Below are 144179 nucleotides of genomic sequence, written 5' to 3'. Positions count from 1 at the left end.
ACTAAAATTCAGAGAAAAGGAAAGCAGTACTAAATTATAAGCACCTATTTCAGAATGTAGCTTGATAGAAAAGCCCACATAAATCCATAAAATAATTAATAGAAACTCAATTGTTAAGTGGAGCCAAAAAAGATGAATCAAATAATTAAATGCCATCATTTTAGCCATTTTATACTATTCTTAAAAATTTAAATTAAGTCAACCAAATAGTAAATACAATTTTTTGAATTATAATGACAACGTTTTGCAATGGTGAGATGAATGATCTCATACATTACTAGTGGTAGTAACGTATAAATTTGGCAAAATAATTTGATATAAAAATATTTTGTTCTTTCACTTACTGAATTCATTTCTAAAGCTCTTTTAAAGAGATAACTTGCATGCTGTAAAATACGCAAAATATCTGTAATGCATTACTGTATTTGTACATTTATACTATATTATGTTATTCACTACAAAAGTACTATTGCTTTGAATTATTTTATCCATAGATTTTTAAATCTATACTATCTTATTTATTTTGTTTTCTAAGAAAATAAATCCAAGCAGTAAAATTGCAATGTGTATGAAAATATATATTGCTTATGTGTATACCCCATATACATATAAAATATATAAGCATGTATTTAAATATATGAATGCTGTATATGTACAGTCATGACATGCTACCAATTCTTCATTCAATGATGGACCACATGGATGACCATGGTCTCATAAGATTATAATACTGTATTTTTGTATGTACCTTTTCTATGTTTAGATACATTAAGATGCACAAATACTTAACATCCAGTTACAATTGCCTACAATATTTGGAACAGTAGCATGTTGTACAGGTTTGTAGCCTGGGAGCAATAGTCTATACCAGATAGCCAAAGTGTGAACTAGGTTTGTGTAAATACACTCTATGATATTTGCACAAGGACAAAATTGCCTGACAACACATTTCTCAGAATGTGTATCTGTCGTTAAGTGACACATAACTATTTAGTGAACATAAACATTATATATAGTGTGTGCATGTGTGTGTGTGTATGTGTACCCGTGTATTTATACCGTTCTGTGGGTATACGTATGTACATTTAATCAATTCCTTCTCATTTAACTTTGCTTCTGATTTTTATACCACTTTAGTTGTACAAATCACATATGTAATTTTAAGCAAATGTAAAGTATAACATTCATATTACATTTTAGTGTATTATGGTTTTATATTTTTTATACCACCCCATTTATCTTCTTCACTACTCCCATTACACACCCATGGGATATGACAATGAAGCATGCATTCTTTCATATTTTTCTCAGTACTCTCATAGTTTGGTAAACATACATATACATATATGCAATTTTTAAATAATTTATATTGAAAACATGAAATGATATTACAATGTTTGTATCTTGTTTTCTTACATAACCGTTTTTTGGAAATCTGCCTATTACAACTGGTTCAGTTGCTTTAACTATTTGCTTTAAGATTAAATATTATTTTTTAATATGAATATATTATAATTATTCAACATTCTCTGATTTTTCAATTCTGCGAGCATTTCTTTAATACTCATTCTTTAAATATATCCTTACTGTGTTTTACTTCAATAGGATATATTCTCAAATGTCTGATGACTTGGTATAAAATATAGATATTTTTAAAATATGGGCCGGGCGCAGTGGCTCACGCCTGTAATCCTGAGGTGGGTGGATCACCTGAGGTTAGGAGTTCGAAACCACCCTAGCCAACAGGGCGAAACCCTGTCTCTACTAAAAATACAAAAAAAAAAAAAAAAAAAAAATTAGCTGGGCATGGTGGTAGGCGCCTGTAATCCCAGCTACTTGGGAGACTGAGGCAGGAGAATTGCTTGAACCCGTGAGGCAGAGGTTGCAGTGAGCCAAGATTGCACCACTGCACTCCAGCCTAGGCGATGGTGAGACTGTCTCAAAATAAAAGAATTGCTTCACATTGTTTTTCTCTTTCTCTTTCATTTTAGTATTCCACCCCATGTATTTTGTTCCAATTGATATTGTCTCTGATATTAATATCGAGGCCATTAATGTTTTGTTTTTTCCATTAATATTTTGTTTTTTGCATTTATTTATATTTATTTTATACATTAATTTTTGTTGCCATGTTTTCAGTTTCACTGACTTTCTATTTCAGGGTCTAATCTACCAATCAGAATAATTTTAATTTTTGGTATCATAATTTTATCTTTAGAATTTCCCTTTGGTTCTTTTTTTATATCCCTATGACTCTCCTCATTATGTTCATTTTTAAAAATATTTGCGCATGCTGGGCATGATAATTATACCTATTTTAAAAAATGTTTTCTACTTATCTCATCATCTATGTTATTTCTTGATTTGTTTTACCTGGGTATAGAGGTATTTTATCCTCTTTCTTTGTATGTATGGTAATTCCAAATTGGATGACAGACATTGAAAATGTTAAATATTTGATTACTGAATTTTGTTGTCAGGGTTTTGTCAGTGTTGAATTTTGTTCTGATAGGCTGTTGAGTTGCATGAAAGTCCTTTGATTAGGGTAAGTCTAGAGGAGGAATCAGCAAGGGATTTTTTTTCTGTCAAGAGCCACACAGTATTTATCTGAAGCTTTGCAGACCATTTTATTTCTATCACTCTACTGTTGTAACACTGAAGTCTCTATAGATAATATGTAAATAAGTAAAAAGCCATTTTGCAATAAAATTTTAGTTACTAGAAGGTAGTGGTTCAGATTGGTCCTTAATTTGCTGATCCCTGGTCCAGAATAATCTATTTTATGGGACTAGCTTAGCCCAATTACTAGAGCATGGGCCTGTCTTGCATCTCTACTACTGCCCATGTAGTCAATGATGTTACTTCACTTTGTTTGCTAGCACTTGGAAGGAGTCATGACACTGTTTGTCATATGGAAATTATTTTGACTTATATGTACCTGGAAATTATTCTTTCCTCAGAAGTTTTCTTTGCCTATCCTCAGGGAGTTTCACCTTAACATGCAGATTGGTATTCAACTAAAGACTTCGTTGATTCGTTATGTAGATTTCTGGAGCTGTTTCTCTGAGTAACTCTTTCTTCTTTGGTGATCTGTCCCAAAATATTCTAGCAATCTCAGATTTATACTACAAACACCATCTCCTCACATCAAAAATAAATAAATAAAATGTTAGCTACAGCTCTTGGGAGCTAGGGGGTTGGCTCTCGCTGCCCCAAGATTTATAAATATCCTGTAGGCAGAAAGTCAGAATGATTGTAGGCAGTTACCTATCTTATTTCTTTAGTTCACAGTATTTACTATTGCCTAGTATCTAAAAACATGTTTTATCTAAGTTTTTAATTATTTATGGAGAGAAGTAAGACCTTACCTGAAAGTAGAAGTCATCTATGCAGTTTTTAAAGAGAAACGTTTTATCAAGAAACTTATTACCTATATTTTTTTTCCCTGAGGAAAAAATTTGGATATTTCTGAAAATAAATACAGAATAGATAGATTACTGTTTTCCACATAATCTACAAGAGGTCAGAGGCCTGTAGAAGTTTTCTAGTGTTTTAGGACGGCCGAACACTACTTTTGAAGTATATGTTGGGAACCACTGCTGTAGTTAAAAATGTCCTTACATATAAATTTTGTGTTTTACCTGTCAGATAATTAAAACTGCAATTATATTTTTAAAAGTTTAGAATTTTATTTAATTTTCTCACTCTTTTACTCATCTAGAAAGGTGTTCAGCAGAAGAATTTTAGAAGAAAATTCAAGTTTTAACAGTGACTTTAAAAATTTTTCCTTATCTAGCCGTTCTTTATCTACTTATTGTTACTTTTTCCTAAAACAAGTAATGTTAGTATTTTTACTCATTTTTAATTCCCTCTTCTTCATTTTCCATTTGCTATTGTTGTACTCTAGGATTTCAAATATGAAAAAAATTGCTTTTATTATCACTTTCTTGAGAAAGATAGCTGATATGTAGTCAAAAACCTGTCCTGGCAATACAGTTAGAGATATAATCTCTCCACTAAGCAAACCCTGCTATCTTAGCAGAGAATACTTAAGGACTTAGGATAAAGCCATAGAGAGAAGCTAACAATGTGATCCTGGTACATTTCTGAAATATACTTTTATCTAATTTGAATATCCAAGTTTTTGATGATAGCTGTATTAGGTTCTCCAGAGTAAAAGAACCAATAGGTTGTCTTGTTTAATATCTCGAAAGAGATTCTTATCTCTTAAGGAATTGGCTCACATGATTACAAAGGCTAGTGAGTTCGACTCTTGGAGTACAGGCCAGGAGGTTTGAGGCATAGGAGAGCCAATGGCATTGTTCCAGTCCAAATGCTGACAGGATAGAGACTCTGGAAAGCTGGTGGTGCAGATGAAGTTGAAAGGCAGTCTGCTAGAAAATTTCTTCATGCTCACAGAGGCTGGAAATTTTGTTCCATTCGGGTATTCAACAATTCAGATGAGGCTCACCAACATTGTGGATAATAATCTGCTTTACCTAAAATTAACCAATTCAAACAATCTCGTCCAAAAATACCCTACAGGTTGACACTTAAAATTAACCATCACAATGGCATTTATGCCCTTTCCTTAGGTCTTATTAAAATGCCAACAAGAAGAGAGACAATTTGCAATTGATATAACCAATAAACTAACAAATGCCAATTTTATAGAACATAATGTAGAGGTAGTATCATGAGGAGGGGAAAGAGGAGATTAAAGAAAATTCATTAGAATGGGGAACACTCAGGAAATTGAGATAATGGCAAACGGTAGTATATTTTTTGTAATCTATTATTAAATCTCTAGAGTGTCTACTGTTATCCCAAAGGCCTTACATAAAGAGAGCTGTTAAGACTCATGAGCACTAATGACTTCAGATACTTTGAAGAATAATACGTGAAAGCCATACAATTAATGTGATAATTAGCCGTTTTAGTAACACGAGAAATAAATTTTTTTCAACCATACCCTTTGGTGTGAATATTCTCAAAGAGAAATAAATATTATACACAGCAATAATTAAATAATTAAGCTTTATTAAAGGGAGTTCTTGTTTTACCTACCAACATACAGAAATCTGATTTATTTATGTATTTATATATGTATTTTTTTATTTATGGCTTTTTTCTGCAGCTCTTTTATCAGTTTTAAAGTAAGAGTCAAAAAATGAGAGTGTTCCTTTTCTTAACTGGGTTCCTTTTTTTCTTGCTTATTTGCTATTGAATTGTATAAATTTCTTACATATTTTGCATACTAACCTCTTATCAGATATATAGTTCACAAATATTTCTTCTCATTCTGTGGATTCTCTTTTCACACCGTTGATTATTTGCTGTGCAGAAGCTTTGCAGTTTAATGAAGTTCTACTATTTTTTCTAAATTTGTCTATTTTTGCTTTTGTTGTTTGTGTGTTTAGTATCACATCCAAAAAAACTTATTGCCCAGACCAATATCAAGGAGCTTTCTCCTGTAGTTTCTTCAAGTAGTTTTATGGTTTCAGGCCTTATGTCTAAGACTGGAATAGATTTTCAGTTGATTTTTGTATATGGTGCAAGGGTTCAAAATCATTCTTCTATGTGTAGATAACTAGTTTTCCCAGTACAATTAATTGAAGAGATCATCCTTTCTCCATGATATGTTCTTGGCACCTTGTCAAAGATCAGTTGACCATACATGCATAAATTTCCGGGCCCTCTATTTTGTTCCTTTGGCTTATATATCTGTTTTTATGCCAGTACCATGCTGTTTTGGCTACTATAGTTTTGTAATATGTTTTGAAGTCAGGAAAGGACAAAGAACCTGAATAGACATTTTTCAAAAGAAGTCATACAAATAACCCAAAGCTGTAGGAAAAGGTGTTCAATATCACTAATGATTGGAAAAATCCAAGTAAAAATCACAATTAGATATCACCTCACCTCAGTTAAAATGGCCATTATCAAAAAGACAAAAGGCAACACATACTGACAAGAATCCGGTGGAAATGTAACACTTGAACCCTGCTGGTGGGAATGTAAATTGATACACTTATTATAGAAAACAGTCTAGAAATTCATCAAAAAGTTCAAGATAAAGCTATCATATATGATCCAGCAATCCCCTTTCTGGTGTATATCTAAAGATAATGATATAACTATGTCAAGGAAATATTTGCACTCTCATGTTTATATTGCAGCATTATTCACCATTGCCATAATATAGAAACAATCTAAATGTCCACCAATAGATGAATGGACAAAGAACACCCAAGATATATAGATAGGTAGATAGGTTGGTAGGTAGGTAAACACAATGGAATATTATTCAGCTTTAAAAAATAAGTTAGTCCTGATATTTATGACAAGATGATTGAACTGGAGGACACTACACTAAGTAAAGTAAGCCAGACACAAAAGGACAAATACTGTGTGATCTGACTTATATGTGGAATCTAAAATAGTCAAACTCAGAGGCAGAGAGTTAGAATGGTGGTTGTCAGAACTGAGCAAGAAAACAAATGGAGAGATGTTAAGGGTTACAAAGTTTTAGTTATGCAAAATAATATATTCTGAAGATCTCCTGTACATCCATTAATAATAATGACTTATTTTTTTTTATTATTATTATACTTTAGGTTTTAGGGTACATGTGCACAATGTGCAGGTTTGTTACATATGTATCCATGTGCCATGTTGTTCTGCTGCACCCATTAACTCGTCATTTAGCATTAGGTATATCTCCTAATGCTGTCCCTCCCCTCTCCCCCAACCCCACAACAGGCCCCGGAGTGTGATGTTCCCCTTCCTGTGTCCACGAGTTCTCATTGTTCAATTCCCTTCTATGAGTGAGAACATGCGGTGTTTGGTGTTTTGTCCTTGCGATAGTTTACTGAGAATGTTTTCCAGTTTCATCGATGTCCCTACAAAGGACATGAACTCATCATTTTTTATGGCTGCATAGTATTCCATGGTGTATATGTGCCACATTTTCTTAATCCAGTCTATCGTTGTTGGACATGTGGGTTGGTTCCAAGTCTTTGCTATTGTGAATAGTGCCACAATAAACTTACGTGTTCATGTGTCTTTATAGCAGTATGATTTATAGTCCTTTGGGTATATACCCAGTAATGGGGATGGCTGGGTCAAATGGTATTTCTAGTTCTAGATCCCTGAGGAATCGCCACACTGACTTCCACAATGGTTGAACTAGTTTACAGTCCCACCAACAGTGTAAAAGTGTTCCTATTTCTCCACATCCTCTCTAGCACCTGTTGTTTCCTGACTTTTTAATGATGGCCATTCTAACTGGTGTGAGATGGTATCTCACTGTAGTTTTGATTTGCATTTCTCTGATGGGCAGTGATGATGAGCATTTTTTCATGTGTGTGTTGGCTGCATAAATGTCTTCTTTTGAGAAGTGTCTGTTCATGTCCTTCGCCCACTTTTTGATGGGGTTGTTTGTTTTTTCCTTGTAAATTTGTTTGAGTTCATTGTAGATTCTGGATATTAGCCCTTTGTCAGATGAGTAGGTTGCAAAAATTTTCTCCCATTGTGTAGGTTGCCTGTTCACTCTGATGGTAGTTTCTTTTACTGTGCAGAAGCTCTTTAGCTTAATTAGATCCCATTTGTCAATTTTGGCTTTTGTTGCCATTGCTTTTGGTGTTTTAGACATGAAGTCCTTGCCCACGCCTATGTCCTGAATGGTATTGCCTAGGTTTTCTTGTAGGATTTGAATGGTTTTAGGTCTAACATGTAAGTCTTTAATCCATCTTGAATTAATTTTTATATAAGGTGTAACGAAGGGATCCAGTTTCAGCTTTCTACATATGGCTAGCCAGTTTTCCCAGCACCATTTATTATATAGGGAATCCTTTCCCCATTTCTTGTTTTTGTCAGGTTTGTCAAAGATCAGATAGTTGTAGATATGCGGCATTATTTCTGAGGGCTCTGTTCTGTTCCATTGATCTATGTCTCTGTTGTGGTACCAGTACCATGCTGTTTTGGTTACTGTAGCCTTGTAGTATAGTTTGAAGTCAGGTAGCGTGATGCCTCCAGCTTTGTTCTTTTGGCTTAGGATTGACTTGGCGATGCGGGCTCTTTTTTGGTTCCATATGAACTTTAAAGTAGTTCTTTCCAATTCTGTGAAGAAAGTCATTGGTAGCTTGATGGGGATGGCATTGAATCTATAAATTACCTTGGTCAGTATGGCCATTTTCACAATATTGGTTCTTGCAACCCATGAGCATGGATTGTTCTTCCATTGGTTTGTATCCTCTTTTATTTCATTGAGCAGTAGACCTCCTTGAAGAGGTCCTTCACATCCCTTGTAAGTTGGATTCCTAGGTATTTTGTTCTCTTTGAAGCAATTGTGACTGGGAGTTCACTCATGATTTGGCTGTCTGTTTGTCTGTGATTGGTGTACAAGAATGCTTGTGATTTTTGTACATTGATTTTGTATCCTGAGACTTTGCTGAAGTTGCTAATCAGCTTAAGGAGATTTTGGTCTGAGACGATGGGGTTTTCTAGATATACAATCATGTCATCTGCAAACAGGGACAATTTGACTTCCTCTTTTCAGAGAACAAAACAAAAACCACATGATTATCTCAATAGATGCAGAAAAGGCCTTTGACAAAATTCAACAACCCTTCATGCTAAAAACTCTCAATGAATTAGGTATTGATGGGACGTATCTCAAAATAATAAGAGCTATCTATGACAAACCCACAGCCAATGTCATACTGAATGGGCAAAAACTGGAAGCATTCCCTTTGAAAACTGGCACAAGACAGGGATGCCCTCTCTTACCACTCCTATTCAACATAGTGCTGGAAGTTCTTGCCAGGGCAATCAGGCAGGAGAAGGAAATAAAGGGTATTCAATAATGACTTATATACTTAAAGTTTGCTAAGATGATAGGTCTTAAGTGTTTTCATCAAAAATAAAAATAAATTTAAATGTGTGAGGTGATGCATATGTTAATTAGCTTGATCGTGGTGATTATTTTATAATATAACACATGTATCAAAACATCAGGTTATACTCCTTAAATACATACAACTTCGACTTGTCAGTTGTACCTGAATAAAGCTGAAAGAAATGAATTAGCATGTTCTTGAGTGATTTGTAAGGAATTCTTCCCAGCCCCCTTGTTTTATTTCTATCTCTTCTCTCAGGATACTTAGAACGTGTGAAATTCCTATGCTCCCTTGATTCTAACCCACCACCCCCAAAGCTAAATGCTTTATTCACTGATTATGAATATTGTGGTTCAGCTATGCAACCACACTGTGTAAAACTATGGGGACAAAGAAGTAGAATCCTGCTCTTTTGTGTCAAACATGGCACATAACCAGCACAGTCCAGGTACTGAAAGGTATTTAAGCCACATCCATTTTCACAAGCTTCTAAAACACCACTTTGGAAAATGTCTCTCGTTATATTTCTTTAAACTATGAAAAATACTAAAATGACTTCTAATTCATTTGTATTATTTCTTAATTCTTTTGGAATAACTAGTAAAATATTTTTAAAGCTCTCATATTGCATTTTATTATTTTATTTGAAAACAATACAAAGAACTATATAAACATTAGACAGAGTAGATGAGGCTAGAACAGTATCAAGTAGATCTATTTTCATCAATCATACATTCAAATGTGTACTTTCAGGCTCTGTATATGAATGTATCTCAGCAATATGAAAACATACAGTTAACTGTTGCTGAACATTAAGTGCAACCATGTGATTATTCATGAACAGTTACATAAATTTTTCATTGCCCATCCAAATACATGCCATATTGAGTATTCAATGTGTTTGAATGTGAAATCTCTCACAAAAATACTCTTTCTTCAAACCATAATGTTATACATTAACTTACTACAGGGCTTTTAAATATTATGTTAGAGTATAATTCTCTGCGTATTGTATTTGGGATTCTCTGCTGTGAGCCATGTGATGCTCTTACACAGTGGTTCCTGGATCAATGGACCAAAGCTGTATTATCCCACTGCAAAGAGATAGTAGAGCAGTGGTGTTTGCCACTTACATGATTGTTTCTTATTTTGATTGTTTCATTTAGATAGTAAATCTCAGTGGCAATAAAAGCGATCCAAAAGTAAATATTGTAAAAGATTTCCAAAATTAACAATGGCTGCTTCAAACAGCAAGATGAACAAAATTTACTTAAAACTGTAGGTAGCATTTATTGTTTTCTTTACTTCTTTTTATTATCCTTTAGTCCTCCTAGAATTTCTTAAACAGCTCTATTTTACTAGTCTACAGAGATATTGGGGACATTCTCACCTTTATTAGGAAGGAATGGGCATCTTCCTTTTGCTGAAGTTAGCTTTTGGAAAATGTGTCAGAAATGAGCTGTCTTTTTGCTATGAAATCCTGGGTTTCATGAAAAAAGTATTCTAATTCCCATATACATGTTAAGTAGCAAAACTCTAACATGCTTCACTTAAAATAGCCATCATGGTCAACATTAACAGTAGAAAATAAACATAAGGAGGGGAAGTTCCAAGATGGCCAAATAGGAACAGCCCCAGTTTACAGCCCCCAGCATGAGTGAGGCAGAAGACTGGTGATTTCTGCATTTCCAACTGAGGTACCAGGTTCATCTCACTGGGGCTTGTCGGAGAGTGGGTGCAGGACAGTGGGTGCAGCCCACAGACCATGAGCTAAAGCAGGGCGAGGCATCACCTCACCCAGGAAGCGCAAAGGGTCAGGGAATTCCCTTTCCTAGCCAAGGGAAGCCATGACACACGGCACCTGGAAAATCGGGTCACTCCCACCCTAATACTGCGCTTTTCCAACAGTCTTATATCCTGCGCCTGGCTGGGAGGTTCCCACACCCACGGAGCCTTGTTCACTGCTAGCACAGCAGTCTGAGATCGAGCTGCAAGGCTGCAGCGAGGCTGGGGAAGGGGTGCCCGCCATTGCTGAAGTTGAGTAGGTAACAAAGCTGCCTGGAAGCTCCAACTGGGTGGATCCCACCACAGCTCAAGGAGGCCTGCCTGCCTCTGTAGACTCCACCTCTGGGGGCAGGGCATAGCTGAACAAAAGGCAGCAGAAACTTCTGCAGACTTAAACGTCCCTGTCTGACAGCTTTGAAGAGAGTAGTGGTTCTCCCAGCGTGGAGTTTGAGATCTGAGAATGGACAGACCGCCTCCTCAAGTGGGTCCCTGACCCCCAAGTAGCCTAACTGGGAGGCATCTCCCAGTAGGGGCTGACTGACACTTGATACAGCCAGGTGCTCCTCTGAGACTAAGCTTCCAGAGGAACGATCAGGCAGCAACATTTGCCGTTCTGCAATATTTGCGGTTCTACAGCCTCCGCTGGGGATACCGAGGCAAACAGGGTCTGGAGTGGACCTCCAGCAAACTCCAACAGACCTACAGCTGAGAGACCTGACATTTAGAAGGAAAACTAACAAACAGAAAGGACATCCACACCAAAACCCCATCTGTATGTCGCTATCATCAAAGACCAAAGGTAGATAAAACCACAAAGATGGGGAGAAACCAGAGGAGAAAAGCTGAAGATTCTAAAAATCAGAGCACCTCTTCTCCTCAAGAGGAACACAGCTCCTCACCAGCAATGGAACAAAGCTGGACAGAGAATGACTTTGACGAGTTGAGAGAAGAAGTCTTCAGGAGATCGGTAATAACAAATTTCTCTGAGATAAAGGAGGATGTTCGAACCCATCGCAAAGAAGCTAAAAACCTTGAAAAAAGATTGGACGAATGGCTAACCAGAATAAACAGCATAGGGAAGACCTTAAATGACCTGATGGAGCTGAAAACTGTGGCATGAGAACTACGTGACGCATGCACAAGCTTTGGTAGCCGATTCAATCAACTGGAAGAAAGGATATCAGTGATTGAAGATCAAATCAATGAAATGAAGGGAGAAGAGAAGTTCAGAGAAAAAAGGGTAAAAAGAAATGAACAAAACCTCCAAGAAATATGGGACTATGGGAAAAGACCAAATCTACATCTGATTGGTGTACCTGAAAGTTACGGGGAGAATGGAACCAAGTTGGAAAACACTCTTCAGGATATTATCGAGGAGAACTTCCCCAACCTAGCAAGGCAGGCCAACATTCAAATTCAGGAAATACAAAGAACACCACAAAGATACTCCTCGAGAAGAGCAACTCCAAGACACATAATTGTCAGATTCACCAAAGTTGAAATGAAAGAAAAAATGTTAAGGGCACTCAGAGAGAAAGGTCAGGTTACCTACAAAGGGAAACCCATCAGACTAACAGCTGATCTCTGAGCAGAAACTCTACAAGACAGAAGAGATTGGGGGCCAATATTCAACATTCTTAAAGAAAAGAATTTTCAACCCAGAATGTCATATCCAGCCGAACTAAACTTCATAAGTGAAGGAGAAATAAAATTTTTTACAGACAAACAAATGCTGAGAGATTTTCTCACCACCAGGCCTGCCTTAGAAGAGCTCCTGAAGGAAGCACTAAACATGGAAAGGAACAACTGGTACCAGCCACTACAAAAACATGCCAAATTGTAAAGACCATCAAGGCTAGGAAGAAACTGCATCAACTAACGAGCAAAATAACCAGCTAACATCATAATGACAGGATCAAATTCACACATAATATTAACCTTAAATGCAAATGGGCTAAATGCTCCAATTAAAAAACAGACTGGCAAATTGGATAGAGTCAAGACCCATCAGTGTGCTGTATTCAGGAGACCCATCTCATGTGCAGAGACACACAGAGGCTCAAAATAAAGGGATGGAGGAAGATATACCAAGAAAATGGAAAACACAAAAAAGCAGGTGTTGCAATCCTAGTCTCTGATAAAACAGACTTTAAACCAACAAAGATCAAAAGAGACAAAGAAGGCCATTACATAATGGTAAAGGGATCAATTCAACAAGAAGAGCTAAGTATCCTAAATATATATGCACCCAATACAGGAGCATCCAGATGCATAAAGCAAGTCCTTAGAGACCTACAAAGAGACTTAGACTCCCACACAATAATAATGGGAGACTTTAACACCCAACTGTCAACATTAGACAGATCCACGAGACAGAAAGTTAACAAGAATATCCAGGAATTGAACTCATCTCTGCAACCAGCAGACCTAATAGACATCTATAGAACTCTCCACCCCAAATCAACAGACTATACATTCTTCTCAGCACCACATTGCTCTTATTCCAAAATTAACCACATAGTTGGAAGTAAAGCTCTCCTCAGCAAATGTAAAAGAACACAAATTATAAGAAACTCTCTGTCAGACCACAGTGCAATCAAACTAGAACTCAGGATTAAGAAACTCACTGAAAACCGCTCAACTACATGGAAACTGAACAACCTGCTCCTGAATGACTACTGGATACGTAACGAAATGAAGTCAGAAATACAGATGTTCTTTAAAACAAATGAAAACACACAAAGACACAACATACCACTATCTCTGGGACACATTTAAAGCAGTGTGTAGAGGGAAATTTATAGCACTAAATGCCCACAAGAGAAAGCAGGAAAAATCTAAAATTGACACCCTAACATCACAATTAAAAGAACTAAAGAAGCAAGAGCAAACACATTCAAAAGCTAGCAGAAGGCAAGAAATAACTAAGATCAGAGCAGTACTGAAGGAGATAGATACTCAAAAAACCCTTCAAGAAATCAATGAATCCAGGAGCAGGTTTTTTAAAAAGATCAACAAAATTGATAGACCGCTAGAAAAATTGATAGAAAAGACAGAGGAATCAAATAGACACAATAAAAAATGATAAAGGGATATCACCACGGTTCCCACAGATATACAAACTACCATCAGAGAATACTACAAAGGCATCTATGCAAATAAACTAGAAAATCTAGAAGAAATGAATAAATTCCTGGACAGATACACCCTCCCAAGACTAAGCCAGGAAGAAGTTGAATCCCTGAATAGACCAATAACAGGCTGTGAAATTGAGGCAATAATTAATAGCCTACCAACCAAAAAAAGTCCAGGACCAGGTGGATTCACAGCCAAATTCTACCAGAGGTACAAAGAGGAGCTGGTACCATTCCTTCTGTAACTATTCCAATCAATAGAAAAAGACAGAATCCTCTCTAACTCATTTTATGAGGCCAGCATCATCCTGTTACCAAAGCCTGGCAGAGACACAACAAAAAAAGAGAATTTTAGACCAATATCCCTAATGAATATTGATGCAAATACACTCAATAAAATACTGGCAAACCAAATCCAGCAGCACATCAAAAAGCTAATCCAACACGATGAAGTGGGCTTCATCCCTGGGATGCAAGGCTGGTTCAACATATGCAAATCAATAAACGTAATCCAGCATATAAACAGAACCAAAGACAAAAACCATGTGATTATCTCAATAGATTCAGAAAAGGCCTTCGACAAAATTCAACAGCCCTTCGTGCTAAAAACTCTCAATAAATTAGGTCTTGATGGGACGTATCTCAAAATAATAAGAGCTATTTATGACAAACTCACAGCCAATATCATACTGAATGGGCAAAAACTGGAAGCATTCCCTTCAAAAACTGGCACAAGACAGAGATGCCCTCTCTAACCACTCTTATTGAACATAGTGTTGGAAGTTCTGGCCAAGGCAGTCAGGCAGGAGAAAGAAATAAAGGGTATTCAATTAGGAAAAGAGGAAGTCAAACTGTCCCTGTTTGCAGATGACATGATTGTATATTTAGAAAACCCCATCATCTCAGCCCAAAATCTCCTTAAGCTGATTAGCAACTTCAGCAAAGTCTCAGGATACAAAATCAATGTGCAAAAATCACAAGCATTCCTATACACCAATGACAGACACACACAGAGCCAAATCATGAGTGAACTCCCATTCACAATTGCTTCAAAGGGAATAAAATACCTAGGAATCCAACTTGAAAGGGATGTGGAGGACCTCTTCAAGGAGAATTACAAACCACTGCTCAACGAAATAAAAGAGGATACAAACAAATGGAAGAACATTCCATGCTCATGGATAGGAAGAATCAATATCATGAAAATGGCCACACTGCCCAAGGTAATTTATACATATACTGCCATCCCCATCAAGCTACCAGTGACTTTCTCCACAGAATTGGAAAAAACTACTTTAAAGTTCATATGGAACCAAAAAAGAGCCCACATTGCCAAGGCAATCCTAAGCCAAAAGAACAAAGCTGGAGGCATCACACTACCTGACTTCAAATGATACTACAAGGGTACAGTAACCAAAACAGCATGGTACTGGTAACAACACAGAGATACAGACCAATGGAACAGAACAGAGCCCTTAGAAATAATACCACACATCTACAACCATATGATCTTTGACAAACTTGACAAAAACAAGAAATGGGGAAAGGATTCCCTATTTAATAAATGATGCTGGGAAAACTGGCTAGCCATACGTAGAAAGCTGAAACTGGATCCCTTCCTTACACCTTATACAAAAATTAATTCAAGGTGGATTAAAGACTTAAATGTTAGACCTAAAACCATAAAAACCCTAGAAGAAAACCTAGGCAATACTATTTAGGACATAGGCATGTGCAAGGACTTCATGTCTAAAACACCAAAAGCAATGGCAACAAAAGCCAAAATTGACAAATGGGATCTAATTAAACTAAAGAGCTTCTGCACAGCAAAAGAAACTACCATCAGAGTGAACAGGCAAGCTACAGAATGGGAGAAAATTTTTGCAATCTACCCATCTAACAAAGGGCTAATATCCAGAATCTACAATGAACTCAAACAAATTTACAAGAAAAAATCAAACAACCCCATCAAAATGGGTGAAGGATATGAACAGACACGTCTCAAAAGAAGATATTTATGCAGCCAACTGACACATGAAAAAGTGCTCATCATCACTGGCCATCAGAGAAATGCAAATCAAAACCATAATGAGATACCATCTCACACCAGTTAGAATGGTGATCATTAAAAAGTCAGGAAACAACAGGTGCTGGAGAGGATGTGGAGAAACAGGAACACTTTTACACTGTTGGTGGGACTGTAAACTAGTTCAGCCATTGTGGAAGACACTGTTGTGATTCCTCAAGGATCTAGAACTAGAAATACCATTTGACCCAGCCATCCCATTACTGAGTATATACCCAAAGGATTATAAATCATGCTGCTATAAAGACACATGCACACGTATGTTTACTGCAGTACTTTTCACAATAGCAAAGACTTGGAACCATCCCACATATCCATCAACAACAGACTGGATTAAGAAAATCTGGCACATATACACCGTGGAATACTATGCAACCATAAAAAGGATGAGTTCATGTCCTTTGCAGGGACATGGATGAAGCTGGAAACTATCATTCTCAGCAAACTATCACAAGGACGGAAAACCAAACACCACATGTTCTCACTCATAGGTGGGCATTGAACAATGAGAACTCATGGACACAGGGTGAGGAACAGCACACACCGGGGCCTGTCGTGGAGTGGGGGTAGGAGGGAGGGATCGCATTAGGAGATATACCTAATGTAAATGATGAGTTAATGGGTGCAGCACACCAACATGGCACATGTGTACCTATGTAACAAACCTACCTGTTGTGCACATGTACCCTAGAACTCAAAGTATATTAAAAGAAAAAAAGAAAATAAGCATAAGGAAACCTGAATCAAGATCCTTACTACTCCCAGAAGTTATAGTAGAAACGGAGGGAAAAAGCGCCTAAAGTACTTATGAACGTGAAATCAAGAAGAAGTGAGTAACACAATGTAATTTGCAATCACTTTCTGTAATGGATAATATGACGTGCCACCCAGACTCCTTCTGCAGGACTGAGAAACTCATTCCACCACCTTCTGAAAATGTGAGCAGCTAAGTCTCTCTTTAGAACTTTCCTTTAGCTGGAAACGTATGTCCTCATGTCAGGACCCCTCCCAACATTTAAACCTATTCATTGTCAGTATAAAAGTGTAAAGTCGTGGCTCCTTTGTCTCAAGGCAAGATGACTCCGAAGGGTCTTTTCGGCTCAAGCGCTTCTCCTGAAACTGTTTGAGGCCATCCTTGTAACTGCATTGAAGCTTAACTTCTTCCTCTGCCCAATTCTAGCGACTTTACATGTTTGAGGGTGCTGCCCAACACAGTCCCCACATGCAAAATCCGTCTTCATTTCTTTTCAGGGAATCCTGACTTAAGACAATTGGCATCATCAAGTCTAAGTAAACATATTTTAATATGAGATATTGAAGCCTGTTCCTCTGTCAGCCAGCTGGTAAGGGCGACATCATTATTGGGAGGAGATGGAGTACTGCAGTTATAGCAGTGCAATTGTTAAAACTCTCACCTTTGATAAATTGGGATGGTATACTGGTATAAGTTAATGCACTCAAAATTTCAGTATCTCAGCTTTTGAGTGGCTAAGGGAAGTGTTAGTTAGAAGGAAACTGAATTAGATGTTTTAGCTGAGTGATACTGATGCATCAGAGAGACCAATAAAGTGTTGTGGGTGATTAATCACCAATGAAAGTCAACTGTAAAATTCAGAGGGCCTCCTTGGCAGGTTAAAAAGAGACTCTTATTTCCTAAAGATAGAGGGCAGGGAAAAACCTGAGAATCAGGTCCAAGAATCAATTATAGTATTATAATTATAACAGCAGCAGAGAGCTTTCCAGAAGAAGTCGAATTCAAAGCCAACAAAGGCTATGTTAAGGCCAATGACAGATTCCTGGTTGGAAAAGATTGGGACCTTGAGCCTTGAGTTGGAAATATTTTTGTTGATGGATTAAAAATCATTAAACCCAAATCCCCTGAATACTCTGGGCTTGAAGAAGAGGCGCATTCCTTCCTAATAAAGACTAGAGTGCCCCCATTGTCTGAAAATGATGCAGTAATTTCCACCTCACCGGGTGTCTTGAACACTCCTCAGCATCTAAACTCAACTCCTTTTTTAGCTTACAGGCTGGGAAAATGCTAGGCATGTTAAGAAAGATAAGCGACTACATCCCAAAAAGACCTGAGGACATCTCCCAACAAACTTCTAATGGGTTCAGCAGGACCTAGTCAATAAGTCAATATACAATTAGTCCTTTATATTCACAAGTTCCCCACCCACAGATTCAACTAACTGCAGATTGAAAATATGACAAAAATACAATAAAAATAATACTGTACAAATTTTTTTAAAAAGTATGACAACTATTTACACAGTGTTTACATTGTGTTAGGTATTGTAAGTAATCTAGAAATGATATAAAGTATACAGGATTATGTCCATAGATTATATGCCAATGCTATGCCATTTTACATAAGCGACTTGAGCATCTACAGATGCTCAGGATACCAGGGATTACTGTATACTGGAAGGAGTTAGGAGAGTGTGATTTAGTCTGTATCCAGAAGCTCTTGTATCAAAGAAGGTAGAACATGAGAATGGAAAATGGCTGGCCAGTTTATTGGTAAAGGAAAACTATCCCAAAAAGATTTGACACTTTGATGAAAACCTCAGAAAACAGTGTTAACATATTGATTGAGTTCTTAGAAGTTTTGAGAAAGTGATAGTTTATAGTAGGTAAAGTACAAATGCCAAAACTGCCAGACATGGCAAAAAAGAGTTTAAAATTTTACAAAAGTGGCCAAGCTACTGAATATACTATGTAAGGCCAGAAAATTCACCATTTAACCATATTCTGAAGAAGAGCCACATTCGCCAAAGTAATATGTGATGTACTAGTGAGAGAAGTATCTTCCTGGAGAAACTCAATATCACCTGCCCTCTACTGGGAGGACTTATGAGTAATAAATACTGTTACAGAACTTGGTTCCCCGATGACACAAAGGATAATAGAATCTTGAAAATGTGGAGGCCAAAAGGCAGTATTTAATCATCAGTAACAGGATGGAACCAGTTGCCGTAACTAGTGGCAAAATCAGAATAGCCACCTATAGGCCGTGACTCTCAGAGAGTTATGGAGGTGGTTAATAGATAGCAACATCCTCAGGTGGGAAGCTGATAAAAGTTTCTCCATATGCACAATCAAAAGCAATTAAGCATAGATGGTCAGTAGACTGAGGGCAGCATCTCTAATAAAATTCCATAGTTCTTGACACAGTTTCTGAACTTGAGCCAGTTTTCATATACGGAGCCTATTGAGATAGGGAAAGAAAGAGGAGGGGGTGGTGGAAAAGAAAAAAGAGAAGTAGCATCTCCCACACTTAAGAATATTGCCATAAGCTGTTAACAAAGTGACATGCATACCTGCCATCTTTGAGTAGGTCCAGACCAGGAAAGTGTTCTGCAGTAGAGAAAAGCTAGAAAAAGTAAAAGCTGTACCAATTTGGCATATTCTCCTACAGAGGTTTGGGTAATGGGTAATGATTCTTTGTTATTTATGGCATAGTGGAGAATTATGCAACGTTAAAAAAAAAAACCTGTTATTTGGCCCTGGTATAGAAGAAATACTTAACCCTTATGATCTCCCAAAGGCCCCACTTCCTAATATCATCATATTGGGGAATTAGGATTTTAGCATATGAGTTTGGGGGATGCACATGTTCAATTCATAACACCAGCTCAAAGAACTTGCCACTCTAGAATTCGGGATGCTTTTTTGTTTTGTATAAAGTACATTATTCATGGTGCCTATAACTTTTATACTGTTGTATTGGACTTATCTTGGTACTATTTTTGCATTATTTCATGTTGTCTAAAAGAAAGACATTAAGATTGGACACTACTACAGCTGATGCTCTCTTGAAAGCCCACCTCCTGGCAAGAGGCCAACTAGCACAAAAAATAGTGCACTAAACAACCAAAACTAAAGACCTTCACAGAGTCCATTTCACCTCCCTGTTACTTCCACCAGAGCAAATGCTGATATTCATGGCTGAGATACCTGCAGATCATTCACATCACAAGACACTGTGCATATATCCCCCAGGACCAGCCTGGAACCAGGTAGACCGGCTGGGTGGCTAGATCCAGAAGAGAGATAACAATCACTACAGCTTGGCTCTCTGGAAGCCACATCGCTAGGAAGGGGGGAGGGTACTACATTAAGGGAACAGCTTGTGGGACAAAAGAAACTGAACAGTAGCCTTGAGCCCTAGACCTTCCTTCTGAAATAGCTACCCAAATGAGAAGGAAACAGAAACACAATTCTGGTAATATGACAAAATAGGGTTATTTAACACCCCCAAAAAATCACACTGGCTCACCAGCAATGGATCCAAACCAAGAAGAAATCCCTGATTTACCTGAAAAAGAATTCAGGTCAGTTATTAAACTAATCAAGGAGGTACCAGAGAAAGATGAAGTTCAATTTAAGGAAATTGAAAAAAAATGATAGAAGAAATGAGGGGAGAAATCTTCAGTGAAATAGATAGCATAAATAGAAAACAATCACAACTTCAGGAAATAAAGGACACACTTAGAGAAATGCAAAATGTTCTGGAAAGTCTTAGCATTAGAATTGAACAAGCAGGAGAAAGAACTTCAGAGCTTGAAGACAAGATTTTTGAATTAACCCAATCCAAAGACAAAGAAGAAAGAATAAGAAAAAAATGAACAAAGCCTCCAAGAAGTTTGGGATTATGTTAAGTGACCAAACAAGAATAACTGGCGTCGCTGAGGAAGAAGAGAAATCCAAATGTTTGGAAAACGTATTTGGGGGAACAGCCGAGGAAAGCTTCCCCAGCCTTTCAAGAGACCTAAACATCCCAAAACAAGAAGCTCAAAGAACACCTGGGAAATTTATCACAAAAAGATCATCAGCTAGGAACGTTGTCATCAGGTTATCTAAAGTCAAGATGAAGGAAAGAATCTTAAGAGATGTGAGGCAAAAGCACCAGGTAACCTATAAAGGAAAACATATTAGATTAACAGTAGATTCAGCAGCAGAAACCCTATGACCTAAAAGGGATTGGAGCTCCATCTTCAGTCTCCTTAAACAAAACAATTATCAGCCAAGAATTCTGTATCCAGCAAAACTAATCTTTATAAATGAAGGAAAGATACAGTCTCTTTTAGACAAACAAATGCTGTGAGAATATGCCACTACCAAGCCAGCATTATAAGAACTGCTAAAAGCAGCTCTAAATCTTGAAACAAATCCTGAAAACATATCAAAACAGAACCTCTTTAAAGCCATAAATCTCACAGGACTTATAAAATAAAAATACAAAAAAAAAACACAAGGTATACAGGCAATAAATAGCATAATGAATGGAATAGTACCTCACATCTTAATAATAATGTTGAATGTAAATGGCCTATGATCTGCTTAAAAAATACAGAATTGCAGAATGAAAATAATTCATAAATCAACTATCTGCTTCCTTCAAGAGACTCACCTAACACATAAGAACTCACATAAACTTAAAGTGGTGGAAAAAGATATTCCATGCAAATGGACACCAAAAGCAAGCAGGACTACCTAGTCTTATATCAGACAAAACAAACTTTAAAACAACAGCAGTTAAAAAAGACAGAGAGTTGTTATATAATGATAAAAGGTCTTGTACAAAAGGAAGACTTCACAATCCTAAATATACATGCACCTAACACTGGAGCTCTCAAATTCATAAAACACTTACTACTAGACCTAAGAAATGAGATAGAGAGCAACACAGTAATAGTAGGGGGGACTTCAATACCCTACCTACAGCACTAGACATGTCATCAAGACAGAAAGTCAACAAAGAAACAATGAACTTAAACTATACTCTGGAACAAATAGACTTAACAGATATTTATAGAACATTCTACCTAACAACCACAGAAAATAGATTCTTTTCATCAGTGCATGAAATTTTCTCCAAGATAGACCATATGATAAGCCACAAAACAAGTCTGAATAAGTCAAGAAAATTGAAGTTATATCAAGTACTCTCTCAGACCACAGTGAAATAAAACCGGAAATCAACTCCAAAAGAAACCTTCAAAACCATGCAAATACATGGACATTAAATAACCTGCTCCTGAATGATCATTGAGTCAAGAATAAAATCAAGATGAAAATAAAAAAATTCTTCAAACTGAATGATAATAGTGACACAACCTATCAAAAACTCTGGGATACGTCAAAAGCAGTGCTAAGAGAAAAGTTATAGTCCTAAATGCCTATATCAAAAAGTCTGAAAGAGCACAGACAATCTAAGGTCACGCCCCAAGGAAATGGAGAAATAGGAACAAACCAAACCCAAACCCAGCAGAAGAAAGGAAAAAACAAACATCAGAGCAGAACTAAATGAAATTGAAACAAAAAAATACAAAAGATAAATGAAACAAAAAGCTGGTTCTTTGAAAAGATAAATAAAAGTGATGGACCATTAGCAAGATTAACCAAGAAACAAAGAGAGAAAATCCAAATAAGATCAATTAGAAATGAAACAGGAGATATTGAAACTAACACCATAGAAATACAAAAGATAATTCAAAGCTACTGTGAACACATTTGCACACATAAACTAGAAAACCTACAAGAGATGAATAAATTCCTGGAAAGATACAACCCTCCTAACTTATATCAGGAAGAATTAGATACCCTGAACATGCCAATAACAAGCAGTGAATTGAAAAGGTAATAAAAAAATTACCAACAAAAAAAAGTTTGGGACCAGACGGATTCACAGCTGAATTCTACTGGGCATTCAAAGATGAATTGGTACCAATCCTATTGATACTATTCCACAAGATAGAGAAAGAGAGAATCCTCCCTAAATCATTCTATGAAGCTAGCATCACCCTAAGACCAAAACCAAGAAATGACGTAACCAAAAAAACAAAACAAAACAAAAAAAACTACAGACCAGTATCCCTGATGAATATAGATGCAAAAGTTCTTAACAAAATACTAGCTAACCAACTCCAAAAACGTATCAAAAAGATAATCCACTGAGATCAAGTGGGTTTCATACCAGGGATGGTTTAACATACGGAAGTCAATAAATGTGATACACCACATATACAGAATTAAAAATCACCTGATCATCTCAATAGATGCAGAAAAGCATTTGAAAAAATCGAGCATCCCTTTATGATTAAAATCCTCAGCAAAATTGCCATAGAAGGGACATACCTCAATCTAATAAAAGCCATCTATGACAAACCCACAGCCAACACAATGCTGAATGGGAAAAATGTGAAAGCATTCCCTCTGAGAACTGGAATAAGACAGGGATACCCACTCTCACTACTTCTTTTCAGCATAGTACTAGAAATCCCAGCCAGAGCAATCAGACAAGAGAAAGAAATAAAGAGCATCCAAATAGGTAAAGAGGAAATCAAATTCTCACTATTGGCTAATGATATGATTTTATACCTAGAAAATCCTAAAGACTCATCCAAAAAGCTCCTAGAACTCATAAATGAATTCAGCAAAGTTTCTGGATACAAAATTAGTGTACACAAATTTGTAGCTCTTCTGTACACTGACAACGACCAAGCAGATAATCAAATCAAAAATTCAACCCTTTTTACAATAGCTGCAAAAAAAAAAAAAAAACAACTTAGGAATATACTTATCCAGGAAGGTGAAAGACCCCTACAAGGAAAACTACAAAACACTGCTGAAAGAAATCATAGACAACACAAACATAGAAACACATCCTATGCTCCTGGACAGGTAGAAACCCTATTGTGCAAATGACCATACTGCCAAAAGCAATCTACAAATTTAATGCAATTCCCATCAAAATACCACCATCATTCTTCATAGAAATAGAAAGAAAAATCCTAAAATTCATATGAAACCAAAAAAGAGCCTGCATAGCCAAAGTAAGACTTTAAGCAAAAAGAATAAATCTGAAGGCATCACATTACCTGATTTCAAGCTATACCATAAGGCCATAGTCACCAAAACAGCATGATACTGGTATAAAAATAGGCATAAACAAAGAGAACAGAATAGAGAACCCAGAAATAAACCCAAATACTTACAGCCAGTTGATCTTTGACAAAGCAAACCAAAACATAAAATGGGAAAAGAACACCCTATTCAACAAATGGTGCTGGGATCATTGGCGAGCAACGTGTAGGAGAGTGAAACTGGATCCTCGTCTTTCACCTTATACAAAAATCAACTCAAGTTGGATCAAACACTTAAATCTAAGACCTGGAACTGTAAAAATTCTAGAAGATAACATCAGAAAAACCCTTCTAGACATTGGCTTAGGCAAGGGATTCATGACCAAGCACCCAAAAGCAAATGCAATAAAAACAAAGATAAGTAGCTAGGACTTTTAAGCAGAAGAGCTGTTGCATGGCAAAAGGAATAGTCAGCAGAGTAAATGGACAACCCCCAGAGTGGGAAAAAATCTTCACAATCTATCCATCTGACCTGGGAATTAAGCAAAAGAATTTTGCATGGCAAAAGGAACAGTTAGCTGAGTACATAGACAACCTCAGAGTGGGAGAAAATCTTCACAATATATCCATCTGACAAAAGACTAATATTCAGAATCTACAATGAACTCAAACAAATTAGCAAGAAGGAAAAAAAAAACAAACAATCCCATCAAAACATGGGCTACGGACATGCATAGACAATTCTCAAAAGAAGATATACAAATGGCCAAAAAACATGAAAAAATGCTCAATATCACTAATGATTAGGGAAATGCAAATCAAAACCACAATGCTATACCACCTTACTCCTGTAAGAATGGCCATAATCAAAAAAATCAAAAAATAATAGATGTTGGCATAGATGCAGTGAACAGGGAACACTTCTACACTGCTAGTGGGAATGTAAACTAATAAAACCACTGTGGAAAACAGTGTGGAGATTCCTTAAAGAACTAAAAGTAGAACTTCCATTTGATCCAGCAGTCCCACTACTGGGTATCTATCCAGAGGAAAAGAAATGATTATATAAAAGAGATACTTGCACACAGATGTTTATAGCAACACAATTCACAGTTGTAAAAATGTGAAACCAACCCAAATGCCCATCAATCAATGAGTGGATAAAGAAACTGTGGACAAAGAAACTAATAATTTAGATTTATTATTGAATGCAAGGTTAATGCCTTTTGAAAAGTTATATTTCTATTTAATAGCAAGAAAATTGAAAAACAACAGCTTAAAATTACCATTCAAAGTAGTATTTAAAAAATGTTTAGAAATAAATGGAACATAAAATGTGGAAGACATCTGCATTAAAAAGTTTAAAACATAGTTGAGATAAATTAAAACTTAAATAAATGGAAAAATACGCCATGTTTATGGATTAGAAAACTTGATGTTGTCAAGATGTCTTTTCTCCACAAATGGATTTATATATTCATTGTAATCCCAATCAAAATAATAACAAGCTTTTTGTTTGTTTTTTTAAGAAATTGACAAACTGATTCTGAAATGTGTATGGAAATGCAAAGAACCTAGGAAAACAAACTTTTTGGAGAATAAAATAAATGGAGGATATATTCTACTGACTTTAAGACTTACTATTAAGCTACATTAATCAAAATAGTGTTATGCTTGTATAACAATTAACAGATATATCAATAAAATAAAATATAAATTCTGGAAATAGTTTTACTCATGGCCAACTGGATTTTAATGAAAATGTCAAAACAATTGAAGGAGAACAGAATGTATTTTGCATAAATAGTGCTAAAATAACTCAATGTTTATATGGACAAAATATATCTTAACCAATAATATATAACATACAAACATTAATTTGAAAAGGATAACAGACCTTGATATTGAACCTAAAATTCTGAAGTAGAATATGTGTGTGTATATATATATATATATTTATACACACACACACAACTCTGTGGAGAGCAAGGGGATTTTTAGACAGGACACAAAAAACACAAACCATAGAAGAAAAGCTGATAAATTGTGCTTTACCAAATTTAAAACATCTGCTCATTCTTATGCCACTCTAAGGACATGAAAAGGGAAGCTTTAGATTAGGGAAAAATACTTAGAATAGGTATATGTGATGAAATATTAAATTGGTGCAAGTTACTGCACCAATTTTTGCCATTAGAAGTAATGTCATTAAAGTCACATTGCTTTTACAACCTTATATTTTGTACAGATTGTATAAAGAGCTCGTATAACTCAATAATAAAAAGAAAACAGACACCATAAAAATAGGTACATTTCTTTACAGAAATTTCAAAGATGAATATACACAAATGGCCAAGAACATAATCAGATAATATTTCACATTCAATAGAAGGTACAAAATTGGGAAAAGGACTGAAAATATCAAATGTTGGTGATAATGTGGAATAGCTAGAACTTTCATACAATGATGGGGGAGTGAAACACACACACACACACACACACACACACGTATTAAATGACCAAACATTATCACCGCTGGAAAATAAAAATATTTTCCAAGAGAAATGATTCTCTTTTTTCCATAGAAGACTTGCAAAGAAAAGTTCTAAGTTTATCTATAAACGCCTCAAACTGAAAATAACCCCACCTATCCATCAACAAGAAAATAAATGATCAAGCTGATGTATATTTATTCAACAGAATACCAAACAATATTTTTTTTAGCAAATGAACTACTAACAAACACAACATTGAGAACTCTCAAAACATAGGTGTGAAACAACAGATACTGCATACATCAATTTTTATGGAGCTCAAGAACAGGTAAACATTTATGGTGAGATAAATAATAGAGAATGATTGTTTATGATAGATGGGGTTTACTAGGGAGAGGGAAAAAGGGATATTCTGGGATGATGAAAATAGTCTATGCTTTGATCAAAGTGTTAGTTATTGCTTACAGATTTTACCAAAATTATTACATTGAACACTTAAGAACGGTACATTTCACTGATTGCAAATTATTACCCAAAAGTAAAAATGATTCTGGCAATGGCAGAGACACAACAAAAAAAGATAATTTTAGACCAACATCCCTGATGATGTATCTCAAAATAATAAGAGCTATTTATGACAAACCCACAGCCAATATCATACTGAATGGGTAAAAACTGGAAGCATTCCCTTTGAAAACTGGCACAAGACAGGGATGCCGTCTCTCACCACTCCTATTCAACATAATATTGGAAGTTCTGGCCAGGGCAATCAGGCAGGAGAAAGAAATAAAGGGTATTCAATTAGGAAAAGAGGAAGCCAAATTGTCCCTGTTTGCAGATGACAGGATTGTATATTTAGAAAACCCCATCGTCTCAGCCCAAAATCTCCGTAAGCTGATAAGCAACTTCAGCAAAGTCTCAGGATATAAAATCACTGTGCAAAAATCACAAGCATTGCTATACATCAATAACAGACAAACAGACAGCCAAATCATGAGTGAACTCCCATTCACAATTGCTTCAAAGAGAATAAAATACCTAGGAATCCAACTTACAAGGGATGTGAAGGACCTCTTCAAGGAGAACTACAAACCACTGCTCAATAAAATAAAAGAGGATAGAAGCAAATGGAAGAACATCCCATGCTCATGGATAGGAAGAATCAATATTGTGAAAATGGCCATACTGCCCGAGATAATTTATAGATTCAATGCCATCCCTATCAAGCTGCCAATGACTTTCTCCACAGAATTGGAAAAAATTACTTTAAAGTTCATATGGAACCAAAAAGATCCTGCATTGCCAAGACAATCCTAAGCCAAAAGAACAAAGCTGGAGGCATCACGCTACCTGACTTCAAACTATACTACAAGGCTACAGTAACCAAAACAGTAAGGTACTGGTACCAACACAGAGATATAGACCAATGGAACAGAACAGAGGCCTCAGAAATAATGCCATACATTTACAACCATGTGATCTTTGACAAACCTGACAAAAACAAGAAATGGGGAAAGGATTCCCTACTTAATAAATGGTTCTGGGAAAAAAATGGCTAGCCATATGTAGAAAGCTGAAACTGGATCCCTTCCTAATACCTTATACAAAAATTAATTCAAGGTGGATTAAAGTCTTAAATGTCAGACCTAAAACCGTAAAAACCCTACAAGAAAACATAGGCAATACCATTCAGGACATAGGCATGGGCAAGGACTTCATGTCTAAAACACCAAAAGCCATGGCAACAAAAGCCAAAATAGACAAATGGAATCTAATTAAACTAAAGAGCTTCTGTGCAGCAAAAGACCCTACCATCAGAGTGAACAGTCAACCTACAGAATGGGAGAAAATTTTTGCAATCTACTCATCTGACAAAGGGCTAATATCCAGAATTGACAAAGAACTTAAACAAATTTACAAGAAAAAATCAAACAACCCCATCAAAAAGTGGGCAAAGGATATGAACAGATGGTTTTCAAAAGAAGATATTTATGCAGCCAACAGACACATGAAAAAATGCTCATCATCACTGGCCATCAGAGAAATGCCAATCAAAACCATAATGAGATACCATCTCACACCAGTTAGAATGGTGATCATTAAAAAGTCAGGAAACAACAGGTGCTGGAGAGGATGTGGAGAAACAGGAACACTTTTACACTGTTGGTGGGAGTGTAAACTAGTTCAACCATTGTGGAAGACAGTGTTGTGATTCCTCAAGGATCTAGAACTAGAAATACCATTTGACCCAGCCATCCCATTACTGGGTATATACCCAAAGGATTATAAACCATGCTACTGTAAAGACACATGCACACGTATGTTTACTGCAGCACTATTCACAATAGCAAAGACTTGGAACCAACCCAAATGTCCATCAGTGATAGACTGGATTAAGAAAATGTGGCACATGGCACACCATGGAATACATTGCAACCATAAAAAAGATGAGTTCATGTCCTTTGCAGGGACGTGGATGAAGCTGGAAACCATCATTCTTAGCAAACTATCACAAGGACAGAAAACCAAACACCACATGTTCTCACTCATAAGTGAGAGTTGAACACTGAGAACACTTGGACACAGGTTGGGGAACGTCACACACCAGGGCCTGTTGTGGGGTGTGGGGAGGGGGGAGGGATAGCATTAGGAGATATACCTAATGCTAAATGACGAGTTAATGGGTGCAGCACACCAACATGGCACATGTATACCTATGTAACAAACCTGCACATTGTGCACATGTACCCTAGAACTTAAATTATAATTAAAAAAAAATGATTTTAGCTAAAGTCTAGAGGGGACAATGAGAAAGGATAACCAAACTCATTACCATACCTTTGTGAACACCCTTATGCTCATAGCTCATTGCTTTCTAAGTCTTTCTGCCTTGATCATTGAGACATTTTGGATTATTAATGTGATATCCAAGATTTCTTGAAGTCTGTCTCTCAAATATAAACATTATTAATTAATTGAGGTGATATAACTAAGGGGAAGTTTTCTCCAAATATAGCATTTGGGAATATGTAAATAAGATGTTAGTTCTCTGGAAGGTGAACCCTCTAAATTTTAGGAAAGGAGTGGGAATATTGGTTGCTTTTTTTCTTTCTTTTTTTTTTTTTTTTTTTTTTTTGATACGGAGTCTCACTCTGTCACCAGGCTGGCGTGCAGTGGCGCATCTCAGCTCACTGCAGCCTCTGCCTCCCAGAGGTTCAAGTGATTCCCCTGCCTCAGCCTCCCAAGTAGCTGGGAGTACAGGCATGTTCCACCATGCCTAGCTAATTCTTGTTTTGTTTTGTTTTTGGTGTTTTTGTATTTTAGTACAGACGGGGTTTTACCGTATTGGCCAGGATGGCCTCGATCTTCTGACCTGGTGATCTGCCTGCCTCGGCCTCCCAAAGTGCTGGGATTACAGGCTTGGGATTACAGGCGTGAGCTACTGCGCCAGGCGATATTGGTTGCTTTTTGAGGGAGAAATTTTAAAATTAAAGATCAGAGATACAATGTTGTATGAGACAGGATAGCTTCATGCTGTGAATACATAAATGTAACCTGATTATATGGATTAAGAAAGCTAAACAATAAATGAGTCAATCAGAAAGTATTAAGATTAAACCAGTAACCCTATAGAAAAGAAACTTGAAGATACAAGTTTTGGCAGCTGCTAGTTCACCACTTTTTTGTGGAAAGAGAGCTTTGGCCATCAGCCTTCAAATACACTTAGACATCTGGCAGAACTATCTCCATCCTGAGATGAATAAAACATGCTCTTTGCTTCATGGGTTTAACAATACCTGTCTGCCCTTTGATATATGGAACATGTGTGGAGTGATGATAGAATCATGTACCTTAGTCAGTAAATTTGGTGGCCAGACATCAGATCATGAAAATTTTACCATGAAAGAATTGTCACTTATGAGAATTTTAGAGATATTAATTAACTACTTTCTTTTTACAACAGTATTATTCTCATTGTTTCATTTTTTATTTTCTAGACTTTTTCAGGAAAAAAGTATTCCTGACATTTATTCTTTTCTTAAATCCCCTATCTTGTTGGACCCTGAAGACATTGTCAGCATTTGGATTTTATTCATGACAGATACATGTCTCTTTAACAAGTGTGGATTTATCTCCTGAATATTAGTCTCTCAATGATTTATCCACCACATTTTCGTAACTTGTGTGAGGGATCAGTACCACCTTCCAGTGGTAGATCTTATTTTTGCCGCTCAATTTTTGCTCTGTTCTCTTTCTAGTAAGGGCTTTATCCTGAATCATTTATTGTCATGCGGCATATAGAGCCCTCCTTAAAGCGGTACTACATTATTGTCCCATTGATTCAGGGCCTGGCCACATTTCAAGCTTTAGCCAATGGAATGTGAGGGAATATAACATATAGAAACATATGAGAAGAAAAAGAAAAACTTCAGAAGGCATCAAGTGTTTCTGACAGGTCTCTCTTGCTAGATGTCCCAAATAAGGACCACTTCTTGAAGAGGCTGGAATCTGGTGTGAGAAGACAAGGGAAACAGAGCCACAGAAGTTGATCCACAGCCATGGATATCTGTCTGGAACAATAAATCAATGTCAGTTGTAGCCGCTGTCATTTGGGTGATTGTTATTAATAAAGCCAACTAATAAAATTCATAACTAGATTAGAAAACAAGATGAAACATTTTAACAAAAAATTTGAATTGCAAATTTGAATGCATCTTAAACGATGTTGAGTAAAAAAGTTTGCTGCTTGAACAAAAATAAAAATTTTAAATTTATTAAAATTCACATTAATAAGAATACTCTGCAATCTCGAGTTACTAAAAAGTATGATTTCTTTGCCTTTTAGTTTTAATAATATATGATTAAATGAACTAGTAGTCTCATCACTTAATATCACTCCTAAGCATTTGAGGAGACATCTCTCCTACTTCAGCATGACCTTACAAAGTGAAGGCTGCTTTTTTTGACATGTCATCTAAGTCATGGCCAGGAATAGGAAAGGTATCTTTTTTGGTTCTCCATTACATGCACAAAACATCTCTTCATGTCCTTTGGAGATTATATCACCGGTTGTATTTTTCTCTACTACTCCTCATGCTGTCATCTACAGATCACCTGTTCTTCCCCAGAAATTAAAGTCATGCACAGCTCATGTAATCTGTACTTATTATCATTCTTAGTGAGTTAAATAATTGTATTGATGAGCTCTTCAAAACCTTAGTCTCTCTCTGTCTTTTACTCCCTCCTATCTAGCAAAATCTGGTTTCACCTTGATTTAGTCTTCTGTTCCCATGGAAAGACTCTTGTACATCAGTGACTTATTTTCCCCCAGAAATCTAAGTTGTAACCATCTCACTTTCTCAGTATTACTAAATATCTCTCATCTTTTCAGCTCAACTTCTCTGGTAGTACCTCAAAATTGAGATTTCATCCCAAGGAGCTTTAGATTTTATCTTTATGCATTATTCCCTTTCTGTTTTCACTCTCCTTGTTACCCTCTTATATTTGGTGGTTCATATTTATTATCATGAGTTTTTAAGGACTTACAACTCTTGTTTTCTCTTCACTGCTTGAACTCAAGTACATATATTTTCTGTGTCTAAACTCCGTACAACTGAACTCAACTGAAAATAGTCATATAACCGTATTGACAGGACTCTCTTTAAATTCATCACTGCCTAAAAATAATATTACATGACCTAAATCGGTTTGCTTTTTTAGAATTTGGTATAGTTATTTCAGAAACTTGCTTTCAATAAATCCATCCCTATATACTATTCTATCTTTCTTAATTTATTGTGCTCAGTATAATGGCTTCCATTGTATTCTTTATTTCCTGACATTCTGCCTAGACAATTTCCACTTCCTGATCTTTGCACTTTCTATTCTTTCAGACTATAAGGCTCTTTCCCCATTCTGTTCTTATTCTGCAGGTTTCAATTCAAATGTCACCTCCTCAGAAAGCCCTTGGATGGAAATCCTATTCAAAGAAAAGCTCCTTTATTACTCTCAGTTACATTGCCTGTTGGTTCCCTCATAGCACTAATCACAATAATTACCTCCATTTTTTTCCTTTTATTATACCTTTCTACATCTAAAAATGATAGCCCTCAAGAGGAGGATGTTTTTCTATTTTGTATTCTGCTATATCCTTAGTGTGTAGTTTAATGCCTGGCAAAGAGCATGTGCACAGGAAATATTTTTTGATTAATGAATGAATGAATATCACATGCAAATCACTTGCTAACACTAATTCAGTTTTTTATATATAAAGAGAGCAGGTAAACATACATGATTTCCAAAGTCTTCTTTGGGGTTTTAGTCTCATCTTTAACCCCTTGACTACAGATTGTGAATAACTATGCCACCTGATTGGGTGGGTAGTTGAATGAACTGTTAGTTTGAAGTGTCTATTTGGGTTGATGCTACCATTTGTCATAGAGATTTCCTGATATGAGGCTACTTTTGATGCTTCCGATAGGTGACTACATCTTCAAAGAGACCTCAGCATCCATAAACAAGAATCATCGGCCAGGCACGGTGGCTCAAGCCTGTAATCTCAGCACTTTGGGAGGCTGAGGTGGGCAGATCACGAGGTCAGGAGATAGAGACCATCCTAGCTCATATGGCAAAAGCCCATCTCTACTAAAAATACAAAAAATTACCCGGGCATGGTGGCGGGTGCCTGTAGTTCTAGCTACTCGGGAGGCTGAGGCAGGAGAATGGCGTGAACCTGGGAGGTGGAGCTTGCAGTGAGCCAAGATCGCGCCACTGCACTCCAGCCTGGGTGACAGAGCAAGACTCCATCTCAAAAAAAAAAAAAAAAAAAAAAAAAAACAAACAAAAAAACAAGAATCATCAATTGTCCAAACCTCTCTGCTCACCTTAGTAGAGATACAGTAGCTGTCTGTAATATTAGCTACACACTTTCAAAATCTCTGTAGGTTCTAGGTTAATGTTCACAAGAATTTTACACTTTAAAAAAAGTTACAATAATCAATTCATTCCTGAGAACTCACTTTAAATTTATTCATCTGCCAAAAACATAAGTGGAAAAACCCACTCTGCTACCTTCTTCATGTTCCTATGTAAGACATGTAGTCACAAAGCAAATAGCTTTACATGTAGGTCATACAAAAGTTATTAAAAATCCTGATAGTTTGGATCTTTTGGTAGAGTTTAATATGTATTTCTTTGTTTTTTTCTGTTGATGGGATTACAATCAGACAGCAACTAACATAAGCTGTCACAATTTGCATAAACTTTGATATTTGTAAGCATCATGTGCTTAACCACAATATCTATGCTATCCATAGGTATTGACATAAAGTTTTCTGGTGAAATGTAGGCAATTATAATTGTGGAAATACAGAGGAGAGATCAATTATTTATATTACGTTGGGTAGGCACAGGTCAGATGTGAATAAGACTCATTATTTTTCTTGTATTCCCACAGGCTTCCTCCAATAAGTATCTATTGATTCATTCTCCCAGAGCAACTTTCTCCTGCTGACTGATTAGGCATCTCTAGAGTTGGCATCAAACTTTAGTTCATATGAGTTTTATTTGGTTATTTCCTCAACTATTCCCTTTACAAATGCTAAGATTATTGAAATTTTAATCTATTAAGTAGGTCAGTTATGAAATTTGTATGTTGTAATAGAATTATTCACTTTAAGGATTGCAAACTCAAATTCATGCAGGGTCCAAGTAAATTAAATCACTGAATAAAATGTTTGGAATAAACAAACATTTAAGATAAAGTAAGATGACACAACTGTTACTCAACTTCATCTAATTGTTACTCTTAGAGTAGGTAAGTCTGGCATTAACAAATCGCATGGTATTTCTGAAAAGCAATTTGAAGTACTGGCACTGTGTGTGTGTGTGTGTGTGTGTGTTATTTCAGCCCAATTTACAAAGAAACAAAAGTCTTCTGCAGGCTATATCCATCACTTAGTCTGTCATTAATGATTTCAGTGTGATTATTTTTATAACATTCAAACAATAAATATTAGAAGAATATTTAAAATGTCATTTCCTTTACAAAATTCAATGTACATAGAACTGCTCCATGTAATAATATGTACTTTGATGCAATATTTTTCCATGATACTCACTGTTTTTATTAGAACTATAAAAGCAGTTATGTAGATGTGTAGATCTCAAAAGACATAGACTTAAACAAATAAATTTTTAGCCTTGCATAATATGTACCATTATTTCTCCTTTTGCTTTTGATATGAAGGGTTAAAAATAGAATAAAAGGAAGATGAGTTACTCAAATGAAGAAATTAAGTGGGTGATTGGATTGGACAATATGAGAGACAAAAGATCCTATGACAGGTGAACCAGATACAAGTGAGAATGTTTAAAAAGCCCACAGATGTGAAGAAATTACAACTCCAAACAATAAACTTCCTAGAGATAGTGACATAGAAAATTGCCTAGTAAATGATGAATTTTCAATAGGAGAGCAGGTTGGAGGGATATTTCGTTTACTGATTACTCTGTTCCTACTAGACAGTTCCTCTTATCACATTTGATCAGAAAAACACAGCAAAAAGAAAACAAAGAAAAGGAAATATATTGCTAGGTATTAAAACAGGACATCTGTGATTTCCCAAAACGTGTGCGATAGTCTATTTGTTTGTTTACAACATTTTAGGGGTCTATAGAGTAGAAAATAAAACAATACTAACCTGGACTATATAACTAAAGGAGATAAATGTAGATAAACAATTAAAATGTGGACTGTGAGCAATTGAAGCCCTTATTACAAATTGGATCTATTTGACCAAAAGTAGTTAAAAGATGTCTTCCAAAGGACATTCCAAATGGATATTACAAATTGAAGACTATTTGACTAATGTTACCAAAGAATTGCCTCTTGCAAGGACATTCATGTTTAAAGAGAGATCAGAGTACTAAATGCAAAGGATAATGCTATAAGTTACATGGGTCAAACAATGAGGAGGAATTGATAAGGACAATGATGGATTTTTTCTGTTCTTTCAGAAATTATACTAGATTCATGATTGTGTCTTTTACCTGATGTCAACGTCATCTTTCTATCGTAAGCTTATTATATCTGGTTATTATGGATGAAAAAATGTAACAGAAGAAGAAGGTATGTGAATACACATACAGAGAAATATTAATATTTCATAGGAATTCATGTGGGTAAAAATTATTTTAGAAAAAAATACTTAAACTAGATGTCTTGTCCAGAAAGAAATGAAAGAGAAATAATTGCCCAGTGGTTAACAGCAGTTTTCTCATTTATATGCTTTTCCTCATTCATAGGTAAAAAGCTAAGCATGAATAATCCTCACTATATCATATAACCACAAAAAAAATTTCAACTTTTTAATTTTCTGTGTCAACTTAGCTAGGCCGTGGTACTCAGATATGTGGTCAAACACCAGTCCAGATGTTGCTGTGAAAGTATTTTTTAAATAAAATTAACTTTTAAATCAGTTAAAACTATCAGTAGATTTACCACCATAATGTGGGTGGGCCTAAATCAATCAGTTGATGGTCTTAGTTAAAAACAGATGGATGTCCCCTAAGTAAGAGGGAATTCTGCCTCTAAGACTGTCTTCAGACATGGAAGATAGCTCTTCCCTAGGTATCCGGCCTGTCAGCCTACTCTGCAGGTTTTGGAATTGCCAGCCCACACATCATGAGGTCTGTTCCTTAAAATAAATCTCATTTTCACTATCCATACAAATGTTATTGGTTCTTTTTCTCTGAAAAAGGAAACTCTGAAGTATACACTATTTAACATTTCCGTTATTTAAAAAAAAAAATGTCATGAGTTCCTGCAAAGGGCAATTGGAATTTGAAATGAAACACAGCGTCAGTTACATTAACTCCCCAAACAATAAAATATTCAGGTATAAAACTAATTAAATATGTATAAGATCCACGTGAGAAAAGGTAAAAAAAAAAAAAAAAAAACTAATGAAATAAATTAAAGAACAGCTAAGTAAATGGAGAGATAGTCCATATTCATGGCTAGAAATATTCAAACTGTCAAGATGTCGTTCCTTCCCAACGTGATACGTAGATTCAGTGCAAGCTCAATCAAAATCCCAATAAGATTTTTTTGGATATCAAGAAACTCATTCCAAGCCATAAAAAATGATGAGTTCATGTCCTTTGTAGGGACATGGATGAAGCTGGAAACCATCATTCTCAGCAAACTATCGCAAGGACAAAAAACCAAACACTGCATGTTCTCACTCATAGGTGGGAATTGAACAATGAGAACACATGGACACAGGAAGGGGAACATCACTCACCGGGGCCTGTTGTGGGGTGGGGGGAGGGAGGAGGGATAGCATTAGGAGATATACCTAATGTTAAATGATGAGTTAATGGGTGCAGCACACCAACATGGCACATGTATACATATGTAAGAAACCTGCACATTGTGCACATGTACCCTAAAACTTAAAGTATAATAAAGAAAGGAAGAAAAGAAAGAAAAAAAAAGAAACTCATTCCAAAGATTATACAGAGAGGCAAAAGACCCAGAATAGCTAACACAATATTAAAGGAAAAGAATAAAGTTGGAAGACTGATGTTACCCTATTTCAAGACTTACTATAAAGCTTCAGCAGTCAAGAGAGTGTGGTATTGGTGAAAGAACAGACAAATAGATCAGTGGAAGAGAATGGAAAGCACGGGATAGACCCACCCAAATATACTTAACCTTTGTTTCTTTGACAAAGAAGCAAAGTCAATACAATGGAGAGAAGACAGCTTTTTCAACAAATGGTGCTGAAACAATTAGACGTCGACATGATAAAAAATAATAATCTAGACACAAACTTTGCATGATTCACAAAACTTAAAATAGATTATAGACCTAAACAGAAAATGGTAAAATGCCTAAAAGATAACATATCTTAAAAATCTAGTTTATCTTAGGTTTAGATTTTAAATACAACATCAAAGGAATCATCAATTAAATAATTAATATGTTGGACTTCATTAAAATTAAAACCCTCTGCTCTGTGAAAGAAACTGTCAAGAGAATGAAAAGACAAGCCACGAACTGAGAGAAATATTTTCAAAAAAGAGATGTGATAAAGAACTGCTATCCACAATATAGAAAGAACTCTTAAAACTCAAGAGTAAGAAAATGAACAACCTGATTAAAAACCTGAGCAAAAGTTCTGAACAGACACCTTACCATAGAAGATAAACATGTGTAAATTGCTCAACATCATATAATATCAGGAAATTGCAAATTAAAACAACAGTAAGATACAACTACTACACGTCTAATATAATGGTCAAAATCTAAACCAATACAACAGCAAATGTTGGCAAGGATATGAAACAAGGACTCTCATTCATTGCTGATGGGAATGCAAAATGGTACAGCTGCCTTGGAAGACACTTCGGCTGTGTCTTTCAAAACTAGACATATTCTTACCATATAATCCAACAATCTTATTTCTTTCTATTTACCCAACTGGGTTGAAAGCTTTACATCTACACAGAAAACTGTACACAGATGTTTACAGTAGCCTTATTCATAATTGCCCAAACTTGAAAGCAATAAAGATGTCCTTCAGTAAGTGAATGGATAAACTTTGGTATATCCATATAATGAATTTTATTTAGTGCTAAAATAAAATGAACTTTCAAGCCATGGGAAAAAAATTGTTTTTCAAGCCATGAAAAAAATGGAGCATATTACTAAGTCAAAGAATCCAGTCAGAAAAAGCTACATACTGTATGATTCCAACTATATGACACTTGAAAAGGCAAAACTGTGGAGACAGTAAAAATATTAGGGAAGTCAGAGCCTGGGGTGAGCGGGAGTGAGAAAGAAGCATGAATAATCAGATCACAGACGATTTTTAGGGCAGTGACACTAATTTGTATTATACTATAATGGTGAATATATGTTCAGTATATATTTGGCAAAACTTATAAAATGTGCAACACCAAGAATGAATCCTAATATGACCTATGTACTGTAGGTGATAATGATATGTACATGTAGGTTCATTGAATGTAAAAAAAAATGTACTGCTCTGATGAGGAATGTTGATAGGGAGACTGAGTATGGGGAGAAGGTAGAGTTATATGGGAACTCTCTATTTTCTGTTCAATTTTGCTATAAACCTAAAATGTTTTCTAAAATAAAAAAATAGTCTATTAAAAATGTCATGGGTCATTAAAAACTCCACCATGAGACTGCAAGTATCTATTCGTTTCTTGCCAGCTAGATTTGAGAGTACAGCCAGCAATGAAAACATGAATTTACATTAAGTCAAAGGATAAGGTATCATTTTAAAACCAGCTGCCATTACATTATTTATTTATAGGCTATTGTATAATTGCAGAATTGTGCTGAATAAAGACAAATATATTCTCTTTATTGAAGAACTTACAATCCAAAGATCAAATGAAAATTTAGAAACAACCTTATTTGCTCAGGAACATCAAACTAAGCATTCTAATAGAAGTTAATTCCAAAAGACTTTTTATCCAATATTTATATTTCTTGCACCTATTTACATATTGAGAAAAAAACCATACTGTCCTCACTTTGGTCTAAGTATTGGCCTGTATGGCTTCTTTTTAATTGGCAAATTATAATGGCTATATATTTAACGAATCTAACGGTATTAAACAAATGGCATTCAATTACACTCCAAACACTAAATTGCTTTAATTTGGGAAGAAGAATTCCTGGAGTCTCGCTGAACAGTTATCAGTCATTCAGAATTGCTCACCTTAATATAAAAAGTTCTGTACTTAAAAAATTCAGAAACAGCAACATTATACAATTGCAGAGTTCACTTATATTTCTTCTGGACACTTAAATTTGTCTTATGTGTTCCTATAACTAGTTCTTGGTTGCTTTCGTTTCGCTCTTGGTTTTTGTTGTTGTTGTTGTTGTTTTTCCTGTTTGGGCTATGTAAGTAGTTTCCCCTAATGTAATTTAAAGATTAATACATAAATTAAACTCACTTTCCTCTTGAAGATTTTCTTGTGGCTTTCTCATTACAGAAGACAGTTCCACACTCTGGAGCCATAGAATATTGTGAGTACACCGAAACTTTTGGACCAGCACTCTCCCTTACCACTTTCCCTTCTAACAGTACTGAGCCACTTCGCAGTTGCCCCAAAGCACCAGCGTTTTATTCCTCTCTGGAGTTGCACATACTCCTTTTTCCACTTGCAATGTTCTATCCTCCCTCTGCTTGGCTTACTCCCTTGTCGGCTTTGAAAACAGGAGTCTGTGTGTCCCCTTCACTGGGAAACTCATCTTCTGGGCTTCAAAAGGCTTAAACACTCCATCTGCTTCAACCCAGGATCTTACTCAGATACCATATATATTTCAAATGATGTTTCTGATTGATGTTGCCATACTGTAAATTATTATTTTTAAAAGATGTCCCCCTTTGAGTGAGTAGGATTTGTGTCTGACTAGATGCTACGTTTTTTTCATCTTTGTGTTCCCGTCCCCTCACACATTGCCTGCCCCATAACAATTGCTTAAGAAATGAGTTTAATGAAATGATGCATATTACTCTATCCCTGACAGAGAGTGATGTTTTACCTATAATCTAAAATATACTTGTCTACTGTTTAAAAATCATTGTTTATCCTTGAGAACGTAGCATCCTAACCATTCATCCCTATCCTACCTGACCCCTGCCCTCAGCCCCCGATCCCTTTTAACTTAAATAAGAAGCTGTTTTATTCTGGCAGTTTTTGCCAGAAGAAAAGTGAGTCTAACAGAAGTCAATCTAACAGAAATGAATTAATGCAGGCTGGATTTGCCTAGACATCAATAAACTCGAAAGGCTCCCTGTGGGCCACTTGTAGTGTCAATAAAGGTTCGTAATTACTTGCTCCTTGGAGCATTTTTATACCTGACCCCGTTCGCTGTGCTGCAAAGAGGAAACTCAAGATCTCAGAAGTTCTTAACTTCCTAAACTCTAGAGGAAGTATGGTAAACACTGGCGGGAACCTTGGGTTTTTAAGCAAAGATGCTGGCTGTTTTCGTTGCTATTTTAAGCTATCAGGCGACAAGCAACTCAGAATTCCCCTTCTTGCTTACGGCGGGTGGGAAGATTGGAATTGGACCTCATCATTTCTGAGCATGAAAAACCGCTGAAGCTACTGTTCAACCTGAAGAAACAAGGAATTCAACTGGAGAGAAACTGGCGACCCGAGAGCTGGGGACGGGCGCATATAGATGAGGGAAATCCTGTCTCCCAGACACTGTCTCATGCTAGAGGTGCCTCCCGACCTACCAGCCCACAGTAAAGACCGGAACCAAGGCGTAGTACTAGCAGAGTAGCAAGCATCTCTCCCAATGAAGGCAAGGACCGGAGGATGGTGGAGAGGTACTCAGAGTGAACAATCGAACACAGAACTCTTGAACAGTGTCCCTGCCACCCAATACAAGTACGAAAAACGGTGGGACGGAGGAGAGGTGACAATCAGAGGCTATATATATAATTGAGACTTTTGGAGACGACTTTGCTCTTCCTTCCTCCCCTCTCTTTTCTTTCCTTTCTTTCCTTCCTTCCTTCCTTGGTATCCAACTGTGTGTGGGTGTACTTGCGTTTAAAATGTCCATGGTACTTGCGTTTAAGAGGTCCATGGTAGCTGCTTTTTTTCAGAACCCTGTTTCTCCGCAATGAAGTTTAAGTGGGATTGGAGTTTCCTTGACTTCTGTGTGAGGAGTTTCCAAATGGCAATGAAAGGGAGGCGCATAAATATCCATAAAGTTCCTAATGACACCTCTATCATCACTTGTTTCCTGCAGAATCCTGAGCCAGGGTCGTCCACCACCCATGCAGAGTGGGCCGATCGGCTAACAGGTTCATGTGTGTATTTGTACTTTCCAGATTGAGTAATAAAAGTCTTCTTCCTTCCGCCGCCGTCCCCACCCCCGCACCCCGTTTCACTCCACCTTGGAGGGCGTGTTTTTGCGTGTGAGGGTGTGTGTTTAGCAAAAGCGATTGAAAGAAGGTACTCCTCTTGCAATCCACCCCTAGCTCTACCTGAAGCATTCCTCGGGCGGGACGCTTTTGTAATCTGTCCCCAGGCGAGGTGCTCTCTCACCTAGATGCGGATAGACTATCTTGGAGCTCCCAGGTCCAGAGAGCTGATGCTTTGATGTCCCAAGAGAGTGTGTGTGATTCTGCGTGTACGTGTGTGTGCATATATATGCATGCGTGTATGTATGTATATGTGTATGTGCGCGAGCTCGCAGGCGCGTAGCACTGTGAGCTTCCTCTCCCGGCACAGAGCAGGCAGAGCGGGGACGTTACTCTCCAGGCAGCCTCCGCCCCCTCAGCCCGGTGATTGGCTTTCCGCAGCGTTTATCTCCTAGCAAGAGGGAAGGGCCAGTGACGCCCCCGAACCCAGCTGCAGAAGCTGCCGCCACCTCCAATGCACAAGGTGTCTCATCTGAAAAGAAACCTGAGCCCCAGGGAGGCGGCGCGGAGCGACCCTGGCAGAGCTGGCGCGAACGGGGCGAGAGGTCGCTGGGCAGCGCTCGAGGACCAGAGGGAGCTCGGCCACAGAAGACCCCAGCGATCTGATCCTGGGATCCCGGCTCCAAGCTCTCCTCGCATTTTACAGATTTCACCCCCGCGACTATCTCCCCAAAACGGAACCTTTATATCAAGAGAAGGTGCGGGAGCTGGGCCAACCAGGACTTTCCCGGGCACCCAAGATGCGCTCCATTAGGAAGAGGTGGACGATCTGCACAATAAGTCTGCTCCTGATCTTTTATAAGACAAAAGAAATAGCAAGAACTGAGGAGCACCAGGAGACGCAACTCATCGGGTAAATGCAAAGCTTCATTTCAGGATATAACAAAAGTCAAGCCATAAATGAAATGTGAATATAGAGGGTAGAGTGATGGTTAGGATAGCGTGTGTGTTTGTTTGAGCTTGCGCGTGGTTAGTGTCATGAATTAAATAACAAAGGCTGTTGTTGAGATGTGCGTGCTTCTCTAAGCTGTTCCCAGTATGAGTTCAACTTGCTCTGTGTGGTTGTGGTGACAGTTGTGTTGGCCCTGGGTGCTCTCTCGCCAAAGGAGAAGTCACTGCAGAAGTGTCAACAAAGAACGTGTGCCCTTGTCCTTTTAATCCGTGGGCAGAACTCAAGAGAAATGTCTTTATTCACCAAACGGTTGCCTGTTTTCAATGTCCTATCACCTAAGGAGTTACTGGAGATAGATGGTTTCTCGAAGGGCTGAAGTTAAAGCTTAGAAAGCAGGAAATAGGTATACTCTGTTTCTCTACTTTTTTTCTCTATTTGACGTTGGATAGATTAATGTATTGTAATTTGAATTAGAAACTCCAGTACCACTAAGGATACTTCCTTATTTGTTCTTCTACGGGTAAAACGCATGGGCGTCATGGTTACAGTTTTAGAAAGAAACTGGGTACTGTAGCTTCACACAGACTATATTTCTGCTATTTTTTTTTAGTTTGTCTAGATGAGTTCAGACTCTCCCCCGCCCCACTAAGTTCTCTAAATATCACACTTCCTTCCAGCCGCTGGCCTCTGTGTCTTTGAAGTTTACCCAGGAGGTGGTGCAACTTTGTGTTGCTGACATAGCTTGGAAGCCTTTTTCTGAGGATGTGAACCTGATTGTCAACTCTATTCAAAGTCCTGTTTCGGAAATCCTCCCTGTTCCGGTTTGGAGGCGTCCTCTATCAGAAACTACACATCAGCAGAGATGCCTGCCCAGTTTATATTTTTCTCTGACATTGATTAAAACAAAGAAAACAGCCCTTGTGTGTGTGTGTGAGAGAGAGAGAGAGAGATGGGACTGCTAACACACACACATGCTCTTAAATAAACTTCCTGCACTCCATTTCTTAATATTCGTGCTCCCTAGGCAATAAGTATTTATTTAAGTGAGCAAGATGCAGGTTAATCCTTACAGAAGGACTTGCTATTCTGTAGAAAACCAGGATAACAGTACCACAGTCAAAGGGGACTGGAAGAGAATGAAAAAGCTAGCAAGGAATGGGCTGGAATGGTCGTTATGCATCAACAAATCTATACATGGTCTATTCTGAGGGGGTAAAAAAGACCGGTATGAGGTCGTTTACACAAGACTGGGTGGCTTGAAAATCCAATCTAGCTCGATTGTTAGAAAAGCAGGACTGTGGGCAGGGGCGTGGGCATCCCTTGCAGACCTGTGCTTGCCAGGCAGACAAAGGGGTCTTTAGAAAGGTGATGAATGGGCGCGTGGGGCTCCGATGAGAGGCAGAGGCTAGAGCTTGAGGGTCGAGGCTCTTTGTTCCCTCCAGGGCCGTGGGCTAGGAGGATAAGCCTGATTCCAGACAAAGCGGCCAAGGCTCACTAGGACTCTGAGGGTTCGGGCCCTTGGCTCGGAACCTGGAGAACAGGAGAGGGCGGAGCGAGTGAGGAGAGGGTCGCCAGATACTGCCAAGGTGTCCATCTCCGAGCCCCCCTAAACCGTGGCCAGGAAAAGGAGCGCGCCTCGAGTCCCTGCGGGGGAAGTGGAGCCGGGACACTCCACATTGCACGGGTGTCATTTCTCCTGTGGCCCTTTCCTGGACGTCGCCGGCTGGTGGGCGCAGCCCTAGGCGTTAAGGAAGAGGAGGCGGGCACGGGCGCGGCGATTAAGCTAGCCGGGCTGGGCTTTTGCCCGCATCCTTTTCAAGCTGAGGCAGTTTCCTCCCAGCTTGGCTGAGAAGGCATTGGGGCAGGCGCTTGAGTAAACCAAACAGGAAGAGAGGCGCGCACCGGGGCTATCCCCTGCTCCCAGGGCGCCGGCGGCGAGGGTGAAAGAATGAGTGAGAAGATAGGGGTAAGCCTTTATTGTAGGACTCAGGCTCCTTTCGTCCCTCCCCTCCTTCCCCCCACCCACCCAAAGTCACTTTCAAAGCTCAGTCGCACATGTACCCTAAAACCTAAAGTATAAAAAAAAAACAAAAAAGCTCAGTCGGCAACTGGCTCCTCCTTCTTAATTAAAACCCGCAATTACAGTGGGGCAAGGCAGAGGGCTGGCCGCGAACATCGCGCTTACACCCGTGCCCTGTAGCGTCCTGACTGCCTTGGCTCTTCCTGAGAGACCAAGACTGTGGATAGAGTTGGAGCTGCCAGGAACAATGCCAGGGCAGCTAGGCTCCCTGAGCACTTTCCTTTTTCTCCAGGATGAAAGGTTCAGTGGAAAAGCTTGTGACCCGAGCTCGTTATTTCGTTTCAACTCCCAAATAGCGCTTCTGGTGGAGGAGTTGACTCATAAAACCATCTGATCATCTCATTGACTCTCTTTCTACCCAAGCCTCGTGGAGAGGCCAGTTTTGAGTTTTGAGTAAACTAGAATGGAGGTTCGGCTCCAGATCCCGGTCCAGTATTCAAGTGAGGTAACCAAAGCAGTCTCTGGCCTTTGGGGGGCACTGCGAGCCTTGTGGCTTGGTAGCAGTTTCAAAGAAGGGCCTTCATAGTCCTTGAATCTTGCATCACCACCCCAGTTTCATATTTAGCTTTTCTGCTACCAATTTTGCAATACAAGGCAGTTCCTTTATCCCTTCGACCCTTCCCCCTACAACTGGAGGTCCCATCTATAGTTACTCTATTAGTATGCCACCATATTGAGCAGTCATACCACGCAGATGGAAAAATAGAGAACCAGCACAACGTTCTCACCAACCATCCATATTCTCATATCTCCAAAGGAATACCTGCGACATGTTTTTCTTTAAATATATAAGGAATTGTTCCAGCATAGGTCAAGTAATGATTATTGAATATCTAAAATTCATATTTCCTTCCATGAAAGCCTATTAGTTAATAAAGTTTAAGTCAAAGAGCAGTGAAGGCATTAAGTGGTGTGTTCTTGACTAACTTTACTTTCTTAGTAGACCTCACAGTTGGCTTATGACTTAACTAGCTCTTTGTGCACTTTTGGGTATAATTGGAAATGTGTTAATGTAAGGCTCCCACAGGTAAAATCTGTAAGCATCCTCATTGAATGAGATAATATATTTGAAAGTGTAACATAAACTTTAATGTTACATAAATATTTGTTTTGTTAGTCCTTAAATCTTGCTACACACTATTTTTCTGGTTGACTACAAATGAGACTAACTTACTTTTCTTATTATCCAAAGATCTCTTTTATAATTTGAGTATGTACTTTAGGTTGTATTACTAAATAATCAGCAATATTAGTTCTAAAACCTATGATAAAATTGAAAGTGGAAATAAATATTTTTACTTAGAGTATTACCATTGACAGCAAAGTTAGTCCCAGTTTGTTCTAGGATGAAACACAACCTCGTGAGTGCAGAAATCTAGAATTTGCACTTTACTTTACATTTCACATTTCACAATTCTACTAAAACTCATAAGCAATAAATTAAGGTAGAACCTATCATCTTTATTTTTAGTTGTTTGACACTTAGGTAATGAAAATACAAAATGGCCTGCTGTGTGTGTTCAGGCTTAGTTTCATGCAAGTTCTTTATTTAAATTTTTATATTAAAGAGGAAGTTTAACCTAGTTAAAAGGGAACAAATACATTCAAAAGCCAAGTCATGAAGAGCTTCAGTAGGGTGGAATACGGGGCTTTTGAGACCTAATGCCATGAAGTGAAATTAATCATATGTCTTACGTACTGCAAAACTAATAGAGTAAATTGTGGTGAAGCCTGGAAATATTTGTAGACACTAAGTTACCTAAAAAATGATTAATTCCTGACACTGGTATCACATAGATGACCATCTTAGTGAATTTTTCTTTGCTCCATATAAGCAGGGATCCTTTGTATTATATTGTTTTTTGTGGAGTGATTTCGTTGATGTGTTTTGCTATTTTCCTTTTAAAAGTACATATTGAATCTTCTTATAGATGATCCTATGCAATAAATGTTTTCAGTGCAGCTGTTCAAAAGTCATGTCTGATCTGGAACGAGAGATAAGTAGGGGGGTGGCAACATCCTTCAGGCTTCGCATTCATGAGAAGGAAGAGCCTTTTCTGAGACAGAATGCTACCAAGGTCATGAGTGAAACATCCCATGGGACCCATTTAACTTTATACAGAGAAATTTACTCTAGAGCTTCAGATTGTACTAAGTTTGACCTTCTCCCCACACTGACTATAAAAAGTGTGACTAGTTGTAGATATTTTCATTCAAAATTCTTTCCAGTGATAAAAGTCTGAAATTTGGCTTATCACCAGCTCAATGAAAGCAATTCAAACAGCAGAGTAAAATGTCAGCATTTTATTCATAGAACACTGATTTAAACTTTTTAAATCTTGGATATTCTGAAAAGGCTTGGAACAACTGAAAACATCATATCAAACATTCTGCCATGTAAAAATATATCTGTATTTCCATGTCAATGAAGCAATCATCTATAGATTATTTAATTAATTATTTAGTTTTTAGAGACAGGGACTTGTGATGTTACCCAGGCTGGTCTCTAACTCCTAGGATCAAGTAATCCCCCCACCTCAGCCTCCTGAGTAGACACTGCCAACCATACCCAGCTCTTCCACACATTTTAAAGAGTGCAAGCCCATGCATATTTTTATTTCTCCTATGAAAGTTTATTGGTGGTGAAAATAATTATTATAATGATATCAATCTGTGGTTAGAAAAAGATGACACTGATACATCAATTAATAAGGTGATGATTAGAAATATCCCTTATCCCCAGAAATAGTGATAGTTTGCACCTGAAACCATGTAGTCATATCTCCCAAAGTGTGAACATTAGCTTCTGTATATAGCCACATTTTTATTCATAAGTAGTTATTATCATTAGAAATATAATATAAAAATTGACTCTTGGGCCGGTGGTCAGTAAACACCCCGTGTTTTCTGGCATCCTAAATTCTCCCTGTAAAGCAATCATTATTTGCCATGCATAGGCATGCAAATGTATCATTTTCATCAGTCGGATAGTTTAAGATATTAATTTTTGTAGAATTCTGAATTTCACAGGGAGTAGCAGCCTATGATGCTTTGAGCTGCTTCAAATTTAAACTAACATGTTTAAAAAAGAATGCAAGCCAAAATACCAAACTATAAGGCTTCAATTACAGAATTCATCCAGTAGCTGTTACACAGGCAATGTTTCCATTGATACTAGGAGAGGATTGCCTGCATAAAAAAAACACAGATTTAGACTTTGTTATGGAGCAAATAGTCATGTTATTTTTTAACTATATTTTTGACATTCTAAGAAGTAAAAGGTGATGTAAAGAAATAAATACAAATATTCAGAGGGCTATGGTTACTATTGGTATACCATAAGAAGTAGCTTTTTGATTTTCTGAGTCTATGTTTACATTTATAAAGTACAAGAAAATGGTCTATTGAATAATGAATTTATTCAGCTATAAATGTTCTAATGGCATGCATGCTATTATAGGTATCTGCCGGCATCATCACTCCCACCAGCACCTCAGCTAGTACCATGCCACATGATATGCTAGCTTGACGCTATTGGTTGCAGGGAGGTAGTTTTTTTAATGTAAGAGAAAATACTAGTAATAATGACTACTTAATGAGTTTTCTCTCTACTATAATCTCTGTCTCTCCACCAACTGTCAGGGAAGTGACTCATTGTTGAGATGTTTTGAAATCAATGCAATTTTTGAAAAATTACTTTTACATGCAGAGCCTTACTTGATCCTCACAAAGCCATTGTATATTACATAAAGTTACTGTAATTTTCAAAGTAAGGTAAGACCACTGTGGCTTAGAAAGAGAATAGAGTCTAGGAACTCAAGCAAGTCATAGAATCACAAACATACCCAGATCACCTGATATTCCAAGTTATTCTTGCTTCAAAACAGAAGCCCCTTCTATTATGCATATATGCCTTCTGTAAAAATCAAATTACAATCTTAGGAATCACAATTATACAGATGGAGGAGCACTGACAAAACATTCTGTCTCTGTTGTCTAAACAGAGCTAGTGAGTGACTAGTAGGAAACAGAGCTTATTTGTTTTATCTTATTTTAGTTGCCAAACAATAATTGTATATATTTACGGGATACAATGTGAAGTTTCTACACAAGTATACACTTTGTAATGATAAGATCAGGCTAATTAGCATATCCATCACCTCAAAAACGTCATTTCTTTGTAGTGTGAACACTTAAAATCTCTTGGAGCTACTTAAAAATATACAATACAATATTATTAACTATAGTCACTGTGTTGTGCAACAGAACTTACTCCTCCCGTCTAAATGTGAAATTTTGTACCTATTGACCAATTTCTCCCCATTCCCTATTCACTCCTTCTTCCCAATATTCTGTTCTCTACTTCTATGATTTCCACTGTTTTAGAATCAATATATAAGTGAGATTATAAGGTATTTGTCTCTGTGTTTTAGACTTACTCACTTACCTTAAGGTCCTCTAGGTTCATTCATGTGAGCACAAATGGCAGGATTTTGTTCTTTTTAAGGGCTGAATAGAACTCCATTGGTATATATACCACATTTTCTTTATCTATTCTTCTGTTAATGGACAGTTATATTATTTCTATATCTTGGCTATTGTGAATAATGGTGCAATGAACTTGGGACTGTAAGCATCTCTTTGATACACTGATTTTAATTCCTTTGGGTATATGCCCAGAGGAGAGATTGCTGAATTATGTAATTCTGTCTTTATATTTGGTGATTTTTCTCTTTAAGTATCATAGAGATCTTTTTTTTTCAGAAATTGTTTAATTTCAAAAATATTACATGTAGATTCTTGTCCTGATAGTCATATTCACTTAATCCTCATAATACCTTTCATCATGCTTGCATATTTCCTTCTAACTTGTAGGTGAAAAAGTATCTAGGCCGGGCGCGGTGGCTCACGCTTGTAATCCCAGCACTTTGGGAGGCCGAGGCGGGCGGATCACGAGGTCAGGAGATCGAGACCACGGTGAAACCCCGTCTCTACTAAAAAATACAAAAAATTAGCCGGGCGCGGTGGCGGGCGCCTGTAGTCCCAGCTACTCGGAGGCTGAGGCAGGAGAATGGCGTGAACCCGGGAGGCGGAGCTTGCAGTGAGCCGAGATTGCGCCACTGCACTCCAGCCCGGGCGACAGAGCGAGACTCTGTCTCAAAAAAAAAAAAGTATCTAAAATTCATCACCAGTAATTAATTCAAATTATGTACTGCGCTGTATACACAAAATGTTTCTTACTTTCACAAAGCTGACAATTTTGTTTTGTTTCAGAGATGGTGAATTGTCTTTGAGTCGGTCACTTGTCAATAGCTCTGATAAAATCATTCGAAAGGCTGGCTCTTCAATCTTCCAGCACAATGTAGAAGGTTGGAAAATCAATTCCTCTTTGGTCCTAGAGATAAGGTGAGTGTCTTTACTAAGGCGTAATAAATTTCACATCATGTTCTCAAATACGTTGGGCTTGGCAAACTTATATTCAACACTTGATTTATGGTTTAAGTATGAATACTTAAATAAAAGAATGAGCCAGTTCTACTTAATGTTGCTCACTGAAGAATATGAAACCATAAAACTGAAATCATTATATAGTCAGAGATTTAAGGATGAATAAGTGAGTTTTGAATATAGTGTCTTTATACTAATGGAATAAAATATTCAGCAGAGTACTAATATTTAACATACTTCACTCAATTACTCAGGATGGACATATATTTTAAGAATTATCTTTAACTTCCCTATTGAGTCTTCATTCTGCTTTTGGGTTTTCTCAACTAGCTGAAAATTAGAGCCTATTACACTCCTATTGTGCTGATGATTATAAATAAATTAGTCTTACCCTGTGAATGAGTATTTCTGTGTGGGCTCATGTTTTAAAAATTGGATAAAAATCAGAAAATAAGCTTTCTAGATTACTGACTTCTTTGTAAGACTAGTCATTTTAGCTGAAACCCACTCTTGAAATCATACTCCATGCCTACGTTTATCCAGTATGTAATTTTCTTCTGATATAAACCTGTTACTAATAAGAAAGGTAGGGTCATACCTTCTTAATTATGGAGGAAACAGGAAGATTGTTTTTTCTTTATAGTTACATTGCATTACTGTATTGGTTGGTACATTTGAATTAGAGCATTTCAGTAAACGAGAACTCACTAAAAGTGTGAAAGAATACATTCATTATATAATAAAATAATCCAAAAGTCAATGAATAGTTAACATTAACACACAGATTTTATAGGTTTAGCTTAGTGACTAAGATATAAGAGGCTGATCAATTTTCTTGAGTTTCTACCTACTCACTTCTTGGATTATACCTACCTTTAATGTAGATTATAAGCAATTTGGAGGAAGAGTCTATTACAGTCATCTTTAGAGCATGCATAGAAATTTCACACAATGTTTTGGAGAAAAGATAATTACAGCATGTTGAAATTTACTGGAAAGAATGTCTGGAAATTTTAAAAATATGGGCATCAGGGCGATGTAAGAATAGTATTACTACTTTGGTTTAAAGGTTTGAAATTGACCGGAAAGGGAAACAGGAATCAAATCATGGCAATGTCAAGTGGTGTATGTTTGTTTGCTTTTAGTTTGGTGGGAGCTTTCTATATTCATGTGCCTCCTACAAGAATGAATAGATGAGTAGAGTCTGATGACAGAGCTCATAAATCAATGACTTCTGGGTGGAATATGGCCAGCAAGCAAAATTTATTTCAACTGGATAAAGAAAAAAGAAACCTTAAAGCCAATATTAAAAACCAGGAGGTTTTTAAATAAAAGTACAAATTTCCATGAACTCTTGAGAAATTGAAAGAGTTGACAACTCTGAATCTGTACTTTTCCTAAAATTTTGCTGGTTAAAGCTGACCTTAGTCATGGTCTCTCAAGTTTGACATATTCATACCTGGAGCTCACATCTTTCATGATACCTGTCAAGTGCATTCTTCTCTGTCTCATATCCCCATCCTTATATTTGAATTTAGAAATCCTGTGAGAGATGAGATAATTATGAGGAAAAAGTAACAAGATGTGAGATGATGTGGGGTTATAAACACAGATATACTTTGGTTTAGAATGGAGTGAAGATTCATATTTCTTGAAGGTATATTGGAAAGAGAGAGAGATAGGTGATTAAATAGCAAAAATCTGATCTGTAAGCAGAAAAATAACTTTCAAATTGGATGGCTTAGCAAGAAAGGAGCCAATTAAGGCTGTAGAGATCTGGTAAAGAAACCTGACGGAAGAAAGTAAAATAAAATATTGTAATAGTTTAACTAGTATATCTAGCCATGCTAAATAATGTATCAGATAGCAAAAAATCTAATAAGTAAATTAAATAAGCAATTGATGCTAGTTCAAGTATTATATCTGCTCATGCCTTTCCTAATAGCTATATAAAAATCAAATACTATAAATATGCATGAGGCTATATACATTTTGCTATTAATAACATATTCAGGTGAAGGGTAGTAAACCTAAGTTGACCCAAAAGATTTATATTACAATTTTACAAATCAATGAGCATTGCATTCATGTATTTGAGGGTGATCTATTTTCAATTATAATAGCTGATAGTATGAATGAAATGTTAGTACTATTTTTGTATGGTTCTCCTTAACAGATTAAAGAAATAAACAATAAAACAATGAACAAATGTTGAATAATACATACAAAGTTGTCACTTCCTTGAAAGGAAAGGATAATTTGTAAAACCATTATTGTACAATGTGCAAAGAGTTCATAAAAATTAGAATTGGCTATAGCAGAAATGACTAGTGAGTATTAATCAGTTTGATACCTGTAATAAAAAATTTAGAATATGAAAATATCTGACTGTTGGCTTAGCTTTTGCAAATATTTTTAAAAGACATATTGGAAACTATGGATCATTTATTATTGTTATTGTTTTCTTTCTTCCTCACTTTTCTGGCATTTAAGAATTTTCATATCACTTTGGGTCAATGATTGGGTGCGGGTAAATTTTTTAAGTGTTTTCAAAATTCTACTTTTATATTTTTGTTTATTTTTATTTTTATTTATTTTGTATTTTACTTTAAGTTCCAGGATGTGTGCAGAGCACGCAGGTTTGTTACACAGGTACATATGTGCCATGGTGGTTTGCTGCACCTATCAACCCATCATCTAGGTTTTAAGCCCTGCATGCATAAAGTATTTGTCCTAATGCTCTCCCTCCCCTTGTCCATCACCTCCCAACAGGCCCAGGTGTGTGATGGTCCCCTCCCTGTGTCCATGTGTTCTCATTGTTCAACTCTCACTTATGAGTGAGAACATTAAGACATTATTTCCAACCTTTTTTTATCTTACTGATTCAACTATGACTATAAATCTTTCAATTTAAAAATCTTATTAAACTTATCATGTTCTTATTATATTCCTAATAATTGTCCACATAATAAAATGTGAAAACAGTTCCTGAGATAATTTTTTTTTACATTTGTGGATATGATTTTCAACCCTATTACTAATACCTTTGTTCCCATATGCCTTATATTATTTTCATAAGCACACCAAGAATCGGTTCATATGTATTCATCAAACATCTGTACTTCTATGCAGTTGTCTATGAGAGATGGTTCCATGTGTTACTTCATTGTACTTTGAGGATTCAAAATATATGGAGTTCATGCATTCTACAGCTAACTTTGCACTCAAAATAATTATCTTGGTTTTAAGCCTTGATGTTGATAAAAGTTTGTTCTTTATTATTATAAGCTAAGAAATAACACATTTAAGATGCATTAGATGTTGTGAATAAATCTGTGAACATTGTACTGAGAGATTATGTAGTTATGTCCAATACTTGCAACTTGACTTTTTTTCCATATTTGGATTATTTATTTTCTTTTGTTCTTGTTGTTTTTTATATGTTGACTAGAAATCCCGAAAAGTGCAAACATCAATTATAGAGGTATAGAAATGTACAAATGTACACATCAGGATAGCTTTATCACATCATAATTAGAAAAAATATTTCAGCTCTTAATGTCATGATATATCAATAATCTCAAACGCATAAAACCTGAAGGTTAACTAAACATAATTGCAAATTTATATATGCTTAACTGACAAGAAAAATTTCCTATTGCATACATAGATTTACTTTACAAAAACTTCTACATGCAATGTTTATACTATCTTCCACTTGTTTTGATCAATAAGTAACCGGTAGAGCTAATCTTGGGTCACAAAGCTTATTAGTGGTGGTGTCAAGATTCAAACCAGACCTCCTGACTGAGGAACCAGGACCTTATAATTTTTTTGTTAAGAATATATTTTAGTACCCAAATGTATATTATTAAAATTTATCATTATGGAATAAATGATTCTCTTTGCTCTAAAATAACAAAAGACATTTTTCATTCAACATTACCAAATTATGGACCAAATATCAAATGGCACTCTAGGGTGTAAATTAAACTAAGAATGCTCTTCATCAAGTATTGTGGGACAATTTTGCGTTTTCATTTGTTGTGTTTAAGATTTTTTTTTTGATACTAAGATGTCTTTCCCATAACTACTAGGACTTAGAAATCCTGAACAAGGTACAGTTAAAAGTTTTATTCTTTCAGAGCTTTAAGGCAAGTTGCCTTGCAAAAATAATCTTTTGAAACAAACAAATAAAAAAAAATGTGTGTTCTCTGTTTTTTTGTAGGCATAATGAAACACTTGGCATTTTTTAGTTTTACTTTTTATTTTCTTTTAGTGAACTGTGTCAGTACTAACTTAATTTACAGTGATTTTTTTTTTGTAGTCAGTGTCTAAAGTTTGCAAAAACTGATTCCTGACATATGTTATCATAGCCTAATTTGCTTCTCAACTTGTGATACATTCCACCTATAAGATTCGTCACACAGTATTTTCTGATGGAGTTAACAATGTCATTTAAATTTTAGTTGCAACTGTGTGCTTATTATTGCCAAGAAACCTACAGAGAAGAGTGGCACTTGGTGATAGCTTAGCTATATTTAACATTTCACAAGTGAAAACTTGTTACTAAACAATGTTTAGTAAATTAATTTTCTGGCATTCTGCAGTTGCCATTTCGAGTGATAGGTGACGTTGAAAGGGAAGTTCTAGTTGAAAATTCAGTTAAAAGTTTCTGTGTAGAACTCTACTTGTTGTCAGTTCAACAGTCCAAACTAAACCTTTCAGCTTAAGGCTGATATTGCCTAACAAAAAATAGTTTTTATGACTAAGATATTTAGTTTCACTGAAAATGAAACAGACTTTCAGATTCCTTCAGTTATCTTTAAGTTAAAATAGTTGCTCAATGTGTTTGCTTATCTAATGAGGTTTCAAAAGTTGAATTATGATCACAAAATGACAGTTAAAGACCTGTGAAGGGTCTTTTTTTGTTTGTTTGTTCTTTTGAGTCATGCACATAAAACACAACCCCTTGCTTTGAATATCGGGTAGTAACTTGACCACGTACTAGGAAAACTTGTACTGGTAAAGCATGCATATTAAGCATTAGCTTTTGTTGATTTATGTTTCTCTAGATAGAGCGCAGATATTAAAGCCAATTTTCTTTCTACCTCTCTCGTTTCTGAAATAATTTTGTTTGACCTGCTGTTAAACAAAAATTTCTATCAATTGTCTTCTTAGCAAAAGCATGTATGTTCTCCTTGGTGACATGGTGTTGTTTCAGTTCATTGTAAGTACAGGAGTTTTCTATGCTTCCAGTGACATTTAGCTAATTATATTTGAATTTTTTTCATATTTATAGTCTGAACAACAACCAGACTTAGCAAATTCACAAAGCTTTTGATTTGCCATTACATCTACAATCTAAAAACTGTTTGCACTAGGAGATAAAAAATTAACGCTTTCTTACTGTTTCCAAAAATTATTAAGCACTTAGGTCATAATATTATTCACTCATAGTAATTACTTTCAGTCTTTCTTGGATCCTATAAAAGGAATCTTAACTCAGATAATTTTCCATACGTAGAAGACCTAAAACAGAAACTAAAAGTTTGGTTCAGGAATAAGAAAAAACAAACAAACAAACCCAGAGTCACTCAAGTTTACCTCTTTTTCTTTTTACTTTGTAAAATAGCGAATTCTGAGTTTTGCCTAAGCTTTTTGTGTTTTTATATTTTGATTAATCTGTATGAGTTGGTAGTCTTTTCTGTTTTGAAATCACTTTTACTATTTTTACTGCTTCAGTTGAAAAAAATACTGCTGAGCCTGTAACAACATTGGAAAAACACGTAATTACAATCTGCATTTAGTAATTATTTATCTTATTAAGCCTTAGTTTCTCCTAAGAGTTAGACAATATGATGTCTTTTAAAACTGTACTTAACTCTTATAGTTCCCTTTTTAAATCATTTTCCTTAACAGTAAATAAAATAAAGAGGTTTAATTATAATCAGGAACTTAAAAGACATGTTTTACATTATTTTTGCAACTAACTGTCTATAACACAGCAAAGGTGCTGTTATTGGAAAGTCCCTTTTGACGTTAGTTGACTAGCGTGTAAGTGTTAACTTTTTTGACCAAATAAAATAGATTTTCCCTTTTGGATTTCCATTACAGAGTCTTTTTTCAAATCAGGACCACTAATCTACTCACTGCAAGCTTGTAAACATGCCACTTCTTGGGAGTGTACATCTTCAAATAGATCTACAGCAACCCATTTAAATTATATTCAAAGAAAAACGATAACACCATCTAGCTTGATGATTTAACCACATCCGTCTAGTCTCTATTTTAGAGCCAGCCTTGTCGTTGTCACAGGAAATGAGAAATTTCTGTTGAAGTAGAGGTGTCAGATATTAATTATTCACCAGACAAATAGGTGGTACTCAATATATACAAAAATTTCTGTATATTGACACTTTTGGTGCTAGTTGTTAACTTTTGTGAAAAATCATTAAGTGCTTGACATAAACACTTTTCCAGTTTCTATAATGCATAGGCCCTCGGGTTGCTTATTTAAAATATAATTGTCTTCTTATATAACCTGGACTTTGTTAAGATAAACTGTTATGGTGTGTCAGTGGTATTTCTATCAATTTTTGTGATTTCATTTGTAGAGTATATAGGCTTTCCTGTACAAATTCTACTGTTTTTCAACCTGATATTCAGAATATTTGGGGAAAAAGATCATGACATTATTTTTTCAACTAGCTGGTGGACATATTTCTTGTTTATAAAATCAGAGCAGAGTTTTTCAATCACTTGGTTTTCTAATTAGAACAAATATTAAACTGGAAAATATTTAGAGCAAATCAAAGTAAAGACAACAAAAGAAAAGATATGAGTTACTTTCCTCCCTTCTTTGCTAATCATGCTTATGCCTTCTGAGTTAGAGAATTACTCTTTTGATGGAGTCAAGGGATAAGGTTATATTCTGCTCTCAGTAATAAAATGTATCAATTGTGATGAACTTAAAAAATAAAAGCACTAGAGGAAAAATGTTTCCATCATATCTTAAATGTTATAATAATGACATTGTTTTTATTACTTGGAAAATACAAGCTTGCACTAAGAGCACTTTAGTAAATAATATCCAATTTCCAAACTAGGTGTAGCGTTTTCTCAAATTGCTTTTTGCTGGTATTATGTTGTATATCCCCTATTATGTTGGATACCCCTAGAATCAAACAATTCCAGACTTTTGTAGGCCAGGTTCATAGTTTGAGTCAAACACAACCCCCTCCTTTGAATATCAGGTAATAACTTGACCACATACTAGGAAAACTTGTACTGGTATGGCATGCATATTAAGCATTAGATTTTGTTGATTCATATTTCTCTAGAGCTCATATATTAAAGCCATATATATACATATGTATTTTTTTTTTCCTTAAAACCTACTAGGGTCCTGGACTCTTCCCTTCTTGTTAGTTCCAGTTGTAAATAACCTTATCCAGTGATTTCTTCTGCTCACTGTTCTTAAGCCTTCGAACTCTCCTCTAATTACTCTGACCTATCCTTTCCTCCTCTCAATTTAATGGCAGCTACCCTTAAGTCATTTTAATCTATGGATTTATATGGGAAGGCAATATCCCTGCCGAGATGGCTCCAATTTATAGTGGTATCTCTTGCTGATTGGGGTTCCCGGAAGATTTAAAAGGTCCCAATCAATAGACTCTCACACAGTTTAGATTACAGGCACTGCTAGATATGTATTCCCTTTCATCTCAGCATGCAAGTTAGTTGGCTATTTTGTGCCTGACTTCACCTCTTCTAGTGCCTTGCTAAAAGGAGAAACTAACATAAACCAACATACAGACACATTTTAAACAATTATTCAAGAACAACATATTTATTAGATGTATGGCACAACTTCCAAATTATTGAAGACAGCAATTATATCAGGTGCTTTTCTATATCATGCCAAGGATCATCAGTTTTCCAGCCAGCTATATATGTATATATAAAATAATCATTTTCCATCATCTACCTACTTAGCATATGCATATATTTATGTTCACGTAGCCTTTCAATCTGCTATCAATTTATATATTAGGTATGGGCTAGGCTAAGTATCGACCAAAAAAGTAACCTCAAAATTTAGTGGCCAAACAAGTAGGAAATTTCTTTATTTCTGACTTAAACTCACATGATCCACTTACATCCTATTTAATTAAAAAAACTAACTTGCATGACCCAACTGAGCTCTACTTGGGTTTTGAGACTTGCAGATATTCTAGCTGAGCATCCATGTGCCCAAGTAAAACTTAGAAGGTTCAAATATTAGAAGGAAGAAGAGAAGAAAGGAAACTAAGGAACAATCAGCTACCTCTGCCACACACAGTCCAATGTTCTATCTATTCATTTTGTCTTTGATGTATCCATCTTACTTCCAGGACTCTTGATCTTAGAGAAAAAGTTGCATATACATCTATTGCTATAGTTTTAATTCTTCTTTAGATAATTATAATATACATATCATATGTATAAATGTATGCAAGTTTGAGAAGTTCATTCCTTTTAATAGCATTAACTATGATACAATCAAAAACAATCTCAAATTATTTCTCTCCACCTTAACTAGATGATATTAAACAACATTTATGACTATCAAAATAGGCTGAAGCTAACAGAATAACTATTCAAAGTCAAGTCATGGCCACTGTGTTTTACTTAATAAACCAATTTTTCTATATATTTTGATAATTGGAGTGCTTTTTATAATCTACAAATAGATGTATATACTATATCTATGTATACAGTCATTAAGAATCTGTGCAAATGATTTTTAAAATTTTATTTCTTATAGAATTGACTTAATTCATTGGTTTAATCGCCACCTAAGATTCATAGCTTACCAATTTGGTAATCTAAGATTAATAGTTTGCCAATTTGTATTTTGTCTTATGTTACTTTGTAAATGACACCATCAGTTCTTGGATATGCTGACGGTAATGTAAAACTTTGCTTGTATTTCAAATACAGGAAGAACATACTTCGTTTCTTAGATGCAGAACGAGATGTCTCAGTGGTCAAGAGCAGTTTTAAGCCTGGTGATGTCATACACTATGTGCTTGACAGGCGCCGGACACTAAATATTTCTCATGATCTACATAGCCTCCTACCTGAAGTTTCACCAATGAAGAATCGCAGGTTTAAAACCTGTGCAGTTGTTGGAAATTCTGGCATTCTGCTAGACAGTGAATGTGGAAAGGAGATTGACAGTCACAATTTTGTAATAAGGTGAGTTTTCTTCTGTTTTTTGAGATCGTAAGTTTTTCAAAGATATTTTACTTGGGGATGGAAAACTGTTAGAAAATTTTAAAGTATTACTAAAAGCTCAAACAAATATTTGTCTATGATATCCTTTTCTGTGTAACATTTAAATTACATTTACCCTGGAATAGAATATTATAATTATTGCATAGTTGAAAGAAAAATTGATCTCGTCATAGCAACAAGATTCACACAGCTTTTTTTGGTGAGAGGGGAGGCAAATGGCAATTTTATTAAATTTAATATGCCACACAAACTTTTTTCTTAGTATCTCTTCTTCATACTCATTAGTTTTGTATGATTTTATTTGTTGTATAACGATTATGAATATTACTATGGAATGATGTAATAGATTTATGTTAATGTTACTTTTTATTAATAATTATCTAGGAGATAGTAAGAACATAATTTAGCAAGTTTATATTTGATATCCTGAGCCATATTTCTTTAATTTCTCTTTATATGTGGTATTTCTGTATGTTAGTATATTTGAGTTTTATGTTTTTTTAACATAATTAAGTATGCATGTTTGTTTTTCATTAACGGTTAAAAGACATTTGATGAATTGTGTGTTTGATTAACCTATTAACTGAAAAAAACTCAACAGTAGAAATGGAATTATAATCACATCATAAATATAAACAGTTTTTGATGATCAATTTTTATATCTGTACAGTTTTTTTGGATTGTTTTAGTTCCTTAGAAAAATTAGCTAAATGAGTGAAACATGGATATTGAAATATGAAATAGTACAATATAAAGATGGATAGAAAAGTATGCTGAATTGGCATGTTGAAAAACACAGTCTCTTGAAGATATGCTGGAATACATTATTTTTGAATATTTTGAATATTTTTTGAATATTTTGAATATTTTTTGAATATTTTTGAAATAAAATCTTAAAATCATAAATAGGCAACTACTGTTTAAAAAAAAAGTCATGAAAAATCACACTCAAGCATTATCAAGTGGAGAAAATTCATAATAGCAAATAAAACTGCAAACATTTTACCTTATTATCTTTCCTCTTCTCTCTTGGGTGAAGGGTCAGAGATTAATGTGAAATCAATTTAGCTTTTTAAAACTTGAACTGTTAAACTAATTAGACTATAAGAGAAACCTTGTGAACAAGTAGGTACGAACAAAGACAATTGTATTGAAAGAGGATGTAAAAAATTTGATGAGGGAATGGCAACGGAAGTGGAAATCAGGAGCTTCAAATGTTGACGTCTATGCAAAGTATAGCTGTGAAAAAATGTAATGCCTCTAGAATTTCTGATGTGACTAAATCATAAGGCAGGCAAAATAAAGAAGTAACGATGTCAAGGCATAATCAAAATTGTTGCAATGTAAGGATTTCAACAATCGCAATAGGGAATTTTAAAAGGTGATAATACGGGAGGAAAATAGAGTCTAAATGACTTCTTATTTCTGCGTCCCTCTAAACTTTGGCACTGGGGGCCAAGTTGTTAGATTTAGCCCCACCTGTGAGTCTGAAATGAAGACTGCTTTTACATGTGGGTAATGAGAGATGCCTGATGGCAGTAGTCCTCAGAGTTTGTATCATTTCCTTATTGCCTCCTGATCCGGCTTTGTTACTCCAGTCTCTACTGACTGCGATTTTGCATTATTTCAATTCCTAAACTACTGAGTTCTTATCTCACATGGAATTGTGTATCCAATAAGTAGGTTCCTACACTCTTTCTCTGTCTTAAGAGTGGCTGGTGGCCAACCTTGCTTTATACTACCACCTCTCATTTTCACTTTTCCTGCCTTCAATTTCTAGAAGTTATACAGCCTGCATATGTCTCACTTCCCTGCAATTGGCTATGTCAAGGCAATACATTTCCAGATTTCTGGGATGTAGTCAAACTGTGAATAAAATTCTGATCCCAAAAAATCTTTCTGTCCATCTCTGTTATTCTAAAATTGAAGACTGTTTTCTCTTTCACTGGCCAAGCAGCAACTGGCCACTTGATAGTATTGCCTTCACAGCTCTACTATGGACTACTGGGCATTTAGACCACTAGTAAGCTACTCCAGTGCTACTCCAGCAAAATGCCTAGAGGTTGATATTGTACATATACTTTCTCTTCCTTTTATGTTTTAGGCACCTAATTTCATGCCTGTTTTTTAGATTTAAAATCCTAAAATCTGCCGTATATTAATGCACTCCAATTTCAATTTGGAATATTCTTTGATCATTCCTATAGTAACCCAACTCCAGTGATTTTCAGTAAACTGGTTTAACTGTTTTTACTCCATATTTTGTGGCTCCTAGATTCTTTATCTACCTTATTGCTAACTATCAGATGGATTTGAATGTCTATTCTTAGTTTCTTGTCCACTATTGTCAATCAACAGATCTAATTTTTTAGCAGAATAGCCTTAGCACTTCCTTATGTGGTGTATTAGTCCATTTTCATGCTGCTGATAAGGGCATACCTGAGACTGGGAAGAAAAAGAGGTTTAATTGGACTTACAGTTCCACATGGCTGGGAGGTTTCAGAATCATGGTGAGAGTTGAAAAGCACTTCTTACATGGCAGCAGCTAGAGAAAATGAGGGAGATGCAAAAGCAGAAACCCCTGATAAAACCATCAGATCTCGTAAGACTTATTCACTACCACGAGAATAGTATAGGGGAAACTGCCCCCCATGATTCAAACTATCTCCCACTGGTCCCTCCCACAACACATGGGAATTATAAGAGTACAATTTGAGATGAGATTTAGGTGAGGACACAGCCAAACCATATCATTCCACCCTGGCCCCTCCAAATATCATGTCCTCACATTTCAAAACCAGTCATGCCTTCCCAGCAGTCCCCCAAAGTCTTGACTCATTTCAGAATTAACCCAAAAGTCCACAGTCCAAAGTTCCGTCTGAGACAAGGCAAGTCCCGTCCACCTATGAGTCTGTAAAATCAAAAGCAAGCTAGTTACTTCTTAGATACAATGGGAGTACAGTTATTGGGTAAATACAGCCGTTCTAAATGGGGGAAATTGGCCAAAACAAAAAGGTTACAGGGCCTGTGTTAATCTAAAATCCAGTGAGGCAGTCAAATTTTAAAGCTCCAAAATGATCTCCTTTGATGCCAGGTCTCACGTGTAGGTCACGCTGATGCAAGAGGTGGGTTCCCATGGTCTTGGGCAGCTCCACCTCTGTGGCTTTGCGGGATACAGTCTCCCATCCAGTTTCTTTCACGCGCTAGCATTGAGTGCGGCTTTTCCAGGCAAACGGTGCAAGCTGTCTGTGGATCTACCATTCTGGGGTCTGAAGGATGGTGGCCCTCTTCTCACAGCTCCGCTAGGCGGTTCCCTAGTAGGAATTGTGGAGTGGGGTGGGGGGCTGCAACCTCACATTTCCCTTCCACACTGCCCTTGCAGAGGTTATCTGTGAGCACCCCGCCCCTGCAGCAAACTTCTGCCCAGGCATCCAGGCATTTCCATACATCTTCAGAAGTCTAGGCAGAGGTTCCCAAACCCCACTTCTTGAGTTCTGTGCACTCACAGGCTCAACACCAAATGGGAGCTGCAAAGGCTTGGGGCTTACACCCTCTGAAGCCGCAGCCTGAGTTCTACATTGGCCCCTTTCAGCCATGGCTGGAGCAGCTGGGATGCAGTGCACCAAGTCCCTAGGCTGCACACAGGGATCCTGGGCCCAGCCCGTGAAACCATTTTCTGCTAGGTCTCCAGGTCTGTGATGGCAGGGGCTGCCATAAAGACCTCTGACATGCCTTGGAGACATTTTCCCCATTGTCTTAGGGATTAACATTCGGCTCCTTGTTACTTATGAAAAATTCTGCAGCCAGCTTGAATTTCTCCCCAGAAAATAGGTTTTTATTTTCTATCACATTGTCAGGCTGCAAATTTTCCAAAGTTTTATTTTATTCAATTTCCCTTCTAAAACTGAGTGCCTTTAACAGCACCCAAGTCACCTCTTGAATGCTTTACTGCTTAGAAATTTCTTCTGCCAGATACCCTAAATCATCTTTCTCAAATTCAAAGTTCTGCCAATCTCTAGGGCAGGGGCAAAATGCCACCAGTCTTTTTGCTAAAACATAGAAAGAGTCACCTTTGCTCCAGTTCCCAACAAGTTCCTCATCTCCATCTGAGACCACCTCAGCCTGGACCTTATTATCCATATTGCTATCAGGCTTTTGGTCAATGCCGTTCAACAAGTCTCTAGAAGTTCCAAACTTTCCCACATTTTCCTGTCTTGTTCTGAGCCCTCCAAACTGTTCCAACCTCTGCCTGTTACACAGTTCCAAAGTCGCTTTCACATTTTTGAGTATCTTTTCAGCAACACCCCGCTCTACTGGTACTAATTTACTGTATTAGTTTGTATTCAGCTGCTGATAAAGACATGCCCGAGACTGGGGAGAGAAAGAGGTTTAAATGGACTTACAATTCCACATGGCTGGAGAGGCCTCAGAATTATGGTGGGAGGCAAAAGGCCCTTCTTACACGGTGGTGGCAAGAGAAACTGGGGAAGATGCAAAAGCGGAAATCCTAGATAAAACCATCAGATCTCATGAGACTTATTCACTACCATGAGAACACTATGGGTGAAACCACCCCCATGATTCAAATTATCTACCACCAGGGCCCTCCAGCAATATGTGGGAATTATGAGAATACAATTCAAGATGAAATTTGGGTGGGGACCCAGCTAAACTATATCAAGTGAGAACCTCATTGAGTCAACAGTTGTATTTTGACCTTATACTTTTTCTGTGTGCAATGTGTGCTTTACTTTCTTTTAGATTTCATGAGTATTCTATAATATATATATATACATATATATATACATCCAAACTTTAAAAGATAAAATTCCTTGCCTAGGTAACTAGTAATATTAAGTAGTGTGAAAAAAATACTTTTAAAGCTTTGAGAATAATGTTGACATAGTTAACAAACTAGAATTTTCTCTTATTGGTAGTTTCCAGGTGCTTTCTCTTCTCAGAGAACGGATGACCTCAGATGAACTAAAATGAGAGTTATTATATAAGAATATATGCCACACAAAATACTAACTTTCTCAATTCAAAGTAGACTTATCTCTATACTTTGTAATACAAGAGTTCTTTGACAATTCAAACAGTTATAAACTTAAAAACAAGATAGGCTTGCTGGAGTTTTAATTTATATTTTTGACTTTAGAACATCACCGTGGATTTTTCAAATACATTTCTGTAAATCTACAACCTACTTCAGTCTACCTCCCACTGTTGGTGAATTTCCTACATGAGTCTTACCTGCATACAAAATCAGAAATTTTAGGGTGGAGAAAGAATCTGCATCTTTGAAAAGCATATATATGGGGAGTTGACACTTAATTCACTATAATGTAGAAATTTAGTGGATGTAGATATATGTGTTTTATGTATATCTAACTCAGACAACTATGTCTTAGAGTGTCAGATTCATATACACACCCACAGGCACATACAAATATTTAATTATTTTGTGGTAAATACGAATGAGAAAAATTGAAATTGCCATAAAAGTGCCTTGACCCCTTTTTCTTCTTAGCATTATATCACCAATTAATCAGCAAATTCTATAGATATTACCTTCAAAAAATATCAAGAGTCAAATGATTTCTCATGACGTCCACTGCTGTCACCCTGGTAAAAGCCAACATCATCTCTTGATTAGAACTCTACAATAGTTCCTTAACTGATGTGCTGGGTTGCATTCTTGCTCCCTGTTCCCAAAGCCAAAGTCTCTCTTCATCATAAAGCAGCTTCTTACTGCACTCTATAAAATACTAGTATCTTGCCAGTAACAATAAATGAGGTAATCTGAAGCTTCAGGGACAGACGATGTGCCTGCCAGTCATTTTCCCTGAAACCCTCTTACCCACATACCTATGGGTGGTTTTACCCCTTATTTGGGGGAAAGGATGAGGGTCTGTGCTTGTACAGAATATCTTCTGCAAGTCTTCTCTGACTGTAACATCAGAAACACACCCTACCACTGTCAGCATCTGTCACTATCTCTTTACCTTTCCATTTATGTATTTATTTTTGCATTGTATGTTTATTTCTTTATTGTTTATCTTTACAACTAGAATATGCAAGACAAGCTTTGCCTGCATTTATCCCTTTTTTAATCTCAGACCCTAGTAAAGAGTCTGACATATTTATATATTCTATAAATATTTGCTAGAGGTAAGCAAGAAGGCATGTAGTAAGAAAGAAAAGAAGAAAGGGAGAGAAAGAGGAAGGAAGTAAAGGAGAGAGGGAGGGAGAGGAGGGAGAAAAGTGTTCTATCATGGTCTTCCATCATCCATCTCACCTTGCATGAATGATAATCCCTTATACAAACTTCAGTATTACCATAATAATGTACTTGGTTGTCTGGGATGAGTGGCTGTCACATCATCTCCTCCAAAACTACAGCTCATCCAGTCATCATCTCCTCTAAAACCTTAGGTGACCAAGTTTCAGAGCAGGATGTAAATTCTTCCTACAGTAAATGCAGAAGCTATCTTACTCTGTCTTCCATGGAGAAATATATATTTGGCATCCGTTGTTTGCCTTTTAGCCCACCATCTCACCAAGCAAAACATGAGGATCTCTGCTTTGCATGCCTCTTCATTTTCTCATATTAACATATTTTTAAACTTACAGTATATAGTCTATAATTCCAAATTTATAGAATGTATCTTATGAAACAATTTGCATGAAGTTGAATTTACATAAACTCAGTGTCTTACAACCTAGAGAAATGTTGTAGGGTAGAGGCTACTTTCCATGTGCACATCTAAAATCTTTTGGTAACTAGATTTTTTTTCTAAACTATCATCATCTCTATTATATTATTCCTTTAAAGACACAACATCTCTATTATTTCTTTAGAGATAAAACATTCCTTTATATTTAAAGATGATAATAAAATTAAAAGCAAATATATTGGGCTCTATAAATTCAAATTTTTATGAGCTTAACGTTCAAGAAAAATTTCTAAACCTTTCTCTATAAATTTGCAATGTAGAAATGAGTTGAATAGCCACAGAATTTACCGATTTGTGCTTGAAAATTTGTAAATGGCAGAATACACTTAGGACTAGGAGTTTAGGAGTCTCTTAATATTTTAGCAGCTATGATTATTTAAAAAGATTACTTAATAGGAACTAAATAGTGACCAATTCAAGTTCATAATTGTATTCTGGACTTACCAAGAAGTATAGAAAGGTAAAGATAAGCATCTTAATGAAGGCACAAAAATTATAACCATGATCATTTTTGATTTGTTCCATATTTTTACTACTTTCTAAAAATAGAAGTTAGAATGTTGTGGATTAAATTATTTTCTAGGGCTGTACTGTCTTTCATGCGGTAAGGGATTGTAGATTTGGCATCTGTTGTTTGCATTTTGTCTCACCCTCTCACGAAGCAAAACATGTGGTACTGCCTACCATATAATATAATCTACAACATTCTACAACAAAATTTCTGATTTACCACAAAAAAATCAGATTTTCTAATGAACATTTTAGAAAGTATCTACATTTTAGAAACAATATCTACAGAAAAATCATCTTTTGTTACTTAATAGCTAGTTGAGAAATTCTTTTGAGTTTAATTTTATCATTTTATTATGAAATTGTATGTGATCACTTACTGTATTCTACAGTGTTTAATTGTGGAGATACTTGAAAACTTCTCTCTGTACCTATGAGCTGAAAAATATATTCCTTTATTGTAGGAAGCAATAAGCAAAACACTGATAGTTGGTTATTATTAAGTAGTTGGTGGTTGTATCAAGGTTCAATTAGCACTTAAGAGTCATCATTACAAACAAAAAAATGAGCAAAAGTAATGCCTGGGAATAAAAACTTTGCAGCCCAGCACAGTGGTTCATGCTTGTAATCCCAGCACTTTGAGAGGCTGAGGCAGGTGGATCACCTGAGGTCAGGAGTTCAAGACCAGCCTGACCAACATGGAGAAACCCCATCGCTACTGAAAATACAAAATTAGCCAGGCGTGGTGGTGCACGCCTGTAATCCTAGCTACTCAGGAAGCTGAGGCAGGAGAATGTCTTAAACCTGGGAGGCCGAGGTTGCAGTGATCAGAGATCGCTCCATTGCACTCCAGCCTAGGCAACAAGAGCGAAACTCCATTAAAAAAAAAAAAAAAATCTTTGTCACTTCTGAATAAAGACTGTCACTTCTTGCGAAGAGGCATGTGACCTCATTCTTCTCATTTTATTAATTAGGCCACTCCTAAGAATATATCCTTCAAACTATCAAGCCGAAAAATGAGGTGCTGTCTGGCAATATTAATGATGAACCAAACTCTCCCAGTGCCTAAACTCCCTATAAGTTAGATCCTTTTCAAAGGTTAATTAATAGTCATTTGAATCTCTGAAATCAAATCATTATTTGAGGGGTAGTAAAGACGGAGGAGTAAAACAGAATTGAATGCCAACCCATTTTCCCAAAGACAAAAGTTAATTTCAGCTCACAAATACCAATTTGTAATTGATAGGTGGAGAGTGTGACCATAAGTAATTTAAATATAGAGTATATGAAACAAAAATCAAAGACAATTTTGGTAATAATTTTAATAATAGAAGCTCTCCATAATCACATGTAAGTGTTCAACCAATAGACTTTGGATTATTTCTTCTGGTACTACCTTTTCCCTTAGGATGATATCTATTTTCTATTTTGAAGGTCATATTGTGCTACCTCTTAACTTCTTAGATTTGTAACAACCCTTGAAAATACAAAATTCTAATCTGAATTATGAACATAAACAAACCAGTCACTTCATTGTGGACACGAGATCTTCAATGACCTATTGTCATACCAGACTTTCATTCTTCCTTACAACTCTCGTTCTTCTTGTTGCCTTCTGACTCATTATTTGTGTAACAAATACATTTCCTTCCTCAAGTGTATGTGTAGCCCTTTGTTATTGCAACTGTGTCTCCTCTACTTTAGAAGATCCAGAGAATTTTTGCTTCAAATTTAATCAATCCTCATTATTCTTTCTTGAAATAGTTTCCTAGCCACATTGAACTGGTTAAAATTATTACAAAATTTCAGTAATAATTTTTAGAATCCCTAGCATTTTTTATTATCCTGGAGATGTGTATATATCTGCATAGCTGTAGATATGATTGATTCGTTGGATGGTTGGTTTTACAGTCTGAGTTTCCAGTTTTTTGTTTCTCACTTTTCATTTAACATAGTAAATTTGTTGAGAGAGAGAGGGAGAGATAAATTATACCTGGTTTACTTGCAGTGGGCACTAATTAGTACTCCTTAAGGATAAGATTTACCCAGGTATTATACTCAAGTTGACCTCTAACTTTATAAACCAAGATACTCTCTTAGTGGCTGTTTATATCATTCATTAATCAATTATGTTAAATAATGGTTTTAGTGGGGTATTTCAAAAAAAGAGAGTCCTGGTCAATATCATTACATGATGCTTAAAGTTAAAAAAAAAAAAAAAAAAAAAAAAAAAAAACAGATAAAAATAGGAAAATAAATTAAATCTCAATTTTCATTTCCTGCTGAGTGACTCAATATCGAACTGATTTCTAAAATTTAGGTCTCATGTACATATATCCCTAACTAACAGAAAAATAATCATAAGAGTAAAATTCTTATTTCTTAACAAAAATGTCTAAAACTCTAAGTAAGAATTTTAAATACACTGTGATCAATGTTTTTATATGTGGAACCCTAAAAATGCCTAGTATTTTTATAGGATTCCTTAAATAGCAAATGTCATGTTTCAAGGAAAGAAGATTGGCTAAGATAGAAAAACAAAGGAAGCCAGTCATTGACTAGGTTAAAGATATCTTACTTCTTATCCTGCAGTACCCTCTAATAAGAAAGGTTTATAAAAAATGATAATATCCTTGTAATATTAAGATTTTGTCATATGATTACAGACAAGCAAAATTTTGACAAATTTGGTTAGGCATTGATGTGCCATTTATGTACCATTTCTCACCTGCTTGAGGAAAAAAAGCAAATGGGAGCATAAGAGAAAATATTGTTTTGGTATTATTCCTTAGACGTATCTCTTCAAAGATTGATAGGAATTCTGAATACTCTCGATGCGCTACCTTAAAACTGCAGAAAATGATGATTTTCCCCTATGAGATTCTGTATGAAAGAATGTTCAGTTACATATATAATTCGATCTCTCATATGCTCTTTTTCATCTCTGGGATAATTTCTTTTATCCTTCAGATAACATCTGTATTTCTGGTATTGTTAAATACAGAGGAGTATAGTTTTAGGCTTTATGTCTTTGTTTTATTAACTAATAAAAGAGAAATTCCAAATATTCAGTTGACTAATGCTATACTTCTAACATCAATAGTAATGTTGTGTGCAGAAGAAGGTAAAATATATGTGATTTTAAAATTGTAAAACACTAAAACACTACTTGATACCACTACTTTTAACATTAGTAAATTTGGGAACCTCTAGAACTAGTTCCCTAAAATTTGTCTCAATGAGAGTCCACATTAATGAAAATTCTATCAACTGAAATACATTGGTTTTATATTTTTCTTGTAAACATTTAAAGAGAAAATTAACTGTTAAAAGATAAACAATTAAGTTTATTTTATCAAAGGCACTAACACTTGTTACATTATTTTATTTATACAAGAAACTTTCATGAGTACTAACCAAGAGCCAGTCATGAACAGTGCCCAATTACAGAAATGAACATCTACATTCATTCTTAAAGGGCAACTGGTGCTGTGTGGGGTGAGGAATAATCACTACAATTCAGAGTCTCCAAAGACACATAGCACATTTAAAATATTTGTCTATGGCCAGGTTTATTATTTCCAATAATGCAGAAGGACTAATAGAATGTTTGAAAGAGAAATTAAGGTATGCTTCCAATGCTGAATGAGGTGTTCCCACTCAGAACTTTATCTGAAGTCTTTGAGATTTGTCAGGATAACTAATTAGGTTACTAATCTTTAGATATCACACATGATAAATTTTAAGAAGATATCATTGGTCACTTTAAAGTTTTATTTAAGTGCCATAAGCTATCTAACATTCTGCTCTACACCAACCAGAACACCGCCAACATCTACACACCTTATATAATTAACTATTAACAGATTCAGTTACCATCATAAGGGGCTGAAAAATATTCAACTGACTAAAACCATGGCGGTCTCTATGATACCTGTATTGTAGAATACTTTGACCCACTTTTAGACTCTACATACAGTTCATGGGATTGTCTAGTACCATATCTGAGCTGAATTTAACTTACATAACCCTTTTTAATGCCACATAAAATGGAATAATGATAAGAGTAGAATCTTTATTAAGTAAATAAAAGCTAGTAAGCATTAGAAAAATTGTCCAATTGTTATTATTTTTTAAATTTTGCACTTGGATTGTTTGATGTGCTAAATATCATGTAAACATTGCGATAGATAGATGATAAACAGAGATGACAGATAGAAGCTGGGCACGGTGGCTCATACCTGTTATCCCAGCACTTTGTGAGGCCTACGTGGGAAGATTGCTTGATTCCAGGAGTTTGAGACGAGCCTGGGCAACATGATGAAACTCCATCTCTACAAAAATTTAAAAATTAGCCAGGTTTGGGGTGGGGGGAGGGGGGAGGGATAGCATTAGGAGATATACCTAATGCCAAATGATGAGTTATGAGTTAATTGGTGCAGCACACCAACATGGCACATGTATACATATGTAACAAACCTGCACATTGTGCACATGTACCCTAAAACTTAAAGTATAATAATAATAAAATAAAAAAAAAAAATAAAAAAGAAATTAAGTACTGATACCTGCTACCACACAGAAAACCCTTAAAATGTTATGCTAAGTGAAAAAAAATCACAAAAGACCACATATTGTGTACTTCCACTGATAGAAAACATCCAGAATGGACAAATCTGTACAATCAAAGGAGACTGGTGGTTCCCTGGAGCTGAGTAAAAAGAGGGAAACTGGTCGATGATAGCTTAGGGATGCAGAGTTTATTTTCAGGGTCATAAAAATGTTCTAAAATTGATGGTGGCCATGGTTACACAACTGTGTGAATATACTAAGAAACTGAATTGTACACTTTACGTGGATGAACTGTATGGTTGGTGAATTATATCTTAATAAAGTTGTTTTTAAAAATTAAAAAAAAAAATAGCCAGGTTTAGTGATGTGTGTCTGTAGTCCCAGCTACTCAGGAGACTGAGGTGAGGGGATCACTTGCCCCGGGAGGTTGAGGCTGCGGTGAGCCATGATAGTATCACTAGACTTGAACCTGCATAAAAGAGCAAGAACAAGAGCAAGACCCTGTCTCAAAAAAAAGGAAGAAAAAAGAGATGACAGGCAGAGAAATATAGAGAGGGGAGAGGGGAAAAGGAGAGGGAGAGAGAGGAAAAGACACAGAGAGAGGACATAAAAATATGAATCAAATGGATGCTGTGCTGCACTGAAAAGCATCACTCCAGATACAGTCCAAGAGTCCAATCAGAGTTTATTGTAGGTGATATTGGATGAAGTTTTTAGCTTTTCTGTATTTAGTTTTCTAATTTACAAACTGAGATTAATATATGTACTCTTTCTCTCTACCTGGAGTTTTACACCTTACCTATTATAGAGACCACAGAGTGATAGAATTGCTCCTGCAAAATCCATGCCTCAAGTTTACCCCCACCATGTATGCTTATTTATCAAAAAGTGTGCTGTAAAATTTCAAGAATTGAGAGTTTGAAAGATTGCATATATCATTTATATATCACCATAGGTAAAGGAAAACGGGTTTAGGAAGATTCCCTCATACAATCTGTATAAAGTGTCTTTTGAAACCTTTCTTAGGTTCTTTCTCTTTGAGTACTTTTAAAATTAATGTAATAGTGTATATATTACATTAAGGAATTTAATGTGTTGGTTGTGAAAATTGTTTTGAATTTTGCAAAGCAATCCTTAAAGTGCTTTTAAATTTTTTCTGTAGTTATCTTTCAAGTTTTTACATAATCTACTCTCATGAGTATCTACAAAAAAGCATGTTCTAATATTTGTGCTAGCTATACTCAATAATTTCACAACAGTGGTTTTCAATAAAAAATATTCATATATTTCCTAATAGTGATTTTGAGTGATGGCAGAGAGCAAAGTCTCATTCCATCGCTCCTAGTCTCCTCTTCCCCACCTTTGTTGGAAAAGTGATGGTAAATTCTTTCCTTTCTCTGGGCTGGCTGGGGATTGTAGAAACTCTCAAGCAGCTCTTCAGTACTGGTTCCTCATAGAAAAGAAACCTTATTTCCCCCTTGGTAACAAGAAGATCTGGCCCTGCACTGTCTTTGGTGTTATATGGCGGACTCTGAGGGAGGCAATGATTAACAATTCCAATTGGCACCTAATATTCTTTAACCGTCAAATACCACTGCTTACTTTGTTTAAACAAAGATACTAGAGATAGTGAGTCTTCTAGAGATAGTGAGTCAGAAATCAACTAAGAGCTATAAAACACTTTCTTTTGTCACTTTTGGCTAATTAGTTGGAATTTCTAACTTAAGTTTGTTTATTTACTTATTTCTTTCTACTTACCTTTACTCCATTCTACCTTCTCCTCATCTTCCCTCTAGCTTAAATCACTATCTTCTATTTACTCCTTTTTAACTTCTTAACCAACATCTTCAGTCCCTGACCTGCAGCTTTTTCTCTCCTTGACTGCTTTCCTCCTAATTTCCTCTTGGTGCATATTGTTTTCCTTATAAATCAAAAACGGCAATAAGGTATCAATTAAGAGGGCCACTTAAATGTGTACGTATTTATGTAAGTAAATCCTTGCTACTCAAAGTGTGGTCTTAGATGACCAGCATTATCACCTGGAAGCTTATTAGAACTACAGAATGTCAGAACTTGCACCTGGTCTGCTGAGTCAGAATGTTCATTTGATTACAGTGTCCAGGTGATTCTTATGTGCATTAAGGCTTGAGACGTGCTGGCCTAAAGAATCTGCCCTAGGCACGCTGGAGCTCCCACTACGTCTGATTTTTTTTTTAGCCCATATCTTTAGGACCTAGCACCAAGATTGGTACACTGAGGTTGGTCAACAGGTACAAAATTACAGTTAGACAGTTTAGTCCATTCTCACATTGCTAATAAATAAATATCCAAGACTGGGTAATTTATAAAGAAAAGAGGCTTGACTCACAATTCCATATGGCTGGGTAGGCCTCAGGAAACTTACAATAATGGTGGAAAGCACCTCTTCACAGGGTGGCAGGAAAGAGAATGAGTGCCCAGCAAAGGGGAAGCCCCTTATGAAACCATCAGATCTCTTGAGAAGTCACTATCACAAGAACAGGATGGAGGAAACTCCCTCCATGAATCAATTATCTCTATCTGGTCCCTCTCATGACACTTGAGGGTTATGAGAACTACAATTCAAGATGAGATTTGGGTTGGGATGCAGCTAAATCCTATCAGACAAAAAGGATAAATTCTGGAGTCCGTGACACAATAGGATGACTGTAGAAAGTTACAATGTATTGTATATTTCAAGATTGGCACAAGAAAAAAATTTTCATTGTTATCACCAGAAAGAAATGAAAGAAATGTTTAAAGTGATGAATATGGTAATTACCTTGATTTGATTATTATATAATCTATACATGCTGTACCCCATAAATATATAGGATTATTATGTGTCAATTATAAACAAAAAATAATAGTGAATAAGATTTTTTTAAAAAAGAATATAACTTCCAAGAAAAACCTGATACATTGAGGTATATAGAATTTATTTATTGAATGGATAAATGAATGAGAAAATTAATGTAGGAGTTGAGAAAATTTTGGTTTGTATTCATGTATCTGCTGTCAGAATTTTTAACACCCTGAATTCCAAAATTAGTACATAAGAGAAGTCATATGTAAAGAGAATTTAAACCTTTACAAGAAAATACAGAACTATGAAGAGTGATACAGTGAGATGTTCTAAAGATTAGGGATCAGAAAACCTGGGTTCCTATTAATTACTATAAATGTAATATTAGACAACCATCACTGTTTTCACTGTTCAGTGAGGTCAATGGTAATAGGCCTATTAACAGCAGAGTGATATTCTCACTTATCAGATGAGAACATAGTAAAGAAAAGCACAAATTGTAAAATGAAACTCATAATGAGTGATGCTAAAGGACATCTTGTTTGAGTTCATTGTCATAGGTAAAAGTTAAGATTGGCACTGCATTTTCTAACAGCCATGGCTAAAAGGGAAGCCTGTTGACTAGAGATGCAAATTATTATTGTCTGATATGAATAAGAAGAGGAACTTTCCCCAAATTTATCAAACATATGTAAAGTTGACACTCAAGAACTGGATAAAACTGACACTCAATAATATATTAGACAATGTGATGTAAAAAACAAAGCAATATCACTCAGATAGGAGTGTCTACAAAATCTGAGTATGTAAAATTAGATATAAATGTAGTGAAGATATATGTGTCTTCAGGAAACTAAAGTAATATGGTAAAGATACATTATTTAATGATGATCTATATTCCTAAAAGTAGGAGTGATATTTTTCCCAAAGAAAAAGGATGGAGGAATTGACTGGCTGGTACAATGCACTTTTATAACTCAGTCAATTTTTTATTCTCCACTGGTGGATAATTTACAGCAAGCTTTAAATCACCTTCATGACCTTCTTTGAATGCTAACTCTTTTATAACAAAATAGACTTTTCTGGAACAGAAAAAAAATATTTTTCTACATGTTCACAATGAATGGCCTTAAGACTTTATCCTTCTCCTCTCACAGAGGATATGTATTTCCTTAACTCAAACAGAAAATAGCAAACAACTAAGGTCATGATAGACAGCCAAGTCTAGGACACTAGAACGATTTTTTAAAAATTACTACTAAAACGAATAACTACTTATAGTTTAGGAATAGTAACATTGCTTATCTAATATTTGCTACACACATTTTCTCCAGTACTTTTGCTTAATACCTTATTCATGTTTTTGATCTATGAAATTTTATAATTTGTATAAAACTAATTAAATTGTGATATTTGTTTATTGATTTTAAATGCAAAATTTATGTTATATGTAGAAATATGATTTATATGTTGTCCTAATTATGATGTTTAAAATTTAACTTAAAACTACACATGAAACATGAAATACAAATTGTGATGAGAGGTACAGCTCTTTATTTCTAATGTCACTCCTCACACAGAAATTATTTTATCTACAAGTAAAACTTTTAAAAAATGGAAATGATGACAATAAACTATCTAAAATTTTAAAACGTTTTAAACGTTTTCACCCATTTTCTAACACAAAGATTGTAAACAATTTTTCATCCATCAGTCTAACAAAGATTTTTAAAATGTTTACTAGTCAGTGAAAAGTTACATTGATGTTGGCACACTCGTAAAATGCATTTGGAAATGTAAACTGATAATAGCTTTTGCAAAAATCAAGTTAATGGTGTCTTCCAAAGCCTTACAAATTAAACTGAATCATTGTACACCTGAATGATTATTCAACATGTGAAGAAGAGGAATCTGAGGCAATGGGACCAGTAAGCACACAGACAAATACTTTCCATGATCTTAAGATAAGACTATTCACAATAGCAAAGACTTGGAACCAACCCAAATGTCCATCAATGATAGACTGGATTAAGAAAATGTGGCACATGTACACCATGGAATACTATGCAGCCATAAAAAAGGATGAGTTCCTGTCCTTTGTAGGGACATGGATGAAGCTGGAAACCATCATTCTCAGCAAACTATCACAAGGACAGAAAACCAAACACCACATGTTCTCACTCATAGGTGGGAATTGAACAATGAGATCACTTGGACGCGGGGTGGGGAACATCACACACCGGGGCCTGTCGTGGGGTGGGGGAAGGTGGGAGAGATAGCATTAGGAGATATACCTAATATAAATGATGAGTTAATGGGTGCAGCACACCAACATGGCACATGTATACCTATGTAACAAACCTGCACGTTGTGCACATGTACCCTAGAACTTAAAGTATAATAATAATAATAAAAAGATAAGACAGAATTTGAGACCACCCTATTGTTAGGTTCGTAATAAAGAACATTCAAGGGGAAAAGCCAAGATATGCTGAATTTAAATGATGAAGGATCATGACCTCATGTTAAGAATTTGCATGGTATCTTATAGTCCAAAAGGGACACTTGGAGTTTGTTAGTATGTTGGTTTGCTTTTTTTTTGTTTGTTTGAGTTTTGTTGTTATTATAAACAGAAAAGAAACATACTGAGAAGTATAGAAACATGAGCATATTCGCATTTGGAAAGACCATAATAATAAACAGATAAATAAAATATGTGAAAGAGAAGGCACCCTAAATGAAGAAGATATTAGAGGAGGAAAAAAGTGATAAGATTCAGATCATAGCAGAAAGTAAGATGATAACACCTAGTGTCGATGGTGTGATTCATATTAATGTGAAATGTTATTGTTATTATCCCTCTTTGACATGAAATGGACATTAGCAAATGGTCAGTAGATCTATCCTTCTATAGATTTTCAAAATATGGCTACAGTTTTTGGTTTAAAGTACTTGCTATTTTTCAACTATCATATTTATCTGTAAATAAGACATAGGTAAAAAAATGTGCTCCAAAGCCAAACACAAATACACTTGTCAGTGCCTATTGTTTCAAGTTATGTGTAATTATAACTTTCATCTTTCTTATAATTGTTCTTCACTTCTTCATTCAGTGCTTTATCAGAAAGTTCAGATACAAATATAAAGAGCAAGTTTCAACTTTTGAGGTGATCACACTCTAATGAAGGAAAAAAATTGATACACTAACAATGTCCAACTTGCTTTATTAAAGGTGCTCACAGAACTAGGCACTGATAATGAGGCAAAGGGAGGACATAAGCTCTCATTATTATTATGTGTAGCTTTACTAACTTATTAAAGATGTCAATCCCTATATAAGTAACAAAATATGCCAGAGTTTAATATATAGTAGAATACAGATAAGAGTAAGTACTTTTTACACCAGAGCAGTGGAAACAATCAATTTTGCCTGGGAAATTATATAAAGCATTGAAATGGATATTAATCGTTGATTTTTAAGAAGAAATATGACTTTTTCAGGCTTAGGGCTAGGGTGTCTTAAGGAGAGAAGCAGTTTCTAGTAGAGACATCAGCATAAATAAAGGAATACAGATAAACAAAGACATAGGTAGTCTGATAATATTTGAATCTAAGATAGGCAATAGGATGTCTAAAGCAAAAATTCTGGGTAGGGGAGGGAATAATTATGAAAGACCCAATTAGGAATCTTGACTGAAACTACTGAAGATGTTTGGTTAGGTTCATAACATGATTAAATGTACATTTTAAACAACAAAACACCATCTCTGAAACAGAATTGATAAAGTTGACTGTCCATGTGGCAAGCAACTAGTTAGAGCAGAGTCTTTTAATATCTTTTCACAAAGATGATTAGTAATAGAATAAATTTTATATCATGATTTACTCCTTGTATTATTTCCCCGGCTACTACAAATGCACACAAATATGGAAGTCTTCAACAAATTTTCTTAAAATTATGTTCAAGGAACACTGTCATTTTCTGTTATAATCCACTCTATCCTTTTTTATTCTTTCAAAATCAATTATCAATGAGCACACAATTAATTCATGATCTACCAATGAGTCTAGTTAATTGTTTGAAAAATAATAAGGACATCATTACAATACTAGTTCAAAGAAGCATGGTGGTGCCTCAGCTGAGAATGTATCAGTAAGAACATACAAGAGGAAATATATTCAGGGGAAATTCTGAGAGGAATTTTTAGGGCTTTGTAATGAATCAGATACAGAGGATAAGAACATTATGGGGATCAGGCATTACAGCTAAGTCAAAGTATGAATCTGTTAAAATAGAGCTTGAGAATGATCTCCTTAGAATAACTATGGTGTAATAAATGTGAAATTGCCTTGGCCTACTTATGATATCAGAAATTGAAACATTCATTTTTATACACTCATGATATTTTTCCCAATGCTTGATTGGTATTAGAATGCCTACAACTTTTGAGCATCAAACCAACTGTCTTTCTGGGACTCAGTATTGAATAAATAATATATACTAAGTTAAAAATCATTTTCACCCTTGGGTTATACTTTCAAAAAGATATTTCTAAGAATGACAAGTGAATATGGTATTAAGTTTGTTTATTTAAACAAAAAAGTTAAATTTCAAAGAGACATTTCTGTGGCAATTTGATGGTATAATCGCTAATAGTTAGCTATTTTTCCTACAATCCCTCTAATGTACCCATTGTACATACCTTATTAACAGCATGAGTTGCAAAGGGAACAATTACAGTTTTTCTACCTTAGTTTTCTATCCTGGGTGATTACAGTATCTGCCATAATAAATGTTGTTTCCGTCTTTTTAGTGTACAACATAATTTTTAAGGACTTAAGTACTATGCTGAATCAGTTCTTTCTTCTGTTAAACAGTAGTAACTGCTCAGCAACCACAGACCAATGGAGTAGTCAGTTTCCCTGAGGATTTTGGCAAGAATGTGTCATAATACATACATCTTGAGAATTCTCACTTGGTACCCCAATCCCTAATTTTAAATATCCCAATTACAAACTTTTACTCAAAACTTTATTTTGCAATACACAGGGAATTTTTCAACAACTCATATTTTTTCCCTGCATTCCTTCAGGCAAATTAAAACTACACCTCTTTTTAATTACAAAGGCAGAATTTTGAGGGTATACCTAGTATTGATTCTATGTGCAATTTTAAGAAACATATTTATGATTCAAATATATATTAGTCGACTACCATAAATACATCCACATTCACTTTTGTGAAAAAAAGGACAACAATCACATGCTAATTCTTAATGGTCTGTGAAAAATGGTGAAATTAATATGGCATATTTAAATTACCTTGACAAGTCATGTAGTGTAACAGCAAGTTCCTAACAATGCTCATGAATTTTAATGATGTATTTTTCACATCTATGTATATGTTTATTTGGCCCAGGTGTTAAAAAAAGTTTGAGTGTAGAATCAGATGTAGATTGCTTGGTTTTGAACCCCAGCTCTAGCACTTACAAACCAATGACCTTGGGCTGGTCACCCATCCTCTGTGTTTGTGCTTCAGTTTACTAATCTGTAGAGTATATATAATTGCAGTACTACTTCATTGTGTTGTTGTGAGGCTTAAATGTTAACTTTATATATATATGTGTGTGTAAACATATATATATATATTTATTGTGTGTGTGTGTGTGTGTGTGTGTGTGTGTGTGTGTGTGTGTGAATGAAATTTAGAAGAGGTCCTGGCATTCTTGAAGCCCTTTACAAGTGTTAAAATAAAAACAAAGATGTCTTTGTAACATTTCATTGAAAAAATTTTTCACATAGTCATTATTTTTACTTATACAAACATCTTTCAGTTTACTCTTTGAAAGAAAATATGTGTGTTATATGTGATGGAAAAATGTGAACATTAAATTAAACAGTTAATCAAGATATAGCACTTTTAACTTCAAATATTTCCATTCATTTTGGCAAATATTTTACACATCGTATTTCTCCTATATTTTGGGCTTTGACTGATTGGCCCTGGAAACATAAAGAGAATATAGATATGTCTAAGGAATCCATAGTCTGGTAGAAGAAACTAACATAACTATGTAATTAATCCACAGTGTGATAAATTCATTGAGAGACAAACAGACACTATGTTAACATTGTGTCAATGAATACAAGACAGCACTTAGTAAAACCAGTGTTAAGATGACATAATCTAAGGTTTGGTTCTTAATTCTGAAGGCACTGAGAATTACTATTGGCCATGCCCACGTGTCCTCAAACTTAAGGGACAAGCTTATGCTTTCTAAAGCAGACTGAGATTCCAGAACACTACATTTAAATTTCATTCACTGGAAGTCTCATCAAACAGAATTCTCATAATTAGTAAACGTGCATGGATGATTGGAGGAGTATGAGACTAAAGATTGTAAGACCATTTAAATTATAACAAAAATCTAAGCAAGGTATAACTAAAATTGGGCAGTGGCAAGAAGAGTAAATAGGAAGGGTCATATTTGGGTGGTAAGAAGAGTATATATGAGGCAGAATTTGATGACCAAGAACATATGAGGAATACAATAGGGAGAAAAGTGTAACAAGTCTTTGAGATGCTTGTATTTGGGTGACAGTAGAAGTAATAGTGACATAGTATTAGACAATAAAGAAAAAAACATGAAGTTTATGGAAGAGAGAAGAGAACACTACAGGTAATGGTTTTCAATTTGAACATGCTGATTTGAAATATCATTGGGATAGTAACTGAGGAGTTCAGTAACTGATTGAAACTCAGGTAGGAGTTAGAGTTGAAGATAAAGATTTCCTTAACCATGCTAACTGAAGAGTTGGGGTAGTTGATCTCCTCCGAGAGGTGAGGTGTGAATTGAGAGAGCATATGGCTAGTAACAAAAATCTAGAAAATGCCAACAAGGAAAAATTAATAATAAGGAGTGATCAATTGGACTATTTTTTGCCTTTTTTAAAACTATTCAGTATCTGACAATTTCTTGTTATTTAAGGATAATCTGTAAAAATGTAGAAAGGGGCCCTGTTGTCCACTAGAAAAGCAAAACTTGAGCAATATTTTCATTTCTCTCTGCCTAGCAGCAAGGGGACAGAAATGTGGTCAAAACTAGTTTAACCACATTTTCCTAATTATGACTTTGGCTAGTGAAATGTGGGGTAAGAAAACTGGGTATACTGGAAGTTCAGAGTTCCCTGATAGTGAGAAATGCTGAGGTATCCCTGACAGGATCATAACCCATTGTTTGGGGATTATGATCTTTTTAGTGATTTCTGTGGTCCAGCCAGCTTTCCAATAAATCATTTTTTCCAAGTTAAACCAGAGTTGGTTTCTGGGAGTTGGGTATGGACAAGATAAGAACAGAAACAAAGGAAATAGACTTCACTGAAATTAAAGAAACACCATGCAAATGTCACAAGAAGTCAAATTAAATAACAAACATTATAATAATTGGTTGTTTTGTGGGATACAATTTTGAAAATATAGTATTCGGTTATGTGTATGTTATGTCTCACGGATATTGCTATGTGCTTTGTACTGAAATTAATAAATGAGAGAACTTTGCAAAATGATTACTGAACACCTACTATGAGATACTTTGGCAGTGGGAATAAGTAATGAACGAGACAAGATAGCTCCCCACATTAGTAGAACCTGAAGGTTGTTGCCATTTCAGAATTTGCTGTTGGCTTTTATAAATATATTGTGAAGTCCCAGATAAAGAACAGCAGTTAATGCTTTACCCTCCATATTGCTTATTACAAGCAACTATGTATTGACAACCAGATGCTGTTAGACTTTCTTTTTAATTGATGAAAGTATTTACAAATTGTTGTCTTTGTGATCTCTTATCATTTTAATTTATTCATTTTTTTGGTTCCTTTTACGCTGTGCTCTATTTTTTTATCCTTTCTTGAAAAAACAAGTGCTAAGTTGTAAGTAGTCATACCTTCAAGTCTCCAAGGAGAAAGCTGATAAATGTGAAGTTTTAGTTTGATTTAAAATGTGGATTCACCAGGAAGCACTCTGAGTAAAAGCACCTTTCCTGATTTTACATATTCTTTTCTGTTGATATGCTGAAGTTAACAAAGACAGTGTAAGACAGAGCTGTTCTTACGGCTTGTCCGTAGCTGAAGTCCTGGGATAACTCTCTAATTTTAGGTCTTATTTTAATGCATTGTTTTATATCAGAGAAGATGACTGTATTTTATATTACATTTAAATAAATTAAAGATACTAATAGCATTTTAGTGACCTCATAATATTTTGAGATAACGCTTTCAGTATCCTCTTATTATTTATTTCAAGACTTGAGTTCCAATGCTAAAGATGATTTTTTTATTTCAGCAATAACATTTGTTTATGTGTAGTTGTTCATACTGGGTACATTTCTTACATGATATAAATCTCTTGAAGAGAAAGAAGATAACAATTTATACATTTCAATGTATTTATTTTAAAATTAAACTCAATGAGTAGATTTTACTTCTCATTTTCACCTAGAACAACTTTTTATTTTAGGAAAGAGAATATAGGCCACTGGTTTTATTGTAAAGAGTCTTGATTTGAATTCATGTGTTCTGAATTTTAGTTCTGTACTTTTAAATGGCATCTCAGAAGTGGGTCATTTTTCTTCTTCCTTGCTTCCTTCTTCCCTCCCTCGTTTAGTGTGTGTGCATCTACTATTAATTACCTAAACTTTTTCCCACACTTCCATAGTAGGAAATCACAGAATCAACCTTTTATTTTCCTTCACATTCTTTCCTTGTCTGTTTTATTTGGTGGCTTTTCAGAGGAGCACAATCTTCTGTATATTCCTGCCTGGGAGTGACTTTCTGCATGCTGGGATTATCCACCCAAGACCCTACCTTTGGGGAGGAGGATTTACAGAAGACTGAGAAAAGATGAAACCTTCACTTTAGCCAATCAGACTTTCAGACCAAACATGAGGTTCAACAAGGTGATAGAAGTCACAGCCGTATCACCTTCACATATGCAACTGAACTTGTGACTAAGTTCTTTGTATTTATTTTTTGCTTCCTTTCCATTCTTAGGGATTAAGTGGTACACCATACTTAAGAGCATGAGCTTAAAATCTGCCTCTACTACTTATAAACTATGTAATCTTGGACAAATTTCTTGCAACTGAGTTTCCTCATCATTGGAAAACTGCAATAGTGACTGTCTCATTGGCTTATTGTGAGAATCACATATATTACATACAAAGCACAGAGAATGCTCCCTGGCACATCACAAACGTTCAATAAAAGGTATTCGGCCGGGCACGGTGGCTCATGCCTGTAATCCCAGCTACTTGGGAGGCAGAGGCGGGTGGATCACCTGAAGACAAGAGTTTAAGACGAGCATGACAAACATAGTGAAACCCCATCTCTACTAAAAATACAAAAAAAAAAAAAAAAATAGCTGGGCGTGGTGGTGGGTGCCTGTAATCCCAGCTACTTAGGAGGCTGAGGCAAGAGAATCAATTGAACCCAGGAGGCAGAGGTTGCAGTGAGCCAATATCACGCCACTGCACTCCAGCCAGGGCGACAGTGCGAGACTCCATCTCAAAATAAATAAAGAAATAAAGAAATAAATATTTTAAAAACTTAAGTATTCTTCTTAGAGCAATAATAAAAGATTTTTGTTACCTCTTATGTGAATTATGTTATTATGAAATTCTAACTGGGAGGCCTTATTCTCCTGAACACTTGAGTCATATTCCTCTTTTTAAGTACAATTGACCATGTCTATGAGTTTTAAAGTTTCCACACTGCCTATGGAGTCAAATTTGTTTCATCTAATATTTAAAATGTTTGCAGTCTGGCCCCATCAGTCATTCAAGTCTCAATTCCTAGGGGATCAAAAGTAAATTTCAGCCAAAATGGCTTACTAAATGTGTTATAAATAAAGTTTGGGCTGCCTTACACTGTTGCTCAGAGAGATATTTGACATGCCTTTAACTTACCTGCGTGCATTTCAAAAGATTTATTATCATAAGAGATTGTAAAAGGAAAGAGCATGTAAAAGGAATTAGCATAATCTAATATGTTTTATCCACCCAGGGCAAGGAATTTTGAGAGACATTCCAAATATTTTGTTTGATTTAATTTTCCCAGTACAGTTCCCATCAGTGTTAGCCTGATTTATAGAAAAATTTGAATCTCTGAAATATTTTTATTTGTCACTTATACTTCAATAAAGGAAGAAGTAAAAAAAGAGTTATAAGCTTAGAGAAGTTAAGTAACTTGACTGATGTGAACTCCATTGCCCACATGGTTACTGATGATCAGATAGCTGAGAATAGAAATGAAGCTAAATATCTTTTATTTCTTAAAGCTTAAGCCAAATTTGGATAAATATGAAGTATATATTTAACATTTTTATTTAAATTAAACAATATATTTTTCCTTGGCATGCTTCCCCTTTTTGTCCCCTCCAAAATCTAAGCTATTCTATAATATTTGTGCAGTTATAGCAAATTTGACCGATGATTCCATTTTTGTTTTCACAGAAGTATCGGAATGACACGGTCTAACATATTTCCTGGTATTCAGATCTTTGTTTGCTAGGAGGAGTTTGATTATATTTTCATTCTGTGAATTTCTCTAGAAATTATGACACTGTTCTTCCCACCCTTGCCAGTAATGTTAACGAACCTGGGTTTGTGAAAAATTTCCTCTTCTGTTTAGTCATTTCATTATTTTCATGATGTGTGTTGTTTGTATTTCTATCAAGTTGAGAATTTCATCAATTAGTATTGTTAAAAGCATAAAATGTGTGTGTGTATGTGTGTATTTTGTGTGCCTATTCAGCATACTGAACATACAAACGTTCAATGTGATATTTCAACTTTATTTCTTTTTTTTGTTTACTACATTATGGTATACCACATGAAAGTCAATTTTAATCCTATGGTTAATATTTAAAAAGTCTTATGAATTAGTTATTTAATACTTTCTAGTAACATTTTGAAATCCTGTCTATCAAGAGATCTGAGGTATAGATATTATGTTTATGTTTTAGATGTTTAAAACCTTTTGTTTAATAACTGCTCAAAATTTGGGAAAGGTCATGGCTGAATGGCCTTAAATAACATACCTGAGTCTTAGGAATCTGAGATGAAAAGCTAGGGCTAAATGATAAAACATTCTTTCTTCTACAGGAAGGTTTGTGTGAAGAATGAATTTATAGACATTTATCATATTTCTGAATGAAATCATATATATATAATAGTGTCAGTTAAAACTCCAGTCCTGGAATGATTCCAAACTAGATGGTGCTTTTCCTTTATAAACTATATGCCCTTGGACATGTTTCTCAACCACTTTAACCTTAGTTTCTCATCTAAAAGTGAAGTTAATACTACTTTTTACCTCAAAGCAAAATGAATGGTTTCAGGTCTATGTGGAGCCCACAACCTTCATGACAGGAAAGTCAGAGAGACTGGCAGGTTGCATGTGCCAACTTTCCCTAGAAATTTTGAGAAAGTAACCAGGAAGTCTAAGAAAAGATAGCTAACAGATTTTTTTGTTCCATTTGCTCCTCAAGTTGAGAAACAAGATGGGAGCAAACAGGATCAACAAGCTTCCTTTAGGGGCAGAAAAGATAAGACATTGGTTCTTTTGGTGGATTGACAAAGGTGTTTCCATGGGTAATAATGTTTTGGCTGAGAGATGTCAGTTAGCACAGGAAGCAACACAGTGGGATTGGCCAAAAAAGAAAAAGGATGAAATAATTATGTATTTGGAATTTGTCTGAATATTAACAAAGGCGGGGAAAATTTGGTCTATAATACACCTAGAATTGTTTTCTTCTTATTTAATCTGTTGTGTGTAAAAGGATGTAAGTGACAACCTCCAATTATTACAGAACACCATGTTTTACACCATATTTACTCCAGTTTTGGATGATGAGTTCTATACCTGGCACAGACACATACAACACGTTGTAGAATTTAAAAATATTTTGCTAAATGAATGAGAATTAACTTATTGATACTACTACTAATATCTGTCAAGAATATATTTTGGATAGTTTATGTCATTGTTAAATAACGTAAATAACTAAATAGCTAGAAAAAAAGTCTAAGCTTCTAGAGTAGTGTTTGCAAAACAAACGCTCAATAAATGCCTGTTGAATAAATGCAAGTGGGATCTCCTAGTTGCATATATTGTTGAACTATCATTTAACTGCAGAGAATAATGGCCAATCCAAGAGAGATTTTTTGCTAGGGAATTCTGTAATCTTGAGGTGCTCATACATGAAATAAACATTTATTCCCTATGAATTCTAAAATAAATATTTTATATAACTTTTAAATTAACATGAAAGTACCTTCAATTCTGCATATAGGGATGAGAAGCTATCATATGCAGTGTGAAATCATGGAAGAAAATTCAGAGGCTTAGAATACAGTGGAGTTAGCTGCATTCCTGTAGGTGTTTAATCAATATTGGAGAATAAACACAAATAAATTGAGAACCGGGAAGTTTAGAGTAAATAAAGAGTATTGTTAATACAGCTAATTCCGTGTATATGTTTTCAACATGTCAAATATAAAATGGGCACCAAAATTTAATTTGGCTAAAGATAATATTGTTTGACTCTATTAAATGTTTATATGCACTCAACAATTTTGACTCACCAAAGTCCATCATTTTAAAATTGGCTACTCCTCTATTTTATGAGATTAAGAGTAACATGAGTATCATGTATTATTCATAAATGCTTGAAACACATTCTGGCTAATTTTGAATATTATAGCCTCTAAGGAATTTTTTTAAAAGAAAAATGAAAATTGTGATGGCAAATATATTCATAATCCTGCTCAATCAGCAGTTTTGCTGCTAGTAATGTTTGGATGCTCACAACAAGTCTACTGAATTGCTGGAGTGCAACACAGCTCGTTGGCTATTTTTGATTTTTTTAATGTTTTCTTTTAAATGTGTGGCATTCAGCTAATTATATGACTAAAAATCTGACTCAACCACAGAGTTGTTAATTTACCAGCAACATGTGGACATTGTATTACTCTATTTTCCAGGGAAAATGTATGTGTATTCTTCCCCAGGAAAATGAACAAGCTGGACTCCTAAATCCACAAAGGGTTGTATTTTATGAAGGGTCTTCTGTCTTATTTTCTTTACCTCAGTTACTATCCTTGACAAAGTCTGATTGGGCTCTGCTCGGATCCTCAAGACTCTGCATGTGGACTTGTTACTCTTTGATCTCCAGTTGCTCTTTTAGTTAGCACCATACTCATTTAACATTCATTAATTAAATCAAATGTTGGTTTGTTTCCTAAATTAACCTGTTCTCCATAAATATTCTTATTCCGTTAGCTTCCTTTTGCTTTCAAAGTGGAAAGCATTTATCTTTCAGCCTTCAGCTTTAATTGATGAGCATCTTACCACCTCTTGAGAAATTCATGGCCAGAAAATCAAGAGTGGGTATTGGCAAATATGGATAGGGGGTGGGATGTTTAAAGATGTGGCAAGAAAAAGTATACAGTAATTGAGTGATTTTTTTTCCTGAAGGGATAATTCAGCAGAATATATCATTTTTATTCTATTTAATTGGGTTGGTTTTTACTAGTTTTACTATTATAGTGAAAATAAAGTATAAATGCAATCAGAATCCTCTAAAAAGAAATTACTGAGGGTTTGTTGTAGTGGAAAAATATGTCTGAAGCCACTTCCCCGACAGGAACATGTTAACTGTAATGTTACATATATTCTCCCTATTTTACCTAAAGAAGTGTCAGTAATAATGATGTCCAGAATATACTTTTCCCCATAGTATCCAAATTCATGTGATAACTAGCTTCATTGGGAGTTTAGATTACTTTTAATATTTCTGTAGAGCACATTTTAGGACTTTAAAATGATCAAGTCCTTGATCTTCCTTGAGTTCCACAAGAAGGTGTTCACTTTGACAAGTATTCACATGCAGCAAATATTTTTCTAGGTAGTCCTGTTTGTAATATTCTTACCATAATGAGAATGAATAATATCTAATCATAATTAGTGGTATGAATCATGAGTAGAAACAAATACATACTCTGTCATATAATATAGTGGGTGTAATTAAAGATACCTAAATTGAAAAGATAATAATCTTTAATTTATACTTTCTAAATAATATTGTGTTAATATTTTTCCCTCAGTAGCTAACCCTAAATAACATAGAATTTGAGAAGAAATATATTTGTTGTTGTAGCTAAATATTGTCAGAGATCTAGGAAGTAACAAGATATATTAATTAAGAGAGATAAGGAATGATATATAAGAGTAATTTTAGTATCAGAACACATACTTTACTTTTTAATTAAAATGTTTAATAATTCGATTAATGTGACAAAATACACAAGGAAGAGAAATGTAAGGAACTTTCATAATGTAGCCAAACATGCAAAAATGCAGAAAAAGAAAATCCCTTCCCTTGAAAGGCTGATAAAAGTATTAAAAATAGTTTCATATTTTCATGAAGGGTTTGATTGAATCGATTCAAACAACTTTTTCCCAATACAGTAAACTCTTGTTTATCAAAATCTAACTTTTCTTTTATCAACTAAAACCTACCTTTTTAAAAGCAAGTTAAAAATAGGGTTTTTTTTAAAAAACAAATAAGCTATTTTTAAAATCAAGTATAAAAAGGTCTATGTGACCGATCAAAGAAGCATCAGAAATTGGTTAAAGGCCAAATTCAAGGTGCTTTTCAAAGCTTTCTTCTAATATAAGAATGTTATATTAGATTATATAAATATAAATAACAGGTTATATAAATAACATCAGTCCCAAGCTCTTCAAAACCTTATGGCTCTAGTGGAGAAAACAGTACAACATATTCTGTTCTTTCCCTACATATGCATTCCCCAGGGATGCATACGTCCGAAAAGGGAAAACAGATATTTTGAGGATGGCCTAAAATAACAGGAAGGCTGATATTTGATCTTATAGTAAGAGCTTTTCTGTATTACTTAAAACCCCAGAAAGTCATATTAAATATGATATCTCCACTTTTCTTATTTTTTCTTCCCCATTTATACCTATAGAAAACAATTGTAAATATGTTTGTGTAAAACACTATAAGGAATTGCACTTTTCCCCTAACCTCAGCGTGTAAGTAAAGCCAACTTTATTTCCTTACATTTACAAAGTTGTTGAAATGACTTAAGCTTTACAAGTGGTGCAGATTAGAATGTCAAGTCCAGTGTGTTTTATTTACTTGTAGAGCAGCATGTGGTTTAAATTGACTACTGCATGGCCAAAGAACACTTGTGAATTTACCATCATAAATTCTCTGATTACAAATTCAAATTGTGTGGTTTTATGAGATAATAGCAAAGGGTACTCTTAGACAACAGGTTGAATTCATGTAAGTGGCATTTTGAGCCCTGTACTGGGAGTGTATATTTTTATTGCAGGCAGTATTCCTGCACGTGCAGAGACTTACTGAAAATTTAATCTTACCAAGTAGATGATCTTTTGGTTTTCTTTTCACATGGTTAAAAGAATGCTCATTTCCCATTCTTCTTTTCATGAACACCATTTTACCAGTGAATATTTCTTTTTTTTTTTCATTTGTCCCATTAATTTTTTCCTCTTCAGGTGTAATCTAGCTCCTGTGGTGGAGTTTGCTGCAGATGTGGGAACTAAATCAGATTTTATTACCATGAATCCATCAGTTGTACAAAGAGCGTTTGGAGGCTTTCGAAATGAGAGTGACAGAGAAAAATTTGTGCATAGACTTTCCATGCTGAATGACAGTGTCCTTTGGATTCCTGCTTTCATGGTCAAAGGAGGAGAGAAGCACGTGGAGTGGGTTAATGCATTAATCCTTAAGAATAAACTGAAAGTGCGAACTGCCTATCCATCATTGAGACTTATTCATGCTGTCAGAGGGTAAGTGACTGGAAAGGACCAGTTTGTCCTTGGCACAGTGGAACACATATAACTAAACATTTTCCCTAGATAAGAATAAGCTTCAGTAAAATCTCCAAATGGATATATGTTTCCGTTATTTTATAATGGTTACTCTATTTACAAACTTGAAGTTTGTTTAGGTATGATATGATTTTAACTCACCCTCTTTTTTGAAAAAGCAAATTGTTGAACCTGGCACTTATTTATGTCTGTTCATGAACAAACTACTAATTTTTATATTTTTGCACTAAAAAGTAATAAGAATTCATAGTAAAATTAATGAGTTTTGGGTAAGGAAACTACAACAGAAGTGCTGAATGGCTAGTGGGCAATATTATGTAAGCATAAATGTTAGATATATTTAAGGAGCAATTAAGTCCCATCTGTAGCCAAGAGGCCTACTAGTGAGAAAGGAGGCTGGCTGCGATAAAATGCCTTAATGCTTCCCCTCAAAGTCACAGATGCTCTTTTAATGAATTAAGCCAACATTTCCCTTTTATTAACACAAGTTCAGAAAAAAGCATTAAAATATAAACTCTTGCTTAAAAGTGGCAAATGACGAAAAGGCCAAATTCACGCATGCACACATATAAGTATATAAAGTAGATAAACCACAGATGAGAAATTATGTATTTTTACTGGAAGTGTACTGAGTGTCAGATACTGTAGCTTCAAAAATGAAGAGCTGATCACTGCCTTTAAAAAATGCATAGGCTTTATGGTACAGACAGAGGCATATACAATTCACTAGTGGCCTAATAGGGGAATATATTGTCAGAGGTGTATAATTTGTCCCTCGGGTTCACAAAGACACTTGGAAAGTGAACCAAACGTTTGAACTGGACTTTAGAAACAGAATAGCAATTGCCAGAGGGATAAAAGAAAGAGAATAAGAAAACCAAACAGAAGGAAATGCTGTTGCATTATTAGAGGGTACCAGGTCAAGCAAATGATGAAGTGCACAGTAAACGTATGGAATAATGGAGTCTGTTGTGGAACACTGGAATACAAAGTTGGAAAAGTAACTTGGGGTGTGGTTGAGAAGGGAATTGAGTTTATGCTACATGAAGCACAGTTAGATGTCTGAATTTAAGAAGAAATCTTGTAACTGCAGACATTTATTTGACAAGGACAAGAAAAATGCCAGAGGCATAAAAACCAATTAGGCTTTTGATTAATTTACTCATAAGATAATAAAGATGTAAGACAGAAGCAGTGGACTTGGGAAGGAAGGGCAAGTTCAGGGGGCTAATTAAATATAATGGATACAAGTCCTGAAAAAAACAGGTTTCCAAGCCCAGATTTAAAAATAGTTTCTTATACTGTAATAGGAACTGGGCTAAGGTATTTTTGTTTTGTTCCTGAGATAATTTCCTGCAAGGATTTACCATTTCCTGTTTAAATCTCTAGATAGTTTCTTGTATTGTATTATTCTGCACACAATTAAATTACAATTTTTTTTTTTTTTTTGGTTTGGTTTTGTTTTGTTTTTTGAGACAGAGTCTTGCTGTGTCGCCCAGGCTGGAGTGCAGTGGTGCAATCTCGGCTCACTGCAAGCTCTGCCTCCCGGGTTCGTGCCATTCTCCTGCCTCAGCCTCCCGAGTAGCTGGGACTACAGGCGCCTACCATCACACCCAGCTAATTTTTTGTATTTTTAGTAGAGACTGGGTTTCACTGTGTTAGCCAGGATGGTCTCGATCTCCTGACCTCATGATCCGCCCGCCTTGGCCTCCCAAAGTGCTGGGTTTACAGGCATGAGCCACCGCACCTCGCCTAAATTGCATTCTTATAATTAGATCATGGTTACTCAACAAACATTCTCTTGGTGTTTGACAGGAAGTTTCAACAAAATAAAATAAAAATACATGCATTTGGAGAATAAGTCACTGCTTTTTTTTTAATTACAAATATCCCTGGTAATTACAATTTGACTCTTAAAAAAATGTACATCTTAAGAAACTGTAACATTACAGTGCATTGTGTTAAGAACATGTCTGTTTGGGTATCATATTATTCTGAAAAACACCCTAAAAAGATAACTTTTCCATCTTAAACACACACACACACACACACACACACACACACACACACACAAACACATTCCAGTGATAGATTAAGTTTTAGAAAGAAATAATCTGAAATAAGTCCTCCCTGACTATGGAAAACTAATGAGAAAACTTAAGATTACTCTGAATTAGTACCTTTGTTTCCTAGATTTTGGTTTATATTTCTCAATCCAATACCAAAACCAAAGCATGAAATAAGAGGAGTGACTGCAGTAGTGCATTTTCAGTAAGTTAGAATCCAGATAGTGTTATATATGATTAACAGTGAATACACATGGGTTTTTACAGATATTTTAAACATAAACTTTGCAGATTCTTTTAGTAATTTAACAAGACTCCTATGTTTTGTCCTATTCACTTTTATAACCATTATAAATATAAACTACTTCACTAATTCCTAACCATTTTATTCCAAAGAGCAACAAGGCCAAACTTCTGACCACTGGTGAAAGCAAAGGTATGCTTTTTTTTTGGTTACTGTGAATTAGATATATTTTCTAAACTGATTCTGTAGAAATAGCTTCTCTCTCCACCTTCCTGTTCACAAATCTACATATACTCTCTTAAAGTGTCAAGGTATTGAGTTCTAAACTGTGGCCAAGAATAATAAAAGTAGCTCTAGAGAGGCTTGTGACTTTTCAGATAGAATGGAAATTTGTACACGTGGTGTACGTGTGAAAGGCAACTTCATTTATGGATTTTATTGAAACTAATACATTGATGTATGTAAGATAGCATTTTGACATAATGTGTGTACTTGCTACTGGAACTGTAAACGAAAATAAGGAAGTGTGAGGGCTGATGAAACAAAAATGATTTATGTGATATGAAAGCAAAGGCAAACTCCCCAAAAAACTATTCTTTAAGTAACTGTTTTACATCTCCTTTGACTTACCTTTCTGAAACCCTGTGGTTAATACAGTTCAGCAAAGTAAGAAGTTTCATATCCTCTGTTGATTACTGGAGTTGGTTGCCTCTCATGAGCAATTAAAGCACCCAAGACACAGAATTTAGGGTGTGTATTATCATAATGTTAAAATGTGAAGGCTCTTCCAAGTACTGCAATTAAAATAAAAAGTTTAAGTGATTTGTAAAACAAGATTCCTGAACACAATGAGGATCATTTAGATAGTTTTCATACGGTCAGACATCATTACTTAAACATTTTGCCCTCTAAAAACTGTGATTCCCTACTAACTTTAAAAACCTATTTAATTTTAGATTTTTCTAAAAGCTCTAAAGATGAAACCATCAGTCACAAAATTCAGATACTCTTACGTATTGTTTTAATGTATTGTCATTCTTCTGAAACCATATTCAGTAAAACAGAAGGAAAAGATATATAGGTAGATTCATAATTTAAAAAGAATCTTGAAAAATAGTAAGAGAGTAATCTAATGGGGACAAATCAGATATATAAATTACAAGTGTAAGAGAATGTATGAAAGCATAAAATTGGTGTGGGATTCCCACTTTTTTATTGGTATTTCTTCAGAAGCCCCACATAGGCTGCATTTTTCAAATTAACATTTTGTATTTTTTTTTTTTTTATAAACAATGGAGCAATTCTGGGCCCAGTGCAGTGGCTCATGTCAGTGATCCCAAAAGTTTGGGAGGCTAAGGTGGGTGGATTACCTGAGGTCAGGAGCTCGAGACGAGCCTGGCCAACATGGCGAAACCCCGCCTCTACTAAAAATACAAAAAAGAGCCAGATGTGGTGGCACACACCTGTAGTCCCCGCTACTTGGCAGGCTGAGGCAGGAGAATCTCTTGAACCCAGGGAGGCAGAGGTTGCAGTGAGCCGAGCTCATGCTACTGCACTCCAGCCTGGATGACACAGTGATACTCCTTCTCAAAAAAAAAAAAAAAAAATGAGTGCAGCAAATACGATAGTAAGCATGAAGAGGGGATTTGGGGACTTCAAAGTCATTGAAAAATTTGATTACAAAATGTAAAATAAAAACTTCTTATTTATACAGTTCTAAGAAAATTATTAATATACAACTTAACATCTTAATAACCTGTTTAAATTAGTGACAGTTTTATATAATATTTTGAATTATTATCTAAGACATAGCTCAAAATACATTTTTATAAAATACTTAGAGTTAGGTAAAAATTCTTATTTTACAGTTGCTTTAATTTGACTAGTAATAACCAAGTGTTGTTTTTACTTTGGTGGGATGATTATACTTAATTTTCTTACTTTCAATATGGGAAAAACACAAACATTAAGAAAGTATATCCTCAGTTTCACTATTGAACTATGACAGATAATTTCTTAAGAATCCTTCCAAAAAACCTATAGATAGATAGATAGAGAAGCATATTTTAAAATTGTTTTATATGCACAAACCTAAATATGTATTTATTGTGGTAGCTCTACAACTCGAATCATATGTAATCTTTTGCACTTTATTTTTTTTTTTGAGATGGAGTCTTGCTCTGTCGCTATTTTTTAAATTAACATGACATTTTCTCAACAACACATAAATACAGCTTGTTTTTTTTAATAGGAAAGTATATTCCATTATATACTTTTCTATAATGTATTTAACCAATCTTGTTTGATGGACATTTGTATTACTTCTCATCTGTTCTTGTTGTATATAATTTTATTTTGTTATTAAAAATATTTTAAATTATAGGAAAAAGGAGAGGTAGGGAAAGTAAATATACAATTCTGATTAGCTGATTTTATAAACTAATAGTATATTTTAAAATATAAAATTAATATATGCTTACAATAGGCCAGGCACGGTGGCTCATGCCTGTAATCCCATCACTTTGGGAGACCGAGGCGGGTGGATCACTTGAGATCAGGAGTTTCAGACCAGCCTGGCCAGCATGGCAAAACCCTGTCTCTAATAAAAAATACAAAAATTAGCCAGGCATGGTGGCGCATGCCTGTAATCCCAGCTACTAGGGAAGCTGAGGCAGGAAAATCACTTAAGCCCAGGAGGCAGAAGTTGCAATGAGTTGAGATTATGCCACTGCACTCCACCCTGGGCAACAGTGTGAGATTCCATCTCAAAAAAAAAAAAAAAAAAGTATGCTTACAATAATAATTCTGAACAAATAATTATATATAAACTAGTCTTATATTACCTTTTCAATTACAGTATCCGGAAGTAACAAGTTAATATTTGCTCTTATTCATCTATCCTTTTTGTCTGTTTATATATATATATACACACACACATCTTATATATATACATCATATATATATATACACATCTACACAATATGTATTCATTTAGAATGTGTTTTTTTCCCACAAAAAAGGGAATTTTAATAAACACAGAGGTATGCATGGGTTTAAACCTACTGAATACTGTATAATATGTTCCCTTCTGAAAATGTCATCTGTATTCAGATATTTTAATTTTAAACATTAATTTTAAACATTAAGCTTTTGATCTCTTGATATTCGAGTCTGGGAAAAAATGTTAAAATATTTACTTTTTAATCCTTTGGCCCCTGCTAATTATTATGAACTATTATTACAAGATTTAAATGCAAAATGAGATATTTAACTCAATTACCTTATAAATTTTTATGGCCCCTTAGTTTTTTTTTTAATTTTTACTTTTTTTAATTCTACTCTAACAAAAGTAATATATATGTACTATTTTGTCACCACATTATAAGTAGCAATTTGTTTTAATATAATGGGGGTTATGCTCTCATTAAATTAATAAGCTTCTACTTTGTATTAATCAAGATAAACACTTGGATTGAGTACTCACAGATGACATTGATAAATGTATATAATATTCTGTGATGTCACCATCATAGTAAATAATTCTAAAGTTATTTACCATTTTTAAACTTACATCTTTCTCAAAAAAATTTTAAAGGTAATTCATTTCATATAGATTTTTAAAATTTTGATTCCATGAGTAGTAATATGGTGCAAAAGTACTTGTGGGTTTTGCCATTGAAAGTAATGGCAAAAACTATGATTACTTTTGCACCAGCCTAATACTTTTGGTTTTTGTTATTTATCTTTTAGTGGAGAATACATAAGATACCTGTATACTTTAAAAAATAGAGTCTTTTGTAGTGATTGCAAAGGACGAGTATGTGTAAGATAAATGGGCTACATAAACTGCCTTAGATTTGCCTGGAATTAAGAATTTTTGTTTTTATTAGAAATAGTTGGTAAACATCTCATGCCCTACAACAGTGTTTTTTTGTTTGTTTTTTTGTTTATTTTTTTTTGGGGGGGGGTTCTTTTTTAAGACAGAGCCTTGCTCTGACGCGCAGGCTGGAATGCAGTGGTGCAATATCGGCTCACTGCAACCTCCACCTCCTGAGTTCAAGCGATTGATTCTTCTGCCTCAGCCTCCCCAGTAGCTGCGACTACAGGAATGAGGCACCACGCCTGGCTAACTTTTTTTTTTATCTCTGTTTTTAGTAGGGATGGGGTTTCACCATGTTGGCCAGGCTGCTCTCGAACTGCTAACCTCAGGTGATCCATCCGCCTTGGCCTCCCAAAGTGCGGGGATTACAGGCGTGAGCCACCGCACTCAGCCAGCAGTGTTTCTTAAATTCAAGCTCACATATGTATTTTGGAGGTTCTGCGAAAATTTTCTTGATTTTAAAGAGGATTTGAACAATTCTAAGAACACTGACGCAGAGAATTTTGAAGAATTACGCAGAAATTTGATTTCCAAGGAAGATGAAAACAAACCTTTCCTATTCTGACTTTAGACAAGACTGTTTAAATCCTTGAGTGTCAGATTTATAACCATTAAAATATAGGCATTGATGTATATAATCCTATAGATTCCTCTGGGCTCTAAGAATCACTGGTTCTGAGCTTTGTCCTTACACATGGGAATATTCAAACTGTCACAAAAAAAACTCTTGTCCTTAATTAAACATCCTCAGGAATGTATTCTCTGTAACTTCCTAAAGAGGTTCATTAAATTTTTGGTAATCATGATAATAAAGATAGATTTCTGGCTGGGTGTGGTGGCTCACGTCTGTAATCCCAGCACTTTGGGAGGCCGAGGCGGGTGGATCACGAGGTCAGGAGATCGAGACCATCCTGGCTAACATGGTGAAACCCCGTCTCTACTAAAAATACAAAAAATTAGCCGGGCGTGGAGGCGGGCGCCTGTAGTCCCAGCTACTCGGGAGGCTGAGGCAGGAGAATGGCGTCAACCTGGGAGGCGGAGCTTGCAGTGAGCCGAGATTGTGCCACTGCACTCCAGCCTAGGTGACAGAGCAAGACTCCGTCTCAAAAAAAAAAAAAAAGATAGCTTTCTAAAGTATTTCTTCTTTAAAGTCATTTTCTCTTGATATTTATTCTTTACATGTTTCAACACCACAATTAAGTTAACCCACCATCATCTAAATGTTTATTTGACAGCAGAAGAAATATATATAAGAAATATATATGCACACATAGACACACATAGTTACACATTCATATATATAAGCATGTATATATACGTAGGTAAATATTATATAAAACGAATAGACAGACATGTTTGTTGCTGAATTTGCCCTTTCTTTGATTTCTGCAATTATTAATTTTTTTAAAAATGCATAACTTCTTTGATAAATGTCAACTGTGGAAAACCTATATCTGAAGTAGTATTTATTTGTTATATATATGAAAAATAAAATTAGTATACATACATATTTAGTATTATATATACACACACACTGTACAGACTTTATATATATAGTCTATATATACTCTCGATATACTTTCTTTGTAAACGTACACAAAACATATATATTAATATATTATATATAATTCTATATATTCTCTTGCTGTTTCTGTCTCTATATATACTATACAGAGTATATGTACTCTGTGTATATGTGTATATTCTTTATATATATACACACACGGCACGTATATGTAGATATACTGTAAATAATTTACACATACCAACAAAGTATAAAATATACAAATATATATTTTATATAATTATATAATATGTAATAGTATACTCATAGTATATGTGTTTATTATTCTCTACAAGTTACTTTGTTAGACATTTTGTATGTCAAACATAGTGCCAATAATATATTGATTTTCTTGTAATAATGGTACATTACTGAATCTTATTCAACTGTGGTCACTTAAGATTTTCAGAAATCAGTTTTTCCATTCTTAACATATAGTAAATATCCCCCCTTTTATATTTCTGTTGTTGGTGTTTGACATGCCATCTTGAATTTATTTCTAGTAATTTAATCTTTTGTTTTTAAGTAGGTATTGTTTTACATTATTACTTTAAGTGACTAAATAACTTTTGAATTATTTCCTCATTCAGAATATAATAGTCTAATTGATTTACATACTTTATATGCAGTATCTTTTTTGCTTCATTATTTTTATTAAATAAAATTACGGTGAACAAGAGGATATCACTTAATGTACCCGCCCAGGATTCCCAGAGTTTGGCTAGAACATTGATATTTTATTTTGGCATACCTTCCTAAACTACCTGTGCCCGTACTTTACACCACAATGATCAATACCATAATTCCTAGCTAAATGTAAGAGGGGAAAATTACACCTTACAGATATCAAGTGATATATCTAGCTAACTTCTCATCTGGGTAGTTTTCACTCTGTTGAAAAATATTTAATGGTTATTAAAAGAATGCAAGCACACATTAGTTGCTTTGGTAGAATATTTTTTATGGTTTCTAACAAATAAACATTATATTTTCACACATCATCAACTTTTTTTCAGCATTAAGACTAACAAAAATATCATTTCTCAAATGTTAGTTGCTGCACTCATCTTTCAGATGTAAAAAATCATTTTAAATGAATGTAAAGGTTAAAGTCTATATAAAATGAAGATGATCTTCTGCAGGATAACTTCATGTGAATGTCATGGGTTTGCAGAAGAATTTGAATGAGACCAGGCTCCCAATAGTCTTTAGCAAAACTATAGGCTAAAATACATCATCAATAGACCTCAGGAAATCAAGTTTATTAGTCATTCTAATGGATTGTTTTGGAGTATTCAATCAACTCAAGGCACATAAGGAAAAGCAATTTTAAAAAAACAACTTTGAAAAGAGAATATTCACTCCAAGTGCTTTCTGAAAATGGCTTACTTGTTTTAAAATTAGTCTTATGCTAAAAATATTTCCATATGGTTTCTATTTTGACCTATGAGCAACACAGCTGTAATATTTCTTTATAAAACATGTGTCCTAGTTTAATGCTTTTGAGTAGATAGATGCTGCCTATTAGGTATTTTAAACCAAAGGAGATTTCCATGAAAGGATATTTCTTTCCTTACTGGTGGACTCTGATATGCACACTTCCGGAACTTCAGTGTTTCCTGATATTTTAACCTGGTTACCCTTCAGTCACAATGTTATTTCCTAGCAGATCCCGTTATTCATATTGCATTGTGTAATGTGGAAGTATAAATAGTTTATGTCTGAGAAGATATTCCCAAGTGCGTGGCTCAAACTGGAACCTACGGAAAACAGCTTTCATTCTGCCCCTGACCAATATGCTTCCCAGTTCTGGTTATCTCTCATTTAGACTAAAAGGCTTTGAGAAATATCTAGAATTTCTTTGGAAGAGTAGTTAAGCTTTCATAGCACCCCTGTGACATTGCCAAATTTGGGCTTTCCTTCTTGGTATGTATTTTTCTGTCTTCTTCACATAGATCATTTTTTATTCCTTCAAGTCTCAATTTAAAGGTAGGTTTCAGGTGGGCATCATTTTTCACTCTTGTTCCTTTTGGTGAGATTGACCTGGCTTTCTGCTCTCTGTATTCTCTTCTCAAAGGATGTATTTCCCTTTTGGAACATTCTTCGAAATGTATGACTATTGTTTATTTTCAACTCTGTAGGTTTATTTTAAATTTTTTCATAGCGAAGATTGACTTATTCATCTCTACAACTAATAAGAAGCATAAACTCCCAGTATATGTTACGGTGGAGGTTGAGGCACATGTGCAAAGGGGTGGGGAATAAAAATGGGCAAAGTTGTGCTGAAGTTAGACATTGCAGTTTGGTTCCGTTAGTTCTCTAGAGCAATTAAAACAAGCAGGGAACCAAGCAGAATTGAGGAAGACGTTTTTTTCATCAATCTGGGTAGCACTAGAAATTATTTTCACTAGGCAGTATTATGGTGAAGAAGAGGGAAACTTTCAAGAAGGACGGCTTGAATTCTAAATAGTGAGGATGTAATCTGGATAGTTTGTTTTCCTGCAATTTATTATTAATCAAACTATGTATCCACTCATGCCCTGAATCTACTAAATTATGAAATTAATGCTTACTAAATTTTGCCTGCCTGTGGTGTTGCTAGGGTAAAAATAAAAGAGCAAGTTCTGATAAGAAAAGTAGATGAATCATAATAATGAGGCATGACGCATGGGAGCATCCAGGCTGATCATCTATAAATTCATCCTGGCCACCTGAGAAAAGTACTCTAGATCTATAATTTAGTAACAGTTTTCTCTTGGGTGTTATCTTTCAAAATCTGCATAAAGAAATCAATCCATTAATTTTTAATATTAATTTATCATGGTGCTCAATAGAGGAAAAATGTTTACGAAAAACATTTTAGCTGGGGAAATAAATTAATTATCATTATTTTATAAATTCTAAGACTGAAATTTCATAATCAGAACAAAGCTCTATACTGCTATATTAACGAACTACAGGGAAAGCTCAGTAATTTGTTCTATTACCTTTTACTTTCAAGGCTCAATCTTTTAATGAGTGATAGAAGGTGCACAAGTAACCTCAGAAATTCCCTTGTTTCTTTGACTTCTTTTCAGAAGAAAAGAACATTGATCAGTATGCAAAATAGATACTGAGTTAATTTGCATTAAGCTATTCTAATTTAAGTCAAGATGGACTGGTGAATTACTGCATTCAGAGATTTCTTATGTATAGTAAAATAATTAACATATTTTAACTAATTATTAAATATTAAATAGTTGGGAATTTACAGTTAAATGCAAATATAAATTTTTAGACAATGAACATGACTAGCTACTTCCTGAGTTTGTGGAGAAAAGTTATTTAATCAAGTTTCCCATAAATCTTTGAAAACATTACGGGTCCTTATCTTCTTCAAATGATACAAGTGTACTTTAGCTTGAGTGTAATCGTTTAGATTAGGTCTTTTGTTTCTATGAGATTGATCATGGTCAGTTAACTAACTCTAGTGTCTCATGTGGTTGATCATATAATCACAGCCTCAGGCCACAACTTCCAAATTATGGCTATCGCCATTTGTCAAGCCAGCTCAACATACAAGAAGTAAGTTAGAGAATAAGGCAGAAGACTGGGAGCTTGATGACTAGAATTGCCATGTAGGAAACGAGATACTGATACATGCTGCCAACTTTTTCAGAGACTAGTGTGCCACATCAGATTCCTGTTGGTAAGAGATCAAAGAAAGAGTCATTTCTGCTTCTTTTTCTCTTTGCTCTAAAGCCTTACCCCCCAAATCATTTAAAAACCTGGATGAGTAAATACATTGTAGCAGAATAAGTTTAAAGACTTTAGCTATAAACTTATTTTTAAAGTGGCTTTAACGATCTTTTTCAGTTATTTGATTACATAAAGCCAAGTATTGGAGCCACATTCACCAGAGGCAAGCTGGAAGTTTTGTTTTTTACAGTTTCCAGTTTGAGCCTAACACCTGTGACTGACTTCTTAGAAATAAGCCATTTACTTTTTCACATTCCATCGATAAAATAAATCAAAAAGAATATTCAGACCTACAAGAGAAGAATCACAAAATAGAGCCCTAGTGAAGACCAGTATCCAGTGCAGGAAGTAAAATCAAAATGCAGTGGCCTGATTCTGATACATCTGGCAGCCTCCCCTCATCAATGTGTGTCCCAAATAGCCAGGGTTATTCTGTGTTCCCCACTACTCTGCTGGATGAGATTTCTTGTTTATGTGTTGGTAGGTGAATGTACTCTGATTGAGTGTGGTTTTCTGAAGATTATATTTAAACATAATACATGGTGGTTGATATATGTGGGAAATATTGTTCAATAGTTTCTTTTGAGATCAATCAAATCACATTATATACGATGCAAATTTTTACACAACTGTTTCCTCCAGATGATCTTATGCTGGGGCTGTCACCTGAGGAGCATAAGTGAAAGCAAAATTATAAAGAATTTGCTCAGTTCTTAAGGAAGGATACTTGCCATCATATCTTAGGAACTCTGGCCCTCTATTGTAACATTGTGCCTATTTGTTGGCAAATTAGGGAGCCATCCAGATGGTACCATTTTTGTACATTCCATGAAGAATTTCTGGCCCTCTTAAGACCTTGCTTCAATGTAACTTGAAAGGCTTTACGTCTCAATGAGCACCACCTAAACTTCAAATATTGGAGAGAGATAATAAAATGCTTAAATACCAAGTAAGCTGTAAATAACTGATAGCTAATTCATTCTTAGGGGCAAATAAGTTGTTGAGATTAAAGGAAGGGATTTATAAGGGCCCTATGAACATACTTTGGGAATTTGCAGAGCAAGAAGTGGAAAATATGTTGGAGCAACAGTATGGCTGACTTCCATTCCTCATGATAACGCATACATTGCATCTTCATTCAGATGGATCATGGTTAGGCATCATAGTTAAGCTCAGTAACAAAAAATTGTAGGTGACAAATCATTGCTCTGTATTGTGTAAATGCCTGCTGCTTTTTTTATTTTTACATGAGTTTTCAACACCAGACTTCATTTCTTCATCAATGATATTGTTTAGCTATATCCTCTGGTTAAGTTTTCCTGGTGAGAATACAAGTCAAATGCTAGCATCTTAGGAACTCAATTATAAACACTCAGTTCTTACCTGCTTCCACTTTTATCCTCCAAACCATCTTCCAGTGACCATGTTGATAGTTGAATGGAATATGTTGCAGAGGGAGATTGTGCTGGCAGTTGCTACCTTATTTCTAACTAAGAATAAACTGATTTTGTTTCAGACAGTATAAACTTTTATTGTCAACATCAAATTGTTTTCATAGTGAAAGTATGGTCTATATTGCTTTTCCCATTCTCTAATTAGTCATTTAAAGTACACTCCTAAAGAAAATATTGCCTTTTGATGTCACTCTAGAGATAGTAAAATCAGTGGAAAACTATCTTTCTTTAAAAAATAAACAAAATAATAAAGTGACGATATAATAAAGTAATTAGGAATTCTTAGGTAAATAGCTTATATGGATTTCCCTTAATAAATTATTGGCCTTTATAATAGGAGCTTCCTTGGCCTTTATACAAATTTCGGCAAACTTTGCCAGTGTTCATTAAGCTATAGCATCAAGGAACTGAGTTCAACTTTAAAGCTTCCTTGTTTTAGATACTCAACAATATTTGCACCAGTTACAAACTTGGATGAAATTAAATAGCTAAAAGAATCATGTGACTGAATGTATGATAACATAATCTAGCATGGTACAGATTCTACTTTACACTATTAATGTATTTGATAATTTGATCTATGAGAAACTAACTTTTTTTCTTTTCACTGGTGAATCTTAATTAAAGTAAAATCATTACTTGCAGCTAAAGTTCTGATTCTGCATTTTATTCAAATTATGATCATATTCCTCTCAATAGAATTCAGTGAGCTTTTTGCAAAAACTATTTTATAGGCACACATAAAATCTACAATATGGCAAGCTAACCTTATACCAAAATATATGTTTCTGAATACTGCTTGAAAGAATTGTACAGTCATTATAAATGTTAATAGCCCCTATCTGAGAATAATAAAAATTGGGGATAGTGTTGGGGTGGAATCTGAGCACTTTATCAAAATTTTCAGCTTTGTTTTTGCTTCTTAATAGTCAACTTTTTTTTTTTTTTAAAAAGGAACTTGATACTTTGTGGAATCCACCTGTGCTATAATCAAATAATCCATCAGCAGGTCTCCATTAATAAACATCACTACCAGGAAGAATCAATGCTGCTAAAATTTTGTTCTTTGCTCAGCTCACAATTATTTCCTCTCTTTCTGTTTTCTCTGGAACAGATGCATACACCAGAATTGCTGTCAGTTTCAAAATTAGTAAGCTAATTATTTTATGAGAAATAACAGAATATATAAATACAAATATTTTAGTAATTTACAAATTGCAAATTCCTATCAGACTGAATAAAAGTGAAATACAGATATTTTTCATTAAAAAATTCTATTGAAGCAGTAAAATATTTGAAATCACATAATTCCACAACATTTTGAAAATATGAATAGAAGTGTTCCTGCTATATCACGTTCATTCCTTCTATAAACATGTTTAGAGTGCTATACTGGTCTAGGTCTGAAGCTGCAAAGAAGAAAACGAAGCAGGGGCTTCCTCAAGCAACAAAACCACCTTGGTAGCCAACAAGATTACATAGGGAAGTGACAAGATAGTTTTGGAATGCTAGATCAAGGGATTTGGCAAATGCTTGTAACACCTCTGGTGGATGGGACATGTAATTTGTCACTGATTACAGATTCACAGAAGAGATTCCAAACAGTATTAAAGATCAGCTAAAAGTATAAGACTAAGAATTTACAGTAATGCCTATCCACAAATTGTGTCAGAACTATGTTACCAGTGGAGGGTGTCTAGGTTTTTGGTGTCTTGAAGAAATAATTGGACAAAACACACAAAGCAAGGAATGAATGAAGCAACAAAAGCAGTGAATTATTGAAAATGAAAGTGCACCCCACAGGATGGGAGGGGGCCCAAGCATAGGAGCTCAATAACTGAGTTACAAAATTTTCTAGTGTTTAAATACCCTCTAGAGGTTTCCATTGGTTACTTGGTGTATGCCCCATGTAAATGGAGAGGATATTTCTTGTCATAGCTGAAGTGTTTCCATTTGATTTAGTTCTAAGAAGTCAGTGTGAATTGGCCTTATGGTCCCTGCCTCCAGACCCTATCCTCCTGCCTCAGCAATATACTGCATAATTGACCTCTTTTAAAAGAAATAAGCATAATGACTCCAATACCAATGGCTTGAATAAAAATTTGTATTGATCCCAATTTACACAAGTCCCAGTTTACAAAAAGCATTAGGTTCCCAATCATAATTTTACATACTCAGCTTTATTCTAGAAGGGCATGGAAGGCAATAAGAGTAAACAGTATGAAACTATTGAAATCAGTAACCTGTTTAGAATTACCAACATGACAACAAAAATACGTTCCAAATAGATTTATGAACCTCTCTTTCTTTATCATGATGTACAGTAGGTTTTGCATTTCCCTTATTTTGGCTTTCTCATTTAACTTGGTATGCACAGGAAATAAGTTTTTGGATGTCTTACTGTGACACTGAGTGCGGTAATGAGGAGGCATACTGTGATTGCAAATGGATTAGGTGGGGGCCAGGGAAAGGGGTACTTACTAGAGAATAAAACACACAGAAACAATTTTTTTTGAAAAAACAAACTATCTTCATTTGTTTTTATTGTTTGTAATATATGTAATAAGAAAACTTTGGGGACTTTTTTTTTCTTATATTCTTAGGTAACCTAGAGACAAGAATGTTATAAGAGAGATTGTAGGCTGACTGGAAAAGATACTCTGTGGAAGACAAAAAGCTCCAAAAATGTTATGCTGCCCAAGCTAGTCAGGAGATAATATAGGCATTCATCTTCCTCTACAGTAACTTGTGTGTTAAGAAATGACTTTGCCTTATTCAAGCATTGTGAGTCATGATGAAATGAATTGCTTGGGGGAATTTTGCAACTCGCTCAATGTTCTGACCCTTTTAATATTTAGGTATGATTGGGGATTTTCTAACCAAGCTGATGATGATATTAGGGAACATTTTCATAGCTTGTTTTTTAGTCCATTAGAGCAACACATTGAAAACTAGTTTCATAGTCTCCTTGAAAATTCCCCAACTTGTACCCTAAAATAAACTTTAAAATTGCCATGTGCATATGTATGTATATACATGCACATATATATAAATAGACAGACACACACACACAAATATTTCATCAAACAACTGTGTGTATTCTCTGCTTTGGATTTCTTTAAAATAGCACTACAATCTTCCTTAAAATAAGTAGAAAATACTCTAAAATGTTAAAAGAAAAGGGCGAAAGGAAATTTATAAGGACTTGGAGAAATCTAAACACATTTGAAAATTCTCATTTCAGGTATTAGACAATGTTGCTGTGTCTCACTGAGAAGACTAAATAAGATATGACATGATATAAAAGTTTGGGATCAGGAATAGTTTAAAAAAGACTGTATGAATTGAAAATATTAAAAGTATATATTTTTATTTAAATATATGTATATATTATATGTAGCAATGCCTACATATGGAAAATATTTTCATGATTTTTTGACATAATCCAGTTAAATTCCTTATTTTATAAAGGAGACTGTTGCAGCCCAGAGCCTCATTTGCTCAAAAATAGACACTCAGTTAGTGGCACAGTTAGAGTTGCTGATTCCAGGAGCAGATCTCTTTCGACCAATCTCGCTATAGAACAGTGTATCTTTATAATAGCATGGCAATATTTGTGCCATTTTATCGTTTCTTTTTGATGTATGATTTTTCAATATAATAAAACCTATTGACTTAGAGACCCTTGTATGTATTGCCAAAATAATATTCAGAAAGTGAGTGCTTTCTATTTATATAAGTTATCACAGATCTTGAGCTGTTTCTGTCTTGTGTTTCCTGGCCAGAGATAAAGAGAAGATTATTTTTCACAGACAAGAAGAGGAAACAACTAAATTAACTGCCTTTGTAGCTAAGGATTTATAGTTCAAACTTTGGACCCAAGTTTTTAAATAATTCTAAAATAGAATTTCAATGGTTATTTTTTTCAATTTAACAAAGAGCATAAATTCTATAGCTGAGTTCTGAAGCATTTCATTAAATTTAAGTTCATTTATCTGCTCAGGCTTTCAGCTGACATCTGCAGAGCAAAATCAAGATCTTTTCTGGCAAATTGATTGATGGTGTGCCGTATTATTTATAAGGCTCAAACTATGTACATTTGAAATATTTTAGTTTAAATGAAATTTGAAACAAGATATGAAACCTTGCAACATGTATTTACCCAGAAAACAAGTGAAATTCATAATTAAATATAATTTTTTTGCATATTCTGAGTTGGCGAAAGGTTATAGAAAAATTTTTAAAAGGGTGGGTGTGGTGGCTCATGCCTGTAATTCCAACTTTTTGGGAGGCCAAGGTAGGAGGATTGCTTGAGGCCAGGAGTTTGAAATCAGGCTTTTCAACATAGCAAGCCCTCATCTCTACAAAAAAGAAAATAATTAATGTTCTCTTTTAAGTGCAAGTTTTGTCACTATGGCTTAAATCATTTTGCTAGGAAGTTTATAATGTGGATGTCATAGTGTTGGAAACTGAATGCCACCATTTTATGATTTGCTGAAATTAGCCAGTAGCAATTTTATTTTCTATTGTACATATTTGCTAGTCTATTCAAAGCAAATATTCATGAAGCTATAGCAAAAGAAACTGCCAGAGAATAGCTTCTAAGCCTCTACAGTGTTGATGACTTACAGTGAGTCTCTGGAATTCACAGAAACATTTTCATTATAAATTCAGATTAAATTAATTATATTCTTATAGATAAATAAGTACTTGTAATACAGTGACTTTTAATTTGATATTTAATTTAACAGGTTTTTTTTTTCTCTAGTGCTCCAAATTTAATCAGTTACTAATGTTTTGACTGGAATGAAAAAAGTATATAATTTACATATTACTTCTGGCCAAGATGTATTTTGGTTATGTTATTTGATGTGTATTTGTTAGCAGTCTAAGTAATATAACATCGGTCTTCATTAAAATCTCTGATTTCTTTCATGTATCTTATAGAAACACCAGACTATAATTTCTGTTCCTTCTTCTGGTTGCAGAAGAGAGGTAGCAGACTCATGACTCACAGTTTGACTTGGCCTACTGACCTGCTTAATAACACAGATATTTAAAAATGAAATTAACTGTCAACATCTAAGTATCATGAGATTTTTCAACAGACATTTCAATATCTGGTGATTCTTTTAAAAATCAGAATATCTGGCAGTCCTGGATCTCTATTTCTTCATGATTATGGTGAGGAAGAGCTAAATTATGCTGTCTTCTACACTCTAGGCACTGATATCCTGTCCTTCACAGTCCCATGTACCGCTTTGTCTCATTCATCCTGGTAACAAACCTGATTCATTCATCCTACTTTCTGGTTTTATCCAGCTCTCTAACCATTTGTTTTATTATTCTGCCTTATGAGAGTAGAATGAAGTATAAACATATATGGTAATTGATTCAGACACTCTTAGAAATGGAGAAGACTGCATATTTTCCAATGAATATCTCATTTAAAAATAATGACATTAAGACATTCTTGGGCAGATTGACTTACTAAGACAACATATACAATAGCTAGGTCTCAAATATACATCTTTCGGCATGAGTTTAAGAAACCAAATTTGAAATAGTTGCAAAAAAGTAGGCAACATTTCACCAGTAGAGATTCCTTTCAGGCAGTGTGTGCTAGTATATGTTTAACAACTAACTCTCTGGGAAAACAAAGTGGATTTATAGCATTTGCTGATTTTCATAACGTAAATACTCCCACCATGCCCAATTTCAAACTAATGAGGAGATGACAAACAGCTCACAAAATTCCAAAAAAAAAAATTCACTGTGGCTCTGTGAATCAGTAAAGGCCAGTTCTAGCACACCAGAATAGATATATGGTTCAAGGAGATTCTTGTGTAAATTGGGTGAAGAAAATTGCAGCTATTAACATTCAGCCTTATTAAATGAAATCATTTCTATCACATGGCACCTTTATCAGAAATGTCTATCTCATGTATTATAATATTTCTTTAAATTTTATCTGTCATCATAGTTTACATTGGCCAATGCAATTGCACTGGCAACAGTGATATCTGTAAACACAAAGTCAATAGCTTTTATAGACTTCATCACTTCTGGTTTATTATACTAATCAAACATCAACATGTGTAATGGATACTTTATATAATAATCCCTAAAGTGGAGTCTCTAAATGTTTTGGACAAAGAAAAAGTATTTAAATTCTTCATCTTGCTATTGAGTTTGGACTGGCTAAATGCTTTTGAATAGCATTCAGATTTTATGGTGTGTGTCGGAAATGGGTATTTACCCTAAATCTATTATTATTTTTCTAAATTTTCATCCTTTGTCTAAAACGTAAAAAATTCTAATAGTAATGACATGGCACAGTATATATATTCTAATTTCTCTATTATATATGCTTAAAAGCATTGACATTATTTAAATGTTTTCATTTTATTCTAGAAACTTGGTAGTTGTGACATTGATTCTCACAGGTAAGAAATATGTTTACTTACATGATTGGAAAAAATTGATTTCTTAACTACTTAGCCTGAAAACGAGATGATATTAGTAAGGTGATTACTGCTTATCTGAGAAAGTAAAATTATATATTTCCTTTAGAATTTGTGATATAAGTTTTATACAAGAAACAGAAATAAGATTTAATTCTTGATAATACATGATTAAAATATGGCAAATATTACATATACATGTATATATATACATTTGAGTGTGTGTGTGTGTGTATATATATGTATGTGTATATTTGTGTGTATATACATATTCCAGTTAGTATGTATATTCAGGTTATTATGCATTCAATTCTATTCCTAATTCCAGAACTGTAATGCAGGATTTTACAGAACTAATTATTAATACAGATTATGATTAATTTTTAAATAGAAATAAGGTATTTGGGTGTAATGTATGCTCAACTTTTTAGGGGGAAAAACTCCTTTCACCTATGATGTTTTACTGTACCTCTCAGTGATTGACTGATAGAGCTTTTAAGTTAAGAACTGAAATATCATTTCTCCCTCATTCCATAAAAAAAGGAATCTCACCACTAAAGAGAATTACAACCATTTATTTTGCAACAGTACTTAAGAATATATGGGTTATCTTAATTTCTAGCATTTTTAATTTAATATTGAGCATAATGGTTTTCTCAAAAGAGTATGATTTTGTGGCACTATACGAGCAAAATAAAATAGCAGATGTTTCATTTAAAACCTCTTAAATTCATTCTTATGGTTGAATGTCATTCTATTGCAAGCACTGCATCTAAAATATTTCACCCTTTTTGGTGGAAGGAGACTTGCCCAGTGCTACACAACTAATAAATGTTACAGACAGAGAATCTGCATCATTTGTTTCCATTAACTGTCCTGTCTGGGTGAAAAAAAAATCCATAAAATGACAGATAAATGTAACATTTGACTTAAAGAAAGCAAATAAAGATAAAATTTGCTGAAAATATTCAAGTAGTATTAAATACTAGTAAAAGATTTCTGCTGCTCACAGAACTTATGCACCCCAATGGTTTTACTGACTGACTGAGAAGACTGGTCAAATGGATAAGTGTGTGTGTGTGTGTGTGTGTGTGTGTGTGTGTGTGTGTGTGTGTGTTTTAGGAAATTCACTTGGAATAGTTGTTGAAATCTGTCCTCCGCTGTTTATAGTTCCTCACCTATAACGTAAAGGAAATCATCCTTTTGCCCAATGATTTGGAGAGGGGACTTTGAATTTGAAGTGGACAGTGTATGAAAATTGAAAAGGGCATAAGAGAATAGTAAAATAGTCTGTGCTCAAGTATTCTAGAATTATTCTTGAGAAAGAATTTGGAGCGGAAATGGTGACATGATACTGAGATTTAAAATGTCTTATTATTTTCTTATATGTTTTTTCACAAATTTAATGAGAGAGTATGGGTATGGAAGATAAAGCTGCAGTAGACAATCAATTCTAGATCTATTATTTAGCTATCTACCCATCTATCTACTATCTATTCTCTCTCTCTCCTCTCTCTCTCTGTCTCAGAAACCTGTTCAACACTGGCTCCCTAAAGCACTTCTGACACTTATTGATGACTCAGGTTTTGCAAGTGGAAAGTAGAGCTAATTATCAGAATGGCATCTTATTTTCCTCAGGTATTACGGGTGTGTGTGTGTGTGTGTGTGTGTGTGTGTGTGTTTTAGCACTAATGAGAAAATTCCCTAGACTTCCTTTAGAGTTCCCATGAGTAAAGTCAATAGTGATAAGTGATGTGGGAGTATTTTAACCTGGAAATTGGAAAGTAAGTCTCCAAAGTATTACATTTTAATGTCAGTATGGAACAGTAGCAATTTTCTCTGATGGATTTTATTTTTTTCCAAGTTTCAGTCAGTGTTTTCTACCAAATCTAAGTAAGAAACTGAATCTGGAAATGATGCTTTTAGAATTAAAAAAATTATGAATAATTCAAGTTGATTGTTTAAATTTCATTTTTTTAAAAAAAATTATTTGTCCACCTGGGAGTTATGAAATATCTTTAATTTGCCAAGTTGGAGAAGTCCACGTGGGATTTAACATTTACTGTAGAAAAGTGAGTTATTTATTTCTAGGTTATACTTAGTAAGGAGTACCATATATTTAGCTGAAAAAGCATGCGAACCTTCCTTTCTACATTCAATTTTAGGTTTCTTCTTTTCTATGTATTTTTATCCATTAGTAGTCTACCATACCTAATGACAAATCTCAGAACAATGCAAAAAAAAAAATGAATGCAGCATTCGACCCTCTATCACATCTTATGTTTTTAACAATTTAATTTTAAAATTCGAAATTAATGTAATCCGTGTAAAAACGGCATGGCCAAATTAATAGTAATACTAGAGATCCAGCTCAACATGGTCTTTAGGGGCACAGACTCTGGAGCCAGATTACTTTGTAATTCCCAGTTCCACATTTTACTAGCTCCATGACTTTGTGCCAGTTAATCATTCCTCATCTGTAAAATAAGATTATTAAGAGTGCCTACTCATAGGGCTCTGAGAAATCATTTGAGTTATATGCAAAGCGTTTAGAACAGTGCCTGGCACATTATAAGTACTAAACAAGGCTGATCTCTAATTAATACATCACTGAAAAATAGATTCAGTAGATTCTCCTTTGGGTAATTAAGCAAAGCTCATTTCTCTCTCAAGGTATTTCTCTCTTTCCAGACAACTCTTCCCTTTCTGCAGGTTTATTTAAATTAATCACAGTTGTTCTAATAAAATGTCTTGAAATACATAAATGAATTTTGGTTAGAAAAACAAATAGGAGACCTAGTGATCACATCTTATTATGCCTTACCTTGATTTCAGAAAGTACTCTACTCAAAATAGCTGAGTTTATCTTCCTTTTTACTTCTATATCTCTCTCGATTTAGATTAAAGTCAACTGATGGTTATCTTTCTATTCTGGTGAATATTAATGGTGAATGAATATGTCCAATGTATCGCCCAAAGTGAGGATAGGTCCGTTCCAAACTTGGCAGTTGAAATAGCTATACATTAATTGTTGGTAAATATCTATGGACTTCACTATGTTATTTCTGAAACAATAATTGGCAACCACAGCATCTATAATGACGTTTTTATATTTAAACTTCATCTTAAGCTTTTCACAGGAGTGACAAGTACAATCTCAGATGAAAAATTTGGTATGAATGAATATGAATTAGTGGAGAACCTTATTTTAGCCACCAGTAATAGCAATACTGGAAGAAGTTAACTTTCCAATGTTTATCTTTAATAGCATTGCACATTTTCAAATTTCAAGTAGCCACATTTACTTTGGCTGAAAAAAAAGATTTTTAAAAATTTAGTGGCTTTTCCCATGCATTTTCCTACTCATTTACCTACCTTCATGTGAGTATAACTTAATTTGTTTATGTTGGAAAAAATGATAACCTCTTTCAAAATAAGTAGAGAATCATTCCTGGCTGTCAGAATATCTCACAATTCCATGAAAAATTGATTAATTCTCCATATGATAATTCAAGGGAGAAGTGTCACTGTATAGCTAATCATGTTCCATTTACTAATAGATATGAACTTATGGGTGGCTTTAGCATTTGTGATTGAAAATTCTGTGTACAAACAGAAAAAGAACAAATTAATATATTTTCTGGAATATACAAATGCTACATCTATAATAACAAGAATGTAAATTGGAAGACATCTCGGCCCTAGTTCCTTGTTTGTTTTTCATTTCACCCATGTTTTACATTTTAAAAAAAACAATAATCCAAGAAGGCCGGATGTGTTAGGCCATTTTTATGTTTCTATAAAGAGATAACTGAGGCTGGGTAATTTATAAATAAAAGGGATTTAATTGGTTCATGGTTCTGCAGGCTGTATAAGAACCATGGCACCAGCATCTGCTTGACTTCTGGGGAGGCGTCAGCAAGCTTACAATCATGACAAAAGGCAAAGTGGGGCAGGCTCTCACATGGCTAGAGCAGGGTCAAGAGAAAGAGCTGGGAGATGTTACACACTTTTAAACAATCATATCTTGTGAGAACCCACTCACTATCGCGAGGACAGCACCAAGCCATAAGGGATCCACCCACATGATCCAATCACCTCCCACAAGGCCCCACATCCAATGTTGAGGATGACATCTCAACATATTTCCCAGGAACATAGATCCAAATTATATCACTGAATCAATTTGATCAGTAGTGACAACTTAAGAAAGAGAAAAAATAGTAAACAATAAGAAGAGAAACAATATTAAAGCTTTAGAAACTCAAAACTGTCAACATAAAATAAATACCATAATAATACCTTTTAGCAGTTATATTTTAATGTCCCCATTTGATACCAAATTATAGGCATTTTCATAGATAAAAGCATTTCTTTTTAATGTGAGTTAGTTATGAGATAACTGTGCTTAATATTTAAAGTTTTAGTAAATGCTAATTTCTAATTTCTAAGCATTCTGCTCTCTATGCCCTACAACTAACAGTTGCTCCTTTTGTCATTAGAGCGTTCTATGTTTTATTATTCTTTTATTCTTCTACCTGTCTAATTCTATTAAAAATGGACCTCAGTAGTACATATCCATATACATTATATGTGTGTGTATATATAAGTGCATGTACATTTAGATGAAATTTTATAGAAATAATCTTTTGATTATTATATTAGCACTCATTTGATTAAGATGATATCCTAATCTCTTCAATATCTTTTAATTCTTTCATTCACTTATTCAACAAATATTTATTGAACATATTCTAGGTGCCAGGCATTTTGCTATATCTGGGATGCACATTTGGATTAAATAGATACAGTTCTTACCTCACTTGGATAATTATATCTTTATTAGGAAATTATGGTACAGTATGATAAGTGCAAGATGAATGAGGAGTGGATGCTCTTGGAGAATCCCTTCTAGCAAAACTGAGTTAGGGGACTGATTAAAAGAAAAAGGCCTGCTGATGAAATTGATATTCTAGTTAATGCCAAGAATAGGGAAATATGTTTCAGGCAGAGAAAATTACATGTGTAAAACCAGAGACCTTTTTGTTGTATGATATTAGTTAACACCCATGTAACACTATGTGCCAATCATTATTACAAGTGATTTTCACACTATGTAAACAACTCTTTTGACATAGGTTTGTTATTACTCCTATTTTCCCCTTGAGAAAACTGAGGAATGAATTAGTTAAGTAACTTGCCCAAGTTAACGTAACCAGTAAAATTCAAGGCTGGGATCCAAGTAGCTTGGTTCCATCATCTGTACGTTTCCTACTTCCTCTCGATTGCACACTGCCTTTTACAATAAAAATGCACAGAAGATTTAATTTATTATGCTATGTATTCATTTTGCAGCCCAATCAATTGAGTAAAATAATTTTAGAGACCAACTTACAAACATTGAAATAATACAAAAACCCTGTGTGTCATCAATCATGAATTTGAACTCAGCAAGAAGGCTAGGAATTTACTTCACTTTAACAAAGATTTATTGTCTTCGTCTACATGCAAGACTCTGTGCTAGGTACCAGGGATGTAAAGATCAGTTAGTTTAATCTCTGCCCTCAAAGAGTTCACAATTTTTCCTGCAAAATAATATGTTAACCAATAAGAATTTATAAAACTTACGACAAATACAACCAAGCAGACACCTACATGTGATATGAGGGTACAGAGTTTGCCTGATTCACCTTTGAATTCATAGCACAATGTATATTACCTGACTGAAGATAGAATGAGTGAATGAACACAACAACATGCTATAAAGAGAAGAATTACTTTCCTCGGAATAAATCATGAGATACTTCATTAAAAGGAGGCATTTAGGGCCTGTAAGAGTGGATTGGATTTTCTTAATGGAAGGTGGTAGAGTAGTAAGGTAGATGAAACTTGACACATAGAGGGGAACAGGAGCAAAAGCAACAGAATAGAAAAATTAGAACTGAATAAGAACAATGAGAGAATGTCCTGCAGAGTTGGGTTGGTGTAAGTTTCTAGATGGTCTCGAATGATGTAACAGGAGCCTATAAGAACATTTTAGAGGTTAATTTGTAACCCTTTGTGCCAATTAATGGTGATCTAAGGCAGACTAATAAAAAAAAGCAGAGAAGGAAAGAGATATATGTGGAAGTTAGCTAGGGATGTATTAAGATTATGTTTTTAGAATGCTGCAATACATTTTAGTGCAGTAACCTACATTAACTGAAAAAGGGAGAGTCATACTTTGAAAATAAGAACAATCTCCTTCATTTCATTTATGGGCATAGCAAATTTCTCTTGTTATCATTGCAGTTTCTGTGGTCCAAAGCATGTTTGAAAATGAAACATCTGTGATGCTGAAATATCTTCAATAACAAAACATCTGCGATATGAAAATATCTTCATTTTTTTTAGAAATTGAGAAGGCTTCCCTCAGGCATATGTCCCAGATATACAGCATCACATCTTAGTTATAATTGCAAACACTATGGTGCCCCAATAGAGACTCCAAAAGAAAAACTAACCCATATGGATTTAACTAAAATAAATATAAGTAATTAATTAAATAAAACCTAAAGTGTGAACTGATTTGTATCAAAGCTTCTGCTTTAAGTGCCAATGAGCAGAACACACTTAATCCATCCAAATATGAAGTGTTTGTTATTGATATTTAGTATCTATGTAGAGAAAGATTAAAATAGCATTTAAACTAGATTCTCTTTAGAATTCATAGGTAAGTTCCTTCCTTCTAAATATTTGATAGAACCAATATTTTAAATAAAGTTATGGTTCTAGATTCTGGGAGTATACTCAAGTATTTTTGACTTGCATACAATATGTAGATTCCCATCATTTATCAATTCCTGTGTCACCTTTCCAGCCCCTCTCCCCGTAACACAAACCAACTGTAGAAAAGTTAGTTCAAGAGTTGAAGAAAATTTTTAAAAAATATATATTTTCTGAGCCCCTGACCCTCAGAGATAATCAGACCCAACTCATATAGGGGCATTTTAGCTCTATGTATTGGGCCTGATGGACAGTAATTTCAGTGGAGCAGAGATAGTGGAGAATGAAAGAAAAATGAATTTCAGGAAACACAATGGAGATGAGAAAATGTGCTGAAGAAGAGTTGTGTCTCTGCATGAAAGAAAAACAATGGTAGTAATAATAATTCCATTTATTGAACATTTATTTTATCACTGAATCATCGTAAGTAGGTTTTTTGTCTTTTTTTAAGATGAAAAGAATTGTGCCTCAAAAAGAATAAAAAAAAATCTTGTCAAGAATCCAGGTGGGAAGTTTTAGAACTGATAAATGTTTTATGTCTCAAGGTATAATTTTAGTATTTTTTATAGTTACATTTTAGAGATTGTCTTGATGTGGCACCTGCAAGGCATTTTATACAGTCCTTCTGTGGTCCAGTAAACAGCTACCTGGGCCTTAGTTATGGGATAGAGACTGTCAGTCACCCCAGGGTAAGGACTATGTCTTTTCTCATCTGGGCTTGTTCACCAGCCAAGTACCTGGAGAACAGTAGTTCCTCAAAATTACGTGGTCAATGGAAAACAGAAGCAATAATGAAAAAAGAAATCATTCAAAAAGTTAATTAGGTAGATAAATATAATTATATAATGTAACTAATTACCTCTGGCAAACCAGCTATTTCAATTTCAATTAATACTATTGAAAACAGTTGTCACTGGACATTTATTATAAGTCCTATATGTATGTGTAATAGGGTTTATTTTGAGAAGCTATAGGTCTAATTTTAAGAATGCATTGGTTATACTGCGCTTTACCAATTCTAAGTAAACATAATAAAACATAATATTTACATTTGAAGTCATACGCAAGCATAGTTACATAAATAGATATGATTACTGAATCTCCTGTAGAAATTATTTGCTTGTATCCTTTAAAAATTAATTTTAGTTGTACTTGCACACATATATTTCTTGCATATTTGTACATTTATGCACACACATACATGCACACACATAGACAAATATAATGCAACCATTTGAAAGAATATCTTTGTCTAAGTTATACAATAATCAGTTGCCATACCATTCTTGATGATGTGTCCTTGACTGCTTGCCTGAACTCATGAAGTTATTACAATATATTACCATCCAGAAATATTATAAAGACATAAGTCTGTCGAGGGTTTATAGAGGTATCTTGAATTCAGAAGAATAAAATATTTGATATATACAGATATTTGCTGCATATGGCAGTTTCTAACTTAGAAATGGATTGGGCTTTAAAAATTTGAACTCCAGATAGGAAACTATTGGCTGTTTTATTCAACAATAAATACTACAGTACTAATTATGTGCTAGGCATTACTTAAAGCACTTTACAAATTTTACTTTATTTGGTCTCCATAACAACTCTATAAGGTAAATAATATTCCCATTTTATGGGAATATTTTATGATGAAATAAAGCACAATGAAGTCAAATATACCAGCTCACATAGTAAGTGGTAGCACTAGGCTTTGAAACTCATCAGCCTGGCCCCAGAGTCTGCACCCATAATTATTGGACAGAATGTCTTGTAAGCTCTATTCCCTTTCACTTACTTGCCCCTTGTAACAGATCTTCAACAGTTTTGCAAACGATTGCTAAAGTCTTAGAGTGAGCCACATAAGTATTTTATCTTCAGTGTGGCACATTTATGACCAAAGATTGCAAAAATAACATGAGTATACTCTTAAAAATGAAACATAATAATAAATAAAGACTTCTTATCTCTTTATGTTGTTTAATTGTGCTTTGGAGAGATCATTTTTCTTTACAGAAGAATATGTTGCTAGATAGAAATGTAGTAATCCTAAAGGATCTGAATGTGTTCGAGAATTTTAGAGGTTATACACAACAAGTAATTTTTTATGTCTACTGTAACTTATGACTTTCCTTTCCCCTATTATAGATATATCACTGTCAATATCCTATTTTTTCAATCTTTATTACTCTAAAATAGAATTCAGGCAAAGGAAAAAAGTTCAAGTAAATGAAAAGATTTATTAAAGCATTTAGGTAATAGTTGGGAGGAGTGAAGGGAAAAAATAGATCAAATAATCTATAGGTGCTTGTATTTGAAAAAGGGTTGAGTTTAAATTTCTAATCCATGAGAGACCAAAAGACAAAGAATCTTTAGTGATCAAACCAATAGATAACTATTTTGAAGGGAGAGAGAGACAGTGCCGGGGAAGACTGCGTGGCTCACACAGCTCTGTAGGGGCTCACTGGGTACTGTTCGCTGGGATTCTCTTGGCAATTAGCCCAAGAGAGCAGAGCATGGCAGTGAGGTGAGAGCAAGTGTGAATACACACTGATGCTCCTATGTGCAGAATATTCGCAGTTTATAGGTAAAGATATGTGACTTGCGAATATTCCTACACCTACAAATAACTATTCCCACACTGTTTTTATAGGTCACTGGGCTGTGTTTTGAGCTCAAATATTGCCTGCATCAGAATTCATAGTTATTTCATAGTGAGTCATTTGACAAGTCTTTGTTCTTTTCCTGGCTGCAATAATTAAGCTAATGAAAATTCTTCTCAGTCTCAGACCTGCTAAGAAAATTTCCCAGGAATATGGGCCTTTGAGAAAAAACAGAACTCTTCCCTTGCTTACTTAAAAATAGTGTTAAAAAAATAGTAGTTTACCTCTTTTGACTTGAACCAATGCTTGTTCAAGACTAAGGATCTTCCACATCCCACACAGTCTTCTGATCCTCTTCTAGAATTCTAAGGCCTTTCTACCTAAATTTTCTAGAGGCAAAGTGCAGGTTTAGGCAAGGGAAATAGCCCTAGAGATGTCTATGGGGTCCCATGAGTGAGGCAATCTAGGGCAAAATCAACTTTTGACCTGAGAGGAGCCTTTTAGCAAAGACGTGATTAGAAATCTTAAATCCAACCTATGTTTCCATCTAACAGAAAAGCTTTTGATCCATAATGAGCCACTTTCAGGGATTTTCAAAGAGGTATTGCTTTTTGAGGTCTCAGAGAAGGAAAAGTGGAGCTTGGAGCCTGCAAAAAGCACACTGACCCTAAGGAGGACCGGAAAGTTGCTTTCTCAGGGTGCTATGAGTGAATGTTTTGGAAAGCTGCTTGCCTGGCACAAAAGAGGAACTCTGAAAGGCTGACAGAAATGTTCCTCATTTCAGCATGTATCAATTTATTACTCATCAGCTCATTAGGGTTTTACACAGTGGTTGGTTTATGCGGGCCCCAGTGTGTAATGGACCCGAGAAGTGAAAACTTCCCCAGAACCCCAGGCTCTCCCAGGACAGGTAATTTACTTTCCAGTGAATGGTAGTGGACTCATGTTTTGTAGTTGCAATCACAGGTTTGCTCTGATTAGTGAGATGTCCCAGAACTGTAAATTAGAGTGTTTTATTTTTGCTTCAGTATATACATTCTGTATATGCATAGCTAAGTGGATATAGAAAAAGATTTCAGTTTGAAATTTGAATTACTTAACCAGTGTTTATCAACAGTGTACAGTACTGATGTTGCACATGGCATCAGGGAAAAGTGCTACAATAAAACATAGGAAATCTGTGATCTTAAAATGCACTTTGCCCTGTTCTTGTAGAGCCACGGATTGTTGCTGTGAATGTCAATGCTATTTAGGGAGGAACTAGAGTGACAAAGATACATCCTTGATTTCTTAGAGTTCCCTGTGGCCACACGTGCAGCTTCTCTCTGAAGCCAGGGAGGGCCTGATTAAATACAGGGCCCACCCACTGTGAGAAAACACTCTGGCATCCCAGCTGCCATTCAGAATGTGAAATCCAGGATATGACCTGTCAAGATGAGCCACTTCAGCATATTGTGGCAATGCAGCTGTCACTGAGATACATAAGTCTCCAGGGAAAAGCATTCAAACTGTTTCCATGGTGGAATGAATACAAATGCACAGCAGCTCTAGTCATATTTGAATGTGAGTTTTTTTCAGCAGGATGGTCCATATTAAATATGCAGATGTGTGCAAATGACCCCAGTACCACTTCTCATCTCTGATTGCTGAGCATTTTCTGAAGACATAATTCTCTTAGTTTGTATCTGAGATGGGCAGGGAACATTTGTAAGCCATACAGAGTTAAGATACCCAGTTGTTGTCCTTTTTCCTCAATGAAGACAAAATTGTTATAGATTATCCATGACACATCTGAAAAAGAGATGTTTTCACAACGCAGATTTAAGTTATATTTATTTCTTGATATTGAACTTATTCTCTTCAACATTCTTACAAATGTATAGTGCTAGCAACACATTTATAATAGAACTTCAAAACTTCTAAATTGTACCATTAGTATCAGGAGAAGCCCAGTGAATATAATTAGTGATTTTATAAGTGTTTTTCTAATAAGGAATTAACATATATCACCTTACAAGTGTGCCCAAATAAGTGGTAACAAAAACTTGGGGAGGAAATTTCCTTCCTATGGGATGTGTGTGTGTGTGTGTGTGTGTATACACACATATCTGAATAGAAAACTGAATATATAAATTTACATATGTGTTATATACATTTACAGATAGGATTTGATGTGTTAATGTATTATATATCTGTTTATATAAATATAATATACAACATATAACTATATATGTTACATAACTATTCTGAGTAGGACACTCATTGGGTATTTATTAATTAGAATGAAATGATATATTACCTAAATGATACCCCGTAACAATTCGTTTCACTTGTTTTTCTCAGAAACTCTTGATTTTAATAATTCATTAATTCAACAAGTATATTCAAGCTTGTTATGTGAAAATGTTAAGTATATAAGTGTTTCTAGTTTGTTCATGTATAAATTTAGAACTTGCATATCCCCAAATACCTGTAGTTCAGGATAACCTTCAGACCTTTACACTTGTCACTTCTTCATTGCACTGTGATTTTTGTTTTCATATATTTTTTTGGGCCCCAAGTACCTATCATATTCCCCAGATGGCTTAGCCATCATCACTGGCAGATTATGAATAGTGTTTTACATTGAACAGATGTAAGCAATTTGTAATTTGTCCCCTTTCTGAACCAGCTTTGTTTTGATGAATCAACTGGAAATTGAAACTTAAGTAGAACTTCTGTTTGAAAAGGAGCAATGTTTTCCCACATTGGCATATGTAGTCAGCTCTTAAATATAGAGAAGAAACAACGAATAGGGGAACTGGCCAGGGTGTGTGGCAAGAAATACTGGAAGATCATTACTTAGCATTGCCATATAGTTCCAATTTCTTTATTCTATAGAACCACATAATAAAAAAAAAAAAATTTAAGTTGCTCCAAACCAACCAAAAGTTCATCAGGTTGCCTATGTTTCTATCCAGTAAGAATATTATTCAAAAGAACCAGAATTCTGGAAATACAGTAAGAGCTGGTGAAATGTTAAAAGAGAAAGAAATGAGCTATCCCCTTGACAAGGATGTGTTTGCTCTAGCTGAATTGTATTTTATGTAATTATATAAATTATAATTGTATTTTTTGACCCTAATAAAGGCAAGTCAAATTAAGCATTACTGGCAATTCAGTGTTAGGATAAGCTCTCTACAAGCTACAAATTAGGTGAATAATCTCTCTACAAGATACAAGTTAGGTAAATAATGACAAAAATATCTACCTAAGACAGACCTTAATTATATGGCTAGAAAAGGTACATTTATTTATACATTGATATCCTATTCATAAATAATATATATTTTCCTTACAATAGCCAGTGGCCAGACCTAAAACGCCACTTAATGTCCAGAGTTCAGTCATGGTCCTGCACTTTCAGAGCCTGTTTCTGACCTGATAATTCTTGCAGTGGAAAGAGCAATCAAACTGAGTATCCTTCGTTTTCTTTAAAGTCTATGAGAACAATCTAATTGGCAGTTGGTCTGGAATAAATCTTAATTATTGAACACTTGCAAATTTGAAAACTTCATATGCTACAGACAGAATTTGATAACAAAAATGTCAGCTATCCGACACAGACACTAATGCACTTCTTATTTCTGTGCTCATTACTTAATTTCAACATCACTGATATAGAAAGTTTAATGTTGGCCAGGCGCGGTGGCTCACGCTTGTAATCCCAGCACTTTGGGAGGCCGAGGCGGGCGGATCATGAGGTCAGGAGATCGAGACCATCCTGGCTAACACGGTGAAACCCCGTCTCTACTAAAAATACAAAAAATTAGCCGGGCGTGGTGGCGGGCGCCTGTAGTCCCAGCTACTCGGAGAGGCTGAGGCAGGAGAATGGGGTGAACCCGAGAGGCGGAGCTTGCAGTGAGCCGAGATCGTGCCACTGCACTCCAGCCTGGGTGACAGAGCGAGACTCTGTCTCAAAAAAAAAAAAGAAAAAAGAAAGTTTAATGTTAATATATAAAATATAATTCAGTAGAATCATAGACCATCCTCAAAGTTTCTTTAACCCTTGCTTCCAAAAAATAAATAATTAAATAAATAAATAAATACACATGAAATCTCATGTCTATCTTTAGTAATATTTGGAATTGCAAAATAAATTAAATAATATGATTTGAACCCAATCAAAACAACTGTATTTATTATACTTCTTCTACTTATATCCCACTCTAGGAATCTATGTTTCTCTGACAGTGAATAATCATTGGTTCTAATAATCTGGTAAAATCTCTTATTTTTATTACTTTTTTTAGAGACAGAGTCTCATACTGTCACCCAGGCTGGAGTGCAGTGGCATGATAATAGCTCACTGTAACCCCAAATTCCTGGGCTCAAGTTGTCCTCCCACCTCTGCCTCTCCAATAACTAAGACTACAGGTGTATGCCACTACTGCTGGCTATTTTTTTTTTTTAAAGACAGGGTCTTGCTATGTTGCCCAGGCTGGTCTCACACCTTTGGCCTCCAGGACCCTCCCACCTCAACCTCCCAAAGTGATGAGACTGCAGGCATGAGCCACTGTGCCTGACCTAAGGATCTTATTAACTAAGTCTTTTGTATAGGCAGCCATTGGAGGAACTCATTAGGTGTATTTTCTTATTTGATTAAGGAACTGAATGGGATGGCTTACCTTGCCCCCCACCCCCTTTTTTTTAGATACTGTAATTTAAAATTCCTTAGATATATAACAGAGTTCCCTAGTTCCTGAGTTTGCTTTGATACACAATTGTTAGACCAAAAATAAAAAGCCTTTTTTTTTTATGAATGTTCAAAATGTAGGATCCTCTGGATATCCCTTAAAGAGTTCTCATAAATTTTATGGATTCGTAGCCTTCTTCCAAAGAATGAATTAAGATAGCAACTGAGCTATTTCAGTTTTCTTTTAGTTAAGTAACCCCATTAGAGATACAATGTGAGGTTTCTTAATATTTTAAACTTAATATTTCCCCAATATTTTAATGCAGTTTATACTCTAGCACTCTATACTTTCTTTTTGAACCTGTATATACCCTAGATTCTTCTCTTGCTTTCTGCATTCTACAGGTATTATATGCATTTTAGCAGTTTATACATGAAATTTGAGTCATCATACAAAACAATATTACATGAATGTACTAAAAGAGAAACAGATGGTCAAGAATACTGTACATTTCTTCGTAAACCAACTCCCACAGATTGCCTTTCTTCAGATTTTTTGCCCAAGTAGAACCAATCATCGAACAAGTGATTTGAGAGGCTTTATTATGGAAATATTCCTCTTGAACAATAACAACAAAAAGCCATTTCGATCACATTTTCATTTTAAAGAAAGTTATATTTCACCCTCTTTATTGTTATAAAGTCTGAGTTAATTATCCCTATCAACTTATATTCTTATTCAAAGTGTCAGTAAAAAAAGTTTGTGACTCTCATTCTTGAATTTCTATTACACAAGTGTAACAGAAAGAAAACAAATTGTATGGAATAAATGTTTGTCTTAGGCAGTGCCTCTAAATTTAAGTGAATTTCATGATTGCTATATTGAGTTGAATTGTATAGTCCACATTCTAGATAGATACCGCATGATCAGTTTTCACTGCTTTCTAAAATGTATCAAGTCCAAAAAAAGTAACTATTGGAGTTTTTTGTTTCTTTATTTGTTTTGTTTGGTTTTACCGGATAATTTTCAAGTCCTGGTTGTATAATTCAGGCGGTAGTTCGTTAAATTATTTAAACAAAAATAAGAGTTAAATGAAACTGAACTTCAATTTCTGAGTTGAGTGTTATATGAGCATATATTACTGGAAAGGAGACCCCATCTAGACCCCAAGAGTGGGTTTTTGGATCTCACATAAGAAAGAATTCACGGCAAGTCCGCAAAGTGAAAGCAAGTTTATTAAGATAGCAAGGGAATATAAGAATGGCTACTTCATAGACAGAGCAGCCCCAAGGGCTGCTGGTTGCCCTTTTTTATGTTTATTTCTTGATTATATGTTAAACAAGGGGTGGATTATTCACACCTTCCCTTTTTAGACCATGTAAGACCATATAGGGTAACTTCCTGACATTGCCATGGCATTTGTAAACTGCCATGGCCCTTGTGGGAGTGTAGCAGTGAGAATGACCAGAGGTCACTCTCATCACCATCTTGGTTTTGGTGGGTTTTTTTATTTGTTTGTTTGTTTTTGAGACGGAGTCTCGCTCTGTCTCCCAAGCTGGAGTGTAGTGGCGCGATCTCAGCTCACTGCAACCTCTGCCTCTCGGGTTCACGCCATTCTCCCACCTCAGCCCCCTAGTAGCTGGGACGACAGGCGCCCACCACCACGCCCGGCTACTTTTTTGTGTTTTTAGTAGAGACGGGGTTTCACCGTGTTAGCCAGGATGGTCTCTATCTCCTGACCTCGTGATCCGCCCGCCTCAGCCTCCCAAAGTGCTGGGATTACAGGTTTTGGTGGGTTTTGCTTGGTTTCTTTACTGCAAACTGTTTTATCAGCAAGGTCTTTATGATCTGTGTCTTGTGTTGACTTTCTGTCTCATCCTGTGACTTAGAATGCCTAATCGTCTGGGAATGTAGCCCAGTAGGTCTCAGTCTTATTTTACCCAGCCCCATTCAAGATGGAGTTGCTCTGTTTCAAATGCCTCTGACACATGTACATAGGTATTGTGACCTGACTTTGTTAATGTGATTGCTTCGACATAATTTATTAAATTTCCTTTACATATTGATTAGTAATTTACAGTGAACTATTATGTGTATGTTATCATTCAATTCTTTTAGCATTCCTAAAGGGAAGATGTTTTTACCCAAATTTATAGATCAGGAATCTGAAACACAGACATTGCAAGGACTAGCCAAGGCTTAGAGCTTACACTCTGACGGCTGACTCCATTCTAAGTCCTAGTATTTTTCACTGTACCGAAGTTGTTCAATAGGAACATTAACGTTATTTTAGAAACTTTCTCTACATTAATGTTCTTGATTCGGCAACCATTTTATGAATGCAGTTTATAAATTAAGTGATTCTGCCTAAAATGTGTTGAAGGTATCACCGTCGATTCAAACAAAAAGTAAAGGGAGGAAAATTAGCAATGGTTTGAATAGACTGACATTTCACCAAATAGAGATTGACATGTGGAGGGAAAAAACAATCCAGGTATTTATTAATATTTGACTAATGAAAAATATTTCATAGCATCTTATAGCCCTTTAAAGTTTCAGGGCTAAACGTTTAAAGTTTTTCTCTAATTTTGTGGAGCAGAATTTAAACAGTGGCTTTGTAATATAATTCAAAACCCAAAGCCTGCCACCTTGACATTGTCTTAACATTATTCCTTCATGGAGGTTTTCCTCAGCTGGGAAGTTCCCTTTCTTATATGCTCATGGAAAGCCCTTTTCTGAGTGTTCAATTTATGCCAGGGACAAGGAAATTGTCTAAATGGGCAGTTCCTACAGTATCTGCCCTTTATGGCAGGAATAAAAATAGAGAATAAAGATTTATATTTGACTAACCCCCAAATGCTATTAGTTTGATACTTGCTGGGAATGCTTTTAGGAGCCACTTAGAATTTGCTTATGGCTATCTTAATTCTACTCATTTGCTGGGATTTGAGAACTCTGATCTTTGACTGATGTTTAGTTAGTGTACTTTGATAGCAAGAATGTTACATTATTCAATGGAATATAGATCACATTTGTTGGTCCTTACTTTTCTTGAAATTGATTTTAGCATAACTATCTGGGAGGTTAATGTAACCTGACTTATTGATGTAAACTGAGCATATCCATTTGTAAATAGTCCCGATCAAGCTAAAATAGGATCATCAGACCATTAGAAGAGTTGTTTATATTTTGTTGTCATAGTAAAATTAACTTTTATTGGGAAACGAACCTCATATAGGCTGGGGAATATGGAAGTATATTCTGTAAGTGCCCCCTTGGACTGTATGTTAATGTAAAGAAAAAATTTGCATGGATAAACACCTAGATCATTATCGTCTTCCCTATCTAACCCATTTTTACTGAGCTTTAGGATTACCTACACCACTACCACCCCTTGTATTTTAATGCTTTTTTTCTTTGTAAGACTCCATGTCCTGTGATAAATGATTGCACTGTTTCCTTTCCATCTTAGTAAGAAAAATGTAGTTTCCATGGTTTTTGATTTTCAAAAAGTAATCTGATCTCATAAGAGCACTTAAATGTTAACCTAATTTAACTCCTTCATCATGCTTCAGAAGACCATCTCTTCTCTATTTTTCCAGTATTTCACTTTTTGTATGTCACCACTTCTTCATTCTGCAAGTTTAGATTATGAGTTTCAGTTTTTTCTCAGAAGGATTAAAAGTGAAGGTCATTAAAATAGTAATGGATTAAAAGAAAAGGTCATTAACATCTGTGGTTTGACATCTGTTTCGTATTTTACTCTACCTCCAATTTGCCAGCTCAAGATTTTAAGCATTATCTTTGACAACTCCCAAAAGATATTTTACTAAATGCAGTTATAATCCATCTATTATATGATGCTTATTTTTAAAATTCTTCTTCACCAAAATCTAGCCCACATATGATTATTTAAATCACTCATGTAGTTTGGGAGTCATCTATTTTAATTCCATTCAACAATCTGACATGGTAAATAAAGTCTAGAGTATTCTCTCTGGTTATTTTTGTTTAATTTTTCTCAGTTTTCAGCAAGATTCCATTTTCCTGTGACTTCATTCTCTTACATTAGCTTTAGCTTTGAAATTGTAAGGGGTCATTTTATAACTATCAGATAATCAAACATTATCAAAACATCATGTTTTATATGATATATACAATTTTATATGCCAATTAAAATGAATAAATCTGAAAAAATACATTAATTATGAATTTGTTAGGAGAAAAGATTATATGACCCCTAGTTACAAGTATTACAGGAAAGTGGAAATTATACTGTAATTTTTTCAGTAGGGATGATCTTATCAAATAGCTCTATAATGCGATTGAAGAGAAATGCTGCATGTTATGTCAGATAAAGTGGGGGTAGTTAGTATCTGCCAGCAAGATGGAAAGATTAGACTACTGCTATAGTTGGATGAACTCCCATGTTCCTTATTGTGAATTCATGCTGCTTTTGACCATATAGAAGTGAATGTTTTAGACATAGTGAAACCATATTAAGATCCTCATTTTGTTGGTGAGTAAACTGGGTCCTAATATGTTTAAATGGTTTGACCAAGATCACATCATTAACAAAGGTAAATCAAGGCCAGGCTTCAGTTTTTCCAGTACTTTCCCACTATTGAATATTGTAACTCAGGGATTAGCAAGTCATGAGAATGCTCTGTTTTATTAACACTACAAATCTCTAAAATACCAGCAAGAATAAATTAAATAAGCATGCGTTAAGTACCTACTGTGTATCCAGCATTGTGTTGAATATGAGTGAAAAATAAGAACCTCATTTATCTCTTCTGTTTCTATTTTTATTAGAAAATGTTAAACATTTATATTAATATGTAATGAAGCTATCTTTACAAAGATAGCTTCCTTACTCCACTTTCTCTCTTTATAAATGGTTTACTCCATTTTGTCTCTTCACAAATGGAATAAACAACTAATACCTGGAAATGTTTCTCAGCAATTTTTTAAATTGAATTTTCTTGATCAAAACTCATGAAGCTACAGGCCAGGAGGAATATTTTCTGTCTCTTCTGCAGTCTGCAGCGTACTGGAGCTTGCTTGTACTGGCTTGCAAGATCTCATTGCACCATCTCTTCCCAATTCAGTGTTTACTGATGTCAGGTTGGTAGCTTGAAATCAGCCATGATGGTAATATTTACCTTTTTTTGAGTGTTCAATTTATGCCAGGGACAAGGCAATTGTCTAAATGGGCAGTTCCTACAGTATCTGCCCTTTATGGCAGGAATAAAAATAGAGAATAAAGATTTATATTTGACTAACCTTCCCAAATGCTATTATTTGATACTTGCTGGGAATGCTTTTAGGAACCACTTAGAATTTCCACAGAAATTGACAAATGCTATATATCATTGAACTGTCTCCTGACACCCAGTGTCTGCTTTTAACATTCACCAACATACCAATGTACAGCTTGTTGACTGAGCAAAACTGGATAAGCTATTTTACTTCTTAAGCCACAACTGCATCCTCTATGAAGTAGGGATGATAATATATTCTATTGCGTATATTGTAATATTTTATGAGGATCATGTGAAAGTGGTTTGAAGCTATATGGAGTAAAATTACTAATATCACAATAATGAGAGTTATGTATTCACTAAATATGAGACAATTGGCAAAACCAACATAATATAGGTAGATCTAGAATTTCTTAACATTGTATCCATACTTGATGTGACAATGTGCATAGACAGATAAAAAGAAGAGGGGTGAAATTCAGAGCTAAGGGCAAAGCCTTGTTTCTCTGATAGACGTCAGATAACATACATCGGTACTGAATAGAATTTAGTGATCACTGAACATAAAGTAGTGTCTCCATTCCTTTCTTCATGCCATGAGTCCTTTATGCCTCTGATGAATTAAGCTTATAAAGTTTGATAAAGTATTGTCTGTACGTATACTATGAAGATCTTCTGTAGAAAAGATTTTCTACTTTCTTTTTCTCAGCTACTTGACACAGACCTCTGAATACAAAGGGCACATAGAAAAAAAAATTAACAATTGACCTCTTAAAGTTACAGACTTCTGCTTTCATTTTAATGATACTTCAAAACACCTTCAGAGGCATCATGCAATTCTGCATGGAAATTCTTACCCTTTGGTACAATGTCATTGCCTTTGTCATTTGCAATGTGGTTAAGAAAAATATATAGTGAAAGTACAAAATTGTCTTCTGACTTCAAGCACTTTTGAGAGTGTACATGGGAAAAGTGGGTCCTTTATACTAGTCCTCTCTTATTTACCTTTGAAAAAAATTCCCAAAAAGCTTCACACATAGAAAAAAATCCCTATTGATACTGGCCTGTTAATCACTATAACACCATACAGATCATTATTTATTTTTTCCACCAATTAACTCCATGTTGGAAATGATCCTAAGGACTTGCTATTCCAAGCTGAATGTGCTTAAGTAGCTAAAGAATACAATTTTTTAAGGTTAAAATTAAAATCGTTATAGCCAGATATATGTGAGCTTAACTCTTGGTCCTGTCACCTACAATTTCTGTGACCTTCAACTGATTATTTATCCTTTCTTGCCCATCACCACCAAACCTCAGTGTCCTCATCTATGACATAACATCTACTCATAGGTTTTTGGTAGGATTAAATGAAAAAGCACCATATATAGAGCTCTTTACACTGTCTCTGGCCCATTATATACTCTCAATAAATTATTCTTATTGCTACCTCTTAGTAATTGCTTATCTTTTTATCCCTAGGTTTACTCTTAGCTTGCCAAATCTTGTTACATATGTCTGTCTGTCCCTTTATTTATACACATTAGAAGAAGATTTAAGATCTGTCACTTATTGTCTGTCTGGCATACTATAAGGATTATTTCATGGCAGAGTGAATTATTCTCAGCAAGTTCAGTGCTGGAAGTTCCACTTTTATTTAAGAAATTTACTATCATCCCTGCTTTATCTGACAAACACAAGCCATCTCATAATCTTAAAAGGTATCATGAACTGTACCAAAATAATTTCAAAACAAAATTAACTTGTTTGTGCTTTATGTAATATACTGCAGACTAGAATACAATGAAAGGACTATTTTAACAGTAGGGAAGAAAACAGCAGATACTCCATTTCAATATGTCCAGGGATGACTGCTCTAAGTTTCATGTTATGTAGCTGACACACATATACTCCTCATAAGAATGAATGGACATATTGACAAGTGTGAATGATGGAATCTCAGAAAACATACATTTATTTACTGCTCCATACTGTGATTTTTGATGGGAAAAATAATATCATCATAAATAGTCTCTGTTAGCTTTCTGGGGTGACTCTAGGGTTGAGTATGCAGATATGTCCTGCAAAGATTACTAATAGAAAGCCAATTATTTGGCCGGGCACAGTGGTTCTTGCCTGTAATCCCAGCACTTTGGGATGCAGAGGCGGGCAGATCACGAGATCAGGAATTTGAGACCAGCCTGGCCAACATGATGAAACCCAGTCTCTACTAAAACTACAAAAAAAAAAAAAATACAAAAAAAAAAAAAATTAGCTGGGCATTGTAGTGGGCACCCGTAATCCCAGATACTTGGGAGGCTAAAGCAGGAGAATAGTTTCAACCTGGGAGGCAGAGATTGCAGTGAGCCAAGATTGCACCATTGCACTCCAGCCTGGGTGACAGAGCGAGACTCCGTCTCAAAAAAAAAAAAAAGAAAGCCAATTATTTTATAATATCTCAAATTACTGTAGACTGGAAGAACCAAAAGACATTTTTTTAACCCTTGACATAGTCTTCCAGTGGAATGAAACACAAATCTCAGTTACTGGAAGATAAATATGAGAGGAGAAATAGAGGAGACTCCTTAATTAAGAATATAAAGGTATATTTTGTTATACACTTCATCTCACATTCCAGATAGAAGAATTTCTGGGCTCATTAATGGAAACTTTGCTTATAATATAACCTTAAATTACAACTGTTGGCACAGTGAGATTCCATCCTTGATATTCAAATTCTTCTAGAAATTGTCACATTTGATTTTTGGAAGAGGAATAACATTTTAAGAGAAAAAACTATTATTATTAGGTTGGTATAAAATTAATTGCAGTTTTTGTCATTACTTTCAATAGCAAAAACTGCAATTACTTTTGCACCAATGTAATACTTCTAAACTTTTAGACTTCTTTATTTAAATATAAACACAAACTAATATTCCTTGTTTGTCAATATATTGAATGTGAGCTCTCCTTAGTATCAATGTTGTTAAATATAACATTTTTGTTCTAAAACTGTGGTTGCTTGAGATAATCAGGTATTTTGACTCATCAGGTGATTATTATCTGCTTTTATTATGAGATAAAATCTAAAATATTACAGGATTTAAAATCAGTAAGCATTTATTAGGTACCTTCATTTCTTCGCAATGTATTACAACCTGAAGGAAGGAAAGGGAACAAAATGGTGAGGAGGAAGGAGACAAGGAATAAGAGTGTTTCACACAATTTCACGGAGAGAGAAGATTTGAAACTGCAATCGAATTTTATAGAGGAAACCCCAAAGCCATAGAATTAAATGTTTGTTTCAGAATTAAGGAAACATGTCCATTGAGGTTAAATGACATTACCACAATTGTCCAGCCAATAAGTAGTCACAGAAGGTCCCAAGAGAGAAGTGGGATTTGTGAGCGGGACTGAAGAATGATTGTTTTGGGGTATGTTGAGAGCCAAGTAGTATTGCTTATTATATGTCAAGCGTTATGTTCTTTTACATTTACTCTCTCTTTTACAGCATTACAACCTTTCATGTTAAATATTGTTAACTGGGCTCCAAGGAAGTGAAGCAGCTTTCTCAAGTACTTACAAACATATCACAGATTCAAAGCTGTGTCTTCCGACTATAAATATAGCCTTCTATAGCACACTGATTTGGTGGGTAGAGACATTCCAAATTTTCAGTTTGTTTGAAGTAAGAAATTGAACTAATATGTTGGAGCAAGAGTATATAAGAGACCTCACTTAGCCAAAACAGAGCTTTCATGCTCTGTTTTGTATGTGAGAGAGTAGTGAGATCTACAGAGGCTATCAAATTTATTAAAAAGTTATAAATGTTCTATTTACACATAAAGTCCAGAGTGAATGTTTCATACAACAGAAGAAAGTATAATAATAAAACAAAAGGGAAGGAAAGAAGGAAGGAAGGAAAGAAGGAAGAAAGGAAGGATGAAAGGAAATTAATAATATTAAAAATAAAACATACCCTCTCTGATGAAAAATAATTTGTATATGTCTATGTGTGAATGGAACATATATTAAGATCCAAATCAACCAGAGAAGCAAAAGGATGTTGCATGTTATAGCAGTAATTATCCTTATGTGGATGGATTACAGGTAATGTTTTTCTTACTCAGATTTTTTTTCCTTCAAATTTTCTACAAGGAGCTTACATGGATTTGGTAACTCAAAAAAATCAATTTACATAGAAATACATGTATACAAACTAAATTATTGTTTGAATTTAAAATTTTGCTAAATTTTAAACCATAGCATGTACAGTTGGGATAAAAACTAGAACATGTTATACTGAAACAGTGTGAATATTCCATTATTTTATCAATGCATTATTTTCAATTTAATATTTTTCCTAATGAGGTTGAAACACGTTAATATTCTATTTTTGATAGACTCCGTAAAAATTTGCAGTTTTCAAATATCAAATTGTGTATAGGTAGATACATTCAGGTATGGATTTCAAAATTGTAGTCTGGGCCCTAGCTTTTTTTTTTGAGACGGAGTCTCGCTCTGTTGCCCAGGCTGGAGTGCAGTGGCGCAATCTCAGCTCACTGCAAGCTCCGCCTCCCAGGTTCACGCCATTCTCCTGCCTCAGCCTCTCAGAGTAGCTGGGACTACAGGCGCCCGCCACCATGCCCGGCTAATTTTTTGTATTTTTAGTAGAGACGGGGTTTCACCGTGGTCTCGATCTCCTGACCTCGTGATCCGCCCGCCTCGGCCTCCCAAAGTGCTGGGATTACAAGCATGAGCCACCGTGCCCGGCTGGGCTCTAGCTTTTAATGCTAATAAATATTATCTAAACAATTATGCTAACAGAATTAAAAAGAATATCTATTCTTGTCCTTTTCACATGTGGAATTTGTTACTGGTTTAATACTGAATTGCAATAATTTAGATTGGCCTATAAAATTTCAAACACAACATTAGGTTGATAATAAACACAAAATACAGTCTTATTGACTGTATTTGATCAGTTCTGTGTTTTTAAATTTTTAGAAAGTTATTACTTATTGCCTGACTTAGTGACCTGATTTAAGGTATTTTTCAACTTATCTGTTACATATTGATGCCATTTATTAAGGTGTATCTTTCTGTGACACTTTTTAGAAATCAATAGGATAAGTGGCATTTATTTTGTGTTGTCTCTTCAAAAATGTCCTGAAATATTGATGGTATATTTTTCTTTGAAATTATTCAAACTGTTGCAAATCAAATATCACAAAATTTATTTTTCTGTTAGCATTTCTAAAGCTAAATTGAGTCAGTATTTTAACTGCATAGATTGATTTATTTAGAACAAGACCACAAAAAGTTTTTAAAGTCACTCTACTCATTATTTTCAAATAAGATGCTTTGCAATCACAGTTTCATTTTCAAGACACTTCAGTGATATTCTTTTTGTGGTATCTCATGAGATGTCCTGTATCAAAAAAGTTGGAGTGATTGCACGTCTCTGACACCATTTTAAAGCCAATAATTTTGCCTTCAGCATTTCTAACATTGTAGTTACTTATTTGTATTGCATGTAGAAATTGCTTTAGTATTTGTCAATGATCAACCATAGTTACATGAACCTCGAGGAAATCTCTCCAGAATTAGGAAATGGAAAGCATTTATTGATAGTAAGAAGTTTGGAGTTTCATACAAGTAATATAGCAGCATTTTTCTCACTTTAGAAATAATTCAGCATGACCTTCATACTGCCAAATTATTCCTAATCATTGACTTTGCCTAATGAAAATATTCTTTTCTTTTTGGCTGATTTTGAATTTGCTTGGCTTACTTTAAAAATTTATAAATAGATAGATTTTTTTTTAACTAACCAACTCTATCACCTAACCTCTGTAACCATACATATTCACAATACTTTCACATAAATCACATTCACAATACTTTCTTATAATCATTATTTCATGTTAAAAAACACTTGTTTTCTCAGAGCCCAGAGAGCTTCAGGCCACATCATAGTTTCTTCAAAGCCTTCAAAGAAGTTTGACTATGCTCCTTGCATTAGAATCACTGTCTATGGTTTCTTCATTATGTTTATAGTGTATAAATTATGGTTTTGCTCATTCAGTTACTTTGAGTTATGAGAAAATTCCTAGATGTTCTTCTCTGAAAATTTCTTATAAAATCTTCTTTACTAAGAACAGATGTTCTCAAAACAATTGTGATAACAAAGGGTTCATAACACATTTCATACAGCTCAAAATACTTAGCCCACGGCCTTCACTAAATGAGAAAAAAATAGAATATGTGTGAGGCCAATCCTGATTCAGAGAAGGAAGAAAATGAAAGACAAAATATAGAATTATGATGGCCAGGTATATTTTCCCTGTTTTGGATGTTTCCAGTGAAGTTTGAAAGAATAAATTTAAGGAAGTGAAGTAACATGTCACTTTAAGGTTTTTTCATAATCAGTACTCTAGATGTATTTTATCTCCCCTGGAAAGTTTTATAAAGGTTTTAGAGAAAAAGAAAATAATATGTGAAATCTAAAGCAAGTTTTTTAAATACAGCAACAAACAGGATCTAACATAATAGTCCCCTTATGTTTGGAGGGCAGAGTACATATCTCTCCAAATAGAAGACAATAGCAAAAACAAAATAATTTTTAAACTTATTAAGTTTTTGTGTTTATAATTGGACAACTTTGAAAGTAAGAGAAAAATCCACACTCTTTCAGCTGTTTTCAAAAAAGATCATTGTCCTTAAGGAAATGAATATGCCAAGAAATATTGGAAGTCTCCTTCCTTCCAGAGATGAGAGTTTGCGTGCTTTTCACACCAATGTTTGACAGTAATGATGTATTTAAACATTTTGAAGTACTTTATTGCCTATAAAGTACTTATCAGCATTGAAATATATTTTATCTATCTAACAAAATGTTAAATTGCATAACTGGAAAACTATCAATTATTCTACAACTTTTTTGATTGTTGCGAGTGGAAGTAAGGCTTCTAATTTGCTTTAGTAAATTGTGACTTGGAAAATTGGAGCTGAATAAATGAGTTGATATAACATAGATAAAGCATTTATTTCTTTGGATTTTTAATTGCAATATCTTACATTTTGAAAATCTATAGGCGTAGTTTCAAACTTTTTTTTCTAGGAGGATTACTTAATCTCTACCCAATTACCATGACTTCTGCAGTCGTATTTAATCCTTTTTGAGAAGATTTTACTCTGCATGTTATATAAATGTTTGCTATTATTCATTTCAAAGGTGAGATTCTACAGTAATATTCACCTACATTCCAGGTCCCCTGGGTATTTATATGACCTCAAGAATAAGAAAGAAAATAAAGGATAAAGAAGAAATAAAATAAAAGCATCAAATTTTCTAAATGCTTGAAAATATTTCTTCAGTAATTCTTTAAAATATTATTCATAAAGATACCTTTTAAGTTTTCTGCATTATATACTTGCTATAGGATATGCTCTCTGTTTCTCTAAATTCTTCTCTTCTTGATTTTGTTTTTTGTTTTTCCAGTTACTGGCTGACCAACAAAGTTCCTATCAAAAGACCCAGCACAGGTCTCCTCATGTATACACTTGCCACAAGATTCTGTGATGAAATTCACCTGTATGGATTCTGGCCATTCCCTAAGGATTTAAATGGAAAAGTGGTCAAATATCATTATTATGATGACTTAAAATATAGGTACTTTTCCAATGCAAGCCCTCACAGAATGCCATTAGAATTCAAAACATTAAATGTGCTACATAATAGAGGAGCTCTAAAACTGACAACAGGAAAGTGTGTAAAGCAATAAAGCACATTTTGAAACAAACAATATGCACTTCTTTTCTGAAGATGCTTCCGAAGATTTGAAAATAGGATCCAAAACACGGCTGGGTTTCAGCATCCACCAATGAACTGAAAGGTGAATAAAGGACGTTCATAAGAAATCGACTACCAGCTGATGAAATACCTGCAAAGTGCTCTAAAAACTAAATATTTTGACTTCAAGGGTCCTAGTAAGTGCCACTTCCACTAAGAATACAGTTTGAATGTATAATCAGTAGTGTTTACAAGATCCAACAGTGCACTCATCATTAGTTAACAAAGCAAATGTGTTCGTCACTGTCAGGCTGCCCACAGCAACACCAAGCACGTTAGAAGAGGAACCCCAGGAACACAACTCAGACCTTGGGAAATTAAACCATCCTTGTCAGCAGAAGCCAAGACGGAAGCAGTTTGAGCAATGAAATCCGTAAGATTAAACAACTCAAGTAAATGCCTTCAGTCAGGACTCTGAGTCTGATCATGAATTTCATGTTTTAATTTATGTTTTTGTTTGTCTTCTGGAATCTCTTTTGGTTTGGATATTGGGATGCTTAGAAATCCTTTCTGAGATACATATGAATGAGGAAATAAACTTTAAGTAATTATTTTTAAAGTTCTTATACTTTTTTTTTTTTTTTTTTTTTTTGGAGATGGAGTCTCTCTCTGTCTCCCAGAGTTCTTATACTTTTTAAAAGCTATCACACAAAGACTTTTTTTTTTTTTTGTCTTGCTCTGTTGCCCAGGCTGGAGTGCAGTGGCGCGATCTCAGCTCACTGCAAGCTCCGCCTCCCGAGTTCACACCATTCTGCCTCAGCCTCCCAAGTAGCTGGGACTGCAGGCGCGTGCCACCACACCCGGCCAATTTTTTGTACTTTTAGTGGAGACGGAGTTTCACCGTATTAGCCAGGATAGTCTCAATCTCCTGACCTCGTGGTCTGCCCTCCTCGGTCTCCCAAAGTGCTGGGATTACAGGCATGAGCCACCATGCCCGGCTGACTTTTTAAAAAAAGTTTTATTTTGCACAGCTCTAAACCTCCATATTATGTTCCAGTGGTGTAGAAGGTACCAGCTAAAGTGAACCACTATGTAATATTAGGCCATTCTAAAGAAAAGATGTTCCATGTCGTCAGAGATGGTAAAATAGGCAGGAAAAAAAAAAAAAAAAACTTTGGTACCAAAGATTACACTTGTGTTTCTACACAGCAAACCATTTTTCTTTCATGAAAATAATATATTATTAACATGAATATATTATTTTGCTATTAGTGTGAAAGTTGTCTCTAAATATTTTTAAATTTTCAAACTCATACTTTATTTTCATTTGAAATGTTTTTCACACCTTTTGCATTACATAATAATTTTGTGGAAGCATTTTGCCCTTTAGAATAAATATTAGATTGATATAGCTGAAATGTGACTTCCAGTTCTTTGATATTCCCCTTGTTATTCAAATAGAAATACGGAAATGCTTTATATATTACTGTTAAATTTCTTAGTGCAGAAATAACATTATTAATATTGTTTTCAAAACAGAGATGATTAATTTCAAGAGGTTTAACAGTGAAATTGTGTCAATATTTTGCATTTAAAATGAATTTAATTGACCAATATTTTCTGTAGTTAAATTTAGTCACAATATCACATGTGTTCTTCAAGAAACACATGAAATTATTAGTAAAGTAATTTTAAAAATTTTAATGTATAACAGAATTGACCAATAGGCCAGTTTTCTGGTAACTTACGATAGTAGATGGTTTCTTTAGAAACTGGGCAGAAGCACTGCATTCTCACTTCTACTTTGATTTCTTATTTCTTGGGGAGGCAATTTGAGGAAAGAAGAAATGGCACAGGGAATATATATGTTTTGTTTCTTAGGGAAAACAGTCTGAGAAATGAATAAAAAGCATGAAGTATGTGTGCGTGTGTGTTACCATGGAAAAGGATATTCACAGTAGTACAGTTCTCAATATTTTTAACTAGATGTCATATTTTTTTAATATAGTAAAACCTTGGGATATAGAATATTACATCTTTTGAAAATGTATGTGTCTCTAAGTAAGTAAAATCTAATGCATATAGGAGACTGATAGCTAAAAATGAATGGAACATTAATGTCCTTTTATAATTAAACCTCTTATCTATTGGAAATTGTAAGAGAATAGATACATGTTTTGAATGTAAAGTTGAAAAGTCTGGTTTACTTAACAAATTGAAAGTGATTTATAAAATCTAAATTTGGACTACTTGCAAATTATAAGCTATTCTAGTAGCCTTTAATTTAAATCTAACAGAAATCTAGAAGTCACAGGCAAATATCTTATAGGTAAAATCCATCTGGGCACTCATTTAAAATATGTCTTTAAAAAGCAGCAGCAAGGTACCTTGCCATTTTTAGTGTATTTTCTTCCTTTTTCTTTTTTCTTTTCTTTCTTTCTTTTTTTTTTGAGATGGAGTCTCACTCTGTCACACAGGCTGGAATGCAGTGATGCCATCTCAGCTCACTGCAACCTCTACCTCCTGGGTTCAAGTGATTCTCGTGCCTCAGCCTCCCGAGTAGCTGGGATTACAGGCGCCCACCACCACACTTGGCTAATTTTGTGTTTTTAGTAGAGACGAAGTTTCACCATGTTGGCCAGGCTGGTCTTGAACTCCTGACCTCAGGTTATCCACCCCCCTCAGCCTCCCAAAGTGCTGGGATTACAGGTGTGAGCCACCACAGCTGGACCATATTTAGTACGTTTTCAATATATACATTTAAACAATGTTAAGGCCACAGCACACATATCTCAGCTATTCATTGTTCTGTGCATTGATGTTTATCTCATAGATGCATTGAGTAGTGCCTTTTTAGCTTTTTCACATTGCTTTGTCATCATATCCTTTGTGTTCTCTAAATACATTGCCCACTTCCAAAAATGTTCAGCATGAAACAAAGGGCTTCAGTATCGACTGAGACTGCTTTTGTTCATCTCAGGGAACTTTCAATAGTCAAGAATGAATTCAGTTAAAGGTATTTAGGGTTCAAAGAAGACAAACTGTACAAGCCCAATGCATTCCTTGTTGTATACCTTTCCAACTGCCCTCCCATTTTAACTGTCTACTGTGGCCTTTTTATAGGAACAGAGCAAGATCAATGAAGGCTAATGGCAAGAATAAGAAAAAGAGTTGAGATTTAACCAATAGCAGAACATAAAGGATCATGACAAAATCAAATTATAAAAGCGTACTTGAAATAGGTGGAGTTTTTTTCTTTTGAAAATATATATTCACAATTTTAATATTTTAATTTATTTTTTACTATTTAACCCTGTACCTGGCAATGCTCAGGCAGCTGATTGTGAAATATTCCTGTCCTTTACAGAACATGGTTGTTATTGTGCTGTTGACATGAATAGACCATGGAAGCATTTTCATCATTATTATTCAGCCTGTGCTGTAATTAATGTTAACTTGCTGAAATAAAAAGTGAGCAAGTAATAGATTTTCTGGGCAAATCTAATGATTCAGCCCACAGGACTGTTGAAACTACTGCGGAAGTTTTTCTATCTGAAAGAAGGTGCTGGGCATTCAAATGTCTTCATGTATTGTATATCATATGAATTGTATATCAATTACTAATGGGAATTTCTACATATATGCTTACAAAAGCAATTTATTTAAGTAATGCTAGGGGTAGTGTACATACCAATTAGTTATTCAGCTACTATACAGAAAAAGGATGAACAAATTAATTTATTTCTAATTGAGCCAGTTAGACATAATGCATATAAAGTGATATTTGGTTCATAAAAGAGTTGTTTTCATGTGGTTATTATAGGGAGTATATATAATTGTGGAAGGGGTATGGGAAGAGTTGTGTATAGTTAGTTGTTATCTCTACAAGTTCGAAAGTTTTCCCATCAAACATTATCAATATACCAATGTTTTAAAAATTGAGTGAGGGTTATTATTTGTATTTGATGAAATAAAATCCAAATAAAGCCCACCTAGAAATAGATATTTTATTATATATGTGCTATAGATATACCTATATAGTACAAATAGACATGTGTGATGCATATATACAATGTTATATATGTGTATATGTGTGTATACACACTGAGTCTGTAATATGTACACACTAGATTTGTGTTATGCTAACATCTTCAGGGTCTGCACTGTGAACTCCCCTGGAGATAAGTAAGTCCACTTTAGAATAAAGAAGTTGTTTTGAGACTTCAGTTACTAACCTGCTTTAAGAGGTATCTACTTTATAACTGAATTCTATGTCGTTCATACGTAGAGTTATAGTAAGGGTCTAGTATGTCCAAATCTTAAAAATAATAATAAAGAAGAAAAGTAAAGCCTTCAAGCTAGCCATGTATTCAAATTACAGTTTTCAGATTGTGGCTCCAGGCCTTGTGTTTCTCATTTAAGTAGCACCTTTTAATAAAAACCATTTCTTTGTGTAGGCAAAAGCACAAGTGTTTCAAATGTAAATAGCAGGAAAAAAAAAGAGTTTACAGAGATAGCATTGCTGCACAGAATAATTGCTACTGAGTATTTCTTATAGAATTTGTGAAATTGAAAGATGAGGTTTATTCTGTCAAGTTCAAGTTCATTCTGTTCAACACTTTTCTTATTGTTTGTGTATAGCAACTGGGTATTATTGTTTTATCATTTGTAAAATTGTAAAATAAATTAAATCCCTTTTTTTCACTGTTTCTCTTATCTCATATATCCAAGCCCTTGGTTATGCTTCGTATGTCAATGTCAGGTGATCATTTTTAACAAGCTTTGGCTAGTGCTTTGCTTTTCCACTCCCCTTAGCCCTAGTGGTTGGCAATTAGGCAAACCATTTATTTTTAAGTGTATACATGGGAATATGAACAATGTCAAAAACCCCATGAATATTAGGAAATCCTCAACGATATTTTGTGTAGTACATTCTGTTTGTGGTTGAGGGAATAAAGTATTTCACAAGTGACAGTCATTTATATCCAATTTATACTCCCACTGACTAATGTTAGTGGGTTGTTTTAGCTACAATGGCTTCATACACACTGCACATTCTATGGCAGATTTTTGATTTAGTCATTCGACTGCTATTTGATCTACTTAATACTGTTTGCGATTTGCCTTCCAGGAGATGATTCTGAAAAACTACATGCTTAAATCTTCTTCCATGGCTTTCTATAAGTTGCAAGTCTGTTTTCAGACTGTGTATTGATTTCTGCAGAAATGTTTAACTGTAATTTTAAGAAGCCACTGTAGCATTTTGCAATTTTGAAACATTTACTGGAGACCAACGATCAAGCACTGACAATAATTAATACATATAGATGTTATTTATATTTGCATAATTACCTTTTTTTCAAAGATTCATATACAACAGGTTATTCTTAACTACTTTGGGGGTATAATCAGATCTCATCATGTGGAACTCCATTTTTGATGTTATGGAAGAGGTTTCAGGATTGTAATATGAGTTTTGATGCCTGAAATAATTTTTTAAAAGGCAGTATTTACAAATAATTTATTCCTACTGTCAAATATTATTTTAAATGCTTATTATTTAAAAATAGGTTTAGGTATGGTTTTGCCTGAAATGGTGGACAGATTTGCTATAATCCTTCTCTTTAATCTTATTATTTTATATTACAGCCTAGTCCTTTTCAAAATGTATTCTGGGAAACACTGCTGTTCAACATGCTCTGCAAAGGAATGATATATTCTCACATAATTCCACAATGGTCACAGGAATTAATAAGAGATGGTAGCATATTACAAACCAAGAAGTCTCCAAACAAAGAAAATGATTTAAATTTTCCTAACCAAGAATATCAAAATGCATCAAATTTTTGCATATTTAATACTTACTTTAAGAAATTCCAAAATACACTATTTTTTACAAACCTTTTCCCAGAATTAAAAACTGGGCATACATTATTATTTGCCTTATAATTAATTATCTATAATGTTCTACACAATTTATGATATATAGATTGCCTTATTCACACCTTTCCTTATATTACATGCTACAATTTAAAATACAAGTGTCAAGATTATCCTCATTTTGATTACGTACAGCCTTTCCATATAGTTTATTAAAATGTACATTCCTCCAAGTTTTTGAACAAGCTTTATTAGCTATGGATTACTGAATCAAATCAATCCAATTCACCAGGGCCTATAATGTTAGTGTAAAATGGACTGAATATGCACTCATAGTAACCCAAAAATCTATCATCAGCCATTTGAATCTCCCCTTTCATATGTTATCAAGACTTAAATTGTCCTTATTCTGGGCCAAACATAGTTTTTAATACTTTATGTGTATTAACTGATTTAATCCTAATAACAAGTCTATGAAATGGATTCTGCAAATATTATAATTTCATAGATAAGATTAAGGGAGAGGTCATGTGATGTGCTCAAGATTACATAGCTCAAAAGTGAGAGAACAAGGACTTGAAACCACTGACTTCAATGTCCACCTCCCTAACCATCACATTTTGATGCTGCCTTTTCTTAGCTGCCAAGAAGTTCTTTGGGAAACAGTTTGCAAAACAGATGACTATTTAATGAGTACAGATCAAAAATATAGGTGAGTATATAGAAATAATATATAATTTAGACTTTGAGATGGTCTAATTACTGATTCCTGCCCCCAAATAGGACAATCATTTCTAATAAGAATATCTTGATTTCCAGGTCAGTGTCTTTCCCCTGGATGGTGCTGGATAAAAACTGCAAATTCTTGCTTCTGTCTCTTCTTGTTATATTTTTTTCATGCAAGCTGGATTACCTTTATGTTCAAATCTGACTTTATGTATCACAGAATTTATTACATTACAGTGATTTTAAAGTCTAAATATGAACTTCGTATGTAAACATTTTGATTGAATTTAAATGTTTTATTCATCTCCATTCTCAACTGTTTATAGAAATCTCTTAAAGTTGAACTTCTGCAGATAGCTAAACTCACCTATTTCATGTTGTTTTTGTTTTGTTTTGTTTTGTTTACTAATTTATCTCTCTTCCTGGGGATAGGAGTAACTTAATCTCCAAACTAAGGTGGCAGCTTAATTACTTGCTCTATAAACTAGCTTCATTGTGCATGAGCCCATGAGAAGAAAAACATATATATCAGATATAAGAGTAAAACTAGTGGCTGGGCATGGTGGCTCACGCCTGTAATCCCAGCACTTTGGGAGGGCGGATCACAAGGTCAGGAGACTGAGACCATCCTGGCTAACACGGTGAAACCCCGTCTCTAATAAACAATACAAAAAAAAAAAAAAAGCAAATTAGCCGGGCGTGGTGCCGGGCACCTGTAGTCCCAGCTATTCGGGAGGCTGAGGCAGGAGAATGGCGTGAACCCGGGAGGCAGAGCTTGCAGTGAGCCGAGATTGTGCCACTGCACTCCAGCCTGGGCAACAGAGCGAGACTCCATCTCAAAAAAAAAAAAAAGAACAAAACTAGTTTAACCCATTTTTAAAAGATAAAATATTTCAGTCACTTAGTTGCTTAATTTCTAGAATCTCAATAAAGAAATTATGTAAAAAATGAATACCAATATGAAAATAACTATTTATTTACTTTTTGCTTCCAGATTGCTGGTTTCAGATTCAATTACCAAAGTAGAATTACTCAAGTAAACACAAAAGAATTTTAGTCCAGAATGTGTTCCACAAAAATATGTTCAGTAAAAGACAACTCCATAGATTCCCTACTTGGAGATTGAGAAAATAAATTAACATCATAAAAGTGCTGAGAACCTGCAATATAGAAATTCTATTGTTCTAAAAGCCATATATCCTTTTATAAGTACTTCTATTCGCTATGAAATTGTTTTCTGAAGATTGGATAACACTTCTGAATGTAACAAATGGTAACAAATGTAATAAATAATACAAGGAGAACAAATAAGAGTTTCACATGTAAAAGCTCATACTTATTCAGTGTTTTCCCACCTACTATATATTTTTAATATTTTCAAATATGAAAAATGTTTAAATTGATATATTTATTCTCTAAACGTTTCTTAAATTATTTTTCACAGAAATTATTACTCTCTTTTCTAAAATGTTGATCACACACCTACATGATTACATTCCTAAGAGCAGTCGGACA

The 144179-nt window shown here is 34.8% G+C and overlaps 1 protein-coding gene across 1 annotated transcript; it reads left to right on the top strand.

The window, feature by feature from the left end:
• The first annotated feature begins 41645 nt into the window (after positions 1–41645).
• On the top strand, positions 41646–140767 carry ST8SIA4 (ST8 alpha-N-acetyl-neuraminide alpha-2,8-sialyltransferase 4). The gene is given in 6 exon segments (XM_063612831.1): positions 41646–41826; positions 41828–42111; positions 49505–49636; positions 58664–58921; positions 89210–89503; positions 135768–140767. Coding segments are annotated over 6 exon segments (1365 nt in total). The 5' UTR covers positions 41646–41712; the 3' UTR covers positions 136051–140767.
• The last annotated feature ends 3412 nt before the right edge of the window (positions 140768–144179 follow it).

This window comes from Symphalangus syndactylus, chromosome 11, assembly GCF_028878055.3.
Source record: "Symphalangus syndactylus isolate Jambi chromosome 11, NHGRI_mSymSyn1-v2.1_pri, whole genome shotgun sequence".
Taxonomy (NCBI): domain Eukaryota; kingdom Metazoa; phylum Chordata; class Mammalia; order Primates; family Hylobatidae; genus Symphalangus; species Symphalangus syndactylus.
This window is presented reverse-complemented; position numbering and strand designations above follow the sequence as displayed.